This window comes from Ostrinia furnacalis, unplaced genomic scaffold (assembly GCF_004193835.3).
Source record: "Ostrinia furnacalis isolate ACB-3 unplaced genomic scaffold, ASM419383v2 OfSCF2991, whole genome shotgun sequence".
NCBI lineage: Eukaryota > Metazoa > Arthropoda > Insecta > Lepidoptera > Crambidae > Ostrinia > Ostrinia furnacalis.
The window spans coordinates 1-144179 of NW_021133230.1; the positions used below are offsets into that span (position 1 = coordinate 1).

At 37.0% G+C, this 144179-nt stretch overlaps 10 protein-coding genes, 1 long non-coding RNA gene and 1 other non-coding gene across 18 annotated transcripts; 6 read left to right on the forward strand and 6 right to left on the reverse strand.

The window, feature by feature from the left end:
* Positions 1-7: 7 nt before the first annotated feature.
* On the reverse strand, positions 8-20487 carry su(f) (cleavage stimulation factor subunit su(f); the record flags this gene model as incomplete). Its single annotated transcript, XM_028310222.1, has 17 exons — positions 20279-20487; positions 20014-20205; positions 19036-19068; positions 14847-14944; positions 14425-14578; positions 13771-13864; positions 12562-12701; positions 11731-11922; positions 10860-10997; positions 7689-7831; positions 6292-6449; positions 4953-5119; positions 3066-3173; positions 2188-2276; positions 1327-1427; positions 421-555; positions 8-352 (listed from the first exon to the last, which is right to left on the reverse strand). Coding segments are annotated over exons 1-17 (2320 nt in total), but the record flags the coding sequence as incomplete, so codon positions are not given.
* A 346-nt stretch (positions 20488-20833) lies between these two features.
* On the forward strand, positions 20834-21232 carry LOC114356857 (U6 snRNA-associated Sm-like protein LSm2). Its single transcript, XM_028310221.1, has one exon. The coding sequence runs from the start codon at positions 20930-20932 to the stop codon at positions 21215-21217; it is 288 nt and encodes a 95-aa protein (XP_028166022.1). The 5' UTR covers positions 20834-20929; the 3' UTR covers positions 21218-21232.
* Positions 21233-30512: 9280 nt separating this feature from the next.
* Positions 30513-30592, reverse strand: TRNAL-UAG (transfer RNA leucine (anticodon UAG)). Its single transcript has one exon. It is a non-coding gene; the product is annotated as a tRNA-Leu (tRNA).
* A 3384-nt stretch (positions 30593-33976) lies between these two features.
* On the forward strand, positions 33977-38525 carry LOC114356859 (uncharacterized). The gene is made up of 3 exons (XM_028310224.1): positions 33977-34443; positions 34734-35697; positions 37521-38525. The coding sequence occupies exons 1-2, from the start codon at positions 34116-34118 to the stop codon at positions 35669-35671; spliced, it is 1266 nt and encodes a 421-aa protein (XP_028166025.1). The 5' UTR covers positions 33977-34115; the 3' UTR covers positions 35672-35697; positions 37521-38525.
* A 2842-nt stretch (positions 38526-41367) lies between these two features.
* Positions 41368-44745, reverse strand: LOC114356844 (uncharacterized). Its single transcript, XM_028310206.1, has 4 exons — positions 44697-44745; positions 43432-43630; positions 42269-42411; positions 41368-41613 (listed from the first exon to the last, which is right to left on the reverse strand). Exons 1-4 carry the CDS (start codon positions 44743-44745, stop codon positions 41432-41434), a joined length of 573 nt encoding a protein of 190 aa, XP_028166007.1. The 3' UTR covers positions 41368-41431.
* A 2175-nt stretch (positions 44746-46920) lies between these two features.
* LOC114356856 (uncharacterized) lies at positions 46921-48604 on the forward strand. 3 transcript variants are annotated; one of them, XR_003656255.1, is made up of 3 exons: positions 46921-47815; positions 48014-48215; positions 48335-48604. It is a non-coding gene; the product is annotated as an uncharacterized LOC114356856 (long non-coding RNA). The 3 variants fall into 3 exon arrangements; XR_003656254.1 differs by having other exon boundaries at positions 46921-47765; XR_003656253.1 differs by having other exon boundaries at positions 46921-48215.
* A 9970-nt stretch (positions 48605-58574) lies between these two features.
* Positions 58575-66755, forward strand: serpin-29 (serine protease inhibitor 29). Of its 4 annotated transcripts, none has more exons than XM_028310215.1 (7): positions 58575-59142; positions 60249-60514; positions 61075-61287; positions 61961-62200; positions 64241-64444; positions 64685-64808; positions 65368-65648. In XM_028310215.1, exons 2-7 carry the CDS (start codon positions 60437-60439, stop codon positions 65475-65477), a joined length of 969 nt encoding a protein of 322 aa, XP_028166016.1. In that variant the 5' UTR covers positions 58575-59142; positions 60249-60436; the 3' UTR covers positions 65478-65648. The 4 variants fall into 4 exon arrangements, 3 of the variants coding, with proteins under 3 accessions (XP_028166016.1, XP_028166018.1, XP_028166015.1); XR_003656252.1 differs by lacking the exon at positions 58575-59142 and adding an exon at positions 66683-66755 and having other exon boundaries at positions 60185-60514; positions 65368-65576; XM_028310214.1 differs by lacking the exon at positions 58575-59142 and having other exon boundaries at positions 60185-60514.
* Positions 62223-64242, reverse strand: nAChRa9 (nicotinic acetylcholine receptor subunit alpha 9). The gene has a single exon (XM_028310213.1). The coding sequence runs from the start codon at positions 63681-63683 to the stop codon at positions 62433-62435; it is 1251 nt and encodes a 416-aa protein (XP_028166014.1). The 5' UTR covers positions 63684-64242; the 3' UTR covers positions 62223-62432.
* On the reverse strand, positions 66594-69485 carry LOC114356845 (uncharacterized). Its single transcript, XM_028310207.1, has 3 exons — positions 69264-69485; positions 68926-69088; positions 66594-68230 (listed from the first exon to the last, which is right to left on the reverse strand). The coding sequence occupies exons 1-3, from the start codon at positions 69483-69485 to the stop codon at positions 67962-67964; spliced, it is 654 nt and encodes a 217-aa protein (XP_028166008.1). The 3' UTR covers positions 66594-67961.
* A 1223-nt stretch (positions 69486-70708) lies between these two features.
* Csp (Cysteine string protein) lies at positions 70709-78232 on the reverse strand. 2 transcript variants are annotated; one of them, XM_028310218.1, is made up of 2 exons: positions 77317-78232; positions 70709-72776 (listed from the first exon to the last, which is right to left on the reverse strand). In XM_028310218.1, exons 1-2 carry the CDS (start codon positions 77906-77908, stop codon positions 72751-72753), a joined length of 618 nt encoding a protein of 205 aa, XP_028166019.1. In that variant the 5' UTR covers positions 77909-78232; the 3' UTR covers positions 70709-72750. The 2 variants fall into 2 exon arrangements, with proteins under 2 accessions (XP_028166019.1, XP_028166020.1); XM_028310219.1 differs by lacking the exon at positions 70709-72776 and adding an exon at positions 74295-74721 and having other exon boundaries at positions 77317-78031.
* On the forward strand, positions 78227-79302 carry LOC114356855 (Mitochondrial inner membrane protein MPV17). The gene is made up of 2 exons (XM_028310220.1): positions 78227-78729; positions 78822-79302. The coding sequence occupies exons 1-2, from the start codon at positions 78520-78522 to the stop codon at positions 79176-79178; spliced, it is 567 nt and encodes a 188-aa protein (XP_028166021.1). The 5' UTR covers positions 78227-78519; the 3' UTR covers positions 79179-79302.
* A 58393-nt stretch (positions 79303-137695) lies between these two features.
* Nurf-38 (Inorganic pyrophosphatase Nurf-38) lies at positions 137696-143205 on the forward strand. The gene is made up of 7 exons (XM_028310208.1): positions 137696-138158; positions 138449-138526; positions 138851-139020; positions 139363-139815; positions 141748-141809; positions 142162-142271; positions 143079-143205. The coding sequence occupies exons 1-7, from the start codon at positions 137930-137932 to the stop codon at positions 143108-143110; spliced, it is 1134 nt and encodes a 377-aa protein (XP_028166009.1). The 5' UTR covers positions 137696-137929; the 3' UTR covers positions 143111-143205.
* The last annotated feature ends 974 nt before the right edge of the window (positions 143206-144179 follow it).

Below are 144179 nucleotides of genomic sequence, written 5' to 3' on the forward strand. Positions count from 1 at the left end.
TTCTTACTGGGGTCAAATTGCCTCTTACTGGGGTCAGATTGCTTCTTACTGGGGTCAGATTGCCTCTTACTGGGGTCAGATTGCCTCTTCCTGGGGTCAGATTGCCTCTTCCTGGGGTCAGATTGCCTCTTCCTGGGGTCAGATTGCCTCTTCCTGGGGTCAGATTGCCTCTTCCTGGGGTCAGATTGCCTCTTCCTGGGGTCAGATTGCCTCTTCCTGGGGTCAGATTGCCTCTTGCTGGGGTCAGATTGCCTCTTCCTGGTGTCAGCTTGCCTCTTCGTGGGGTCAGATTGCCTGTTCCTGGAGTCAGATTGCCTCTTACTGGGGTCAGATTCCCCCCCCCCCTGGTTACCTGGTGGTGCCATCATCTCCTTGTATGAAGCAGCCCCTATATGTACTTAGCTACTAAAGTATACTCACGCTTGTCTGGCAGCGAGATGCGTCCAAACAGATGTAGTAGACGGTCGACGGCAACAAATGGCCCGCGGAAGCAAGCAGGCGGTGGCATTAATGTGCACACGTGAGCAGCCGCCGCTGGCATCGGGAAAGTACCGCCTGGAAGGAAATAAACGTGTTAAGGTCTACGCTAAAATTTGAGCACTTCAGCTTGAAAACATAGCGTGGGACGTCCACCCACAAGGTGGACCGACGACATCGTAAAGGTAGCAGGGAAGCGCTGGACGCAGGCCGCTACCAATCGATCAACATGGAAAACATTGGGGGAGGCCTATGTTCAGCAGTGGACGTCCTGTGGCTGAAATGATGGTAAAACTTGAGTGGGTTACACGAAGCGTCGCGTGTGCCTGCCTATTAGGGCTTGTTCCCACGAAGACATCCCTTTTCAGGAACAGTTTTTTGCAGGATCCCATTTAGAAGTATAGATTTTTTAATATTAACGTTTACACGAGAACTCCTCCTATGTTCTTCTGATTAATTTCGTTGCGGGTCCAATGACAGTTTAACTTTCCCCCGGGACAAACTTGACCTTCACTGGTTGGGTTATTGGCGGTCAAGCTGTAGATCCTGGCTACACAGGAGTTGCAGCGGTGGGAACGAGAGGTGGGAATAGTCCCGTTAACGTTTACAAGAACATCACGTTTTCAATGTCCCGCAAAAACCGATTCGATCTTTGTAATTCGGATTTCTAACACATATTATAAGTGATACTGTCCATTTTTGTATCTCTGCATTACGAGATCAAAAAAAGAATACATATCGGGATTGATAACCTCATCTTTATTGTAGTTAAAAAAAGAAAGATTTTCGTAAAACATAGCTAGAATGTAGAAATAAAAATGCTCCATTTTTAGAAAATAAATAGCAAACCTGGTATAGGATGTTCTCCGGGCAAGGGGTTCACTTTAGGCTTGTACGGGATCATTTGGCTCGTGTCTGGACGCGCTATGTCTTTGTTCGGGTCGTTGTCTCTGAAACGCGGAGAATATTATTAAAATTGCTGCGAAAAAATATTAAGAGGCCTTTGTCCAGCTCTGGACGTCTTTTGATTGACCAAGTACTATCAAATTCACTTTAAATTTTTGTCATTTGCACGAAATGACCATACCCACAATTTTGTCTCTTTGATCAAGAATAATTTATTTGCATTGTTTATGGTACATTCTGAATCTTAAGTCTTGTCCATTATTTGAAACGACACAAATGACTCAGGGGTTGTGTTTGGTCGCTGCGAAGAAATATAAGCTTTAAGGACGGAGCACACTTATCAACCCGGAAACGGATAGTGACAGTATCAACTCGAGGCTGTCAGTATTCTTTGTATGAAACTCCATACTGCAACGCACACTTATCCGCACCGTAACGTAAACGCCTCACCTCATTTGACAGCGCGGCGAAAGGCAACGGTGTTGATCCCTTTCCAGGTTGATAAAGGTCATACCTTTAAATATTGCCCATTTAGGCTGAGTTGCACCACCTAATTTGGACCGTAAATTTGACGATAACCGGTGTTTTTTGTATGGAGTTTGACAGATTTTTGACGTTTGTCAAAGTTAAAGTAAGATGGTGCAACACAGCATTATTGTCCTGAAGCTGTGGTAGGGTTAATACTGGGACGTGTAAAAGTGTTTTTTAAAGCCTATTTGCAGAAATAAATGAGTTTTATGAGTATTTTTAAAGTCAGCGTCAACTTTGTTGATGGGATGTCATTCGAAGGGCTAAATCACTTACTTCTGTCCTAAGATAACGGCTGCCAGTTCAGGCGATATGCCCGCCAGAGGCCCTCCAAGGGCCCACGACTTATTTGACATCGATGCCACCTAAAATAACGTAAAATGGACTTTAAACACAAATCAAACTCATTTTTAAGCGATTTCAAAAACATTATAACAGAATAGGTTTCAAAGACATCACAGAGATACGTTGGAAAACCTAAAACAGTGGATTTAGAAATTTGATATAATAAATTAGGTCAAAAATCGATCGAGAATATTTGTCACTTTGTAAACAGGCATGCCAATATCGTGTAGTTGTTGCGATTCACGAAGGCGAGTGAGCTTTACACGTGTGGTGGCTCGCTACTGTTCGTTGTTCAAAAGTTTTGACAGACATTACACTAGCATTATGTGCATGTACACGTACACACACAAGTAAAGCTCACTCGCCTTCGTGAGCAAAAACTATAATATAGATGACCCACGCTGAACTGTCCCACCAAACTCAATGACAGGGGGGCGCTACCATCGTTCAACTATATGGTTTCCAACATGGCAAAAATCGGAACCAGCGATTCGGTATTGACGGTGGCGCCCCACTGTCAATGTCATGCATAGGACAGTTCAGTATTTTGGAACTATATAATATACTTGATGTCATAACGTAAGGTTAATAATTTTGTCGTTTTAGGCTGGTTTTAGAACCGCGCTGACCGCTCGCTGATCGCTCGGCGCCGACGCTTCATACATTTCGGCTGTCAGCGCTGACGGTCAGCGTGCGTCAGCGTGATTCTAAAACCAGCACGAGTATCGTTTAATTTTATACTTTATGTCATCTAGAATAAGGTAGAATACGAATGGTATTTGTCTTTATACGCTTACGTGGTACCGTACCTCAGTGTACCCGATGGACTTCAGCTCGGCGATGCTGCAAGGGTACAGGTCCAGAAACTTGTACCTGTCCACCAGTTGCGCTGTCTCCTTGCCTTCGAACTCTTTGATCTGGGGTGAAAAGGTACAAATAAATAGATAACAACTGTCTACAGCATTTTTGCGCACGGGATATGCATAGCTTATTTTTATTGCTTTAATACCTAGAAATAAGAATAACAACAAAAAATTGTTGTGAATTTGCTTTTATGTGTAAAAAATTGAAAAATTCATATTAATGAATGTATGAAACATGAACATAGAGATGATTTAATTTGTTGCCAAATAATTTTTTTTCTTTCTTTCTTCCATTCTTTCTAATTATTAAAACATACCAAACATCCATTTAAGATTCATTCTCACAAGAGAAAATTTAAAATAGAGTCCAAATATTTATTAAAAATGAAAAGTTCTAATCTCGTCTCATGTTCGATAGAAGATTTTTCTCATAAAAATCTAACCCTATGACGCTTTCAGTATACTGGCCTTGGTAACGTCGTCTTTCAAATCCCACTATATTTTGATGAAAGCGTGCCCCTTGTTCTTGCGAATAAGCCCCCATAATTATCTTTAAATATATCCCAATGAGAATGTGACGTGCATCTTTAGAGACATTTTACTATGAAGATGGAAAATTCAAATCGCTATAACTTCTTAAAAAGCAAATATTTTCGATTTGTAATCGCACTTTTTTATATAAATTTGCTTACATAATCAGAATATAATAAGTAAAATCCATGCGCAAAAAAAAATTTTTTTTTTTGACCGGTGTAATCAACAGCCCTTTACAGTCCACTGCTGGACTACGAGCCTCCTCCACTATAGTGGAGGGTTTTGCCATAATCCCCACGCTTGGCAGGCGGGTTGGAGATCGCAGTTTAAAAGATTGATGTTTTTCAGAGAGCGCTGCTGCCCGTTCTCTGTTTGATGTGTAGTCCCTAAGTCGCCTCTTACGACACCCGCGGGAAGAGTAGGGGTTGGTGAGGAATGTATTCTACTCTGCCGTCACCACACGGCTGTACAAATAAATAGGTACGACTTTACTATCCCACTATTGGGCTAAGCTCTCTTTAGGACAGCGTTTCTTAATCTTCTTTCTTGAAGGCGGAGTAATGGTCTTACTCCATAAGTAACGGATATTTCCTCGGAAGGGACGGGCTCCGTTCACAAAGTGCACGGCGACGGCGTCCCGTTCCGTCCGTAATTCTTGCCACGTATGTTTTCATCATCATTTCAGCCTTAGGACGTCCACTGCTGAACATAGGCCTACCCCAATGCTTTCCACGTTGATCGATTGGTAGTACCGGAAAACGCAGCGTGGGACGTCCACCCACAAGGTGGACCGACGACATCATAAAGATAGCAGGGAAGCGATGGACGCAGCCCGCTACCAATCAATCAACGTATATTTTATTGCTATACAACGTATATTAACCGCCTCTGTGGTCTAGTGGTAAGACCACCTGCTTCAGACGCAGAGATTCCGGGTTCGATTCCCAGTGGGGGCAGATTTTTCCGTTCGGTTTGGTTGGTAGGGTTTGTTCTAAGTCCGCCTGGCTAGCTACCAGCATCTTACCTAAGTCTGTCGCCATAACAACAATGTTAACAGCATTGTTGTGTTCCGGCAGTTAGAGGTAAGATAGCCAGTTCCTCCGTGTTTGAGGATTCCGGGTGAAGCTCGCTTCCACCTTCGGCCTGATCGTCACTTACCATCAGGTGAGATACAGGCCAAGAGCTTCGTCGTTGTGGATAAAAAAAATCATTGGGGGCGGCCAATGTTCAGCAGTGGACGTCCTATGGCTGAAATGATGATGAAGAAAAAATTCATTGTTCCGTGGATGTTTCACATACCTTCTCCAGTACAGCCTGGCGCCGTTTCTCGACCTTGACTATGGAGACCAGGTCGCCGATGTTGGACTCGAACTCCAGGAAGCGGTTCCAGATGTCCACAGAACTCTCTGGCTTCAGGCTGCCCGATGATAGCACTCGCTCGAATAGCACACGTGTGTTGTTGTCCTCTGGAAGACAGAAGGGAGATTGTGATGTAATCTAAATAGGGTATTTGACACCAACAACCAATGAGGGCTATCGTTTTTATACTTAACAGTTGGCACCCCTGGCGATTGACAGGACCTTACTCTACAGTGGCGCCATCTTGATGAGTGCAAATGCGATAGTCCTCCTACCACTTTCGCGCTCACCAGTTGGTGCCACTGTCTTCGCTACTAGCAAGTGACAGGACCTTACTCTACAGTGGAGCTAACTGGTGAGCGCTAAAACGATAGCCCTCATTGAAGTGTAGTGGAACGACTTTGAAACGTCAAATTGCAAAGATCGGAAGCGCCCTTCTGCATATTAGTGCAAATGATTATCACTGTTTTCTACCGTGACAAAAATCGGAACCAGCGATCCGGTATTGACGGTGGCGCCCCCCTGTTAATGTCACAGATGGGATGGTTCAGTGTAGGACATCTATACTTTTGTTAATTGTCAAAATAAGACTACCATAGATTTTGTAGGGTAATACAAGCCGATGACGTCATTATTTTGCCAACTAAATTGACTAACTTTTAATCAATTACAATGCAACCCAGACCAGAATGAAATGTGTTTTTAAAAATGTTGTGTTTTAGAATTATCCCAACTAATATTATAAATGCGAAAGTAACTCTGTCTGTCTGTCTGTCTGTTACGCTTTCCCGCTTAAACCTCGCAACCGATTTTGATGAAATTTGGCATAGAGATAGTTTGAGTCCCGGGAAAGAACATAGGATAGTTTTTATCCCGGTTTTTGAAACAGGGACGCGCGCGATAAAGTTTTTCTGTGACAGACAAAATTCCACGCGGGCGAAGCCGCGGGCGGAAAGCTAGTCTAAATATAATAACTCAAAAGTGACTGACTGACTTACTGATATAGTGATCTATCAACGCACAGCCCAAACCACTGGACGGATCGGGCTGAAATTTGGCATGCAGGTAGATGTTATGACGTAGGCATCCGCTAAGAAAGGATTTTACGAAACTCCACCCCTAAGGGGGTGAAACGGGTGCCACGCGTACGAAGTCGCGGGCGGCCGCTAGTTACTAATATTCTTAAAAAAAAAAAAAACAGCTGCAACTCCCCTCCAAGTTACTTGTGCCGTAAACTCATCATTCAAGAGTGTATTTATGTGTGTGTGTGTAAACTCACCGTTTAAATGCGACAGGTAGTCAATATAACACAGCACATACTCCGGTATATGCGAGAACTTCTTGAGGCCAAGCTCGAAGATGCGGAAGGCTATGTTCTTGTCTTTGGAGCAGTAGTACTCCATTAGCGCTGCAGCCACGAACACGTGGTAGCGAGACCTAGAAGCATCATCAATCAATCAATAAATCATCATCATCAGGTCATTTAGTCTCCACTGCAGGAGTACGACCCTCTCTAATTTACCAGAGGCAAATGGAGGATTTGTCCTACACTCCCCACGCTGGCCAGACGGGTTGGGGAGGCCTGATGTTCGCATATTTGTCCCTTAGTTAGTCGTCTCTTACGACATGCATGGGAAGAGTGGGATCACTTTACCATCAGGTGAGATAGAGGGACAGAAGTTCTTAAAAAGTTCAAGTCAAAGTAAAAAGGATTTATTTGTACTTGTCCATAGAGGTAGGTAGTCTATTAAATAGTATTTTCAAATCGTAGTTTTAAGTAGACATTGCGTCATTTCTCAAAATCTTTTTACAGCTGAGAAAGAAAGAACGAAACGATTTTGATTGGCACTAAATACGCAAAACGAAATCGACTTAAAATAGAAAATGTGCCAAAAGGGACACCTAGTAGCCCTATTTACGTAACAAAACTTCAACGACAACAAATCGCTGAATGCGATCTTATCGAGTAATCGTTCTATCGAAATGACCCTTGTGAATACGGATTTAGAAACTGTTTTTCAATGGGACGACTTCGGAACGTCAGCGAGATCTTGACTGTCAAAATACGTGAATTAGGCCACTGCTCAGAATATGATGAGAGTAGGGATGATTATTGGAAAAACATCGATGTTAACATCGAATCAAAACTATCGATGTACGATAAATTATATCGACTGAAAAACATCGATATTTCTAAAACATCGATGTTTTTGGAAACAAATAAAACTGTCTATTATTTTTATTAGTTTTTTTTTAATCTCTTGAGAAATGAAAACAAACTTATTCGTACGGCTATGGGCTTACTCCGATTATTTTGATCAGTGTCATCTACAGGGTGTTAGGTAAATGGGTATATGAGCCGACACTAGCCCATGTTAACATGGTCATATAAATGGTATGGTGAAGTTAGAAATTTGATTTCATCATTTTTTATTTTTTATTTTCATACAATTTTTTTTATCTACATTTAGTTGAAGCTAGTACACCTACTGCACGCTAGACTGCGCCCAAAAGAATAATTGACGTTTCGATATTTTATTCAGGTAACACCTTTGTTTCGATAATATCGAAGTCAACCCACCGATGTTAAAACATCGATGTTTATTCAACATCAATAAATATCTATCATCCCTAGCCAGAACACTGATAGAGGAAGAAATAATATTCAAAACTTACCTAGCGTCCTCCCTCGCGCGCTTAAACACAGTCCTGGCCGACTTGATGCCCTCAGCACGACGCGCGAACTTCATGTACTGGACGTATGCTAGGGTCGGGTCTATATCTTCCATGTCCAGGTAGCGTGTGTATACTTGGTGGACCTGCGTTGAATGGATGACAATAAGCGAAGGGATAGTTAATATGTACAGTGGTGAAAAACCAGGGTTCGAAAATATCCGATATTTATTATAAATATCAAAATATCGGATATTTATGATATATGTATATCAATTTTGTATGAAAGCCATACTATTATTTTATTGTATTATTCATGAATACTATTGCATATGTGTTACATACACATGTTTTTAATGTTTTTAAAACTTAAAATCAGACAAATAAAACAAAAACATAAAATGTCTTTTAAATACGGCAAAATCAACTAAAAAAATAAAATCTTATGTCAAAAAGTACAAATACAGTAACAAATTTTAATAGTTGATATACAACGTGTCCCAAAATTCAAGGATAAGCCGGCGCCGCAGGGTGGACATAGTCATGACTGCTTTAGGAAAAATAAGAAAAAAAATCTATCTCAATTATTTTTTAAGTTACACAATAAATTATAAAATTCGTCGAAAATTGACACCCCTTATGATATTTTACATTACCACGACTACAATTTTTCAAATACTTCAGTTTTTTTGTTTGTATCGGTAACTTAAGTAGTGCTGCTGTCCACCCCAATTCTTAAAACCCTCAGAATCCTTGCAGTTTTAACACAAAAGTTAATCAAAATATGATATTTCCTTAAAATTTTGAACGATTTTTACTTACACTCCACTTTGACTCGTCGTTTTGTAAAAAAACAGTATGAACACTATTGCGGCAAGTTTTTTATAAAGTTGACGCAAATATCCAAGATTCCGAAATGGTATAATACTCTAAGAAAACTAGTCGCAAAAAAGATATGCGTACCATTTTTACAAGCACTTCGCTTGTTAGTTAGTATGGGATAAATCTTGCAACTGAATTTAAAACCAGTTCTCCTTAACCAATTGAGCTGAAATTTGGTATACTTGTGTAAGTACGATGACAATGCAATATTATGGTACCATTGAGCTGGATGGAGTATGGAGGTGGCCATAGGAACTCTTAACGAAACGGCGGAATTACATCTAGTTTGGGTTCGTTGGACTTGTCTTTTCGAGCACTTTAGTGCTAGAAAAGACAAGTCCAACGAACCCAAACTAGATGTAATTCCGCCGTTTCGTTAAGAGTTCCTATGGCCACCTCCATACTCCATCCAGCTCAATGGTACCATAATATTGCATTGTCATCGTACTTACACAAGTATACCAAATTTCAGCTCAATTGGTTAAGGAGAACTGGTTTTAAATTCAGTTGCAAGATTTATCCCATACTAACTAACAAGCGAAGTGCTTGTAAAAATGGTACGCATATCTTTTTTGCGACTAGTTTTCTTAGAGTATTATACCATTTCGGAATCTTGGATATTTGCGTCAACTTTATAAAAAACTTGCCGCAATAGTGTTCATACTGTTTTTTTACAAAACGACGAGTCAAAGTGGAGTGTAAGTAAAAATCGTTCAAAATTTTAAGGAAATATCATATTTTGATTAACTTTTGTGTTAAAACTGCAAGGATTCTGAGGGTTTTAAGAATTGGGGTGGACAGCAGCACTACTTAAGTTACCGATACAAACAAAAAAACTGAAGTATTTGAAAAATTGTAGTCGTGGTAATGTAAAATATCATAAGGGGTGTCAATTTTCGACGAATTTCATAATTTATTGTGTAACTTAAAAAATAATTGAGATAGATTTTTTTTCTTATTTTTCCTAAAGCAGTCATGACTATGTCCACCCTGCGGCGCCGGTTTATTCTTGAATTTTGGGACACGTTGTATATCATTAAAACCGGCTTGATATATATCGGACTAGCTGACCCGGCGAACTTTGTTCCGCCTTAATGGCAATAAATAAGCAGACTTTTTTTTTGTTTCGAACGGGATAAAAAGTATCCTATGTCCTTCTCCTGGCTCTAAACTACCTCCCTGACAATTTTCAGCTAAATCAGTTCAGCCGTTCTTGAGTTATAAGCGAAGTAACTAACACGACTTTCTTTTATATATATAGATATATATCCCTTGATATATATAGAAAGAAAGAAAGATACATTTATTACAGTGGAATTCACACAAATACAGGCAATTACATAGACATGACAGTGGCACATAATAATAAATATATCCTCGAACCCTGTGAAAAACTGAAGTCTATCGCCGTTAACAAAAGAAAATAATTAATGGTAATGATTCCAAGACGCAACTTATTGTAAACTTGATTCTAGGCTTTATTAATCTAAGATTCTAGCCTTCAAAACCGTGCTATAGTTATCCAACACTGAACTGTCCCAGCTATGACATTTTCAAGAGGGCGCTATAGTTCCAAAATACTGAACTGTCCTGTCCATGACATTGACAGTGGGGCGCCACCGTCAATACCGGATCGCTGGTTCCGATTTTTGCCATGTTGGAAACCATATAGTTGAACGATGGTAGCGCCCCCCTGTCATTGAGTTTGGTGGGACAGTTCAGCGTGGGTCATCTATATTATCAATACTAAATTATTAGTTCCGATTTTTGCTACGTTAGATAAACATTTAATTATGACATTTAGAGAATGGCGCTACTGTCAATACTTAGTTATCAGAGGGCTTAGTGTGAGTTTACATCAAACGTGTGTGCGTTAAAAAAATATATAAAGATTTTAAAGCGTGGTCCGTGAGCACGTAGAATTTTGTCCAATGACCCCAAGCTACCCATCCTTATCGCTCGCGCGTAATTATGTCGCTGTCGCGCTCGCACATCCACTGCGGGCGCCCGTCGCACAGTCGCGACAGCAATATAATTACGCGCGAGCGATAAGGATGGGTAGCTTGGGGTCATTGGACAAAATTTTACGTGCTCACGGACCGGGCTTTAGTTCTTGAAAGTTTCCGCTAGGGGCGCTGTACAATCCGTCATACATTTAATGACACTTTTTTACGCAGTCGACATCGAATGCGTTTGACGTAAATTCACACTACGCCGCCTGAATGTTGCTATCCCTCTCACACTCAGCGCGATGCCAACAGGAGCGACTGTGACAGATGACCATAAGATTACCTTGTTATAGTGCAGTCTGCTCTCTTCATAGTCCGCGTGTGCAAAATGCAGCAAAGTAGAATGTTTCAGAGGCCCGCCCGTCGCTCGCTCGTACACCGCCGCCGCTTCGTCTGAGAACAGACGCGCCGCGTTCGAGTCCTGGCGAGGACAGCGGTGTTAAATGTCATTAGGGATAGGCGCAGACCACTGACTTTTAGTTGATAGTTCGATCCGATTTTAATTTGTATGACGAATCGGCCGATACCAAATCGATGTAATGTGCGCACTTCCATATATGTCCATACTGATTAACATCCCGACCCAAATATCAGCCAACTAAAAGTCGGTGGTTTGCGCCTAGGCGAGGAGCAACTTTCAAAATGTGTTTATTCCACATTTATTTTTTTTGCTAAATTGAGGATTTGCGTTTGACACTCTGTATTTTGGTACAGGCTGGAATTTTCTTAATACTGTAGATAGAAAATTTTACTCAAAGAAAACATTCCATTATTTTTGAAAAGTAAGATAGCTGCATTCAAAGATTTCCGAAAATTCGCTTGCCACATCCGGGAATCGAACCAACTAAAATCTGTTAAAATTACACCCTGTACTTTTATTACACCGATTGTTAGGGTTATGGATGAAATCTCTCTAACAAACTTGTTAAATCAAATGAAAGGAAAACCATAATATTTTTTCTGTGATTTGAAATAATGTATGACACAACTCAAATACAACTAATTTTCCTTCTTCGGAGAATAGTAGTTCGAGTATTGTGCCTATGTGTCGGGTGAATGCACATGTATTCGTCCGCCAGCTTCTGTCGGGTGAATGCACAAGTATACGTCCACCTATGTCTGTCGGGTAAATGTACATGTTTGCGTTCTCTCACCCCTTTCTCCGTGAGCAGTTTAGCAGAATGGTCCAGGAACTGCGCAGCCTGGTGCCACACATCCGGATGGTGTGCCAGGCACAAAAGACACTGCTCTATGGCGAACATGACGCGGCGGGCCACGAGAGCCGTGTCTTCGGATCGGAGAGGGTTCGATCGCTCCCAGGTGATGTATTTCTTCCATAGCTCCACCTGGTGGGAAATTACAGAGTTAGTACGGACAAGTAATCCAAATAGAGGTAGTATTTTGGAGTAGGTTCTTTAGGAGTTGCCACTGAGTGATAAAGGTTTTTTTTCTCTTGTCATTAACTCCATCTGCGAAAAGCTCTAATCAAAATCAAAAATATTTTATTCAATTTTGACTACTGGTGGCAATTATGAATGTCAAATACAGTAAAAAAAGGTAGCCCTTATGGGGCACTTTACATGTCTCCTATAGAAGGTATACCTGCATTACCTGCAAGGCAATAAAAAAGAGTTGGGAGGTGGGAAGACTTTTAGGGTTGACTTTTGGGGAAATCTTCATCATCTTTCAAAACCTGCCGCAGAATCTTCTTCCTGCTTCTAAAACTAGACACGTCCAAACCAGTAGCGCCATCTGTAAGCTTCCTATTACTTGTTTCACTTCCTCCCGGTCCTAAACAGTTCTTCTTTTTACACCTAGGACAACGGGTCACTGGCACCGTCTGTGCGCTCGCACACTCACTGCGGGCGCCCGTCGCACAGTCGCGACAGCATTATAATTACGCGCGAGCTATAAGGATGGGTAGCTTGGGGTCATTGGACGAAATTCTATCTGCTCGGCGACCGGACTTTAGTTAATGTTTTTACCTGTTTCATCTCCTCTCGGTCCACGGTAGGTGGTGTTGCGGGCATATTCCTGTTGAGGCCTCGGGTGACCGTCTCCAATTCTTTGGCCACGCGACGAGCGTTCATATAGTCTCTGGAGCGCTCCATCGCCATTCTTTCCGCTGGTAATACACATAATTAATGTTGTAAATCTAATATAGTAGTAAAAAAAATGTTTTTTAATGTAGTATGGGCTTGCTCCACTCAAAATCAAAATAAAAAATATTTATTAAGTTTAGACCACAAGTGCCACTTGTGGTCTAAACACTCATTTAGGATGTCCAAACCCAAAGGTGTACCGACAATAAAGGTAGCAGGAAGGCGCTGGATGTAGGCCGCTACCAGCCAGTCAATATGGAAATCATTAGGGGTTCAGCAGTGGATGTTCTGTGGCTGAAATTATAATGATGATGGGCTTGCTCTTGATGACTATCTCACCCAGGGGGTGCAGAAGTGAGCTTGCCAGAAGATGTTTATTCACTCGTGCCTGGAAGGCCTTAGGGTTCTATAACTTCGGGAGCAAAGGTGGGCAGGAAACTTGCAGAAATAAAAACTCAAGACGCCATTGAAAGGTTGTGTATAATGTCAAAACCGGTCAAGGTGGACCGACGACATCATAAAGGTAGCAGGAAGGCGCTGGACGCAGGCCGCTACCAACCGGGTAACATGGAAAGCATTGGGGGAGGCCTATGTTCAGCAGTGGACGTACGTCCTATGGCTGAGATGATGATGATGATGATGAATGTCGAAACAGTAGCAGAAAGATACTAAATACAGAACTTGGATTATAGATGGCGCTTTACAAATACGGACTAAGACAAATCAAGTGAAAAAACTCCTGATAAGTGTTCGATCAGCGAGACAGCGTCTAATGCGAAGGCGTTATACAAATTTTTAGCATTAAATAATTTTACCTCTATAAACTTGAAACTAACAGAGCGACATCGTCGTCGTCGGTCCATCGAGTAGGTGCCCGTCTTACTCTACGTAATTTTTTTTTTTTTTTTTTTTATGCTAGCCAAGGCAGGTATTTGACCGCAATCGCACCTGGTGTTAAGTGAGATGCAGTCTAGGATGGTACATACCTGCCCTGTAAGTGCCTATTCACTCTCGCCTTGAAAACGCCCGGATTATAGTGTTCAGGAAATACGTGAAGTTAAGGGATCAAATAAATAGTAACATCAAACATACCGATTATAGTGTTGATGCTTTGCTCAAATGCGATGTAGTCCTTCCATAGCGTCTCTATGCCTATGATTGGAGTTATCACTGCTCTTTGATACACCTGAAACAATATTACTAGAGTTAATCCACAATTTAGTACCGTAAAAGAATGTTTTTTAATCAGACTTCACATATTTACTGTAAAACAGCACCTAGTATAGATCGTTTCATCCACTCGGACGCGTCCCACCATTCTTCCGCTAATGTTTGAGTGTTATCGGTACACGCTGAATGCTCCATGAGTGCACACGCACACTACAGTAATGCCTCACGGCTTGCTCGGACCACACTCCCCGCGCCCGCGCGACCGGGACCACACATTGCTGGGGCGCGCCCGAGTGGATGAAACGATCTGAAGCCCGGTCTCTTAGCACGTAGAATTTTGTCCAATGACCCAAGCTACCCATCCTTATCGCTCGCGCGTATTTATGTTGCTGTCGCGCTCGCACACTCACTGCGGGCACCCGTCGCACAGTCGTGATAGCAATATAATTACGCGCGAGCGATAAAGATGGGTAGCTTGGGGTCATTGGACAAAATTCTACGTGCCCAGAGACCAGACTATAGGTATACGCAAAATTGATTTTTTTTGTTCATTTTTCTTAACAATCAGCCACTCACCTTCCTAACAGCGGATATCTTTTGGTTCTCAGCGTAGGATCCCACCGCGTCCACACTCTTCAGAAAGGTCACGTAGTCGTTCCATATCGGGTAGGCGTGGATGTCCAGACCGATCTTGTCTAGAGCGAAGTCGTAGGCTTGGGCCATCTTCTCTCTGGAAATTTGATTAAAAAGTCATTTTATCATCATCATGTTCGGATGATGTTACAAGATTACCTAATTATGTAGGTAAGACAAACTGTCTAAAGTCCGGTCGCCGAGCAGGTAGAATTTCATTCAATGACTCGCACACTCACTGCGGCCGCCCGTCGCACAGTCGCGACAGCAATATAACTACGCGCGAGCGATAAGGATGGGTAGCTTGGGGTCATTGGACGAAATTCTACGTGCTCACAGACTGGGCTTTAAGAATTTACACTTACTTGTAGGTAGGCAGCATACACTTGGTTTCCTTCACGTAGTTGAGATAAAGCCTCCATAACTCGATGTTGAGGATCTTCATCAAGCAGCGTTGGAACAGCTATAGTGGGGAAGCGGAAATATGCGTTATTTTACTAAATACCATAGGTAAACGTTTAACTCAGTCGGTGCCTGGTATAGGAGCGGTATGGGAGGGGTGACCTTGTCATGATGACCTCACAGAGCATAATCTAGCTAAAGCCTGGTCCGTGAGCACGTAGAATTTTGTCCAATGACCCCAAGCTACCCATCCTTATCGCTCGCGCGTAATTATATTGCTGTCGCGACTGTGTGACGGGCGCCCGCAGTGAGTGTGCGAGCTACGTGCTCACAGACCAGACTATAGACAAAATGCACTTTTTGATCGAATCGAAAATCGAATCCGTCAAAACTCCATACAAAAAAAAGGCTTTTCGACCACTTTTCGACTGGTTTGCGATTTTAATGTGCATTTTGTCTAGTCTCGAAGTCTCGCTGACGTTTGACGTTACAAAAACACCCTCCCGTGCCGCTCCATTGACTAAACTAAGCGATGTTCAAATAAACAATTTTATCTTTGTTTCTTTCTATAAAATTACGGCTTTAACTACAGTGTGAGTCACGATAATTAAAAATTTAAAAAAAATCTCTAACATATTTTGACCTCTTTTTTCTCGATAAAAATAGGTCCAGTTTTACCTAATTTCATATGTGCACTTTATCGTGACTCACACTGTATAACGGGTGTTATACATTTCATCCACTCGGACGCGCCCCAATGTTTGGTCTCGGTCGCGCGGGGTGCGGGGAGTTTGATCAGAGCAATTAGTAAGGCATTATTGTAGTGTGCGTGTGCACTCATGGATAATTTAGCGTGTACCGATAACACTCAAACATTAGCGGAAGAATGGTGGGGCGCGTCTTCGTGGATGACACGATCTATAGGGCTGTTTACTTCAGCGAGCGCTGAGGCGATCAACACAAGCAAAGATTTGTATCTGTATACGCTGTCTGACGTCTTGCGTAGTTTGATAGACAAGTGGTTTCTGTCTCGCTTGCAGACATATTGCAAGAGCGAGGTAGCTAGTGTATTCGATATTGGAACTTGGATGTGTTGTGTGTTCTGTATTCAAATATTACATCAGTGTGAGGTGTGAGTGCGTGTTCGCCTCAACTTTCGCTGCGCGACCTATAAAAAAGCTTCAGCCAAAACAACGCGTGCAGAACGCGTCGGCGATGGCGATCACTGCGCGTGCATAGGCCAGGACGCGCGACCAATGACAGAACGCGTTGGTTTGGCTGCACATATCGTCTACAAATATTCATATTCTTACCTGGGAAACTTTTTGTTTTGGAGATAGGTATTGACGATTTCAAGATCAGATTATACTAAAATCTAATAAAGTATTGAATTGAAACCAAATACTTTTAAGCATTTTTATTTATTATACATTTAACTGAGTGCCTGAGGTATGGGAGCGGCACAGGAGGGAGGGATGACATATGACGTCACAGAGCATCAAGTCTGAAGTAAATCTCACGTCTCGCTGACGTATGACGTCACAAATCACTGACTCTGTTAACCGCTAGACCTATAGCACAATATGCACTTAGAAGTACTTGATTGAAACATTAAAATCGATTGACCATACTTTCCATTGATTTATCCACACCATTTTTTCTGTTGGTTGTATTTTCATCATAATTAAGTTTCCTGGTTCTATTAAAAACAAGATAACAGATGTCGATTTTGAGCAAATTTAATTAAAGAAGAAACATAATATACCAACCTGTTCCTTACACCAGGGCTTCCGAAATCATATTTTTTACTGTGACGCCTTTGGGAATTTGCTATTTGTATGTGTCTGTGAGTGTGTGACTGAGATAGTAAGGGGAAATGAGGTTGTAACGGGGAACTGAGGTTGTAACGGGGAACTGAGGTTGTAACGGGGAACTGAGGTTGTAACGGGGCATTGGTAGGAACGGGGCATTGGTAGGAACGGGGGCATTGATAGGAACGGGGACTGTCGTAAGGGAACTGTCTTAGTAGCGGGGATCAGTAAAAAGCGACGTCTAACATAAAGAGGCGACGTACTGTCATAGAAGGCGGTGGTGTACTATCATGATGCGGGGTACTATGATAGAGAGGCAGGGTACTATGGTACTATCATGGAGAGGCAGGGTACTATCATAAAGAGGGAAGGTACTATCATGGAGGCAGGGTACTATCGTAGAGAGGCAGGGTACTATCAAGAGGCAGGGTACTATCAAGAGGTAGGGTACTATCATAGAGGCAGGGTACTATCAAGAGGCAGGATACTATCAAGAGGCAGGATACTATCATAGAGGCAGGATAGTATCATAGAGAGTTTAGAGAGGCAGGGCACTATCATAGAGAGGCAGGGTACTATCGTAGAGAGGCAGGGTACAATCATAGAGAGGCAGGGTACTATCATAGAGAGGCAGGGTACTATCGTAGAGAGGCAGGGTACTATCGTAGAGGCAGGGTACTATCATAGAGAGGCAGGGTACTATCGTAGAGAGGCAGGGTACTATCGTAGAGAGCCAGGGTAGTATCATTGAGAGGCAGGGTCCTATCGTACAAAGGCAGGGTACTATCGTAGAGAGGCAGAGTACTATCATAGAGAGGCAGGGTAGTATCATAGAGAGGCAGGGTAGTATCATAGAGAGGCAGGGTACTATCATAGAGAGGCAATGTACTATCATAGAGGCGGGGTACTATCATAGATAGGCAGGGTGCTATCATAGAGAGGCAGGGTAGTATCATAGAGAGGCAGGGTACTATCATAGAGGCAGGGTACTATCATGGAAAAGCAGGGTACTATCATAGAGAGGCAGTGCACTATCAGAGGCAGGGTACTATCGTACAGAGCCAGAGTACTATCGTAGAGGCAGGGTAGCAGTCTCATAGATAAGCAGGGTACTATCATAGAGGGGTAGGGTACTATCATAGAGGGGTAGGGTACTATCATTGAGGGGTAGGGTACTATCATTGAGGGGTAGGGTACTATCATTGAGGGGTAGGGTACTATCATAGAGGGGTAGGGTACTTTCATAGAGGCAGGGTAGTATCATAGATAAGCAGGGTACTATCATAGATAGGCAGGGTACTATCATAGAGAGTCAGGGTACTATCATAGAGAGGCAGGGTACTATCATAGAGAGTCAGGGTACTATCATAGAGAGGCAGGGTACTATCATAGATAGGCAGGGTACTATAGTAGATAGGCAGGGTACTATCGTAGAGAGGCAGGGTACTATCATAGAGAGGCAGGGTAGCATCATAGAAGGGCAGGGTACTATCACAAAGGATTGGGGTACAGACAAAGAGAAATGTGGTACTATCCTAACAGGTACATAGACAGAATCTGTACATGCTTACATATTCTGCATAGCTTTTTTATCTTATGCATGCATAATAGCTTTTTGTATATTTTTATATCAAGGAGTATTTCTAAAAGGGATAATACATGTCGAAAGTGACCTTACCAAATAGATTTTTAGGTACAATGAGTTTGTAAATTGTATTTTGTTGAAAATTAACGTAATATTTAACTTCAATATCATATTCTTGATTAATTTACAGTATTATTGTTATTAATATCCAAATTATCTGATAAAGTCACCTCCAACATGTCTGAACACAGAGACCCTATCCGAAAAAAAAGATTCATTCATTTCGTGTCTTTTATTGAAACTTACAACTACAACTTAAGCTATCAGTCTTATGGCTGTTCGGAAGACATTTACTCGTATAATAGCGTTGAGCTTCATCACATCCTTATAATCACAGTGTTTCTACGCAAAAACCTTTAATAGTCGTAGCATTGTTTGCAAATTATAACCTGTTCCAATCCATTTTAAATCTTTAAAATCAACAAACTTCTTTAGATTGAATGTTACGATGATATTTATATAATTTTTAAACACTATTATATCCGTTTCGAAGATTTTATTTAACCAGTTGATATAAATGTGTTTTGTGACAAATTGGAACAGGCTGTTTTTACGTGAGAATACTGGCTACCACATTTATCGTGTAGAAAATCTTCTGTAAGAAGATTCGTCATTAATCAATACGGAATCGTTCTGTATACTTAAACCTTAAGTCACAACATCAAGACAATTAACCTGCCGTTTACGAATACTGACCTTTTCGACCTTTTCAAAGTTCCTCGCTTTCATCTGTAAGAGAAGAAACAATATTACTTTCATGAAATGGCTTCCTTTGTTTGTTGTCTGTTTACTAAAGCCTGGTCCGTGAGCACGTAGAATTTTGTCCAATGACCCTAAGCTACCCATCCTTATCGCTCGCGCGTAATTATGTTGCTGTCGCGCTCGCACACTCACTGCGGGCGCCCGTCGAACAGTCGTGACAGCAATATAATTACGCGCGAGCGATAAGGATGGGTAGCTTGAGGTCATTGGACAAAATTCTACGTGCTCACGAACCAGGCTTTAGACAACAAAAATTGTTATCAATAAGGATTTAAATTTTAATAAAAACAATGATGGTACTATTTTTATGATAAAGAAATTGGCATAACATTTTTAATAGACAAAAATTGAACCAATTCATAATAGAACATTAGCGGCCGACCGCAACTTCGTAGGCGTGGATTCCATTTAAGGGGCTTAGGGGTGGAGTTTCGTTAAATCCGTTCTTAGTGAGCATCTACGTTATAAAAGTAACCCTAATGCAAAATTTGAGACTCCTAGCACTTGTAGTTGCTGAGATTTTGTGATGAGTGAGTGAGTCAACCTTTATCTTATACTAGCTTTCCGCCCGCGGCCTCGCGCGCGTGGACCCCGGAACCCTATGTTTTTCCAAAATAAAATTTAGCCTATGTTACTCGTGGATAATGTAGCTTTCGAATGGTGAAAGAATTTTTAAAAACTGTCCAGTAGTTTTTGAGCCTATTCATTACAACCAAACAAACAAACAAAGTTTTCCTCTTTATAATATTAGTGTAGACAAATAAATAAAGATGTTGAATGAAGGCTTAAGGGTATTAATTAGATATTTTAGCATAAGTACTCATTAGGAGTTTGATTTACTTACATTCACAATACTTAAAGACCTAGCTTAGGTTGTAAGACAATCTAACAATGGTATTAAAAAACAATTACCTCCTGCTCTATGTAAATCTTCCAGAATCGGCCGGTGGTGGGAAAAGCGGCAATGAGCTTCTCGTACATCGACCGCACATCGTTGATAGGCCTTGTTTGGGCCTCCCTGATGAGTAAAGACCACGAATCCACATCGTAGGTGTTGGCTTCGACAGCCCTTTGAGCTCTGCTCAACCTCTCGTTTCCCCAGTCCTAAATTGGACAAATAAGTTGTTAAATTATAACGCAAAGGTAATATAAAGCATTTCGTTACAGTAAAACTTACAATTTCAGCATTTTCCTCGGTTGTCGTGGTCATTTTCGCAAGCTGAGTCGGCGTATTTAGGTTAGGTTTTTAATTGAACCTAAGATGGTTTATAGAGGCTAATCAAAACATACAAGATAGATTATCTATCACAATATCAATGCTAATCACAAATCACACGAATAATTAGGAAATAAAATAAAACAATCAACTGGTTTAGCGTCACTATCAAAAATCCATATCTGTGTGAGAAAGTGTGAGAAAGAACGAATTGAATGAACGACGACCGATGATGAATGGACGAAAGAAAATTACCACGGAAATAGGACAAGGCATTTTCGCCAGCAAATAAGTGAGCTCACTTAATTTGACTAATAAATGCTTTATTTTTGGATTAGGATTGATCATGGCAGAAATAAAACTCAATGGTCAATTCTCTAATGCATCCATATCCATAATATTACATACAGAGGAGGTAATGCAAGCTAATGGAATAAATCTGTGAAGTGAGCTCAATTCTATTGTGCTGTTTGAATTTTCTGAACATGAACGCAGCGGTATTATGTCAAGGTAACGTATTTGACGTATTCTCATTGTTTATTTTTGACAATCAAGCCAACCAAAGCGGCGTCAAATAATTTACACGCAAAATTCCCATTTTAACACTCAAAAATGCTGTTTTACTCGTTCTTCAAGTCCCTGGTGGGCAAAGACGTCGTCGTGGAACTCAAAAACGACCTCAGCATCTGCGGTACTCTGCATTCTGTGGATCAGTACTTGAATATAAAGTTGTCGGACATCAACGTAATAGATCCTGATAAATATCCTCATATGTTGTCCGTGAAGAACTGCTTTATACGTGGATCGGTGGTGCGATACGTGCAGCTGCCTGCTGATGAAGTAGATACTCAGCTACTCCAAGATGCAGCCAGGAAAGAGGCTACAGTATCTACTAGATAATCCTAACCTCAAATTTTGTGTTATGGTAGAAACAGCAGTGTTTCGTGAACTGGAAGTGTGTGTAAATATTAATTTAAATTTAAGCGAAGGTTTCTCAATAAACTTCTAAGATTAAAAGGTTTTTAATTTTTATCTTCTTTACCATTGAAATGTAATTTTGAGAATGTATTTTTATGCTATTGCTTTTCTTTACGACAAGATTTGTCCTATTAAAAAGGACATGGATGTGTCCATAACCTGACTTATACATTACAAAACAACTCGCAATTTTAATGATCAATACCGATCTGTTAATTTACTAACAGCCTTACTTATAAACGTTTATTAAAATTAAGACACAGTTTAACGGTCTATTAAATAATATCTTAACTTAAAAACGATAATTAGTGTTAACCAACGTCTTAGTGACTGCTTAAATAACTGTCAAGTTAAACAGCGTCGGACCCTTGTTTAAAGCCCTAATTACCAAAATGGCGGATCAAAAAGTTAACAGCTGATGTGTGACGTGCCATGCAACGCGCTGTGTTGCTGCGCTGCGCGAAGATACACACAAAACAAAGCATGAAACACATGGCAAAGGTTGGCGCAAACATAATACAAAGTGAAAGTATAACAATAGATAGACATTACAACGGTTGGTGTTTCTTAATACCTACACAGTTAAAAAATAATTCAATGGACTAATAATACACCACATGTTACGTCGGCGAAACACTAAAAAGACTTGAGTTAAACATTCCGACAATAAAATCCTAAAGGCTTCCTAAGGGTGCATGTGCGTGAGAAACTAAAATTACCATGCCTTAAAATTGCGCTAAAACTAACAAAGCATTTACATCTTAAGTTTGTACAAGAAGTATTACAATTATCTAGTGTATAATTATTACAATTGGTAGGTACATAATTTTAATATGGCGTATGTGGGACATAGTCGCCACAGTACTTTTGTTTGTTTGTTGTTGTAGACTTGACAGTTGACTGACAGACAGCGTTTCATTTGACATAACTTTGACGTTTATTATTCTTAATTTTAGCATTGGCTTTCGGCATTTTGGCATTAGAACTGGTCTGAAGTTCGGTTCAGGTGGAGTTAAAAAAGAAAAATTCTAATTAACAGTTGATTAGTTAAGTGACGCTTAAGCAGTGTTTATAAGTGAGAAATATTTAATTACTGATTAAGAAGTTAACGAGTCATTAGTTAATTAGTTGCTTAGACGTTGATTAGTTGATTTTTATAAGTAAGGCTGTAAATTGTCTATTACCATTAAAACTGATTCTCAAAACATTTTTATCTTGTTGTTAGACAATTTAAAGATTATTATTCAAAAGTTCTATAAGCTTTGAAGATGTTATCTAAGGTAGATTTTTTGTAAAAGAAATAAAAAAAATTCAAGATACACCGCATGGTATTTTTAGTGAGCAACTGAGAAGTTTTACCAAGATACTGCTACAAAAAAAAATTACAAGGACTCCAGTAATCTTAACTCTAACTTATCCATGCTATCATTAATAGCTAATCAAAAGTTCTAAAGCATAAGCAAGGATTTTTGAAACAATTTTTGGTGCAATCAGTTTTGTTTAAAACATGAAAGTGCAACATAAAAACATTTTATAGTTATCCCAAAATCGGATTATTTCATCAAACTGTACAATATCAGTACATAATTTCAATATTAATATCCATATTATAATGATCTCTATTATTTTATGACTCACATGGGAATCGAAGTCGGAACAAAAAAAAAACCTATGATTCGATTTTACGATTCGTATTTTATTTTGCAAAGGTGAATCGAAGTCTGCATGTAACGGAACTTCATTTAGTAAGTGTTGCTATTTTATAACATATTTACTACTTTTAGTAGAATCTATTGTACATAATAGGGTTTTACCCGACTGCACTAGAAGGAGTTATGTTTTTTGTGTGATTGAATGAAGAGTGGTTGGGAACTGAGAATAGTTTGGTAACCGTTCTAGAAACTGAAAAAAAGTGTGATTAATGTTTCATAAGTTTTCTATGTTCATACATACGTAGACGGAAGAGCATACATTTATGTATTACCTTAATAATAATGTGCTACACAAATAGAAGTTGATTTAAATCTTATAACAAGGCTCACTCAGCCTTTTCTCTTAAACTTTTTTATAGGTACTCAGAAATTATAGTGACTAGTAGGTGTTTTCGACGTAAGCTGGCAACATCGATTTTAACTTCAGCAACTTTTGTTCACCCCAGTCGGACGGCTGAGCTTTTTTCTTCGTTCGTTCATCGCTGTTTGTTGTATGGTTGTATGTGTACAATTACTGAATATAACTATGCTAAACTTATCTCTTCAATTCATTGTATCTTCTCCATAAACTTGCCGCGGGTGATGCTTCGCCTCTTACTCGGACAAAAGCTGCGCGTCTCACAGAAAACGCCAGTGTTAGTGTTAACATGTGATTAGAATGTAAATAATTAATTGAAATTATCGCACAAAATGGACGTGAAAGGTTGTAATCGTGGGTGTAAAGTGAAGTGACTTCTTTTTTTGGTGTTGTTCCCGAATACAGTGCTAAGCCGTCGAGGTATTCGTTGCAGAGATACCATTTCGAAGTCGTCAAGTAAGTAGTTTGTTGTTTATTTTATTTCACTGTCGCGGTAGTTCAATTTGAGATGTTGTTTATCACTTTGCGCGATACGGATGGCACATCTGCCGCCAACATGTTTTGAACTATGAGTCATACGAACTTTTGTACATTTTTTGTTTATGTTGGGTGTACGCGAGTGAGTTTTTAACTGTAATTAGCGTCAATTAGAATCATTAAAATATCTCATTGCGTGCGTTTACATTATATTTCGATGATCTCCTTAGTGAATTTACGAAATAAACCCGATTTACAGGTAAATAGCGCAGTTTATGTAAGAGAAAAAATAACATTTTCATCAAATTTTAATTACAGTACATTTTTTACATTCCATCTCATTTGACCTCTCAAAACCCCAAAGTAAGTAGTAATTATAAGTTAATTACCTGTTTCTTTGTCTCATATTTTACAAACGTTATAAAATACCAATACATTATTTTAGTAATTTATTAGGTACTTACATCCCTACCGCTTAATTTGAGTAATTAAGTTCAATTTTATTTATTTTTATCATTGTTAATTTACTGGCAATCTAAACATTTAGCAGTTTATTTAAATATTACTTGTTTTGCAGCTGAACCAATTATATGAACAGTATTATAACTGACTAGCTGTCTCAGCAAACTTCATACCACATATGTTCATTAGAAATAATGCAGAATTCTAATAGTGAAAGAATTTTTCAAATCGGACAGTAGTTTTAAAGCCTATTCAATACAAACACACAACAATACAAATTTTTCCTTTTTATATTACAGTAGAACGCCGATTATCTGAATTAATTGGGACCGGGGCCGATTCGGATAATCGAAAATTCGGATAATCGGACATATACTGGTAATAGAGAAAAACAAACTGTCACACATAAAATAAACTTTAATTAGTTTAACAAACAGATATATTTCTACTTGGCGTTATTGTACAACTGCTACAATAACGCTCAGTTGAAAATATCCGAATTCCAACAAAAATTACTTGGTTTTAATTTTTTTTATTACGCTTATGACCGATTCGGATAATTGGCGATTCGGTTAATCGGCGTTCAGATAATCGGCGTTCTACTGTATTAGATGACAGATTAATCATCATTGTCTTGCTACTGAATCTGTAGTCAAGTAGGTAATTTGATATTATATAACAACTTCCCTGTACCATAAGTAGTGTGACTCACTGATTATTATTTAAATAGGTATTCTATGATGCAAAGTTATGGATAACATCATTGTCAGGCCATAAAAATGTTCAATAATAATAAGGCTAGGGATAAGTAAACCATTTTGATTTATTAAGTAATAGAATTATGTATATCCAAAACAGTGACTTTTTAATTAAGAATATCAATAAGAAATCAGCAGTGTAAATTATTCATAAGGTGATAATGATAAAACTTAGACCGTCTCAAAAAGCCCTAAAATAGGTAATTCTAATTAACTGTATTATTTTTTTATAAAAAAAGAAAAGCATTTGTCTCTTCAGTTTCACCCATAAGTAGTTGAACAGTTTATTTTTAATTTGCTGTGAAAATCAAATTTTAGCAGTTTAAATTCAATAAACATTCAGTTTGCATACCAGTATCATCATAGGTTCAAATTACAAAGTCTATAGAAGAGTCAATACAATAAAAAATATGTCAATTGACCATTCCCACCTCTCATTCCCACTGCTGCAACTCCTGTGTAGCCAGGATCTACAGCTTGACCGCCAATAACCCAACCATGTCAATGAGGGCTATCGTTTTTATACTTAACAGTTGGCACCCCTGGCGATTGACAGGACCTTACTCTACAGTGGCGCCATCTTGATGAGTGCAAATGCGATAGTCCTCCTACCACTTTAGCGCTCACAAGTTGGCGCCACTGTCTTCGCTACTAGCAAGTGACAGGACCTTACTCTACAGTGGCGCTAACTGGTGAGCGCTAAAACGATAGCCCTCATTGAATAGTGATGTCATGTACTCTATTGTTCATACACGCAGTTACATAGCAATATTATCTTTTGAATAAATTATATTATTTAAAACACCTTTACACAATAAACAATTGTTTTAACTATGACATAACACACAAATTAGCGTTAAAACAAACCAAAACTTTCCCCAAAATAAAACAGAAAGTGTGAGAGTAATTACGTAATTACAAAGACTGTATTACGGTAATGATCACATTATTAATTAGCATAACTATCTGTTGTATGTTATGTTTACTATTGTTGTTAATTAACCTTTAACCGACGACGTGATTTTTTTGTCACGTCGTCTGCGACGTGCGGTCTGTGGGACCGCTATACTGTTTACTCAAAAAGTAATATTTTTTTGTATAAAAGTATATTGGTTTTATATTTTTTGAGAACATTATAGTATTACAAATAAACATACGTATAATTTCCGAGGAATCAATGTATATTTTTTATTTAAATATGGGTAAAACTTTTTTGACCCTTAATTTCATTGAAATTACACTAGAGCTCAATAATACCTATATAACTTGTAAATTTTAATCAAAGCAAGAAAAACCATACTCCTTCCTAAATATAGTGAACATAATGAATAAAATAAAAATAAATAATACGTACATCACATGCACAAAAAAAAATTGACGTAGGGTAAACATCAGGCAAAATCAGGACATTTTTTTTACTGCATGCCAAGCATTTTCGAAATGCATAGGTAACACCTGTAAGATAATTTCGTTTTCAATTTAGATGGAATAAAATGTACATCTTTTTTGCAGCTGGTGCAATGACATCAGGCTGATTTGGCATGTCAGAGCTTAGAATACATGTCACTGTTTGCTTTACCACCCGTTTCGCGGCATTTTTTTACAGACTACCATCTTTTACATAATATTATGTTCAAATATCAATATATCATTAGGAAATGTCTTTTCCTAGGTTGTGGTGGCCCAGGATCCATCATTTTTACGAAAAATTTGTCGTCTAAAACAAAAACGCCAGTTTCAGTATGGTACAAAAATGTCACGTAGTCTGCGACGTGCGGTCCCACAGACCGCTGTTGAACTTTAAATCGAATTATCTTATTAAAACTGCCCTCGTCGATGTAACCACTACCTGTAATGGCGTTTGGGCAACTAAACTCGAAGGTACTGAGACGCTCGGGACACGGGAGTAAGTAGAACATTGCAATCCAGAAATTTCAAAAACCGGAGCGGTCTGTGAGACCGCACCTCGTCGGTTAAAGGTTAATTAGATTGTACAATGTTTTAATAAGAATGCCTCATTATTTATGATCAGAATAAGTAATATTCCAGATAGCCAGTTCCTCCGTGGTTGAGGATTCCGGGTGAAGCTCGCTTCCACCTTCGGCCTGATCATCACTTACCATCAGGTGAGATACAGGCCAAGAGCTTCCTCGTTGTGGATAAAAAAAAAAAAAAATTATTTTTTTAGGAAATTGATAAATTTAATTATTTTGAACTTACATGCATGTAACACTGTGTAACGTAAGTCGTAATATATCACCTAATCAAATCAAATCAAAATCAAATCAAATCAAAATTATCTTTATTTGTTTAGACTAATTAAATTAGTTCTTGCAAATCGTCAAATGCTCTTAAGGAGCCTATACATGTCTCATTCTTTTTTTGCCCTACCAGCGCTTCGAGACAAACATTTGGCAAGTGCTGAGAAGAAGCGCCGCAACAAACTCAGTCACCACTGTCTGCCGGTTTAAAAATATAAAAAAGTAGGAAGTTACATACATTCAGAAGCAAGTAAATAAATATGGCGAGGATTTAAATCAACACTCTGTATAAGGCGCACTTAATGCCACTCGGCATTTTCCTACATCTATCAGGGAAGTAAATAATTAATTTACAACAAACAATCTATATTTTGTTCTGAATTCATTATTAATTATTTTAAGTTCTTTGTAGTTAAAGGTCTCACTCCTCCCACTCAATCAACCGACGAAATCCACCAATCACAGAACGCTATTCAACGCTGTGCGTTCGATTTGCTGCGTCACATAAGCAAGCATTGTTTGTGAAATTGTGAAAGTGTGGGCCGTTGGGGCAGAAAAGTTCTCGAGTGGTGACCACGATCCGGAAGACGTAGTGTGGGCGCCACACTAGGTGGACCGACGATCTGGTGAAGGTCACTGTAGGGCCTGTCTTTGTGGAAATCCTTGGGGGAAGCCTTTGTCCAGCAAGGCTTTCTACAAAGACCGGTCCTGTGCTGCCCGCATCCAGGTACCTACTTCCCGCGACCTTCACCAGATCGTCGGTCCACCTAGTGTGGCGCCCACACTACGTCTTCCGGCTCGTGGTCGCCACTCGAGAACTTTTCTGCCCCAACCGACACTTTCGTCCGTATTCACAAACGATGCTTGCTTATGTGACGCAGCATATCGAACGCACAGCGTTGAATAGAGCTCTGTGATTGGTTCTTGTGTCATCCTGTGCGTTCACGCGCACTGTGAGACCTCATAAAGTTATTTATGCGAATACGGCCGTATCTTGTACTAATAGATACGAAATTGGAGCAAAGACATTTACCCACTCTAAAGGTTAACCTAAATGATTTTGTAAATAAACAAGTCTCAGGTCACGTTCATCAATCAAGCTGTCCTGCTCTTCCTTCCAAGATGGCTGATAACAGGTCATTGCCATCGCATTCTTAGGTTGTGATAAGGTATAATACCTGTGTGCCAAATGCAAGGCAATAACTGTCAGAGATGTAATTTTTATGTATGATAGCTTTTGCCCGCGGCTTCACCCGCGTGAAATTTATTTTGTCATAAATCGTAATAAATTATAGCCTACTAGCTTTCCGCCCGCAGCTTCGCCCGCGTGGAATTTTGTCTGTCAAAGAAAAACTTATCGCGCGCGTCCCTGTTTCAAAAACCGGGATAAAAACTATCCTATGTCCTTTCCCGGGACTCGAAACTATCTCTATGCCAAATTTCATCAAAATCGGTTCAGTGGTTTAGGCGTGAAAGCAAGACAGACATCCATACTTTCGCGTTTATAATATTAAGGTTCAGTCAAACCAACGCGATCACACGCGATGGCGATCAATGCATTTAAAAAGTCTGATCGCTATCGCTGCACGCCGGCTGATCGCGTGTGATCGCGCTGTTTTGGCTGTACCCTTAAAAGATATGAGTGACCTTAAGAGATGTTTTCATCTGTTATGTTCATCAAATTGTCGTCTCTTACAAAACAAAGTCGTTATGCTGTGCAATGTACATTGAATAATGATTAATGAACCCCTATTACTAACTGGCTGCACACGACTTGATCCGCCTGGACAACAATCTTTTGTTTCTCTGTACAAGCTTTACACCCGTATTCACAAACATTACTATGAGGTCTCACAGTGCGCGTGGAGGACACACAGGGTGACACACGAACCAATTACAGAGCTCTATTCAACGCTGTGCGTTCGATTTGCTGCTTCACTTAAGCAAGCATCGTTTAATACGGGCGTTAGACCCCCTTTTCATCTCCTTGGGGGGTATATTTTGGAAAATCCTTTCATAGTGGATGCCTATGTCAATCAAATCTGGCGTGCTTTTCAGCGTAATCCGTTCAGTAAAGCTGTGTGTTGATAAAATCAGTCAGTAATGGTTGCCTTTTATAACAGACTAGCGGCCGCCCGCGACTTCGTACACGTGGATCCCGTTTAACCCCCTTAGAGGTTGAATTTTGTAAAATCTCGTCTTAGTGAGCACCTACGTTCTAAAAGGAACCCCCATGTAAAATTTGAGACTCCTAGCACATGTAGTTTCTGAGATTTTGTGATGAGTGAGTCAGTCAATAAGTGACCTTTCGCATTTATAAATATAGATTTCTTAGAGGTGACTTCATAAGCATAAGCCTTCTTAAAACAATCGCACAAACATTTCCTCTCATATTATCAAGTGTGATAACATTGTTTATCAGTGCATCATAGTTCCCAGTACTTGTGTTGAATAATGCATTGATAATAACTTTATTTACCCCCTGGGTTACACATTTACACGAAGATTCGTGTTATATGACGATGATGTGTGTAATGAAGTATTCGCGTAAAAGAAATTTCCTTATTCGTCGGATTCGTCCATACAATCCTACTAATATTATAAATGCGAAAGTTTGTATGGATGTCTGGATGTTTGGTACTCTTTCACGCAAAAACTACTGAACGGATTTTGATGAAACTACAGTATTATTGTTTATAACCCAGAATAACATAAGGCTATAATTTATGACGATCTGTGACAAAGTAAATTTCACGTGGATGGGCAAAAGCTAGTTTTTATATATTTTTTTAGGTATTATTGAACACAGTAAGCTCAACTTATAATACAACAAGGAAATTGTGGGCCATTGCTCCAATAGGCCAGCTTATTATTTATCTTAACATGCTCGTAAGGGCATATCAAGTAGCTGGTCTTCCGCGGAAGCCCTTGTTTTGGCATCGCGCATCCCTTCGGGATTTTATAGTGATTCGTTCGTTTGTTTCAGCCGAAAGACGTCCACTGCTGGACAAAGGCCTCCCCCAAGGATTTCCACTTTTTATAGTGATTATAAAAAATATTGTTTAATTTCCTGTTGAAAAAATTTGTCATTGATACAATATTAGTGAATTAAGTAAATAATCACGATATTTCGTTGAACAATTATTCGTTCCTTGTTGTTATTACAAAAATAACAAAGCAAAATATATTTGACAGCGGTGGGATTCGAACCCACGCCCTTTCGGACTGGTGCCTAAAACCAGCGCCTTAGACCGCTCGGCCACGCTGCCTTGTGGTGGGGATTGCGAAATTACACAGCACTATCCGCGACTTCGCGCTTCAATTGGCATGGATGAGTCAATGGGGCATGCATGATAATGGTGATAAGTTTGTTTGTATGTAATCACGGAGACGATAATTTTGTATGTCTGTTGTGTATGTATCAGACGGATCTGTTACGTAAATATTGGGTTAGATAGAATAATTGGTGAATACGATGAATAGTTGGCTGCATGTTAAACTACTCACTGTAGCACTTATGTATTTGTAGTAGAGGTTATTTTGCAACTAGAATGTATAGGCTAATGTGCTATTAGATCGTTTTAAAAATATTGGTACAGTCCACCACAGTATCAGTTACAGCAAAATCTGACCTAGGTAAATTTTTGTTGCATATTAGCACTAACTGCAACTGCATAAGATTTACAAAACTTAGCTTTATTTGCCGCCGACATGTTTTTTATATCTTTTTAACACGAACTTTGGTTTTGTAGCCCCCAAAAGGATGGACGGATTTCGATTTTTGTTTGGAAGGTGACTGGATGGAGTGCAAAACATCATCAGGTCATTTATTCTGCAAGAGCACGACCCTTTCTAATTTACCAGAGGCAAAATGGAGGAATTAGTTCTTTAGGCGATGCACAATAAAGATGGAACGTTTTTGATTTTACTTATTTTTGTTTAAAAATTATTGTAAAAGGTCCACACAAGTAATAGCTCCCGAAATGATGAGTCGAGTTTTCATTTTTTTTGGAGGTACATATCTTGATCGACCTACTATCTTATTGGAATCCCATGTGTCCGAAACTCAGAATAAAAATATTTTAAAACATCCACCTCAATAATTTCGAGAACATTCTCAAATCTCCCAATTTAAGAGACAGTACATTCCCCGTTCACCTCCAGACTAGTTTAGAGTCTAGACTCAATGTCAGTTCACACCTACGCGCATCGATTGCGACCGACGACCCCTGTGGTTGAAGCCTTAGGGCACTGTCTGCACCCTTAGAGATATAGAGAGATGCCAACTAATGCGCTGAGTTCGAAACTCAGTGTCGCATTAGAAATTCACACACACAAAGAAATCAAAATATGTGCTCATTATCCACTGCGGAATCATTATTCATTACTCAACGTTCGAATAATCTTTAGTACTACGCAAGAAATGTAAACAGTTTACATTATGACGTCGCTGCTGCCATCATTGCTGTCGCGAGCAATGTGTTCTGTTTTTGGGCATATTGCTGCGACACCGGCCCCGCCCCCTTGTCACATCTCCCTTTAGTTTCTGTGATCTGTGGTCTGCACTCTTAGGAGAACTAGACTAAGATGTTGGTTCAATGGAAATGGCTGGAAAAATGTCTAGACTTCAATGTTAGTTCACCTACGCGCATCGATTGCCGACCGACGACCCCGTGTGGTTGAAGCCTTAGGGCACTGTCTGCACCCTTAGGAGAACTGAACAAAGATGTTGCTTCAATGGAAATGGCTTTCACCATTCCGGCACCAGAATAGGACCCCATTCTTCCCGTGGATGTCTTAAGAGGCGACTAAGGTACAAATATGCAAATATGAGGCCACCCCAACCCGTCTGGCCAGCGTGGGGAGTGTAGGCCAAATCCTCCATTTGTCTAGGTTAAATTAGAGAGGGTCGTGCTTCTGCAGTGGAGACTAAATGACCTTATGATGATGATTATACTCGTGCTTNGGAATACGATATTGGCTTCAGTTCCGGAATTGAAATATCGGAAAAAATGTATCCGAAATTCCGGAGTTACGAAATTCCGGAATTCCGGTATTCAAGCCCTAGTGGAGTCCCATTGCGATGGGCATAGGGTTACCATCTGACCGGATAAATCCGGTCTAGACCGGATTTTCAGGCTATAGACCGGATTCGAATACTTTTTAACTGGAGACAAATCTCCAGTTATCATTAAAAAGTTTTTTGAGAGTGATACAAGTGAAATATACTTGTTTTATCTGCATTCATTGATGGCTATATTTCACTCAAGAATCGCATCGAAAAGGAGAAAAACTCAATTGCCGAAGTACTTTGCACATTGAAGGAAACAATAGAGTCACTAAGTCAAAGGATCGAACATAATTTCATTCCTTTAAAAGTACGAGACCTCTTTCATAAAAATAATATTAACGACGACGAACGCAACAGGATAAATACCGAAATGAAAAATTTGTATCAAGAATGTATAAATTACATAAACATATGGATAAAGCCTTTGGACTCATTTAAATGTTTTGAATGGATGACACTACAGCAAAATCAGGAGTTACAATTTGACAATATTACAGAATCCCTTTTATTTTTGAGAAACAAAGGAATCACTATCGATGACGTAAAGTTATTTGAAGAATTTTGTATTTTACAAAATCGATTTTAACCTTTGGTAACCCTAGATGGGCATCGCTGTTGCGACAGGATAGCACTGCTCAGGTCACTTTTTATTTCCTTGTAATATTTGTATGTTATTTCTGTATTTTTTTCTGTATACGTTCTCTGTCCTTAACTAAGTGATGTTCTTCGTAATAAATGTTTATTTCTTTCTTTCTAAAGGTAAACATATATTTACCCTCCCCACGTTTACCTTTTTATAAAAGTGTTTTGTTGCAAAATCCCATAACAGTTATAATTTATAGTGAAAATGGAACATTTAATAGTTTAGAATATTACACTAACAATCCAGTACAGTTACACACAGTTGTTTGATATCAGTTACTTACAATATTCTGTCGTACTCATTTGAATGATTACAGTGAAATATAACAATCTCCGCATTATTATGTTTGCTTAGTTATCGTGACATATGAAAAGGAGACTGCATTTTCCAGGAAATACTTACTAAGAAAATACAAAATGGGAATGTAAGAGCTTCATTAAAACTTTTAAATCAGCTTCCTTGCATTGCATTGCCTTACATATAAAATTGCAAAGCCTGGAACATAGTGTTGCCAACATATCAATCGACAGTTACGTTTTTTTACATATTATTATTTGTAATGAAAATATGATTTTTACTTAAAATAAATAAAGGGACTGACAGCTGAACACTTATTAATCACTTAAAAATCTCAAACCTTTATTATTGGGTTTTTAGGGCTTACCATTCAATATTTCGATGATTAATAAAAAAATGGAAACAAGAACTATAAGTCTACGAGAACTCTTTTTAAATATCTACCACAGGTCGATACCATTAACGTCAAAACCATGGAAGCTTCTTGTATCATAAATAAAAGGAAATTGGGTTTTTTATGAAACCCTACATCCTACATGCGGGAAATAGACTTATATCGTTGCAAAAAATATAAAAAAACATGAACATTGTAAGACATCAAATTATCTTGTTTCCATCCTCAATTTGAGTCTATTAATATATATTATACTCGTGCTTCGTCCTCGAGATTAGTATAACATAGATTATATAACACAATGTAGTTTCGCATAGTCACTCCACTTTTGCACTGTTGTTTAAAGAAAAAAATAAAAAATAAAACATTTTGAGGGTAAGCCTGAAAATGTTTTTCTCTCCTCTACCGCCGATATTTCCTATGGCGGGCTCACTCCACTGGCGTCATTCGCAGTTTAGTGCTCGACCACTTCGCACGAAAACCAAAATGCCGAAACGACGTAGTGAAAGTACCGTCGAATTTTTATCAAAAAAATTGAAGAAATTGGAAAGTGAAATTAAACATTGTCGTCGGCCGCGTCGCCGCCGGCTACCATCCAGTGCATCCTCGTCGACCAGCTCGTCGCGCTCAAGCTCATCGAGTTCATCGCGCTCCCGCAGCGGGCCCCGCGCGCGCTCGACGTCACGGGACTCAAAGCCTTCGGAAAAACATTACGGTTAGTGTTCACTGTTAATTATTACGCGACTTCAGGACGTATGCAATCAGAATAGTCTGCGGGACTACTTCGCTGCATTTTCCCTGTTGTAAAATGTCGCAAAATATATGCAATCAGAATAGTCTGCGGGACTACTTCGCTGCATATTTTCATTGTATGGTTGTGGCTCTGTAAATAAATGCACTCAGAGCAATCTGTGGGATTGTCTCGACGCATAAAAGTTCGTTATTACTCAGAATTGTCTGTGGGACTTTTTCGCCAATAACGAACCGATTTTGGTCGGATTTCAGACCGACATGCAACAGAGCCCACGTCGCCTGCGACGCCACGAGAAACTGCCGCCGCCCAAGAACCGCCCTGCGCCGCCTCGCCGCCCGCCCAAGCTGCTCCTGTTGCACCAGCGACGCCACACATCGCCACTGCCGACGTCGTGCCGCCACCTGTGCTGGCTACGGAGCAAGCAGATCCGCAGTTAGATCCTGAGATTCTGGACATCTTGGGCGATGACCCGACCGCAGTGCAAAAGTTTGGTGCTAACATTAACAAAGACCTGGCCAACCGGTTTAATCATATAACCACTGCGGGTTTGGACAAGGAAGGTCGGAAATTACTGATCGAAAAATATCTTATCCCGGCGAATTGTTCAAAGATAGCCGCTCCTCGGCTCAACCCGGAGATAAAAGCGGCGGTCCCAGACAGCGTTGTGAGACGCGATAAAGCGATTGAAGCTCGACAGACGGAGATCGCTGCCGCTATTTCGTGTCTAAGTCAAGCGATATCGAATCAACTCGCCGAAAAACATACAAATCATGAATTGTTAAAACGACTCATGGATTCGGCGCGCCTCATGTGTGACATCCAGTACAGTGAATCTATATCAAGAAGAAACTTCACTTTGTACTCTCTGAAAAGAGATATTAAGGAACAATTGACGAACGCCAAAATTGATACGTTATTGTTCGGCGAAGATCTACCCGAGACTATAAAAACGGCGAAGGCCGTCACAAAATCCAGCTCCGACCTCAAAATGGACGTTCCTAAGAAAACGAACACTCAAAAATATCCTTCGAAGACTTTAAACTGGAAGACGGGGTCCGGCAACCGCAAGGCGGCGGCGGCGGGCCCCAGTCGCCGCCAGCCGCCGGCAGCAGCGAGCAGCCGGCCGCCCGCCAGCTCGTCGCGCAGCTCGTCGCAGCCGCAGCGGAGCCGGCCGCCGCGCCGCCACTAGCAGCGCCGCACGCCTCACAACAACCGGTACGCCTTGCTGGCAGACTTAGCCTTTTTTACGACCAATGGTCGCTCATCACCCGTGACCAAACGTTATTATCGTGGATAAAGGGTTACGTTATAAAATTTAATAGTCCTGTACACCAGTCTGCTTCTCCTGTCACAAAAATATACACGGAATCTGAAAGAGCCCATTATAATGATGCTATTAGTCAGTTATTGTCTATAGGCGCAATTTCTGAGTGTGAACCTGTCCCTGGACAGTTTGTGTCACGTGTATTTTTGATCCCAAAACCGACTGGCGATATGCGATTTATATTAAATCTAAAAGCCTTAAACAAGTTTATAGACACGCAACACTTTAAATTAGAGGATCTTCGTACTGCTCTTAAGCTTATAAGTAAAGATTGCTTCACTGCCACTATAGATTTGAAAGATGCGTATTTTTTGGTTAACATACACCCGGATTGTAGAAAATACCTGAGGTTTATTTTAATGTATAATGATGACCCAAATACCAGTAAAATGTTTGAATTCAACGTTCTTCCATTTGGACTGTGTACAGCTCCCTTTATTTTCACAAAAATAATGAAACCTGTCATTAAACTGTTACGCTCATGTGGCTTCTTATCATCTATTTATTTAGACGATCTATATTTAGTAGGTACATCCTACTATGAATGTCAAGAAAATATTGAAGTTACTCAGGCATTATTAAGAGCTCTCGGTTTTATTATTAATGAACAAAAAAGTAGCATGATTCCTTCTCAATGTTGCAAGTACCTCGGCTATATGATAGATACCCATGAGTGGCATGTACGGTTACCTTCAGTAAAACGAGACCGAATAAAAAAGGAACTTCAGTCTTTTCAACTTTTGAAACGTTGCACTATTAGGAAATTTGCGCAGCTGGTAGGACTTCTTGTATCGGCCTGTCCCGCTGTAGAGTACGGGTGGTTGTACGTAAAGGAATTAGAGAGGTGCAAGTACCTTAACCTGCTAGGTAACGATGACTATGACCGAATCATGACCATCCCAGATAATCTATTAGGGGACTTAGCTTGGTGGGTTAACGCCATTGATGATTCTGTACACAGAATCAGAAACGATGAATTTGTCCTGGAAATTTTTTCTGACGCTTCAACTACGGGATGGGGGGCTGTGTGTGAAGGGCAGACAGCTAACGGCCAGTGGTCTCCTGCCGAAATGACTTTGCATATAAATCATCTCGAACTCTTAGCAGCTTATTTTGCTATTAAAATTTTTGCAAAAGATTACCGTAACTGCTGTATACTTGTAAGAGTAGATAACACCACCGCAGTAAGCTACATAAACCGCATGGGCGGGGTTCAATTTCCTCACCTTAATAAGGTTACTAAGCAAATTTGGCAGTGGTGTGAGTCTCGTAGAATACTCGTCTCAGCATCTTATATTAAGTCATCTGAAAATATCATCGCGGACAAAGAATCGAGACGTTCTCATCCAGACGTGGAATGGGAATTGTCTGAGACCGGCTTTAGACACGTTACAAAGGTGTTTGGTTACCCACAAATCGACCTTTTTGCTAGCCGTATAAATAACAAATGTGCTAAGTATGCTTCATGGCACCGAGACCCTAACGCATTCGTGATAGATGCGTTTACGATAAACTGGTCGAATTTTTATTTCTACGCCTTTCCCCCTGTAGCAGTCATTTTAAAGGCGCTAAGAAAAATTATTTCAGAACAAGCAGAAGGCATCATGATTGTGCCAGCCTGGCCATCTCAGCCATGGTACCCTCTGTTTAGCCGCCTAGTCTCATCTACTGTGATTACATTCAGCCCAAGTGATGTCATGTTTCCCCATTCCAGCAACCGGAACCTCAACATTACCCTGGTGGGCGCAGTATTGTCCGGACGGCGTTATTGCGAAGAGACACACCCGCATCAGCCATCGACATAACGTTGGCCTCCTTGTCCGACAACACTATGAAACAATACGATGGTTGTTTCAAGAAATGGTTCACATACTGCACCAATAACAAAATTGACATGTTTCAACCGTCTATTCCTGTCATAATAGAGTTCCTTGCCGAGGTGTTTAATAGCGGTAGCCAGTACGGCACAGTAAACTGCTACAGATCCGCTATATCGTTGCTAGTAGGCCCGATAGCTCAGGATGAACGACTCACGCGATTCTTTAAGGGCGTGTTTAGGTTACGACCACCCCTACCTCGCTATAATATAACATGGGACACCAGCTTACTCCTAGACTATTTAGCAACGCTGTATCCCAATGAAACGTTGACTTTTGAGCAACTGTCAAAAAAGTGCAGTACCTTACTCGCTATTGTAACAGCTCATCGGGTACAGACCCTCTCTAAGATCAGTATCCTTAACATAAATGTTTCTGCTGATCAAATCGTAATAAAAATTCCCGAATTAATAAAAACTTCAAAATTAGGCCGTCCCCAACCAGTTTTATACTTACCATATTTCACCGATAGACCAGAAATATGTCCCGCTAACACCTTGAATTCTTATATGGAGAAATCTAAAGAATTTCGCAAGAGTGAGCAACTGTTTATTGGAGTTAGAAAACCCTATAATCGTGTAACATCCCAAACGATAAGTCGATGGATAAAATCAACGCTCAAAGATAGTGGAATTGACGTTTCAGTATTTTCTGCCCATAGCACCCGGCACGCCGCTACATCCAAGGCGTTCAAGCAGGGTGTCAGCTTAGACCTGATATTTAAAACCGCAGGCTGGAGCGGCAATTCCTCTACCTTTGCCCGTTTTTATAATAGACCCATCGCTAATAGCAATGATGACTTGTCTGTCCTAGCTAGAACTATATGTTCATCTGCAAATTAATGTCAAAGCTTGTGTAATTTCACAATTAATTTAGAATTTAATTTTGTTTAAATTATAATAAGAATACAAAAAGTGATTGATTATTTATTTCTTTTGTAATTGATTAATAAAACATTGATACACAATAGTTGAAATTTAATTGTTCAAACAATTGCTCTATGATATTTCCTGATCTCTCAACATCTACATTGTGTTATATAATCTATGTTATACTAATCTCGAGGACGAAGCACGAGTATAATTAATGATTAAACGAACTTACCTGTACGTGAAGTTCAATCATAATTATACGAAGTGCTTCGTCCGAAGAGATTAGTATGTATCACCCTCCCACCCATGATCTATTTCTTTGGTAGAAATAATCCCTAAAGACTACGGAAATATCATACACCTACTCATCTAGCTCTAAACTAAATGACGCCAGTGGAGTGAGCCCGCCATAGGAAATATCGGCGGTAGAGGAGAGAAAAACATTTTCAGGCTTACCCTCAAAATGTTTTATTTTTTATTTTTTTCTTTAAACAACAGTGCAAAAGTGGAGTGACTATGCGAAACTACATTGTGTTATATAATCTATGTTATACTAATCTCTTCGGACGAAGCACTTCGTATAATTATGATTGAACTTCACGTACAGGTAAGTTCGTTTAATCATTAATTTTTATCGATATCACCTGCCTACTGACATCACTATTCAATTCCGCAATGTCTCCAGCGGTAGCATTTTATACCACAGATTAATAAAGTCAGATTTATGTACATTAGTCAGCCGGCTGCTCTTTATTAGTTGGGTTTCTCGAAACTTTTGACGCACAGTTCGGTTTTATGGAAAGTAGAAGAGGAAAGAGGGAGGAAGAATTCCGTTTTAGTTACAAATATAGTAAGTAAAGTTAAAAAAAAAAGTAAATCATAACTTGTTGGTAACAACTGATGCCAAATTTCAGTGTGCTTATTGCACTAAAACTCATCGCTAGCGACAGTTTGTACAGCCTAGCGACAGTTTGTACACTCTAGCGACAGTTTGTACAGCCTAGCGACAGTTTGTACAGCGTCCTTAGAATACTGTCAAGAACTAAAATCTTAATAGATTTATTGACGCAATCGCTTGCGACGACGTTCAATGCAAACTCGCACTAAGCACACAAATAAACTTTACGTAAAGTGCAGGATCGGTCTTTGTGGAAAACCTTGGGGAAGGCCTTTGTCCACTGTAGTGGACGTCTTTCGGCTGAAACAAATGAACGAACGAACGAAAGTGCAATTCATCATAATATGAGACTAGCAATTAATTGAAATACTTTTATGGGCTGTCGTGTGATATTGATATTTCTTCTTCATAGTCTTCTTTCTTTGTGCAATAATTAAGTTTTGGTAGCCAAAAATTCGCCAACTTCCATGTATGTTTAGTACAAGGATCATCAGATTGACCGCTAACAAAGTCTTGATCATGTAAGCCAAGTTTGTCCCAGGGGAAGGCAACATTTTCGTTGGAACACACAACAAAATTAAAATATAACGTAAACTATTTCTATTACGAAATAAATAAAATATAAAGAAGCTTACTGCTGCCGCTGTAAAAGCCTTGTAATATTCCCAGTCAAATAACAAAACTAATTACTCAAAGTGGAAAAATGAACTCAAAACAATTGACAATGCTATGCTTTGTTTTATGCCTGAAATAAAAATGTTATTGCCTCATTTTCTGTGACATACGGGGGCCATATCAAAGCGGTCGTTAAAACCGTGGCTCCTGAACCATGGAATGGAGGCATTTCTTTTATTTCGACGATCTGCGTAAAGGTAAGCATAGACTGGAGCATTGTAAGAGAACAACGAACCGCTCTATGGTATGCTCTAGTGTCTCACCCTTTCACAAAGCAAACGTTCGTGGTCACGTTGAAACGTTGTTCACATCGGTTGTAGAGGCGGATACAACTCTCCGCACGATCTCCTGCCATCTCTCTCTGTTGGCGGACTGTCTGGTGCAGTCACATACGCCGTCTCCCACTGCCGATTTCACTTGGTCGGTCCAACGCATAGGTGACCTGCCACGGGATCGGATTCCTTCGACTTCGCCATTCTGTTACAACCTAATTGTAAAGTAGACCGACTACCTCATAAAGGTAGCAGGAAGGCGCTGGAGGCCGCTACCAACCGGGCGATGTAGAAATCATTGATAGAGACCTATGTTCAGTATTGGACACGGACAATATGTGGCTAAAACGATAATGATGATAAATTGTACAAACCAATGAGCGTACTGTTGTAAAATTTTGTCGAGCCTTTTCACGCCGATGCACATTTCAACAAAGAGTAAACGAAAGGTGTTGTACCTTAAGTATTACATTACATGAAAATGCTTTAGAAACTGACCTTTTACCAGTATTGTACCATTCGTAGAAACGATACATTACATAAAAATGCTTTAGTCTTAAATCACCTTTATTTCGACGATCTGCGTAACAAGCCTCTGGAATGTTCGTTAAATTATTACGAATGGTTAACTCTACGGCCGTTTTGTAGTGCCTTCAATTTGCGTTTGCAAAAAAATGCTTGGTAATGAGGGAAGGAAGGTAATCAAATTATTTGGAGATGAAAAAGGCGTGGAAAGGATTCGGTTTAGACAGCTGGAAATGATTTTATTAAAATTAGGTTGGAAAAAATATGTTAAAAATACAAATTTTAATTTTACTCATGAAATAATAATTTATTTTATTTTGTTACAGGTAAGCACCATTATTATACCAACTTCAGACTTCAGTTCTTCATAATTTAGGTAAGCTCACGGAAATGAAAAACTATTTAAATACAATTATTTTATTTCCCATTTATTAATTGTACTCTTAGAAAAATAATAATTACATACAGAAAATTTACTACATTGAAATTCTGACACCAGCTTCTACCTAACTGACTTCGTACTTATAATCTGGCACTACATGGAATCGAACCTTGTAAGGCTTGCGGTCGAAGCCGAGCTTCTTGAAGATGCTCCTTCTGCCGGCTCCGAAGTAGTTCTCCAACATGTTTCCTCCCATCCTGGCGTAGTGGACGCAATTGCGTCCTTCTCCGTTGTAGTATATGTAATCTGAACAGATTTAAAGTAAGTCACACCCGTATTCACAAATGCTTGCATAAATATAAATATTTTTTTAATTAACCGACTTCAAAAAAAGGAGGAGGTTCTCAATTCATCGAAATATTTTATTTTCTTTGTTTATTTATTTAAGTGAAGCAGCAACCCTAAACGCTGTGCAAAGTCAAACGCATAGTGTTGAATAAAGCTCTGTGATTTGTTTGTGTACGCAACTGCTTGAAGACGAAAGTCTACAACCAATGTGTGTTACCAGTGATGACTTATGGCTGGGAAACGTGGCTTCTCACTATAGGCCTTATACAGAAGCTCAAAGTTGCACAGCGTGCGATGGAGAGGGCTATGCTCGGTGTTTCTTTACGAGATTCAATCAGAAATGAGGAGATCCGTAAATGAACTAAAGTCGCTGACATAGTCCGACGGATTAGCAAGCTGAAGTGGCAATGGGTAGGGCACATAGTACGCAGAACTGACGGCCGATGGGGCAGCAAGGTCCCAAAGGTGGACAAAGGTCCAGTAGCAGTGGAAGTCATTCGGCTGAAACGAACAATAGTTCGTTGGTGAATAATACAGCTCACTTTTTCTTGTGACATCAAACTCTTATTTTCCAAAGACAGAAACCCTCAATTTAAATGGGTTCATTACTTACTGTTTCTCATGTTACTCCCTTTGATAGGAAAATTATTCTTAAGCCGATGAAAGCAGTTACGTAGTTCGATCTCGCACGGACCCGAGTACTCTTCGAAGTAGTATGTGTGGTAGTTCCAACCACACACATGGTTCATGAGGATTCTGAAAAAATAGGGGAAGTTTTCATCATCATCATCAGATCATTAGTATTTTCTGCAGGAGGACTTTCTCTAATTAACTGATGTCTGATGTTCCATTAGGCTGGGGTGCACCATCTTTTTAACTTTGATAAACGTTAAAAGTCTGTCAAGCTCCATACAGAATACACCGGTTATCGTTGTAGTTACTGTCAAATTCAGGCGGTGCAACTCAGCTTTAGTTTAACAAATTTTGATCTCATTGATCATTATTTCAGCCACATTTGTGAACATAGGCATGATTTCCAGATTGATAGGTTGGAAGCGCCTTCTTTCAACCTTAAAGGCCTATTCAGATCTAAGCGGTATTCGCTACCGTCTGCGGCAGAGAAAACCCAGTGGGTATGCGGTAATAATACTGTTCAGACCTAAGCGGTATTCGCTACCGTCTGCTCCAGGGAAAACACTCTAGCCGCGGTACTTGATTATAAATACCTGAGCAAAACCCGCGCGGTATGTACCTCTACCCACAGCGGCAGCGAATATCGGTCAGGTTTGAATAGGCCTTTATTAGTTCTGATTTTTGCTACGTTGGCCAATCATTATAATTATGACATTTACAGGAGGGCGATATTATCAAAACTGGGCTGTTGGTTTTTTATTTTTGCCACTAAGTATACGTTTCAAAATCGTGGGACTATAAAAAGTTCAAAATTGATTATCGGTTAAGCCTGGTTCACACATATCGCGATAACATTCAGCCTTGGTCTACTTAATACCAGAGTAAATACAAATGAGTAGGTCATCTTCATAGAAACGCCCGAGCGCACGCACACACTGACAAAATTTAGCGTTGATTAGCGGTGAGTTGCCCCGAATTTTGTCAGTGTGTGCGTGCGCGCCGCATACGTATTGGCTAGCGCGCTCACATACAAACCGCGCTCGGTGCGTTTCTATGAAGATGACTTACTCATTTGTATTTATTCTGCTAATACTATGCTATGTATGTGGCCTAGGGCAAAATGCCATTTGTGTATTTTCTTACGTGTTCTCAATGCACCGAAAGTGCAACGCGTTGCAGTCGTTGTTCTTCTCCTTGATATACCCCTCGGGAAGCATGTCGTAGTCCACTCCTTCGAAAACGAACATTTCCCTGGTCGTGTAATCCGGCGCGCCGGTGCTGGTCATGTGCTTATGTGCCTTCGGCTTCTTCGGCACTATAAAGTTCTCTGGATTATAGTTGCCTGAAATCAGAAATATTTATTTGCCTTTAATATAAAAATGCAACATATCTAAATCTATTTGGTCGGCCGTTTGGTGTAGTGGTTCGGTAACGGACTACTATGCCGAGAGGTCCCGGGTTCGATTCCCGGCCGGGCAGAAATTGAAATTATGAATTTTAATTTCTGTGACGGGTCTGGGTGTTACTATTTATAATATGTATGTATTTACAAAAAAAAAAGTATTTAAGTATGTTTATATCCGTTGTCTAGTACCCATAGTACAAGCTTTGCTTAGTTTGGGACTAGAAGCGTAGTGTAAAATGTCCAAGTATATTTATATATTTAAAACTAGCTTTCCGCTCGCGGCTTCGCTCGCGTGGAAGTTTGTCTGTCACAGAAAAACAATATCGCGCGCGTATTTGCTCACCGTTTAGACCTACCCTGGACTACGACAAACATTTTAAAACCAAAATCAGCTCAATCGGCCCAGCCGTTCTCGAGTTTTAATCAGACTAACGAACATCAATTTATTTTTATTTATATAGAAGATAGTATGGGAATAACATGGGAAAAAAAAGGTGAAAAAATTAAACATTATCCGATTTCAAAAATTGCATGAGATTTTATAGTTTTATGGGGTTAGAACTGACATGGCTTGCAACAATACTATAATAGAATATTGTTAAAAATAGTTTTTTTTTTTTGGAGCGGAGGCCACGTATGTACCGAAAAGCGCAGCGTAGGACGTCCACCCACAAGGTGGACAGACGACCTCAGAAAGATAGCAAGAAGGCGCTGAATGTGGGCCGCTACCAAGTCATTACGGAAATCATTGGGAGAGGCCTATGTTCAGCAGTGGACGTCCTACGGCTGAATAATTATAATAATAAATACACTTTATTGCACACCAAAGATAAGAACAGAAAGAAAAGGAACACACAAGGTACAACTAGGCGGTCTTATCGCTATGAAGCGATCTCTTCCAGACAACCTATAGTGAGGACAGTTACTTAAAACAAATATGAAGGGGAAGGCGGTGTCGACACTAAAGAAATTAATGATGATGATGAAAAAAAAATAGTCATACCATAACATAATATAGCAACAGGCAAAAAGAGGAAAAACACAATCTTCATCGCGATGCAGTCTTTACGAAAATGGCGAACTCAATATGCAGTCTATTAAGTTGACTACTTACTTTCCGTTTACTGAGAGAGTTAATTAACAGCGTCCAACTTTTAATTACATTCATTAATGTAAGTGCTGACAGGTAAATGGTAATTTTCTTTTTAACCGAATTTTAGGCTGAGTCCACACTACATGGCGATACCTCTTATAAGTGACTAGCTTTCCGCCCGCGGCTTCGCCCGCGTGGAATTTTGTCTGTCACAGAAAAACTTAATCGCGCCCGTCCCTGTTTCAAAAACCGGGACTCAAACTATCTCTATGCCAAATTTCATCAAATCGGTTCAGTGGTTTAGGCGTGAAAGAGAGACAGACAGACAGAGTTACTTTCGCATTTATAATATTGTATAGATATTTTGGTTGAATATACTAACTGTAAAAAAAATTACAAACTTATTCTTAGCTTGTGATAATGTTCCAAATTGGCATAAAGATTCTTCTTCTTCTTCTTCTCCTCTATGGCTATTGTGTTTTTACGTTTGCCAATGTTACGTGAGCATAGTCATTACACGGTATAAGATTCGCTGACCTTAGATTTTAACATTCAGAGATGTCATAATTAATTTCGAACTCCTCCTACGTTCTTCTGATTAATTTTGTTGCGGGTCCAATGACAGTTTAACTTTCCCCCGGGACAAACTTGACCTTCACTGGTTGGGTTTTTGTGGCGGTCAAGCTGTAGATCCTGGCTACACAGGAGTTGCAGTGGTGGGAACAAGGTGGGAATAGTCCCGAGATGTCATAATTTTACATTTAAATGTCTAAAAAAAATTACGTTTGTTCAGGAGCACAAGCTTATTTTGGGCTCCATCGATCCATAATTATTTTGTAAGTACTTGTAGATTTATTTTAACGGTAGACGGTAATGGTACTTTGTTTTGCTATAAATCTTTGTATATTTGTATATGTACCTAGACACTTTTTATTACAAATTTAAATCTATTATTTATAACTAGATACGATTTTATAGAAGGTATTGTCCTCCGTACATGACAATTATGTAAATTTTTCCGCACGTTGCTTTAGTGAGCTTTAGCCCTAATTCAGGGAATATTAATTGGAGTAAACTTGGAAGCTTAATCTGAAGTCTGAATAAATTAATTGTTAGTTGTCTGCGTTTGAAAACTTTTACCAATAAAATCGGTCTTGGTGGAATAAAATTTACGTACAAAAGGAGTATTAATGGGATTTGTACAAAACGAAGAATGAAATTTTATTTAACTTTTACTATTAACACTTTTACTTTGATTTTGATTTTTGCTAGAATATTTTGGTCACGTCCCCGCGATTCCAATGATTGATTTTCAAATTATATTAGCCTTTGATGGGAGTACAAGACTAATTTGAAAATTATAAATAACTTGAAAAATTCCCGCCTTAGGCAGTTCGATTTTTTCAAGTTATTTATAATTTTCAAATTAGTTTGAGATGTGACTCTTAACGCTAAAAAATAAATAACTAAGTACAAGACTAGTATAGAGCAAACCATTACTAACTGTCGGCCGTTTGGTGTAGTGGTTCTAAAACGGACTTCTATGCCGAGAGGTTCCGGGTTCGATTCTGCGTGTTACCTACTATGTATAATATGTATTGTATCTATTTAAAAAGTATAATATTGTGTAGTATATCTGTTTAGCTAGCACCCATAACCCAAGCATAATTAATAAATTGTCCAAATATTGTATTTGTAAAGATATTAATTTTCAATAGAATATCTAATTTTAATGTTTAGCCCTGTCTAAGAAAATATTTTAACAGTCATAAAAAAACGTTTTCAACAGCTACTGATTCTATTCAAATAAACATGTACCTACACTTTCATGTAATTAACAATCTTATTCTCATTTCCATCAACACAACTTACATCTTCAAAGTAAAACTATCTCCGTGTTTTAATTCATTGTAAACTTTTTTAAATATCAACATGCTCATCAGCATCACTAATGACAGGGCAACGAAACAAATGACAGCTGAGTACGAAAAAAATAACACAAAATGGCGCCGAGCCAAAATGGAAGCCAGCGCTTATACAGACTTTGAAATCTTTGGCATCCTTTTAAACTAAGACTGTACTCATGGTACATAGTACATTCCCTGAATATGAGAAAAATACAATGAGATAAAGGACAATGCCCATTACCTGTACCAAATTGCATCACAGGCTAATTATCATCAAAAATAATATTTAAATTATATGTGTACTTCATTAATTTTTAACCGTTTTTCTTATCCGGATTTAGAAAATTAGAATTAATTATACGAAACATGATTAACAATTACTTCCGTACAAAAAATCATTTCCGAAAACTTTTTTGTTCCGATTTCAGCTGTCACCTATTTTCGTGAGTAAGCAATAAGAATAAAAATCTTGTTTGCCAAGTAAGTTTTAGCAAGCAAACATGATTTTATTATCAATATTATTATTAATAATCATGATTTTCATAATAATAAAACTACCTACTTCAAACGATTTAAAAAAAACTGTTTTATTTTATCTCACCATTAATTACATTAGAGCGTTTCGGAACACCGAAATAAAAAACTATCAAGTGTCATTGTCAATTTGAGGTTAGGGCGATTTGTTGAGTTTCGTCCACAGGTTTCGTCTTTCGTTGATGTCTGTATCGATCGATCTATGTTTTAGTGGTAGTATTCAATAAATTCATTCCTCGAACGATATTATTGACTATTGACAGTCTTGAGATAGTGACTCTTGTGTTGTGGTGCATCGGGATAGTGGTTTTACCGTGCGAGATAGTAACTCTGTTGGTAGATGCCGGCCGGCGTTTATGCTACCTGCCTGCCTCAATAAAAATGAATCGAACAGGCAGTTTGAGTCCAGAGAGTAATCACCGACGATGTATCAACTGTCCATTGGCAGTACCAAGGAACACATTGATACACACAGTGGAAAGTGTGCACAACAATATATTAGAAGTTTTGAACTCATGGGTGATACCTACCTACTTTGGTTAGTTTTTTTATTACTCATTCATAAACTTATTCATGATCTTGATGTAGGTATGTATATTTTGTAGTTTTTATTAATGATACCACTTATAGGTATATAAATTCTGTCTTACAATATTTTTGATGGCCTTAATTGTTGCCAATTCCGCCATTCCGCAAAAAATTCCATTGCTGTAGATGATGTCCTGGTTTCAATTTCCATTTTTGTTGTACAATTTAATACAGATTAACAAATATTGCTTGTTTCAGGTAACCGGAACATATAATATGCCACAATTGCTACAAACTTACTGTTGCAAGAAGCAACAATTGGCAGCCCTGAAGTTGGCCATCAGAGCGTTTGTTTTGGCTGTGGTGGTGTGCATTATTATGCACTAAAAGAAAAACATAATTATTAAATAAGACCTGAATCTCCACAGTGAAATGTCTTTGCATAGACAGCGCTCATCTTGTAAGTACAATATTTATGAGAAATTAAAATAACATGTATTGGAGACTTAATCCATAATTATTTTTTCTATTGAGTAAGTTAAGTATCTAGAAATTCATGCAATTTAAAAATTATTTTAGGTATCCAGACTTGAGAGGTGTGCTGGAGAACAGCTACTAGAACAGTCGACAGACAGCAGCAGCATGATCCTCAAAGGCCAATAAGAGAAGAAGAACTTCAAAGAACAGACAAGTCACCGTCAAGAATTACCTCTTCTATATCCGAGTAGCGAGCACAGCCAATCACTATTTGCACATAAACTGTACTGGCTCTCTATATACAAGTTAAAAAGATTACAATCATCACATAACATACTTTAAAAAATAAATGTTATCTGATCAATGATTATACATAGTTATTTTATTTGTGTTACCTTGATAAATGTTTAAATGATCTACTAATAGTAATTGAACTACACTGCCCATAACTGGCTTCTTAAAACTTAATATTTTTGTGATAATGAGGCAATGCATTAGATAATTATACTACGTTTAAAATGTTGCAAAAATGGGAAATGTTATCTGAACTGTTTTCACGCGTACGAAATCCGCGGGCACAATTAGTTTAATATAAAGTAACACGCAGTAAGTTTAGGTATTCATAATTTAATATTTATTTATCATTGTCTTTTAACAGTTAAGTTCGTGTTCTGGATAGGCATGGATAAAGCGTTAAATAACATTAGTACAAAGAGGGCGTAATATCAATAGATATAGGTCGAAAACGGCACGTGCGGGGGAGCAGACGAAGGAGGACGGATCTCATCTTATTGCGCAAGTGTACTAAGTATATCTATAACATGCAAAGCATTTTACTTACAGCAATGCGACCCAAAACGCATAAATATCTGTAATAAATAGATTAATAGCAATGACACGACGATTAAACATTGCTAAAAAAAAATATTCAGGCGTTTTTTAACTTTTTCAAATATTTTGAAAATCCGGCTAAACATTGAAAAAAACATGTTGGTAGCGAAAAGGTAAATAAAAACTAGACTTTTGAGAGTAAATTCAGGTTGATGCAACATGGTACAGACTCCCATAGTAAAATGGGCATTGTCCTTTCAAAAATTAAAATTTGGTACAGACAACCGCATTTCAAACTTAACACTGTAGCATTTTATTTCCATGTAGTAGATGTTATTCTGCAACAAAAATGTATAATCTGAAGTGCTGTTAACTGTACAATCGTTCTAAACTCTTTATAAGAGCACACTAATACAAATAAATAGTAAAATTAAGACAAAAAATTCATTGGATTTGTCTCATATTCATGGAATGTACTATCATGAGTGGAGTGTTAGTTTTTAAAAGGATGCCAACAATTTCAAGTCACCCTGTATATGCCGGCAATCAAACTGTCTGTTTTTTGTACAGTGTAGGAATGTGTGGATATTAACGAATTTATTGTTTTAATCAGGAATTCCCTAAGTGGGCTCAAGGTTACTGATAGAACAATGAAGCGTACTACGCTCGTAGTCTGATGAATGATGAAATGAGAAGATCTGTAGGAGAATTAGAGCTAAATTGCCAAACTTAGGGTATTGTGGACGGAGCACAAAGCTCGTAGACCTTTCTAAGACAGTTCTAGCTGTCTTAACGGCCATCAGGTCTACGAGTGGCGACCTTGAAACGGAAGATGTGATCACTCATTTGGTCGACCAACAATCTAGTGAAGGTTGCGGGAAGGAACTGGTGCGGATAGTGTAGGACCGATAGTTGTGGAATCCTTGGGAGCAGGCCTTTGTCCAGCAGTGTCCTTCCATCATGGTCATCATTTCAGCCATAGGACGTCCACTGCTGAACATAGGCCTCCCCCAATGGCCGGTTGGTGGCGGCCTGTATTCAGCGCCTTCCTGCTACCTTTACGAGGTCGTCGGTCCAACTTGTAGGTGGGTGGCAGTGTCTTTTGGTTGAAACAAAAGACAGGAATTAAGTTTCAAATACTTACGTCAAGCCTGTCTCAGCAAAATTAAGAACAACACAAAAAGTGGTTTTGAGCTGTGGAAATTGCACACATAATCTTCTGAAACAGTCCAACCCTAATCATTGGACCATAAGCAACTAGACTGACGTTGACTCAGCTTAGTGTAACTAACGCACACTTAACGCTCGGAGTAATACTAATCTCCACTTGACGCATTTCGCTGCAGTGAATCCGTTAATCTGTTCTAGTGATGTAACGGATGTATCCGTTATAATGTTCGTTCGAAATTCGTATTCATCATCATCATCATTCCAGCCATAGGACGTCCACTGCTGAACATAGGCCTCCCCCAATGCTCTCCATGTTGATCGATTGGAAGCGGCCTGCGTTCAGCGCTTCCCGGCTACCTTTATAATGTCGTCGGTCCACCACGTCGGTGGACGTCACACGCTGTGTTTTCCATTCCAGAACCTTGCGGCAAAGCAAAATTCGTATTCGATATTAAATAAAAATATTTAATTTTTTGTCAATATTGTCCCAATAATAATTATTTATGTTTATTTTCTTCCTGGATGTAAAAAAAATTAGTAAGGACGAAAATATCAGGTCATTGATTACTCGAACTCGCAATATCTGTTTTGCAAACCTTATTTCGATGGATTTTGTTTTTTGAAGCATGAAACAATTCCGATTATTACGATTTTTGATTCAGAACTAAGTTGATAAATATATGTAGGTTGTAACATTAAGGTCATTAGCCTGTATGGAGTCACTAAACACGGACAGTGACAAATAAACAGTGACACTGAAAATCGTGTACGAATAACTACAATTTAAAAGATTGACATTTTACTCACTAAGAAAACCGTTCCATACTTTTGATTTCTCATCTAAATTTTGTTTATCGAATGTGTTTTTCGAATATAGAGGTATTAAATCTTGTTTACCGAATCCTTTTTTCGGATATAGAGGTAGGTAGGTAATAACATGCTATTACGAATAATATCCGTTACATCACTATGCGTGTCGTGGCGTTAGTAATACATAGCTAATGCTAATTCGCAAATTAATGGCGACGTAATTAGTGACAGGATTCTGGGGACAAACCAAAGTTCCTAGTCAAATTGTTATACAGGTTATAAGATAGAGAGAGAGAGAGAGAGAGAGAGAGAGAGAGAGAGAGAGAGAAAGAGAGACCCTTTTTTCAAAACACTCAAACATATCGTTTGCAGTGTCACACAAGAAACCGATCCGTTCGAATTTTGAATTCGAATTTCAAACACACTTGACATTGTGTGTCCACATAATTACAGTCCAGTTTTGCGGGATTGCTTTATAAAAGGGTCGTAAGATGGATTTGTTCATCATTTGATCCATTTGAGCCTCACTGCCTTATTCCGAAACTTTGGAAACAATCATGTCTTTTTCGAAAATGCAAAATATCAATTACACCCCAAAGAAATCATCATTAACACAATAAAATACAATCCTAATCTTCCAGTTTACTACCAATTGAATTTAATCCCAAGAATATTGTCTGGGGAGCCGCAGTGAATTTGATTAAGTTCAACAAGCTCAAGCCTCAAGCCTTGTGTCCTCTTCAATTCAAAGTGACAGATGTCAAGATGAACTGACAAGAGAGATCATTACTTGTTCCGGAGGGTGTATCTCTATGTTATAAGACATTTTAGTCAATTTTCTTAATTAATTTCAACCCATACTGCATTTCACTTAACATTAGGTGTGATTTTAAACATATTATGCTTTGTGCTGAATAAAAAAAGTTTAGGTAGTAAATACAATTCAAAATTGATATTGTCACGTAGCAAAAATAAATAAAGATTTAAAAAATAGTCATCATTTTTAGTAATATTTTAACTTTTTGTATCTGGCATTGTTATCAACGTCAGTATTTGCCATTAAAAATAAAATATCGATTGTGTTTTGTTTGATATTCAATTTAACAAAACTTTTTTCGTATTATCAGACTATTGAGTGAGTAACGTTTTTATTTTGTTTAAATTGTAATTAAATAAAATTACATTGTGCTCTATTTATTTTTCATTAAGTACACTTAATGGGGAGGGTAATTTATTATTTGTGATCTCTGAATGCATTATGGTTCAATTAATGTACAACATTAATTTGTTCTACACAAAGTACACAGCGCTTCGCTTCTGACTACCTAAATATATTTTTGCTTTAAAATAGTTTCTATTTCAACTCTACAAAGTGTCACAGCCTTTGACCTTATTAATTTTAAGCTGCACAGCCTTTGATTGGACTTATTGACACACCAAAACGACGAAAAGGTTATTAATCAGTCACACGGTACAAATTAAAGGGCCCGCAATTAGCGGTCCTGCCGACGGAACCCATTGACGGAATGCAATGAAAAGATTGCTCGACGGACGGATGAATCGGTAATTGGCAATCTGCGTGGCTACTGATGTACAATGAAGCACGAACGGCTTAGTAATTGATAAGACTTTTTGCTGAGAAATACGGGTAACTTGGCCATTTTTTACTGTGCGCCATCTGGTCTCAAAGTACACAAAATATGCAAATTTATAGCTACGCAATTTCATTTACTGGGATGAAATACTTTTTTCAGTAATTTCGATTTAAAATACTGTAAATAATAGTCTAAGGGCTGATTTTTAAATAAATTATCAGATATCTTTTAACTGAAGAATAAGATTGTCATTTTGACATATTTCGCATACTGAAACTGTCAATGTGCCAAAGTTATTCTTCAGTTAAAAGTTATCCGACGATTGAAAAATCAGCCCTTATTCTACAAATATTACAAGTAGGTACCTATAAATTAAAGCATGTGTGTATGGATGGATGGACTTTTAATCTTGTGACTCTCTCGATTAAATCACCAGGTAAAAACATAGCATACCTACTAAGTTTTTACATAATATTTTTTTTATGGAAAAATCGGCCCTTTAGAAAAAAAAAGTGGTACTTACTTTTGTTTCAATAAATCAGCAGATCCACTATCTTCCTACATCAACGGCATCATTGTGTTGGCGTGGCCCATTTACGATGATTGTGCCCGATGCAACGATTTAATGATGATAATGCTAATGAATGTACTTTTGTTCCTTTATTTCATTCAGGGACACTTGAGCTAGACTGGTGGAATCAAAGAGTATAACAAGATCAATAGCTTACCTATCAAATATTGCGTTTGAATGACTGATTTTTGTACCTTTGAGGCAGGCATTGATTTAAGATTTTTAAAGCACTCTTTTTACCCAGTTTTTAGGTTCCAATTGAAATTAACTTTTCAGCCAAACAGCCGGCTGATGTATTTTATTGGTAAGGGATAGTGGACTATTACCACCTCTCGTTCCCGCCGCTGCGACTCCTGTGTAGTCAGGATCTACAGCTTGACCATCAATAAAAACCCAACTAGTGAACCTCAGGCCTTTGTCCCGGGGGAAAGTTAAACTGTCATTGAACTCACAACTAAATTAATCAAAAGAAAATAGAAGGAGTAAAGGAGGTTGGTAAGGGATACAAAATTCCTGTTGTAAATTATTTGGAACTGACTTGAACGTTTGACTGACGTCGTCGTAGTCGTCGTCGATTCAGCCGAAAGACGTCCACTGCTGGACAAAGGCCTCCCCCAAAGATTTCCACGAAGACCGATCCTGCGCCGCTCGCATCCAGGCACCTCCCGCGACCTTCACCAGATCGTCGGTCCACCTAGTGGGAGGCCTGCCCACGCTACGTCTTCCGGCTTGTGGTCGCCACTCAGGAACTTTTCTGCCCCAGCGGCCATCAGCACTACGATTGATTGTAACCTCGCCTAATGATGAGTTTATATACCTACTCCATACTGTGATTGAAGCTACTAAAGTGCTGGATTTGTAAGCTCATTTACAAAATTAGAGTAATAAATAAATAAATAGAAGCTTTTCAAAGTCAGATTTTTTGATTAAAATAATAAAGGCTGATCTAACCGCCCATTGTCCCGCCAAAAATCAACGTTCCCGCTAAAGTTAGCCTAAACCAAATCCCGTAAGCCGGGTCAAGATCCAAGTTTAATTAATTTTGAGCCCCTTCCTCGAATATAACTTAAGCTAATCCACGGGTTTAATTAATAGATATTAGGGGTTTCCAACCGCAAGGCACCTGGGCGTGTATTGATGATGGCCATCTGATCATCTGATTAGGTAGTCATAGTAAAACTGGAGACACACTTCAATTAAAATAGTAAGTCACGGGTCTTAACGCGATGTTTATTAATGAGTTACATTATGTACTTGTGCTTGTGACCACGGCTGCAGCATCGCAGCCGAAACGTCAAGCCGTAAGTACATAATGTAACTTATTAATAAAAGTCGCGTTAAGACCCGTGTCTTACTATTTTAATGGAGACACACTGTCAGTTAAATTGACCGTTTTGTGCGAAATCTTCAGTTGAATTTCATTGTACACTGTTATTTTTAACCCCCGATGAAAAAACAACAAACGCGAAAAATTATAAGTTTTGGGTGTGCCTAGACACTAGCTCCTGACACTGAATTCAGATTTAATCATAAACGGAGTATCGAATTGAGAGTTAATAAGAATCTTATCCGTTCAGTGTTTCGAGTCTCAATCACCCTTTCGTCAAATTCCCAATGGGAATTTCAGCATCATAATCTCAGTTACAGAACGTCCACTGTTGAACAGAGGTATTTCCCAATGATTTTCTGATTAGAAAATTGGTAGTGGCTTGCATCCAGCGCCTTTCTGCACCTTTATGAGGTCGTCTGTCCACCCTGTGGGTGTACGTCTCACGCTGCACTTGCTTGCCTGTGGCCTCCAATCCAGAACCTTGCTGCCCGATCGGCCGTCAGTTCTGCGTAGGTACTACTAAATTTACAAAATCAGTAATATTCATTCTGCAGTTTGGTCCTTTTGAATTCATTATTTCCTTGGGCCTATCCCTTCAATATTTGTTTTAAGTAAGTAACTGTCCTCACTCATAGGCTGTCTGGAAGAGATCGCTTCATAGCGATAAGACCGCCTAGTTGTACCTTGTGTGTTCCTTTTCTTTCTGTTATGTTATTTGTTTGGTGTGCAATAAAGTGTATTTATTAATATATTATTATTATGAAACCTTACTGAGATTAAAGTGTTAAGAATATTGTTCATAATGGACCTACTTTAGATTGTTGCACAACTCTGGCAACACTCTATCAAACTATTTATGAAAATTCTAGAGCAAACTTAGCCGAAACTTAATGAGTTTAGAGATGCGGGGTCTGAAGAATTTGTATTAAAGTTAGTGACTATGGAAGATAATAATATGATTTTAGATAACGAGAAATAGCCACGGTAACCGAACGATGAAGGGGTCGGACTGGCCGACTCGTGATCCGGGGAACGCGTTCGAACGCGGGTTCGATCCCCGCCGCCGCTCGACTATTGTGGTGAGCTCACTCGTGACACAAGCATAAGGTAAACGGCTACTAGTTCGTGATAGTACGTAAGTTCGTAAGTTTTTTTTCTAGCTTAAATAATAAGCAAATGGTATATTATTTATAAAAATTCTTCATCACTACAAAAACTCTATACTTTAAGCTATCTAAAAAACCTAGTACCAACATTGTGGCGCCAAAAATGAGAGCAATACGAAGCTTCAAACTCTCAGAGAGCCAAAATCAGCCGTGCGGCGTGAAAAGGTTGCTCTCACCGTAAGGTTAGCACTCCAACTTCTTAAGCTTATAGAAAGGCGAAGGAACGTCCATTTGAATAAAACTTATAATAGTGGTTTCATCTGTTCCTTGACAATTGATTTGACTTAGAAAAAAGTTATAAGAAAACGTAGAATTCCTTTAAAATTGCGATTATTTGACTCACGAAATAGCGTACATATTTTTTCTCGGATGTCCCCTATTTCGTGACACTACCGAATCAAGGATATTATGGATAACATTTTGATGCTTGGTTTTTAAATAATTATTTGTGATAATTTAAATGTAAGTTATGAAACAAATAATACAATTATTTAAGTTTCTCATGACCTAAATTCGGTATATGTTTCGTTCAGTAGAATCTACATGACACGAGTTTGAAGTTCACATAAATGACCAATTTTAAGAGAAATTTACATAAGTACTACCAACGTAATTTTGGTTTTATCTCGATATGTTTTATTTATATTTGTTTATTTGTATTGTATATGAGATAGATAATAGTTAATTGACACAATTTGACAATAATCCATGAATTTTACTTTGGGAATTTGGAATAATCAGTATCACGAAACAAGAAACCGTATTATTGTTACTTTTTTCCAAGTTCGTGATATATAAATGTATAGTGTTAGATAATTTTATGANGGACAAAACTCCATGTAATACACAATGTCCGTAGCCCACTGCACTCCAGCACTACTTTAAACTAACAAATAAGTCACTTTATACTAGAAAAATAAATAAAATTTACTCCATCCCATGTTTGTTTACGCGCAGCAGCGCCCCCCTTTAAAATAAAAATATGATTTATTTTTAATACTTACCTAAATAAAACCTTTGTCTTAGTGATATTATTTTTTACACTGTATTAAATAAAAGCCTAACGTACTTACAGGAGTACAAACTATTTTCAATATTTTTCTTTTACAATAAAAAATACAAAACACAAGGTCTAAAAAACTATGTAAAACCGTCAATATTTTATCTCGGTCTGAAGCACATTTCTTAGTTTGTACTTGGTATAGTACATCCGGCAGATATGAATGCTGCTGTTGAAAAAACACAGGACTTACGAGGTTAATGCGGTTCACAGAATACATCTACTTACCAAGTCTCAACAGTATAGCTCTTATAGTTTCGGAAAAAAATGGCTGTGACATACGGACAGACAGACAGACATGACGAATCTATAAGGGTTCCGTTTTTTGCCATTCGTCTACGGAACCCTAAAAATCACAAAATTAACGATAACTTCTAAACTACGAAAAATCGTAGAACATACATAGGGGTGAAATCGATAGGTCTAGTCCTCACCTATGACCTGCCTTCGGCTTGACACCTTACAAGAAACAATTTATTTTCATTTCGCAACGCAAGTAAGCTATAAATAGGTAGGCCTACAAAATGTATGTCAACATTTTATATAAAATTTTATGCTTTTAAAANTCCATGCTACCACTTGAAGCCGATGTACGAATTGGTGTGTTTATATTACCCGTCTTAGGCTTTTTGCTCATGCATTCCGGGCAACTCCACTGGTCTTTTTTTTTCATTATATTAAACAGCTTGTATGAGACATTTGCACATTCTAAGTCATATGTTGATTTACAAGTCATGCATCGCAAGAATTCCCTTTTGTGCAGCTGTCTTTGGCAGCCCGAGCATTTATTCGGTACACTCATTTTCAATGTTTACCAAAACAGTTCCTTAGTTAGCATGCAGGAGTTAGTTAATGAAGTGACATATAACGCATTCTGTTGACGACTCAAGGTACTAAAATGGCCCTTGTTTTTCCTGACAATCCTCCGTGTAAAGCAGCCTTCTCGTCTTGCAAGAAGCTTCCAATTGTAAACAATAGATGGCGTTGAATGTTCACAGAATTATTTAATTACGGGCACTGAGTCAGTATTGAGGTTATAAATATATTCACTTCCAAAAATAATAAACAGTTCAAGCACTAAATAGATTTCGAATCATCAGTCTGTAGTATATCGTCGGTTTATATGATTATTTCGCATGTCCAGTAAATAACTTGTCGTAATATTTGCACAGATAATCCGGCACAATCAGTCACTAATTTCACTGTTTATACGGCAAAGTCAGACAAAACTCCATGTAATACACAATGTCCGTAGCCCACTGCACTCCAGCACTACTTTAAACTAACGAATAAGTCACTTTATACTAGAAAAATAAATAAATTTTACTCCATCCCATGTTTGTTTACGCGCAGCAGCGCCCCCTCCGTCCTCCGAGGACCGCTGGGAAGGGGTATCTTTGTTCAACAATTACGTCGAAACTAATAGACATAGACTAATAAATTTACATTCGTTTTGTAGAATAGCTCAAATACTAAAAATACAATGCAAATAAAACATACCTTAACGACCTGGTTTTCCTTGTGTTGGAAAATAACTGAAAAAGAACTGAAAAAAGTAATGTATTTTTCTAATTAAATCCATTCTTACTCCCATAAAATGTATGAAATTTGTGTCTGTTTTCTTATTCTACTAATAGATAATTTTATTGGCTATCGCATGATATAAAATATTTGCATATTAATGTTAAGCTACCCACGCTTTCACTTGTTTTTTAAAGAAGAGGTGTAAACTAAAAATTAAAAACTTAAATCGGTGTAATTTTTCGAGAAATGGGTCAGGCCCCAAATTTGAAGTATTTTTATCGATAAAATTGTCCCTAGATTTTGCCCTTAAAGTTTGATCACTACAAGCCCGGACACACTGTATAGGATTCAGAATAGATTGACGAAAATATAGTAAGCATGTTCTGACAATCTGATATTTACCTCAGAAGAAATTGCATTCAAGGTTAAACGAATAAATTAAGTAATGCATTTATCGCTTTCTCAAAGCAATAAAAACGCTAAATATAATGAAAATTAAATACTATATTATGAAAGCAATTGGACGTGGTTCAATACAGTAAACATAAAAGTTCTATACAGTACTGTATACAGTATACAGTAATAATAAATTATTTGCTATCTTCCAAGAAAACTGAACTGAATTCCTTAGGTTCTTTGTTGTCGATTACTTAGGTTTATTTGGATGAAAAGATACAGTCTCTTTATTGATAGATTAATATTTATTTTAGATGTTTCAATTTTTAACTAACTCTACATTTTGTCTTTTGATTCGGGCAGAATTAAGTCTATCAAGTAACAACCTGTGTAGTGTGTATGGATAAGCGTTATTTTGATCTTCATAGAACTCGTAGGGTGTGGCAGATTTTTTATACAGTGTGAGTCACGTTAAAGTGTACATATGAAAATAGATAAAACTAGACCTATTTTTATCGACAAAAAAGTGGTCAAAATTTTTTTGAGATTTTTTTTTAATTTTTTGTAGAATTTTTTTTCTTCCAATTACTTATTGTAAAGAAAACGTAATAACTTTTAAACTAAGCGGTATATCCTGATAAAATAAAAACAGTAATAATGCTAAATAACAGGCGATACTGAAAAAATACATAAAATATGCAAAAAATGCTAACAAATAATAAAAAATAAGACTTTTTGAAAAAAATCTGCTTAAAAATTCGTATTTTTTTGGTTATTTGATAAATTTCTCAAAAAAATGCCCCTATAACAGGTGGTTTTTATTACTTTGTATTATTCTCTATCGTATTTTCTTTGTAAAACCAAAAATTGCATGTCTCTATCCCTATCACAACATTTGCTATGATCGTTTGAACAAAGGCCTGCCACAACATTATTCTCCGCTACAGGTAGAGACAATTTTAATTTTAACTAAAATGCTTATTTTACTTCGAAATCTTTTGTTTTTATTTGAAATCTAACTTGTCTTTATCAAAATTACAAATCTAGAGCCATTTTCATTTTCGTTGTTAACGAAGCGTTGAATGGCGCGCCCGGAGAGGCTTAGTTCAAACAATCATTGCAAACGTTGTGATAGGGATAGGGACATGCGATTTTTGGTTTTACGAAGGTAATACGATAGATAATAATACAAAGTAATAAAAACCACCGGTTATAGGGGCATTTTTTGGAAAAATTTATCAAATAACCAAAAAAACACGAATTTTTAAGCAGATTTTTTTCAAAAAGTATCATTTTTTATTATTTGTTGGCCTTTTTTGTGTATTTTATGTATTTTTTTAGTATCGCCTGTTATTTAGCATTATTACTGTTTTTATTTTATCAGGATATACCGCTTAGTTTAAAAGTTATTACGTATTCTTTACAATAGGTAACTGGAAGAAAAAAAATTCGATAAAAAATTAAAAAAAAATCTAAAAAAAATTTTGACCTATTTTTTGGCGATAAAAATAGGTCTAGTTTCATCTATTTTCATATGTACACTTTAACGTGACTCACACTGTATAGTAGGTATACCGGCCGATTTTGACAGTTGAGAGGTCGTAAAAAATGGATCAAAGGAGGTCTAGAATGTATCTTGAATTTTCAACTTACAGATAACGTTTAATAAATTGAAATCAATCAGTCCAGAGGGCCGTCGGGAGAACGGCATTAGTTTTGTTCAGTCGGGGTTGTTCCTGAGTCTGCAACTCATGGCTTTCTCCACGGAGACCGATGAGAATACCACTGCTGAGATCGACCAGTGCCTTGGACTTAATATCACTAAATCGGTATGAAAAATTGTAACTAAAATGTAGGCTCTACCGGCTAAGCCTGGCAAGCGAAGGGTCGTGGGTTCGATTCCCACATTAAAAGCAATGCGATTTTTTCAAGTTATTTTATTAGACTAATAGTAGAATCTAAATCTGTCACTTGCTCTACATTGTATCCCTTATGGGACATCGCAGGAAACATGTAAGTACTTGCCTGTGGTATAGGTAGTGCAGTGCCTAAACTATTTTGTTTTAATGTAGATAAGTGTCAGACTTAGGTTCGACTCAAGTTTCTCTCTCATCCTAGAGAGTAGGTACCTAGCTACCTAAGTACTAGTTTGTAGAAATGAGTGAAATTTACACACACACGTGTTCTTACATAAGTAATCGTGTTGTGTGTCGTCTCGTTACGTCATATCTTGTAAAAAGCGCCCAAATCAGATGTTGACCAGCAGACGATTACGTATGAAAATACGTAGAGTTGATTACACTGTAACAAGTTATTTGTTTTCAATTTGAAGCGGCGGTAAATAGTTGCAATTTTGATTTGAAAATAATTTTGTTATTATCGTTTCCAGGACAAAATAAACATCATTAAAGACGTATTGTCTGATATGCCCAAGTCTAATTTCGACCTGAAGTGGCGGTGGTCGTCCCGGCTGGTCCTAGGTGCTGAACAGAACGTCAGCGAGGATTTTAGAAGCGGGGCAGCTTCAGCTTTACAGTTATTCTTAGGGAAATTCCATGGGAACGAAACGGACAAGATACTTGCCCAAACTCTTAACCATATGGTAAGTTTAATTTTCTGCTTGTTTCATTATACTAGAATAGGCAATACGTTAAACGCTTATAAGTTATAAGTAGTTACAAACGTAATAGCGTCGTGTATTAAAGGTCACATAATTTAATCACACCATGTTTATTTATATTTGATTCGAAATCAAAAATGTTATAAAAGTGCGCTGTATACGTTTTCTTATCGCACGACGACAGGTACAAACGTAATGTTATTAAGTATGCGCAGATGGATTAAACCCCATGGCTGTTATTCAATTTAAAAGAAAGTCAATTTCAAATTAGGTTAGGTACCAATAAATATTAATCATAAATAGGTAGTACTAGTAAGTACCTACCTGCATACTTACGTCATAATTTATGTTTGTATAACTTATGTTACGTCACAATATACATTTATTGTACAGTCGAGTTCATAAATATATTGGAAATGAATGAATATTTTGAAACATTGGGCACTGCCAATATATTTATGAACTCGACTGTACCTCCTAACTACAAATCCTACATTGTGGATATTCATGTCACATAAGTGCGACCAAAGCGGTTTAACTTATCACGACTTTTGTGTGTGAGACCTAAAATTGTAGTTTGTTAGTTTTTATGGTTTGTCCTATAATAATCACCAATATGTATGTAGTACTAGTAGTAGAGAGTATCATCTTGTAGGTGGAAGAAGATTCAGGCGGTGCGATTCGGGACACGTTCGACCCCGAGGAGTTATCGGACGGAGTCCGCGCCGTGGCCTTGACGACTTTATACATGCGCGGGCGCTGGCGGTCTGCCCCCACTGTGCTCAACGGGTCTCGGCCGTTCCGAGACGCCGACGGATCGCCACCGCGCACCGTGCGAATGATCCGGCTTAACGACTACGTGCGGTATGCCAACTTTGAGGACTGGAAGTTTCAGGTAGGTCCGAAGAAAATACTGATGAATTTAAATAAAACATTTAATATAAGTACCTTTTAAACACACAAAAACTAGTATCTTACCTTACCTATATAATGAAATAATAAATTATAATAAATGAAACGTATTACAGCAGCTGAAAATAAGTTAACAGCCGTCTACACAGCTAAATTAATAACTATTTTACATTATTTTGTAGCAGTAGGAATATAAACAGAGAGCAACACAACATTTATTTTGTATCGGTAGGAATATAAACAGAGAGCAACACAACATAAACTATGACAAAAATAATAAAAACAATGTTGTTAAGTATTTCAGCCAGGGTTATCCAATCAGAACGTGATTGGCTTTCGTTTGGTTCATTTTCTGAGAGATTTTTCTGATCTTCAGCGTTGCTGGGATCAAATTCAGTAAAAATCACGTATCTCCCCGGTCCACTGATGACAAGGTTACTCAATGACTTTAACCACACCGGGACCTGTTCCACGCGTTTTCTTAAAGACATCATAAGTAGTGTCAGCAAAATACAAATCAGTGTCACGACCATCGAATCGCGAATGAACAATATCAAAATCGGAGTATCCGCACCGTGCTTAGGAATGGAATAACCTATTTCTGTTAGAAATATGAAATGTCCAAAAAGAGAAAAACATTGCAATCCCAACCTGTTATTGTCCTTCACATCTAATAATAACGAAACCATTGTCATCATTATAATGACTACCGACGGGACGACAATGATCGCAGCAAGCCCCGCAGACTCCCTTTTCATCATAAATGTATATTTCAGCATCGGATATGTAACGGTAGGACAGCATGCAAAGTTACCAGGTAATCTCTCGTGGATAACGCGTAGCAACGACCACCCAGGACCTGGTTGGTAATCGTCCAAGATAACAGCACTCTTGTTGAAAAATGTAAAGTTGATCTGTTCTCCAGTATGCATCCACGATCCAAAATACATTGTGCAATTCTGTTTATCGTACGGCCAATATTTTAGGGTAGAGCGACAAATTCCAGAGTGCGGAACATGCGGTATGCACGTAACGTTCCCCGTGTTGTGCAATAGACATGTTGTGAAAATCTGATCCGATTGGTAGAGCGCCGCGTCAGCATTGTACAATGACATACGTGGTGTCCAGATTTCGTGACTCTCCACCTGAATTTCTGTTATGTTGCCGTATTCACTAGGATCCCACGTCAAAAATTCATCCTTCCATTTCAACGCCACCCAGCTATGCACATTGAATGTTTCTTCGGATGCATCGAAACTTATATATTTTACGGCGAAACGTACACTAACATTGACAGTACTTCTGTGGTCTTTTACTGGTCGGTAGCTGTAGTCATAAGCACAAAAAAGGTCCTTGTGAAGTTTAGCTTCAAAATGATCCACTGCTACTCGTTCTGGAGGACACTCTCCATAGATGAATTTCAAATAATTTAGTACAATGAATACGAGAAGCGTGGCGTGAGCCATGGTGGCCGCGATCACACAGACTGATAGTCACAAATCTAGCACAGTCACGGGACAAACATATGTTGCACCGCCCCCTATGTAATAGGATACTGTATTGTCACCATTCACCACATTGCCATGCTTGATAATAAACATTTTGTAGCATTACAATAGACATGTGCTAATGGGCAGTTGAGATTATTATATTTAATTATACGACACTGATGGCACGTGATTTAAACACCATGAGGCTCACAAATCTACCATCAAATACCTACAAAGCACCTTTGCTTTTTTTTAAATTCTGAAGCTTAGATTTTAAGGGCTTTTGCTATCGGCCCTCCAGAGATCAGATATAGTGGCGATTGGACGACCGACACAACTAGCCTAGTGCTCGCTTTTGTTAGAAGGCACGTACACTTAGGTACTAAGTAAGTGGGCGTAGATTGGTAGGTATTCCAATAGCGTAGTAGATAGTTCTCCAGAACATACACCTCCGTCTTCACAAATCCCATTCGAGTATTTCCAGCATTTGGTCTTCATCTGTTTTATTTTTAAATTCAATTTCTGTTGAATAGGCCATAGAAATCTTCTACGCGACTCGGGGGCTGTCGCTTTTGATGTTGGTTCCAGACGGGCGCTCTCTGCGGGGGTTGGCCGACCGCCTTGAGACCCTCAGCATAGCAGATATCTCCAAGAGGATGATCTCCATGCGTATAGCTGTAACTATGCCGCTGTATACGCTGCGCATGACGCTCCTGCTGCCATCCAAATTTAAGGCTGTACGTAGGTATTTCTTAATATTATTGTTTAGTTTAATAACTGATTTAGAAAATACACAAAAATAAGTATGTTCATCTTCGTGGTCTTAAATTCACTCTTTTTCAAAATAAGCACTCGCTTTATACTTATTCTAATAAAAACCTTTGAATATATTGATCATCTATTTTTTATTCTGTAACACCTGACAAATCAAACTGGTCTCTACATTGTCTTAATTTTTCTATGTTACATTTTTCCAGCTCGGAGTTGATCAGCTGGTTAGCGATAAGGATACCACAGATAGTGGTAGTTTGAAGCTTTCTCATGGCGTCCAGCGACTGATGTTCTGGGCCGAAGCAGGACGGAACGCTTTCAAAGATGACGGTATGTTAAAACTAATTAATACGTTTCGAATTAAGGCCACATATCGGGCCAGACTCTTTTTTTTTCCATAAATCTGCATCACTACATAGTATAAAACAATGTCTCTTTCCGCTGTCTGTCCTTAAGTTATGTATGCTTAGATCTTTAAAACTACGCAATGGATTTTGATACGGTTTTTTAATAGATTGATGATAGGAAGGTTTATGTGTATACTTAGCACTCGTGCGAAGCCGGGCGGGTCGCTAGTTTTTTTATAAAATTATCTCATCAATATCCCGGCAACCAGTCCCGCAAATTCTTGTCTATAGACCCGGTTTAGTTCTCATGTCTTCTATAGCCTATAGTCCTTGCAATACTGTCTTTGGCTGTATCCCCTCAATAGCGCATACATCTATTATCCGCAAGATGTAGGTACTCTCACTTACACATCCCAACGTATTATTTTATTTTGAAGCGGTCTCTTCCTGTTGGGTCATCCCCAAGCATAATAGCTAAATTGTTTTCATTTCCCTCAACTTGAATTTGCAGTGAATAAAGAGAAAAAATCTGTTCTTTTTAGGTATAGAATGGGATGCAGAGCCTGAGATGGAGTTGGTCGTGGACAGACCGTATTTGTTCTTTGTGCGGTGGCACAAAACTACGCTTATGAGCGGTAATTTTGTTCTGTAAAAGTGAATCTTATCTTTTTGTAATAAGGCACAACTAGCCAATATTGTACCTACTGGTATGCATGAACAGTTGTGATTTTGGTGTGAATATGTAGGTACATACAGTGTGAGTCACGTTAAAGTGTACATATCAAAATAGATGAAACTAGACCTATTTTTATCGACAAAAAAGAGGTCAAAAAATTTTTGAGTTTTTTTTTTAATTTTTTATAGAATTTTTTTTCTTTCAATTACTTATTGTAAAGAAAACATAATAACTTTTAAACTAAGCGGTATATCTTGATACAATAAAAACAGTAACAATGCTAAATAACAGGCAATACTAAAAAAATACATAAAATACACAAAAAAGGCCAACAAATAATAAAAAATTATACTTTTTGAAAAAAATCCGCTTAAAAAATCGTGTTTTTTTGGTTATTTGATAAATTTCTCCAAAAAATGCCCCTATAACAGGTAGTTTTTATTACTTTGTATTATTCTCTATCATATTACCTTCGTAAAACGAAAAATTGCATGTCTCTATCCCTATCACAACGTTTGCAATGATCGTTTGAACTAAGCCTCTCCGGGCGCGCCATTCAACGCTTCGTTAACAACAAAACTGAAAATGGCTCTAGATTTGTAATTTTGATAAAGACAAGTTAGATTTCAAATAAAAACAAAAGATTTCGAAGTAAAATAAGCATTTTAGTTAAAATTAAAATTGTCTCTACCTGTAGCGGAGAATAATGTTGTGGCAGGCCTTTGTTCAAACGATCATAGCAAATGTTGTGATAGGGATAGAGACATGCGATTTTTGGTTTTACGAAGATAATACGATAGAAAATAATACAAAGTAATAAAAACCACCGGTTATAGGGGCATTTTTTGGAAAAAATTATAAAATAACCAAAAAAACACGAATTTTTAAGCAGATTTTTTTCAAAAAGTATCATTTTTTATTATTTGTTGGCATTTTTTGTGTATTCTATGTATTTTTTTAGTATCGCCTGTTATTTAGCATTATTACTGTTTTTATTTTATCAGGATATACCGCTTAGTTTAAAAGTTATTACGTTTTATTTACAATAAGTAATTTGAAGAAAAAAAATTCTATAAAAAATTAAAAAAAAATCTCAAAAATTTTTTGACCTCTTTTTTGTCGATAAAAATAGGTCTAGTTTCATCTATTTTCATATGTACACTTTAACGTGACTCACACTGTATACCTATAGCAAATGTGTATGGAAAGATAAGAAAGAATAGTGAAAAACTTTTATTATAAATACGAGTACAGCCGTTGTATTAGAAAAGTGAAAAACAAAATATTTTCAAAGGCAAAGTATTGACTATTATTTTGTCGTTTTATATTTCTTATGAAATCGTTTGACTTAACCTATTTTTACTAAATTTATATGTTGTTTTAAATTATTTATTACTGAATATGGATTAGTAAAATAATAATTTTATAGGTATTAATTTACCTACGTACGATAATGTTAGTTAATGTTAAACATATTATTGAAATTAAAAATAATTAATTATTTACGGAATAGTTTCTCGGATCTCCTAGTTAAAATATGATTAATAAAATACTTAGTTGTTATTTAATCTAGTTGACTTCTCGTTTCCTTGTTTCAAAGGATCTCTAAATAATTTATCGATAGATTTGTATGGTTGTTTGTATTATTCATGTTTTAATTTAGATTTTTTAATTTATAAAATAAAATATAATTTATATCAATTAACTGGATTTTGTTATTTATTTTTTTAGCATTAAGAGATCTCAAACTACTTTGAAAATTATAAATAACTTGAAAAAATCGAACTGCCTAAGGATTTTTTTTCAGGTCATATAAATATTTTGAATGTAAATGAAATTGCACGGTATCGAAACCTGATTATGCCACCTCTAAGGTTTTTATTACACGGAACAATTAATTAGTTGGATTGATTGTACCATGAGTCAGCCAATCACAATTTTCATAGTCTATGGTAGGTAATTGAATTTTAAAATTAATTTCGGTTCTTGGATATTCCTGAAAATTACGTAGTAACTAGCATAGTACCTACTGCTAAGTCTAAGTAGGTACACGTGTCATACAAATCACAATGAAATAAGCTAATTTCTCAGCAGTTTGCCCATTCTATATTTTAATTTACTAAATAATCTCATATCCCTTAATTATAGGCTAAATGTAAATAAAAGAATGACAATTAATATTTACAACTTATTTTCTATGCACCCAAGATACTGGCGGCTCTGTGGTGGTAAAAAATCACAATGCAATTTTCAATAATTTCTATAAAAGCGATTAAAGTACTGAAATTTAACAATACGTCTTAGGCTAAGATGCACCACCTTAACTTTGACTCTAACTATAAAAAACCGGTGTTTTTGTATGGAGTTTGACAGACTTTTGTTTAATGTTAGATGAGGGTTAGTTAAGCACTAGCTCTACCTACTCACTTAGCTCATTGCTGGTGGACTGCCTAAAGCTCCCTAATAAATACGATTCGAAAAGTATCGACTAATCGACAGTTGGTTAGGCGGCAAGTCTCTCGGCTCGCAGAGCACTCTGCCCTGCGCAAGCGGCGCGATCCCGCTGCGATGCAAGATGGCGTATAACTCTTCTGCACTAGGCCAGTAGGGGGCGCGGGCGAACGCGGCCGCAGCTTCGCCCATACAATCCCGCATTACTAGCACTTCGCTGCCACGTCGACCGTACACTGTCCATTGATCCGCACTCTGCTCTTGTACGATGTAGTTCCCTGCGTGATAAAACATTTGTATGGTACTGTATTAGGGCCTTTGCGCATTGAAAGAAAAACTATACAGCAACAAGAAGTTTCTTTCTACAAATTTTTTTAACTTAAGTACCTACTGCAAGATTGCGAATTTGCGACTCATATGATAAGTAGAGTCTCTATTATTCACTGTAGACATGAAACAGGGACGCGCGCGATAAAGTCTCTCTGTCACAGACAAAAGTCGAAAGCTAGTTAGGTACTACACAACACAATAATTTACATTTCATTTTAAGGTTTTCCTATACATATTATTTATTTGAGACATACTTAGTTAATTTAGGTAGAGTCGTATTTTTACAATTTAACAAAACTACTCACGCACGTTGCTATAGTGTTATGAAATAATTGTTAAGGGAATACATTTCCTCTGCGTGCTACAGTGGAAGTAGGTAAAGAGGTCAATCAATCGTTCAATTTACACGCGCAGGTTAAAGGCCTACTCAAAGGTGGTCGATCGTAGTAATAGTATGAGTACCTACTTAAGCACAAAGGGTGGATGAATTAGTCGGTAAATACTGAAATTTCATAGTACCTAAGTAAAGGTAACTTAGGTTATGACCTTACTAAATTACCCATGTGGTCTACCACACGGTTCATGTTGTAGGTAGGAGGGAACTTATGGTATGAAACTCCGTTATTATTAAATTGCGACTTACCCTCATCACCACGTGTCACTATAATGTTCTCGAGCAGGCCCGCCTCAGTGCCGTTGCCTTGCAGGAAATGCTTCCCAAGGGGCGACTCTACTTCCAGTAAACAATTCTCCCAGTTCACCCGTTCGCTAAAGTTCCCATACTTTATCACGTACTGTTCTCTTTCCTATTAATATAATAAAATAATACTATCTAAATAATAGTCATTAAAAAGATATAAGTGTAGGTACAAATTGGGTAAATCCCCCAAGTAGGTAATGCGCTAGTCACACTTATTAATTTATTGGTAATGGCATGTGGGAATCTGGTAAAACATACACGCTAACAATCTGGGTACTTACCAACTCAGTGGTAGCGCGAATATGCAAAGTAAAACAATCTATTGCCTTAGGTTGTGTGTAAACGGTAAGCCAACTTCCAACAAGATCCTGTACGTTTAATCTAGGAGAATTTCTGAAGTAAGGGCAAGGAATAGTCGAAACATTTCCATTAATAACTCCGCTCACAAATAACTTAGAAAAATATAACAGTTCTAGCGCGAAGACGATGTGTACGGCTGCCATTTTAAAATCAACTGTCTCTATTCCCAACAGTACTGAATAACGCGGTGCAGAGGCGTTCAAGAAATGTTTTAAGATCGCACTGAAAACAGTGATCACTTGTATAAAAACAGCCGAATCTTATGCTCTTAAACATATAACATCGCAAGACAAGTTGGTAGGTATTTAGAGAAAAGAAAAATAATAACTTTCTCAGTGAATCTATTTGTCTATAAATTTTAAAATAGGTAGGTAATACCGTTAAGTTCCTTAAAAAAAGACGTGTTTTTGAAAACAAGCTTTTATTATTATATTTTATTATAAGGTGGATACATATTTTAACTAAAGGAATTACATAGAGGCGAAATATTCCTACATGTAGTTACCTACCTACCTACATTATTATGCCACATGTACAAAAACGTAGGGTGCTTTCGGACGGACAAACCAAGGAGCGAGCACAAAGTAAAAGCTTGTAAGTTACTACTAATAAATAATAATACAACTTAAAACACCTATGTATAAACGTATTTAATAATAATAATAAAATAATACCTACTTTTAACAATAACATATTTTATCAAATACATATTGACAGGTAAGTAGGTAGGTACCCATTGTGTATTCGTGTTTTACATTATCAACTTAAGTAGGTAATTGGTGGTCTAAAGATGCGATTACTTAGGTACATGACGGATGAGAGATTTTAATAACTCGTCTGCATAAAAAGTTGTGTAAAGTAAGTAGGTATTCTACGAGTATATCTACCAGTTTTCTCGGAAAACTATCCCTATTACAATGTTAATATATTTTTTAAAATGGATAAACATCTTTATATCGATTCTCGGTCACTGAAAACCGGTTGCAGCAGCGAATACGGCGTAGAGTGAGAAGGTAGAGCAAAAGGAAGACGGTGTAAGAGCCCTATAGCGATTCATAGAACATACCAAATTGATAAACCAATAAGTTTATGCAAGTTTTCGCGTTTTGCACTTTTATAATCTTCCACAAGCCTAAGGGTAAAAAACCGCAACTAGACTCGAAAAACTAACGATTATGCTCCAGATTTCGCCCGACCTCGAAAACTTTGGCTATTATTAAAATGTATATCGGATTGTTATGTAAATGTACTAATAGATTTTAGAAAACTAGTAATTCGGAGCGATTGGGATATTGCCAAAAGTGTCAAAGCATGCACTCGGTGAAATACACTCGTCGACTTACGTAAAACTAATTTCTATTTGAGCGATAAACTCATTTATGCATAATTTACATTAAGGAATATCTAGTATCATATAATACTAGTTCTAATTTCATAAAATACACTCATGAGCTTTGTAAAACTCTAGATTTTTTTAAAGAACAAATGCTACAAATTCACCACCGATCTACCGATACCAAATTGCGGACTGTCTAAGGACTTAAAATATGTACCTACATAGTATGCCCGAGTTACTAGGCTGATTTGATGGTTCAATGGAAAGGAGGTTAAAATCCAACAGTGGCTTCTCTCCTAAATTAAGTGTTTACTTAACTTAAGTAAGTTGATCGTCTACTTCTGTAAGGAAGGAAACTCCGATTACATATTTACCACACACCCAAAAGAATAAATAAATAACATTAACCACGAGTAATTTAATGATTTATTATGAAAAAGACGATACGAGAGCTGCTAATATTTTCTATCTACATATGTACAGCCGCCAGAATTTTTTTCAGTAAATAGTACTCGTAGATCAAAGCCGGGTCGGGTAAAAACAAAGAAAATTAGATATTTCATGTGTTATGGTAGCGTATTACATTTTATTCTAAAGCACTATAATTTATTTTGTGACTATCAATTAGCATATTTATGGTGTTCACTCCATGTACCGATTAGATTGCTGGGCCGGGCACATTCTGATAACACGTATTTTGATAATTATGATAACGTGTCGGTACTCATCCGTTCGAAGCGGATTTAGTTAGTCATGTATGCGTGGATTATAAAAAAATAGTTTCATACAAAAGTTATACTGAGTAGTAAATAACAATTTAAGTAAGTAGATAGACTGGCGCCACCTAGAACACCCAGACGTGATTAAAATGAACCGGGAATCGAAACCGGGATCTTGCAGAATCTGAGTAACAATTTACATTAATACCTACCTAACTACTGCGGTATTTAGTAGTAGTTAGTATTTACTGTGTTGGGACTCGGGTTCGCATAGTTTTGTATTAGGTACTTGAGGATCGAATACTCGGTGAAAATGAAGGATGGTATCAGTGATTGAAAATTGATGATAGATAGGTACTAAAGTAATTTATGTATAAGTTTAAATGAAACCTAGATTTTTCATTAAAATGAGCGGGAGCTGCCCAAAATTCATTCATCAAATTCCTTATCGCTTCGCTAAGTTTTTTCGAGTTCGCTATAAAAGCGAAAACGAAATTGAACCTTTTAATAATATTACTTTGACAGTTGGTTTTGAATTCCATTTTCTAGGGTCGAACTAAATTAACCTGTCACCTCTTAATGTTAGTGAAATAACGGAATGCTAGTAAAAACTAGTGTTATAAAATTTTCCAACTTAAAATGTAACATGCTTTCATGTAATCAATCATACTTGCTTTCCTCTCATAAATAATACTAATAATTAAAGGCTATATATATTTAATACATACTAATTTCGCTCGAGAACGGAATCAAGGTAAAAAATGGCTTCTTATGTGAAGCTGAATTTTAAGCAAAAGAAATCGGAATAGAATCGAAATGACTCGCAACACTGATACACTAAAATCTACGAGTAAAATCTTATGTTTTAAAAATGTTGACATACTTAATTTATTCAAAAGTGCTAATTTTGTAAAGCAGTTGGACCTTTGAATTGATTTAATTGATCCTAAAATGAACCGTGACCTTTTATGGTATAACAAATAATGGAAATAAAATATATTAACATAGTAAGTTTGGCTAAGTTTTTAAAAGTCTAGTGGGTTGTAAGTTATCTCTTTGTAACATTATCAATCACATATTCAAAAGAAGAAACTATAATAATTCATAAAGAAAAGTAATTGACAATATAAATAAAAGAATCAATTAAAAGTTATGTATATTTTGTTGTGACAAACACATACGGCCACAGTAATTACTAAACATAAACAATATAAAAAAATACTTTCAAGTTGAGAATAATAGTATAAAAAACTTAATTTAGGCTTACACTGCATATCAATGTGCATGGTGAAGGCAATACGAAGTCTGATCCTCATTTCTCTTACAAATAACGTTAGACTAGCTGTGAAAACTTCATGTGTATTTTGGTATACTGCTTCCTGAAAATAAAGAAAGAACAGAACTTATAACCTGCCCTCAACTCATTTCAACTAAAGGTAGGTAAGACTAAAACAAACAAAATGAAACTATATGAGGCGACGGTTGATTTCAATAATAGAATAAGTAGTTATGCAGATATTTATTTGATTGAAGTTAATCAAGTGTAATTACATTTTTAACATTTTAAACCTTACTTGACATTGTCGTTATAAATACTCGTTGACTAGTACCATAACATTATAATACACGAACGGTGTTCTTCAACATTCTAATAGTCTTAATACAAAATTGCAATCAACGTTACAATTACAATCGATGCTATAAGGTTGCGCTAGTCAGTCATTATTCCATACAAAATTTGAAAGGGTTTCGATGCTATATCGATATTTTGCGACCTAATCTAGGCTTGTATGGAAATTATAACATATACTTTGGGCGTAAATATAGGATTATCATAAGATAAATAACACGAAATCACGAAAAACATTTAAAGAAGCTGAAATTCAAATTACTTTAATAATATAAATACGTTAAAGTCCATTTCATACGACCCAAAGCGGTATTAATGTTACGTGTTAACTACTTTTTGCGTGCGTAAGTCGAGAGAGACACGCACTTTAGACACGCCCACATAAGTTGGACTATTTGACTACCGCAATCTTAAATGTTGAAACACGAATTTTACAGCATACTTGTTAATATTACTCGTAGTATAAATAGGAATATAACTAACCCAGTGATCATTACGAAAATGAAAGCTGTATCGTCTCTTAAAATATAATACCTAAATCATTTCTAAAGTAATGGTCACACAAAACTAGGTCGTTTAAGTAAACATTGTAATAAATCAATTACACTCTGTTCTGCAGTTTAAAATTGCGTTTATACTGTTGATACTGACAATACTGTGGATTTTACATCACATATGAATCGTTTATAAACTTTCGGGTTTACTCTATTTTTGATTGAACCCACAGCAGTGTATTCTCGGTACATCACACACATTAGAATCAAAACTAACATTAAATATGAATATACGTGTTTAGGTATAAACTATGCTGGAATTGTGTAGCTTAAATTTACTTCACAATACGAAAACATTTGTGGATTTTATAAAATTAGGCTTCTCTAAGCCAAATAACTCATTATCATTATTAAGGACATACAATTTATTTCAATACCTAAATTAAACCTACTGCAATATACTTATCAAGCTAAATAAAATTAAATGTTAATGCAATAAAATAAGAAGAAGTGTAATAACACCAAGAATTTTAAAAGGACACATCAATTGGAACCAATATTTTAAAATCAACAAACTATTGTACACAAATGGGACTGCCATTTCTGCTAATCTAAGCTAGCAAAATAGAATAATGAAAAAATTTGAAGAATAAAATCTTATGGAAAATTAAATTTAATATAATAAACAACCAGAAAAAATTACAACAAACAAATAATAACCAATTACTTACTACGAAAAAAGTATTTAAAAAAATTGCGCTTTCAATATTTTCTCTCCCTAAAATGCCAAAAAAAGTTATAAATTATAAGTTTCAGAAATAGTGAACATCAAAATAAAAGTTTAGGAACTTGAGTTGAGGTAAAAGTTACCTGTTTCAAAGACTACATGCAGATATTATTTTTATCAACTTTAATCCATATCAAGTCAGAAGCTAACTAACAGATATGGCAGCCCCCAAGAATGAAAAAATAATATTACATATATTTTTTATAAAATTAACACATAAACTAGGCCTTCAGTTTCAAAGCATGGTGTAAAGCTAATATGAACAGTGTCTTTAAATTTAAAAGTGCCAAATATTAATAATTTATTTACATGTAATAGAGACAGGTCAACAACTCTTTCACGTTCAGTTTTGTTCCGAAGTAAGGTGCCTGAGAGGTAACCAACTAAATTCTAATAGCGGGTGACTGGCGCATCTAAAAAGAAATAAAAATATATATTAAACATAATTTAAGCACTCTAAAATTTGACAACTTGATCTAGCTTTCTATAACTATCATGATAACTCTTCATAACAATGTTTATTAATTATTACATGACAATACAGTACCCTTGCAAGCCTTGAGAGTTGTTTAATGTAAACATCTAAATCACCATTTATGTAACTGATGACCCAGTTATAGTCAAATCAATAAAATAGACACAGACTTTATACACTTCTGTTCTGCACAACTGGTTCCAAAAGAAAAGCTAGCATACTAGTCATTATTCAACTGTCAAATCACATGTCGTACACGCTTACTACCTTACATTATCTCATAAGTATAATTTTGGTCAATAATTCTAATGTTTTGTTTTGCTAATCAAAACGAATCAATTGTAGAGAAGACTAAGTAGCTAGGCAGGGATATTGTTAAGATTCATATTCATTAGGAGATCAAACTCCAGGGATACTTCACGCTGAAGTCCGGTCGCCGAGCAGATAGAATTTCGTGCAATGACCCCAAGCTACCCATCCTTATCACTCGCACGTAATTAAGTTGCTGTTGCAACTGTGCGCCTCATAAGAAGGCTCAAGGTCACCCAAAGGGCGATGGAGCGGGCCATGCTTGGAGTTTCCCTGCGTGATCGAATCAGAAATGAGGAGATCCGCAGGAGAACCAAAGTGACCGACATAGCTCGCAGAATTGCTAAAACCAAGTGGCAGTGGGCGGGGCACATAGCTCGTAGAGACGATGGCCGTTGGGGCAGAAAAGTTCTCGAGTGGCGACCACGGGCTGGAAGACGTAGCGTGGGCAGGCCTCCTACTAGGTGGACCGACGATCTCGTAAAGGTCGCGGGAAGAGCCTGGATGCGGGCAGCGCAGGACCGTGCATTGTGGAAAACCTTGGAGGAGGCCTTTGTCCAGCAGTGGACGTCATTTGGCTGAAACGAACGAACGAACGCAACTGTGCGACGGGCGGCCGCAGTGAGTGTGCGGGTGCGACAGCTAAATTATGTGCGAGCAATAAGGATGGGTAGCTTGGGGTCATTGAACGAAATTCTATCTGCTCGGCAACCGGATTTTTAGACAAATCGGGCGAAGTCGACTGATAACGTGCCGCGGGATTTTTGTACCCTAGTGAATACGAGGCTTTACCTGAACAATGGTAACATGCAGACTGTCCTACAAGTTTTGTAAATTTAAAAGTCCAGATGTAGAAAACACAGAGGAAAGTTAATGGTTCAGGAAGAAATTAATATTTCTTAGAACCTAAAGAATATGTCTATGTCAATTGACAATTATTATTAATGTATCTGATTTTAATCAATGCAAAGTATATTAATAAATATTTAATATCTAAAAAACTATCACAAATGCTCTACATCTGGATATAATTTTTAAGAACAGTCTGCCTCTGCATAACACAACCTTTTTTAACTAGATTCAGAAATAATTATTTGCATTGCAAAAAATCTACATATTAAAACATGAGGTCAATTGACAAGATTGTCTCATTAGTCATAAATGGCTCGGTACAAGAAAAATTAAGTGATTGTTATTTTGTTAAAGGATCTCAAAATTATTGTCGTCTATGAGATCATCATGAGTAACAGTAATGTATTCTGGAAGTCATTACTGGAATGTCTGCTTGCTCTAATTTAGAATATCAACTTCTCAAATTAGGTAATGATGACACTAGGAATAAAAATCCTACTCAGTTAATAATTGCCAGTTAAGCAAGCTATTTTTTCAATGAATGTAATTACTCATTTTTAAATATTCAAGTAAGATAAGATAACTTGATAAGAAACAACAATTATTATACCTATAAAATGTTTTCTCATGACCTATTTTAATAAAGGTGGGCAGGATATTGTAGGTGGGTAATTTATTGTGTTCTATCAAATTTGGTGCTCATAAAACTACATATAAATGGATTTAATTTGTTGTTCTATAAAATTATTATGTTATACATTCAACAAGGGGATATAATGAAAATAGAGCCACAAGAAAACATTAGAATAGTCATTAGCATACCAACATTTTAACATAACATGCTTAACATCTTGGAAAATATCTGAGAAACCAAATAGGTAATTGAAGTATCTCTAATTTTAAGGAAACTGCAAATATTCTACTAAATTTAATTAAAGTAATAAGGTCATCATTTTAAAAATTGCAATAAATAATAGAGGTTTTAGTAGATAATATTACCAATTTATGTTTAAAGTTGGTATCCGAAGCAGCATTTTCATAACATGGAAAAGATTACTACCAATGGCAAGAAATAATAAGGTTACCATAACCATAAAAACAGATACAACAGTGTAATATGTGATGTCTTGAGTATTCTATGAAATGAACCTAAATATTTTATGGATCAACAATTATACATAGTATAAGTATAATTTATACTTAGATAATAAAACAATTATTTTAGTAAATACATTTTGCTACATCAATATCAGCTCTATGAATAATAACATTTGGACAAAGTCAAATTTTAGCTTGGGAACTTAGTGGGTTGATGGAATATCAAATGAGATGTTAAGTGAATGTTAATGTGAAATTCCATAGTTAACCCCACCTGTGTTGAGGCCTGTGTTCTCGGAGGCGCTGGGCGCGTACGCCGGCGGCGGCATCGGCATGGCGATCGGCGGCGCCTGCTCCCCCTTGGGCCGGCCCTCGCCGCCCGGCTGCACTGTCACGGCCTGCACGCCGTCCGAGTCATCCCGCTCCAAAGTGTGGTAGTCCCCGGACTCCTCAGGCGGACGGGGCTTGCACTTGCCGCAGCAGCAGTTGCAACAGCAGCACAGGCAGCAACAGAAGTAGCACCCGGTCAGAATGCCACATACGACGAAAAGCGCTTTACACCAAGTACTTGTCACGACGAAATAGGCGTTGACGTTTTCTTCTCCGAATTGTTCAGCGATGTATAATCCGAGTGACCCGTAATTGTCGTAGATATTCCTCTTTGTGGCATCGCTTAGTATAGTGTGGGCACGATTTACTTCTTTGAATTTGTCCGCAGCTTCCGGGTTGTTGGGATTTTTATCAGGATGATACTTTAGCGCTAATTTCCTATAGCTTTTTTTAACGTCGTCTTGTGTCGCTGTTTTGGGAACCTGGAGTATCTGGTACAAGCTGTCTCCGGCCGTAGACAGTTTCCTTTTATCCATCTTTTTAATTTGAGGAAGAAAGTTAAAACAATCACGATTATCAAATAAAATGCAGCAAAAACTGCGCCAGATTGAGGAATTATTATTTCTGACAGGACGACATTTGCAATATTACATGCGTTCCATTTCATGCAATCGGGGAAGGTGAATTGTTTTTAAACATGTCTAATTAGTCATAACGTATTATATGAGATTTTTAGATTGCGAATTTAGTTAAATTTTAGAAATTTAAAATTATTGCTGAAGTGTAATAAAATCCAGTGTAAAATTATAGAGGTAGAAAATAAATTCCTTCCGCGCAGTTAGTTTTTTGACAAATGTCATCAGTGTCATAATGACATTGATTGATTGTGGCACCCGCACTGCCTGTTTGCTTTGTTTTCTATTTTCGTCGCCACAATTATTAACTAATTCTTAAAATTTCTACAGAAAAGACGATTACTCTCGAATCTTAACATAATACTGTTTACTGTATTCGACTTGTGACTCATAGGCAGATTCGCATTGTACTAATAACCTCAATTTTATTTAGTAGTCAAACTGTATCTCGTACACTAGTAACTTTGAATTAACTAAGTTTCAGTTTAAGACGGTTTCTATGACTTGAAAGCATGCAAGTTACAATAATGAAGGCTCGTAATATTTTCAAGTTGTACCAGCAAGCGCTGACGCGCCGTCCATACTTGGTACAAGCAATACAAACAGGCACATTAATGGCCACTGGAGATATCATATCCCAAACCTTTATTGAGAACAAATCATATAAACACCTGGATTTTAAGAGAACTATTGGATTCTCCTCAATTGGCTTTTTTGTGGGTGTAAGTAATTCAACTTGGTACCTACATTCCTTTTATCATAGGTATTGTGTAGGTATTTGTTTTTTATTTACATTATATTGTACATATTCCAGGGACCTGCTCTTCGGGTTTGGTATGGGCTGCTGAATAATCACATAGGAGCAAATGGCAAGACAGTTGCATTTAAAAAAGTGTTTGTTGACCAAGTGGTGTTTGCTCCAGCTTTCCTCCTACTGATACTCACTGCAGTGGGCACATTACAGGGTAAAAGTTGGGAAAACATAGAGTTAGACGTAAAAGCTAATTACCTTGATGTATTGAAGACTAATTATTACATCTGGCCTTGGGTGCAGCTGGCTAACTTCTATTACATACCACTTCAGTATCAAGTGCTTGTGGTGCAATCTGTAGCTTTGTTTTGGAACACCTATTTGTCTTGGAAGACAAATAGAAAGAGGCTAATCGAATAAATTCAATAATAAATCTCATTATATCTTAGTTTGAACTATGTAGTGTTTATTTAGCACAATAATGTACAACTTTGTGATGTTATGTTTTTAATTAATGTTCAATAAATGACTATTTTTATTTCCATTCATATTGTTTGGTATTGTAGTTAGTTAATGTAAATAAAACATAATGTGAAAATATTTTCTATGCTATATTCCATGGACCTCTATCAATTCCTATAAAAAATACCTTTTCTATTTAGGACAAGGTAAACATATTCAACCTAAGTGCAATACTTCGAAGTTTAGTATCTTTCTGTGTCGTAGTCGTATTTTCCATAATTTGTTTTCCATCGGATTTTTCCTTTCCTTTTCTACGCCATCATGAGATAGGTAACTGTCCACCAAATCTTTCAAATTATTAGTCGTGCTCGTGGTGTGCCACGGGCTTAAAGCGACGGGCACGGAAAAGGGAAGATCAAGACCACCACAAAGCGTAGTAGATCTTGGTTTCTTGTGTATTACCGACCGAGTTAAAACATTGTTTTTAATTTAACGTAGCTAATTAATAAAAACAAATAGAAATACTGTGCTATAACGTTTGCTATAGCTAGATTTTTTATGATATGGAAAATAGAAATTACGATACCTACGATGCATTACGATTATTTGATAACTTTGACATCATCTGTGCTAGTCCAAGCAAATCTGTGAGTCCCAAAGCCGTAAAACATCATTTTAAAAAAAGCAGCTGTCAAATTCAATACTTGTCGGTCNTGGCGTATCTGGGGTTATTTTCAGGGGGGGGCTACCCTCACTTGAAGCAGCTCCAGGGGTGGGATTAGGGGGAAGGGGGGGTTAGCCCCCCCCCCCACATTTCTAATGACTTGTATAACTATTTTTATACACTTATCGTCAGAAATAACAAATCAAAATTTTATGGGGTGGGGGGGGGGAAGGTTGTAAGACACCCCACATTTCTAATATTTTCACATATTGTTAGAATTAAAAAATTCAAATTTTATACGTAGGTACGTACCTAGCTAGACTCACATTATTTCTCATAAATATTTCAGTACGTAATATCGTCAATTTCACACAATTCATTTATTCTAAATATACATTATTGTTTTTAAATTTATTAAACCCTTAATCATTATTAAAATATCCTAACTCGATGCATAAAACCGTATCCCGAAATAGGGGACATGAGTTCACGAACTTAGAAACCGAGCAACATTTTATCACGAAACAGGATCCAAACAAGAGGTCCGCAGAATAATTAATATTAAAAAAAGTTCAAACTATTTAACTATAATTTATGTATTAAGTTACTGTCAAAAGACCAAAGTTTAGCATACAAAAGCTTTCATACTGATATCATGCTTGGTTATTTTTAAATAAAATGTTAAAGTCATAAGAGCCTTAATATACCGAAGTAGGGGGCACTTACCTTAATATTTAGCTTAGTAGGTACGAGGGGCTAACGAGACTTGAAAAGAAAACTTCGCCGTGGTCGACTGACAAGAGAAATGGACTTTCTTATGTTCCTAAAGTCTGACTTAGGGATTGTAACATCGTTGTTACAGTTATTTTTTTGTAATTATTTGTTTTGCACAAAATAACTAAAAGTCCCGTTAGTCCTCGTGTCAAGCTAAAGACCCATGCTTGTGTTACGAGTGGGTTCATCACAATAGTCCAGTGGTTGGGTTCTAACCAGCGTTCTTCGGATCTCGAGTCGGCCAGTTCACTGTTTGGCTTCAAACTTTCCCCCGAGATAAACTTGACATTAACTAGTTGGGTTTTTATTGACGATCAAGTAGATCCTGGCTACGCAGGAGTTGCAGTAGTGGGAGCGAGAGGTGGGAATAGTCCCGTTACTGTCGCTTCGAAATCGATGAAAGAACGATTTCTTTCGATTCTATCGTAAGTCGATGACTTACGATAGAAGTAACAGACTTTGATAAATAGATAAATCTTCAAGCGCGAGTATAATCCGTACACCAAGCATAGTCAAAAACAACTTATCACAGCACAAATCCGAGTCTTTTGTTATCACAGTAATTAATTCCCCTTTATCTTTAGGTACTCTACTAAAACCAGCAGCGTAGAGCTTCAATCAGTTTAGGTTGATTTCTGCGATCCATTTTGATTGCAAATTATAGTAGTGATTGTTATTTAGTATTACAGACATACAGAATCTAATAATCTAGATATAATATTAACTTGATTAGTCCTCAGTATATACTAACTAGACAATATTATGTATTAATTGAAACATATTTTGGCATTTTGGCGTGAAATAAAAATGCTTTTTATGTTTCACTGATGAGCTTTTTACGTAAAAAAAATAGCGTAGCGGAAGAACAAAAAATAATAACATATCTAGAGACAGATAGAAAACAATGCATTGGCTATGATTTTTCTTTTCTGAAATAATGATTTTCATTATCTAATTGTTTTTTTCTCCGAACTAGAAGTCTCAAAATTCTCGGGTTTTTTAAAGAATATTCTTCTGAAAGATCTCGATCTCGGAGTCGTAGGTTCGATTCCCGTCTAAGGCAGTTCGGTTTTTTTCAAGTTATTTATAATTTTCAAATATTTTTCTGTTCCGCTTTTCATCTTTTACCAAATTCCTAGCTGTAAACTTAATCCTTGCACTAATATCTAGATGAAAGATAACTCAAAGACTCCTATAAAGCTCGTGCTTATCACGCCTGACGCTTGTCCCTTACGAGGTTTGAACCTGCTATCTTAAAGATTTCAGACTATTACTCAAGTAACTAACCTAATTTAACAAATACACACGATACATCACACTTTACATTTTCGTTTCAAAATCAACCCTATTTCAACTACATAGATGCCACATAGGAAGCTTGACGTGCCATCAAGCGTGTTCGCTTCGAAACCAAACCACAATTGTACGGTGTAGATCCTTTGTCTCAGGCTACGGGGGAATCAAAGGGACTAGCAAATACAAGGTATTGATTATAAGGTATTGTTTGTGATATATCGACGAAGTTAATCATTAATAACTGGCTTACATAATGGCAAACAAATAATCTGAATTTGCCTGTGTTGATTTTAGCTTGTTACAGTGCAAGCTGAACGCGTTGGTTTGGCTGAACCTTAAGCTAATAATATGTTAGCGTCTAGTTTAATAAGCCTAATCATCAGCATCATCAACAGCCCTTTACAGTCCACTGCTGGACTATGAGCCTCCTCCACTATAGAGGAGGGTTTTGCCATAGTCCCCACGCTTGGCAGGCGGGTTGGAGATCGCAGTTTAAAAGATTGATGTTTTTCAGAGAGCGCTGCTGCGTTTAGTTTGTAGTCCCTAAATCGTCTAATAAGCCTAATATTTGTTAATAAATGCTCATGACATTAGAATCTTTCATTATAAGCTTCAACATAATAGTCCAACGGTTGATAGGGATCGAGCTAACGTTCCTCGAACCTGGATTTGGCAGTCCGTTGCAGCCATCCTAGGGCTACTGTCGAAATTATAATGAAGCGATTTCGAAAATCAGACTTAATTGGAAATTTAATACAATAAAATTGTATAATTATTATTATTCAAGGATTCCCACTAACTATCGAATAGGCTTATTGTGTGTTCATGAATCCAAAACACACGTTGTAAAGTGTGCAATGAAAAAGTGACTCTATCTGTACAGAAAGATAAAAAAGCACATATAGTATGCTTTAGTTCAAAAGAAAAATACTTATGGGTAGAATGTTGAACTGTAGTTCACATATACGAGTACACACACAAGGAGTAGTAGAGTAGTAGGGTTAAAATTATCGTTCGTTCGTTCGTTCGTTTCAGCCGAAAGACGTCCACTGCTGGACAAAGGCCTCCCCCAAAGACCGGTCCTGCGCCGCTCGCATCCAGGCACCTCCCACGACTTTCACCGGATCGTCCGTCGTCGATCGGTTAAAAATTATACTTGAACTATATTTATAAAACGGTTTTAATAACAATAAGTTCACGTTACAGAGTTTACATAACTAGTTTACATTTTAATATCACGAATGTACTACAGATAACAAGGTACAAGTATTCTCAACCCGTAAACGGCGAACTGAATTTCTAAATCCAATTCCATTTCCGTGAAATTGCATAGAAATCGGACCAATATTTTGATAAAAATTCCAATTGGAGTTATCCAGTGTTGAATATTTCATGTAATCACTCCACCGTGAATGATTAATTTAGAAATGACCCGGTATGGATTGGGTCAGATGTGGCCGGTATATTAATGAAGATAGGTACGTGACGGTGGCGATTTTTGGATTTTTTGGGACACATCTGACCCCTCGGTGGTTTGGGATCAACAGTCTAGGTAATTCAATTGGGGACATCTGTGCTAAACCTGGCACGAATTAGATTTAGGGGTTGAGGGCTTTCGTAAACGTGCTGAAGTGTAATTTTAAAATGTAATTAAGACCATGGCTGCTTAGTCAGATTTTTCGTGTAACGAACTACTTATGCTTGAGGTCGCTGGTTTGAATATCGTTTAGGAATTATTATTATATCTCTATTCATGCTTAATCCCATTTACAGAATCTATTTTACCATTGAGGGATTTAGAGGTAGTTGTAACAACTTTGTTGTAATCTAAATAAATCAAATTCATATCTATGCTATGCAATTTATAATGAGGCCGCGACGTCATCCTAGACTGCCTGCTGAATTCAAGAAATACCTGTTTTGTGCTGCAAAAAAACTACCAATATCACCAACCAAACTATCAAAAATCAATTTCACATTACATCAATAAACAAAGATTCAGACACAGATCACAGAAACTTTAATAAAGGGAGATGTGACAAGGGGGCGGGGCCGGTGTCGCAGCAATATGCCCAAAAACGGAACACATTGCTCGTGAAATCAATGGTGACAGCAGCGACGTCATAATGTAAACAGTTTACATTGCTTGCGTAGTACTAAAGATTATTCAAACGTTGAGTACTGATACCGCAGTGGATATTGAGCACATAATTTTGATTACTTTGTGTGTGTGAATTTCTAATGCGATTATGCGACACTGAGTTTCGAACTCAGCGCATCAGTTGGCATCTCTCTCTATCTCTATGGATACAGATGTACAAATATTAAACATAGAGCACGTCGAATGCATTTACTGATTGCCAGTTGCACCCTTTGACGAGCACCGAGTCAAGTTAAATAAATAGCAAGCGCCAAGTAAATAGAGCAAGTTCGCTAGTTTATTTTTTTGCTAGGTAATTTGATTGGAAGTGATCTAAAAGGCTTGGTTAGGTAGAGTAGGTATCGTCACAAAAACATAACCCTCCTTCTTGCAAGTCGGGTAAAAATGAAAGCAAAACAGCTATGAATGAATAAGTAGATAATTATGTTTCAAGAGTACATTTTGACGTAAGACGTATACCAAAATTCCAAGATAATTTACATCAAGTTTTGATTTTCGAGTTATTTACCTTCAATGTTATATAAAAAAAACTTGAAATTCTATAGAAACGTACATAATTGTTATTTTAACCCTGATTTTACTCTATGAGAAATTGAATGCTTCAGGATAATTAATAAAGGCATTGAAATGCAAAACTTCCAATGATTTCATAACTTGCTTTTAAACCACAAGCACCACCAATAATAATTTCAAAGAGCAAACCTTTCAGAAACCCACATTAAAATGTATTGATGGCCATTGAATAAACTAGCGTAAAATTGCATAGCGATTCCATTCGTGGGAATTCTATGCATTTTCTTTGCGAATATCATTCTATTTTCCGTAATTGACTGTGCTTTTGGTGCGCTTGCCTCTCGGGTCCTTTCGAGTACCTATTCACTTCGAAGTGTGCTTCAGAAATTTTATCTAGGAAATGCATTCAATAATTGCTAGTTTTTATAAGGTTTGTTTGTTAGTTACTCGTAGATCGATTCACGTAAAGATTATTGTGTTTGTGTACTATGGTTGTTTTAAATTGAAAAACAGTAGGTACCTATTTAATGTAGTAGGTACCTATTCGTAATATTGTTTTGGCTGGAATTGAAAACTTCTTTAAACATACTTACTCGCTTAACAAAGCTTGATTTAAAATAAAACAAAAAAAACATTTTGTGGCGCCAAGTCAAGTTAAAATTATGACACTAGCAGGTAATACAAGCCTTGCTGCTAGTAACTTTTAAATTAAATAAACATGAAAAAGAATTTCAATATTTGAAAATAAAAAACAAACAATTCGAAATCTATGCTATAGGCGATTATCACACTGCGCCGCGCTCCGCCGCGGTACGCGGGACGACAGATTTAATCATTGTATGCAAGTACCTCAGTTTGTATAGAAAACATGCGCGGCACAACACACTGACAACGCGTCTGCGCGCGGGATTTTTTATATGAAATCACGCGGACCGCGGCGGAGCGCGGCGCAGTGTGATAATCGCCTAACACTGTCAGTTGTCAACTTTTTTCTATTAATTCTTTATTTTTTTTATTGCGAACGTATTTTTTTTTTAATTTTTAGTTTGGGTTACACCATCTTACTTTAACATTAACAAACGTCAAAACTCTGTAATTTTTATATCCGTACCGCGCGGGAATAACTTGACATGTCATTTTTGCGTACTTTTCAGGGGAGCGATTTTAAAGTTTAGAGTTCCCTGGTAAATCGGAATTAATGATAATTGATATTTTTATGATTGAAATAAGCTAATTTGATGCATATCTTTCGATTGGCGTAAGAATTTGATTAAATTATCTTCTTAATCTATTAAAAAAAAGACTTGTCAAGTTGTGTACCGATGACTTGTCAAGTTATTCACCAAAGAAAAACAAATATTTAAGGTGTAAAAATTGGATTTAAGTTAATTATTTTGAATGAAGTTTAAGTAAAAAAACAAAACATAAAAATAGAACATATTTTTATCACTTTTGCAATGAAATAGTAGCAAATTTATTAGAAAAATCAAATATAATCGCAGATTATGATCGCTTTTGATCAGGTAATTGTATGTTTACTTAAAATTTAAAAAAAGACAAATAAAAGAACAAAAGCCATGCTTCATAACAAGCACAATTAATTTTAATTAGTTTAAGCTTGCCATTAAGCTTAAAATAATTAAAATTAGCTGGATACATTTTTGCGTAAGGTCGACACGCCCTTACGCGTCCACCGTCCAGTTCACGTCCAAATGACGGATCACTCTAGAACGAAAGCTATTGCTATGATTCCCTGAATGTATGACACGTAAACCCACATTAAAAAAAATCTTATAGCATGCTACCGTTTTTGCCAAAAATAAATCCCACATGAGCAGGTGCGCGTTTCAAGGTAAGTTTTTAATATATTTAGGTCTAGTTTGGGATTTACCGCAGTCTATAGGCCTTAACCATGAACCATACAATACGGATAATGATATCGGTGATTGTACTTTATTAAATGACACTTAAAATAAGGTGGATGCGAATTTACTACAATGCAATTTCCACTTTGCGTCAGAAGTGATCGCGGTCTGGTCTAACTGGGTCTAAGATATTAAAATATACAAAACAATGCATGTTTTATATCATGTAAGACGTTATTTACATGACGTATCGAACACAAAGATTTTTTTCAGTACTTAGGCCTTTTCCTGGACGCTAATACACGCTCTTAATGTAGCTTACCCTTGTGATAGCCAATTTGCGTCCACATTATCACGACTATTTTCTAAATACAAACGTTGTAAATAATATTAAAAAGCAAACTGTGCCTAGAGAGGATACCATTATTGCAAATTGAGCCATACTATTGAAATTTCAAAAAATGAAATAAACTAAAATATATGTCTGTTTATAATTATTAAGTGTGTTACCTCAATATTTTGAATACCAATTAGTAAGATTTTATTTATATTTTTTTATTTCCATGCTGTTATTAATTATTAGTGACTTTGAATGCATTTTTTCTATATTTTATTAATATTACAAAGATAATATTAAAACTTCTAATGGTTTAGAGCAAGTTTATTAACTATACTTATAAAGACTAAAGGGAGCATAATGACAACAATTTTTCGAACAAAATGTTATTATTATTATATAAATATTATTTTTATTCCTCAAATCTACCAACTCACTAAATGGACGAGATCTGGCGTATCGACCCTACTTACTTTTACCTCATCATTATTCCTAAATAATGTCAATGAAGTCAAATAGACTATAAAAATAAAATTATCCGGAACTGAAAATTGACCTAAAAGTTTATTATTAGATTTTTTACTTAAATTCTGTTGTCAAACGAAATATTAGTCTGTTATGAAAAAACATTAGTAGGTACCTACCTATTGACTAAACTTATCCTTCTTCTTTCAACTTGCTATTTAAACGTTAATTTAGTTTTAAACTACTGAAAATAGTAATAAAAGTAATAATTAACGCTTAAATATTTTAAACAAATATTTTCAGGGGTTGGTAAGTAAAAAATATTTAAAGACACTCGAAATCCTGACACTGTTATATTTTATCAACTGCTAATGACACATATAAAAATATGATTATACGAAGGTAATAGCTGGATAACTCCAAATATCCAAACTCTTGACTGCGTGCATAACAAGACAACTGCACATAATATCATGGATGTGTTTAGTACTCAGAGGGCATCATAACTTGATAACTGTTTTTGTCAAATTAAAAACGAAAATCCATAAATGTATAAGTCGAGATATTAATAAATACATGTTCTGACATACATTGATAAATCGAAATATAAATGTTTGTAAGAATAATATTAATTGGATATATCGTTATGTCAAATATTTATTGCCTAAATTAGAGATATTTACTTATGTACAAGAGCTGTATTTCAAGTATTTTTGGGTATTTCGAGTTGAGTTTTTTATACCAGTAGGGTATAAGGTAGAGGAAGCGCTTAAGCTAATAAAAAAAAAAGTGCAGGTCGAGATGTCAATTATTCCCGCGCGGTACGGATATAGTCATGCATAAAAAACACCGGTCATCGTTAAAGTTACGGTTATAGTTAGGTAGTGCAATTCAGACTCATATTTTTAAGTCAACAACACTGTTTATGGACATAAATTGCATTGTCGTTTGTCGTCAATTGATGTCATGTCATGCTTGCATGTCCGACGACTTCCCACTCCTCGTTATGTGCAATCATCGACCGAGTGGAGAGGTAGTGATGTTACAGGACAATAAAATATCGACTTAACATAGTGTAGGCATCTATCTTACTTCGTATATAGCATAGGTTTGTACTAATTACGCTCATAATTATTTTGTTTTTTATTTTCTTTTGTAGGAAAGAAAAGAAAACATACTTAAATAAAAATAATAACCTTTATTTATAATGTTGTAACGCCTTTCGAAAAAAAAAGACAAAATAAATTGTGATTGATAAATCAGTTACGATCAAATTCAATAACATGCAATATTACACTTTATTGCCACAAGAATATAATGCAAAGCAAAATAATGTTCACCTAATTACGAATGGAATATTTCAAAGAAAATTTCGCACAACAAGAAAATTAAAACATAATTTTCGACAACAATTTTCTCAAGAGCAAAAACTTGTGAACCGAGGAACTTTCAGAATTGAGGAGTTTAAAATTTATGCCAATTTGTACCCTTAAAAGTAATTATGTAAATAAATACGAATTCAGTTGTGAAACCCTTTTTGCTGTGTCGGATAAATCTCCCAGAACACTGTCTTACCCTTCTCAAGAATTTAAATCAAAATTTCGAGCAACGGTGTTACAGTTCTTTACGGTTGGGCACGAGCGTTTGCAAAACAGCGTTCACAGTAAAATGTAATGCAGTAGCTAATTTTGATGTACACCTAAATATTTCTATCTAAAGCCCGGTCTGTGAGCACGTAAAATTTTGTCCAATAACCCCAAGCTACCCATCCTTATCAGTAATTATATTGCTGTCGTGACTGTGCGACGGGCGGCAGCAGTGAGTGTGCAAGCGTGACAGCAACATAATTACGCGCAAGCGACAAGGATGGGTAGCTTGGGGTCATTGGACAAAATTATACGTGCTCGCAGACCAGGCTATACTCGTATAACAGTCTATGGGGTTCGTCTTCGAACATGGGTCTCCTCTTTAACCTTCCACCGACTTCTGCCCCAAGTGCATCTAGTTTATTCCATCTTATTGCTGGATGTCATCTGTCCATCTTTTTGGCAGTTTTCCACTGCCGAGGGTGTTATGTCAAGGTCTCCACACTAAGGTATTTGTGACTTAGCGATCCTAGTTCATCCGTGAAATGTGTCCTACCCATCTCATTCTATGGCTCTCAAATAAATTAGTGGGTTTCTTCAGCTCAGCTTGAAAATTAGGACACAAGTGTATGTTTTACATGAAGATGCATCATACTTTAAAGTATGCATAATTTAAATGATGGACAACCAAAATATCATTTTCTTTAGTTGTCGCAGTTCAGAGTAAACTTTTTTTCAAATAAGCTACTTCATCATTTTTGATTGTGGTAAAACTTTTTCGGCAGTCCAGTGAAGGGTTCACAAGCGTTTTTGGACACGAAATGGGTTCCGTAGAAATAGATAACATAGCCGATCTCCTTCGTTAAATATTTTGACATTTACTTCGAGTTTCGATAAGCAAGACTCGTATAGACCGTTGGTTATAGTTATTTTTCAATGTAGATATCGAGAAGAATCTTTTAAAATAGTGGTAATAGTCTGAGATGTACGTACGTACCGGAAACCGCAGCGTAGGACGTCAACCCACAAGGTGGACTAACGACCTAATAAAGGTAGCAGGAAGGCGCTGGATGCAGGCCGCTACCAACCGGCCATTGTGGAAATCATTGCGGGAGGCCTATGTTCAGCAGTGGACGACTGGACGTCCTATGACTAAAATGATGATGATTATGAGTCTGAGATAGTGATTATTACGAACAATTTTTGTAAGTTTTTGAAATCAATTGCATGATAGATATTTAAGTGACAAAGCTAATATTAATATTTCTCATTGTTTTTGTTACAGGTACGAGTATTACTATTTGAAAAAAACTTTTTATGTAAGTAGAGGTGTTAGCAAAAGTTTATTTCACGTCTGACCTGCTCCTGTCAGCACCATTACCATCACCCGCGTTACAAGGGATGTCATATAGTGATACATAATCATATTTTCTTAGTACGTTTCGTTTTCGACTTCACAATATTATGATGAAGGATAATGAAGTTACAACATATTTTGTTATTATAATGTTTGTTCACAAAGAATGATATCTCTATCCTTTAACAATGTCAGCAAGATGACTTGAAATTCCCATAAAAAGACCCGTGAAACGAGAAAGCTATAATTTTTATTTCGAAAAGCGACGTATTTAGGCGTCTTGGGGCTAAGTGAGTCAGCTTGCAGCGACTGATTATTTCGTCTACGTGATTTTCTAGGGCAAACTCGGATTTTGATACTAAAGAACATTTTTGGTACGTGTTTCTTGAAAAGAATGAGAAATCTACGTGATCTTCTTGAAACAAGCGCTGTAGGATTTCAAGGAACCTTTTTGGCACGTGTTTGAAGAAAGCTATTATAGTAGCCAGCCTCCCAACCCGTCTGGTTAGCATTGAAGTGGAGGCCAAATCCTCCATTTGCTTTTTGTAAATTAGAGAGTCGTGCTCCTGCAATGGAGACCAAATGACTTGATGATGTGAAAAAGCAGAGGGGCCTTTAATACGAACGATATTATTATTTTTGTTCACACATATTATTATAATTTTGACCTAATTAACCACTTGAATAACGCAATATTTTACGTAACGTTTTAGAAATCCTTGGGGATCTTTTGTCCAGCAGTGGACGTCATTTGGCTGAAACGAACCAACTACCCACTTGCAATCTCTTGGAACGTCGTTCCGTAATTTCACCTTAACCCATTAACGCCCGCCGTACAATAAATAGTACACAACTTTAAGTTACGATAAATCTGGTTTAATGAGTATTTTTACCCTGGAAATAATTACAATCGGTAAACAAAGGTCTATGCATTATATCCTGAGATGAAACAGACCATAATTATACAATCTTAAGGGGGTATTTTGCGATTCCGTTTCAGTGATTTTTTCATGTCTTCTAGTGGGTACTTGATAATTTTTTATGCTAGGTTTAAGTTACACAAAATACCAAATAAGTTGTTTGTGTATTAGCTAACAACATATCCTAATAAAAAATACATAGAAAAGTTCATTTCATGGAAAGTTTTTCATGCTATAACTCCCAAAGTGATGCTGTACAAACTTTAGTACAATGGGCGCTTGACACGTTACGTAAAATAGTACAGTAACGACATTATTATTAGAGTGTTTACTTATTTCTGCCTAGTTTTTATATATAATCTTTGTTTTCTTTTTCCAATAACATGGCTCTTTATTTATGGAGTTACAGACAACAAAAAGAATCATTTTGTTTTCCCAATTACGACCTATTTGTCGACCTAAAGAGACTTAGTTACATAGTTTTTGGAACCACACGTGAAAACAGAACCAAAAGGTATCTTTTGATTACTTATAAAGATTTTCACAAAAAGCCTAGAGACAGATTCGACAAGGCAAACGTCATTTTATTAGCATTGATTGAAAGATAATAATGTGGGTACCATTAAAACAAATGTTGACGCTTTAGAACCATTGGGAAAGGTCATTATATGGGGTCTCTTGATAAAAAAAAGTAGAGTTAGGCACCACAGGGTGTCCAGCTCTAGTATAATAAGAAAATCAGTGGGTTAGATTAGATGACTAGTCTATAGAACTTTACCAAATTGAGGAAAAAGGAAAAAAAGCGGTGGATGGGTCTTGTTAGCTTATATGGTGGACATGACAATTTCAAATGCATGCAGACTGCACTGCATAGTAAACCCATATAGTCGCTTAGATCAGCTAGCATTCCGCAAATATATAATACGCACATATTTGACCTATAAAAGATAAATAAAAGTAGGTATTCTTGCTCTAGTTGATGGAGAAGAAATATGAAATAATGGTTATAATCAAAATAAACCAGCAAACAAGCTGATTTGATAGCTTAAAATTACTGTGTGTTTCAATAGAGTCAAATCAGCTTATGGCAAGTGCCTGAAAACACTGTGCCAGGATGAAGAAGGCTTTGCTCAATATGACTCATAAGCGCCCATTGTACTAAACTTAGTACACCCCTGAAAACCTAACTTCTGATTTTGATTTTGGTTTTCTTTGTGTTTAGTATTATTTCTGAAGTATTTTTATAAAGAAAATAAACATTGGCTATGGGAAATTGACCGTAGTTTTCATTTGGGCGTTAATGGGTTAATAAAACTAGTGGAGAGCTAGTGACATAAAACTTAAGTCCAATTAATTACTCCTCTACAACAGGTGTTAGTTCCCAAGGCGAAGAGTTACGATCTATCTTGGACTCACGGGAACTGTTTAAGAAGTTTTCTGGGACAAGTTTCGTGGAACTATGAATGAAGGTTTCGTCAAATAGTTTAAAGTTTAAATAATCTTATTAATCCTTGATCATCGTAAACGCCGGCCATAACAGCGTATTATTTCCATTTGAAAATTTTCACAAGTTTCCACCTCAGGCAATTCTTTTTTTTTAAGTCTTTTAAATGTTATGTCACCTTTTCAAATTCTAGATCTATTTATAAGGGGTGATCTTTCATAACTGAAGTATAAGTTTGGCTCATTGACAGTTTCAGTTGGAAAAAATGTCAATATGACAAGTTTATTCTACAGTTAAAGATTAACGCCGGGTTGCACCATCTTACTTTAATATTAAAAACGTCAAAAATCTGTTTAACTCCATACAAAAAGCACCGGTTATCGTCATAGTTACCGTTAAAGTTAGGTGATGCAACTAAGCCTAATAATCTCAGGATTAACAATCAGTCCAGTCAGTGTCATGAAGACGCGCCCCACCATTCTTCCGCTAATGTTTGAGTGTTATCAGTGCACGCTAAATCATCCATGCGTGCAACACGCACACTACAATAATGACGCTCGGATTGCTCGGATCAAATTCCCCGCACCCCGCGATTCTCTCGACCAAAATTTATGGGGCGCGTCTTCGTGGATGAAACGATCTATAATCTGGTATTTTACAACTACTTGGAACCAAAACTAATTATCAAAGCTTTTAAGCTATGATTAATTGAATTCTGAGATTTAACCCATTAGCTGCTAACAAGATTTTCCTGGAATTCTGTCGAGGCTTAAAACTTGCTGACGGATTTAACAAAACTAATATTAAGTTCAGGAATTCTACGTCTTCTATTAAGTTGTCTACCAATAAATATTGGACCACAGAGATGTAGAGAGATGCCAACTAATGCGTTGAGTTCGACACTCAGTGTCGCATTAGAAATTCACACACACAAAGTAATCAAAATAATTATGTGCTCATTATTCACTGCGATATCAGTACTCAACGTTCGAATAATCTTTAGTTTAGTAAACTGTTTACATTAGGTATGACGTCGCTGCTGTCATCATTTCTTACATTAGCAATGTGTTCTGTTTTTGGGCATATTGCTGCGACACCGGCCCCGCCCCCTTGTCACATCTCCCTTTAGTTTCTGTGATCTGTGTTTTGAACGGTTCGTAAGCACTATCTAAATAGTCTATAGAAATACTAAGTAGTAAGTACCTATATTTTTGACTTTTTTTAATGACTATAATGATATTTTATTCATATTTTGTTAATAATGGGCTTTATCTATGATTCATCTGGCGTTACATACGTGAAAATGTAGCCGTGAAAATATCAGTGAGTTAAAGTCACCACTAGGTAACCTGCGTTTATCTCTCTGACAATGTAGGTAGATCGAGCTCGGTTACAGCCCAAACCCACCCCATATTCGAAACTTACAAAGGTCTCCCCTAAATGAGGGTAGTTATATTCAACGCTCATCCCCGAAATGAGGGTATTCTGTTATTCTAGCCAGCCGTGACCCGCCGCGCGAGTTATTTACCCCGTTGTAGTCCTGAAAAATTACCGGGATTCGCGCAAATATGTTACTGTAGTAAATTAAGGTGGGTATTTATTTAATGTGTTTAGGAGACACGATTTTCGGATTGTTTTTAAGTACTTTTAGGTAAAAAAGGCTGACTACTAATTACAATGGCAAATTGAAGTAGTACAATCAACCTTTTTAACTCATGGCGAACAAAATCATAAGATCAATACGGAACAAAAAAGAGGTTAAAAATGCTTTCCTTATAAATATAAATTCCACGAAAATCGTCCGATTACCTACTTGACTACCCCGTGACCATTTTCTCGACCAACACCTTAAGAGAAATGGTGGTGGCTGAAAACCAGCGCTGTCTAGGGCAGGTAGTCCTTGGCGGCACATGCTGAGCCACCTCCATTTGCTTTTTCTTTTAGCATAAGTTATTTTATAATTTAGCTTATAATGTAATTTTGTTTCTTGTAATTCCTTTTATGTTTAAAAAGCAATAAACGTTTTTATTATTATTATTATTTATATTTTGTGCTTTTTCCACCTCAGCTTAAAAGCTGGAAAATTAAAGATCAGCTACGGGCATTGCCAAGTACCTGATCTATAATAAGATTAATTAAGTGTTTATATTACGATGGGCCAGCAGAAGTGGCAGGCTCATCCTGAAGGAAACGACGAACTATTCGGCAAGTGTTTAATATCGCTGCTTTCTGCATTGTGATGTAACTATTTTCAGGGAGATCGATGAGTTTTAGGCTATTATTATTATTATTATTATTATTATTACTTTTCTTTTGAAAACTATATCAAATGAGTTATTAACAAAAATCGCAAGAAAATTAAGAAAGGATCAATTTCCGGTCTTAAATTCTCGTTCTTTGTTTTAATGAAAATATCGACAACAATTTAATATCACGGTTCGTTATATTTTTAGATGGATAGGTAACTTTATTTTTCGTGGAAAAGTGATAATCACCTCTTAAGCTGTCCGTATAAATAAAAATCAGTTTCACTTATTTCACTTATAAATTACTCCTCATGATATCTTAAAAGCTTTCGTAAATCTCCACTTATCTTCCCGAAATATCCTTCTAAAGTCCTTCTGTCGTTGTTTAGTTAAACCAACGTCAATTTAACTCCAAGATAGCGTAGTTACAGCAAATAGGTTTACCGGTTTACCGGTTTATCCTAACATCTCGGACGGGGATTCCCCAAAGTCCAGACGAACGCCAACTGAGTTCCGTGAGCGTAATGGTGATTGTCAATTACGGTAGTGATGGGACGTATAGCAAGAATATCGATAAATTGAATTGAGTTGTCGGGTAAATGGAAATATATTGTTTTAAACTTTCATGGTCACTGACATAACAATTATTTTTGGCGGGATTGCTACCATGTACCTTAGTTTTGAGTTTCCGATATTTCGGCAGTGTTGTAAGCAAGGAGTAACTGAGGAAACTCGAAATTAAGGTACATGGTAGCAATCCCGTCAATAATAATTTATTAAACATGGAATTTTCTTCTTTTAAACGTACGAAATAGGTTGATAAAACGTATAAACTGCGTGTTGAATCGTGTAGGTTATAACATATGATACCACAACCATGATTTTATAGTTTGAGGAGATTCCACTACATAATAGCTCGCGTGGAGTCCAACGTGTTAATGATACTGACATGAGACCGACGGGTTAATATGCCACGTATTTATTTCTCACAAATGTGGCTTTTAATATATAATTATTGGCATTATCGAATAAGAAAACCAATGTCTGAAAACATCCTTTCCTGTAAATATAACCTAACTTTCTTTTTACAAAATCCTCTAAAGTAAAGGAAAGTTACCTTTCTAAATTAAGAGCTCTTTAATTTGCTTCAAAAGGTTTTCAGTCAAATGTTCTCTGCTGGAAAACTTAATTTTGTTGCAAGACAATTATCGTATTTCAATTCTATACAAGACAGTAAATCTTAGAATCGCAAATCGAGTACAAAGCTAAAATAATCGTTCATGTTGTCAGAGGACTTGATTCCGAACAAAATGGGCAGTTATGTCGTCAGTGTATTGTAGTTTTCAACCGACTTCAAAAAAAGGAGGAGGTTCTCAATTCGACCCGTATGTTTTTTTTTTTTTAAAAAAGGAGGAGGTTCTCAATTCGATCCGTATGTTTTTTTTTTCTATGTTTGTTACGCGATAACTCCGCCAATTATGAACCGATTTGAACAAATCTTTTTTCGGCGTATAGGTAATACCTCAAGGGTGGTCCCATTTAAATTTAATAATAGAAAAAACAACCCCCAAGGGTGGAAAATTGGGGATGAACTTTTTTATACGCAATATCTCCGCCGATTATAAATCAATTTGAACGATTATTTTTTTGTTGAATAGGTATTATCAAAAGGGTGGTTTCATGCGAATTTGAAGAAAATATTTCACCCCCAAGGGTGGAAAATTGGGGATAAACTTTTTTATACGCAATATTTTCAATTTTTAGTTTTTTTTTGTGTTCACGCATTTGAAGTCGGTTTTATTTTTTTAAAAAGTTAATTATGTAGTATTTATTCTGTGGTATTGTTTAGAAATAATGATGCGATAAGGCCTGCTGTAAACTAGAACATCAGATAGAGACTTTAGGATGCATGAACGCTTTAGTGAAGCAATGAAAAATAGAGCAGAGTACGTTATATAGAGTTTAGAAGTAATGAAACATACAAATGTGTGTTACCAGTGATGACATAAATGGTTCGGAAACGTGGCCTCTCACTAAAGACGCCCAGTACATAAGCTCAAAGTTGCATAGCGTGCCATGGAAAGAGCTATGCTCGGTGTTTTTTTACGAGATCGAATCAGAAATGAGGAGATCCGTAAGCGAACTAAAGTCGCTGACATAGCTCGACGGATTAGCAAGCTGAAGTGGCAGTGGGCAGGGCACATAGTACGCAGAACTGGCGGCCGATGGCGCGTGAAGGTTTTGGAATGGAGGCTACGTAGGGCAAGCGCAGTTTGGGACTTCAGATGATATCATAAAGGTTACAAGATGCATGCCGCTGTCAATCGGCCAATCTAGAAATCAGTATGAGACCTTTGTTGGGAAGTGGACGTCCTGTGGCTAAAATGATGATGGTGTTATTGAATGACATAACAATCTGAGACGTGGTCGCTTACTATAGGCTTCATAAGAAGGCTCAAGGTCACCCAAAGGGCGAAGCGTGCTATGCTCGGAGTTTCCCTGCGTGATCGAATCAGAAATGAGGAGATCCGCAGGAGAACCAGAGTGACTGACATAGCCCGCAGAATCGCTAAAATCAAGTGGCAGTGGACGGGGCACATAGCTCGTAGAGCTGATGGCCGCTGGGGCAGGAAAGTTCTTGAGTGGCCACCACGAGCCGGAAGACGTAGCGTGGGCAGGCCTACGATCTGGTGAAGGTCGCGAGAGGTGCCTGGATGCGAGCGGCGCAGGACCGGTCTTAGTGGAAATCCTTGGGGAAGGCCTTTGTCCAGCAGTGGACGTCTTTCGGCTGAAACGAACGAACGAGCGAACATATGAAACAATAGGTTTAATCTTTGGATACACTTTACAACATGACTGTACTTAAATTTTTATTGCAAAACTGCACCAATCAGGTAAGTATTTATATTCCACAGTGATTAGCTAGATGTGTTGTGGCCTGTAAGCTATATAATTACGAGTACATTTCCACCCTGTTTACCAAGCTTTATTGTTCTGCTATGCACATTGTTTAGCTGAAATCCAAAGGTTGTGCCCGGATTAATAAAGCCTTTCGAGAGGCTTCTAAACTCCATTCAATTATGAACCCGATCACTACACCTTGTTAATTATGCATAGAGTTGTTATTTCTCGCCGAGGTTTATTAGGGAGATGTTATTAGTGTCTTAGCTGGCTGTATGATATGCAGATAAGCCTACAAACTATTTTCAACTTTGTATCTTTTCAAAAAGGTTCAAAGTAAAAAAGATCGGTTGACAGCTCATTGTTATTTTTTGTTGCAAATTCGCACCTATCTCTTAGGCTGGATTGCACCATCTTACTTTAACTTTGACTAACGTTAAAAATCTGTCAAATTCCATACAAAAACACTGGTTTTCGTTAAAGTTACGGTCAAAGTTAGGTGGTGCAACTCAGCCTACGAAGCCAGTGTTGACTTACCTATCCTAATGTGATGTTATTATAGTAGACAGCGATTTAAATCATGTATTATACTAGCGGCCGCCCGCGACTTCGTACGCGTGGATCCTGTTTTACCCCCTTAGGGGTGGAGTTTCGTAAAATCCTTTCTTAGCGGATGCCTACGTCATAACATCTACCTGCAAGCCAAACAGCCCGATACGTCCATTGGTTTGAGCTGTGCGTTGATAGATCACTATGTCAGTCAGTCAGTCACCTTTGAGTTATATAAATTTAGATTTGTAGAAAAATAGCCTCTATTACAACTCAATTAGAGACCTATTTCATCTAATTAACTTGATTTAACACGAGGTAGTTTGATTAAAATAATAGAGAAATTGAAATGAATCAAAGAACCATCACCGATATCTAGGTCAATGAACGAATTGAAGTGATGGTAGCGATAAGCGATTGTTCCAGAAAAACAATCGAGTGATTCAACAATCGAACGCTCAGGCTATCGATTGTTAATCATTAAACGAATGAAATTTGATATTAAACTTAACGCAATGAAATGCGAATATCCACTCATATGAACAAACAAATTAAATAAATCCAGTCTACTTTTTTAATCCCATCAAAATCATCATTTAACTGAATCATCAGTTGACTTTTAGCTGAAGAATAAACTTGTCATTTTGACATATTTTTACTCCCATCAAAGCATCATCAGGTAATTGTTGAGGCGTTCAGCCTCCTTGCTCCAATCTGTGCGCGGCGCGGCGTTTTATTTTTAATTAGTTTAGAAATAGGTCCATGGTTTAGAACTTCTTTTGTTCTCTCTTGCTTTTGTCGTCGTACTGAACTGTCATGGTTTCAATATTGTTAAGNGAAGATAGATGTAAACGTTCCTATTCGGCCGTTTGGTGTAGTGATTTGGAACGGACTACTATTATGCCGAGAGGTCCCGGGTTCGATTCCCGGTCAGGCAGAAATTGAAATGATGAATTTTAATTTCTGTGATGGGTCTGGGTGTTACTATGTATAATATGTATGTATGTATTTCCAAAAAAAAGTATTTAAGTATGTTTATATCCGTTGTCTAGTACCCATTGTACGTACAAGCTTTGCTTCGTTTGGGACTAGAAAAGACAGTGTAAAATGTTGGATATTTATTTATTTCATTATGTATTAGGTTTGTTATTACTCAGTAACATTTATTATGGATAACACGCAATCAGGGTTAGTCCCAACGGCCCCGGTGGATCTGCCCCGTCAACGGGGTGGATGGGAAAAGGTGTTTCAACGACCCCGGTAGTCATAGTCTTAGCTATACTCTATAGCTATGACTACCGGGGTCGTTGAAANGACCCCGGTAGTCATAGTCTTAGCTATACTCTATAGCTATGACTACCGGGGTCGTTGAAACACCTTTTCCCATCCACCCCGTTGACGGGGCAGATCCACCGGGGTCGTTGGGACTAACCCCGCAATCAGGGGTACCTATCTCTGATTGGATACTAAGAAATGCAGTAAGGTATTTTTATTCCTTCCCTTCGATATTCCCTGCAGACAATACATTATACGATACGATAGTAGGGCCCAATTTTAATTTGTATGAAGAATCGGCTGACACCAAATCGGTGTAATGTGCGCACTTTCATACATCTCCATACTGATCAAAAGCCCGATCGTAGGAGAACCAGAGTGACTGACATTAGCCCGCAGAATCGCTAAAATAAAGTGGCAGTGGGCGGGGCACATAGCTTGTAGAGCTGATGGCCGCTGGGGCAGGAAAGTTCTTGAGTGGCGACCACGAGCCGGAAGACGTAGCGTGGGCAGGCCTTCCACTAGGTGGACCGACGATCTGGTGAAGGTCGCGGGAGGTGCCTGGATGCGAGCGGCGCAGGATCGGTCTTCGTGGAAATCCTTGGGGGAGGCCTTTGTCCAGCAGTGGACGTCTTTCGGCTGAAACGAACGAACCGCCCGACCCAACTATCGGCCAACTAAAAGTCGGTGGTCTGCTCTTAGGCTAAAACGAGATAAGACAAAAGGATGTCGACAGCCCCAAACTTGCTTTATCAAGCCAAGACGTTGAAATGGGTTTAGTTTACGCAGAGTAAATACAAATGAGTAGGTCATCTTCATAGAAACACACCGAGCGCGGTTTGTATGTGAGAATAAGAAAAACTTTATTTGACACAAAAAGAAAACAAAAAACAGAACAAAGGGACTTGAAACTATACACGCACCTCACCGCTAATCCACGCTAAATTTTGTCAGTGTGTGCGTGCGCGCCGCATACGTATTGGCGCGCTCCCATACAAACCGCGCTCGGGCGTTTCTATGAAGATGACCTACTCATTTGTATTCACTCTGGTTTAGGTATTTAGTAGGTATTTACACAGCCTGGCAAATGATAAGGCACAGTCATAGGCGGTTAGATATTAGATATTAATATTCAGTTTCAGAATTTCTAGGTAGCAGATATTAATCATGCTTGGGTAGTGAAATCCAGTCTAGACTATTTAAAGTAGGTAATTAGTAAGTTGTGCTTCGTAATGGTAAAACTTGCCTTAATCAGGGGTTATTAGAACTGACATATTGTTTGAAGTACCATGTTGGACCTAATACATAATGTCTTGAAAAAGCATTTATAACGATGATGGTTAGTGTTTATTTACTTGATAGATAGTTACATTCGCAAAAGCTACAGAGAAAAAAAATATGGAACGTGAAAACTTAGTTCTGTATGTTTCGTGCCTTTTCCGTTTGGCCATCAAATATACAAGGTGAACCGACGATACAAAAGTAGCAGGAAGGCGCTGGATGCAGGCCGCTACTAACCGGTCATTATGGAAATCATTGTTAGTTTCTATCGCCCGTATTCACAAACGATGCTTGCTTAAGTGAAGCAGCATAACGAACGCACAGCGTTGAATAGAGCTCTGTGATTTCGTGTGTCACCCTGTGCATCCACGCGCACTGTGAGACTTCATAATACGTTTGTGAATACGGTCGTAATATAATTAAATCACGCCGAAGTCCTACACTAAATACCAGCTGTTATAATAATAAGTATTATGTGACAAATACAGTAAATAAATCTTTTACGATATTTCACACCGTCTCCAACCAAAACCCAGTTTCTCGTCCGATGTAAAAAATATACTCTTCTTTCCGTAGCCACGAACTGAAAACGGGGTCACTCCGTATTCCACCCGTTCGTATAAAAATAGTGTTGGGATATCGAGTATTGTCACGATACATCGGTGACGCAATATTTGATGCGATCGGCAGGAGCTGTGACACACATACGAGTAAAAATATCTTTTGATGTAGCAGAATAAGTTTGATAATATGCCACTATTAATTACACAGCGTGTCAACTGTCGCAAAATTTTTGAAATGAATTTAGTTAGATACGTTTTTTTTGTTGTTTATGTATCCAAAAAAGGAGCAGCCATAGCGGTGAAAAAAGTACTTAATTAAAATCGAATTACAACATTGTTTTAATGAAACAATTAATTACGAAACACAATAAAATAACAGACAATATTAACGACTATGCTATGATCAAATTACTTTTGAATTTCGAATTTAACACCTATTTTAATTTAAAGTGGATTCCGGTTAAACCAAAACCAAATCATTAAGCGTTAAATCACTTTTAGTTTTAATTATGAATCAAATGTGATTCACTAATGAGATACAATCAAAGACGAGAACCGCGTGCAAATTGGATGAAATATCGATAAACCGCAAACTCATTCATCACTGTTCATTGAGTGACGTCAGATGGCTATGATGGCTGACAATATGACGTTAATATTAAGTTATATCAAATTAAATTTACTAATACAAAAAATAATAATGAAACTCAAGGATCAATACAGTGCAACATGGAAAAAATCCAACTATACGAATTAAAATTACAAGTGTAATAAAAATACCAATAAATAATAGCAAAACTCAGTCATCAAAATTATAAATACTCCCAAAATTGATCCATCATCATCATTATCTCAGCCATAGGATGTCCACTGCTGAACATAGGCCTCTCCCAATGCTTTCCATGTTGCCCGGTTGGTAGCGGCCTGCGTCCAGCGCCTTCCAGCTACCTTTATGATATCGTTGGCGGATGTCTCACGTTGCGTTTTCTTGTACGCGGCCTCCACTTCCGAACCTTGCTGCCCCATCGGCCGTCAGTTCTGCGTACTATGTGCCCCGCTCATTGCCACTTCGGCTTGCTAATCCGTTGGGCTAATATGTATGGTAGATCACCGAGGAAAATAGGTGTTGATTTTATTTAAATCAATGCATTTGTTTGAATTTGATTTTAGGTATACCTACCCTTTTCCGCAACGGTTAGTTGCGAATACATAATACGGATAGATTGGTATACATAGATATACTCGGGTTTAGTTGAAAATATCACGTTACTTCTCGCTTCTCGGAACCGTATTCTGTTGAATAAGTTTATTGAAAACGGTGTATGAACAAGGATATCAATTTCGTATGAAGTAACCGTTATTATAACAAGGGCTTATACTGTGGTTTACCGAATCCTGTTCAGGATAATATGGTTTCTAAAGACGTATGTAAATGGAGTGATTGTATTCATATAAGCTAAAGTATGAATAGGTTTATTAATAAAAATGTAGCTGAATAATTACTGCATTATTCATTTATGTCATTTTTGACTAAAGTTGTTCATCTTAATTATTATTAGTGAGTCATTTTTCACGAAAATTGTTGATCTAAACTATCGAATGATTTTAATGTCTATTTGGTTGAACTTTAATAACAATTGGTACGATTGTACTTAGAAATTTTATATAAATATCATACAAGTAGGTGCCACAAGGATTGACATTCAAATTCATTAACTAGAAAATTAAGCGATTTTTTTTTCTTTATTTATTTTATTTTGTCTTGTATTGTTATAATTGCCCTCCTTTTATTTTATTGAGAAGTTCCATACAGAATATTATTATGTAGTAAGATTGCATATAAAATGACCATTGATTTGATCCTTAAACACTCAGATACACTTGTATTAAATAAATAAATAATAAATTTATTATTCACTAAAATACAATTTCAAAAATATCAAGTGACAACCGTCACGTCTCTATCATTAAGGGCGAGTACCACGACCTAGAAAAGCATTTACTTTGTGGTGCTATGCATTCGTCAAGTGGGTTTTAAAGTGAATCCGTGAAAACGACTTTTTTGACGGAGTAAAAAGATACTTGCCGGTGAATGGACGGGACTTTAGAACGCATTTAAAGTAGTTGAAGAAAGGAAAGGGTCTTTTGTTTTACCGCTGAGTGGCTGAAGAAGCTTTATTCTTTGGAAAATCGAATGTAACGAAGAATATCTGTTGAAACAGTTTTTATAAAATCATCCGATTTCATCAAATATTTATTAGTTAGACTTATGACTTAGGACTAATGGGTGCTTCTGAAAAGAACTTATTTAGATAATAATAGTTTTATTTTTTCATTGTCTAGTTAAGTTTGCGTTTATTATAAAGATAGTAGTATTAGAATTTAACAAGAAAAAAAAATACTATGTATAAATCTCCTAGAGGTGGCCTATGTTCAGATTGTTCAGCAGTGGGCATCCTATGGCTGAAGATGATGATGAAAAAAATCCCAATATTTGGCTTGTTTTTGTTGTGTTTTCATCGTAGTTCCTGTAATATTATAATCATTTTTTAAGCAAATAGTTCGTACTTATACAAAGATGAATAGTTTGAAAATTCGTCATCTAGAAGTACTATGTGCTGTATCGTTAATAAATGTATTATTAGTCACTTAACAACTAAATTATAAGTTTATTTTTTATCTTAATCCATCTCAATTTTTCATCAACAAAGTTTGATGTGTACAAATCGCCGTGATATCAAATTTTATTGTCATCAATCTACGTATACTTCAATCCAAATCCCAAATCTGCCGATAAAAAGGCAAATAAAGAAGTTACGGTATTACTTATCATATTTTTTTCGGGCAAGCGTATTATTACAACCCTTCGAATCCCAAAATAATAAATTACCGTACAAAAGCAAGGATTTGCCTAAACAAAATCCCGATTCAGCTGGTCTACTTTGAAAACGATGTCGAATATTGCTGTCTCTCTCACTTATGTCAACAATTCAGAGGGAGTGAGTGAGATAAATATATCAAAATAAGATTGCAGGGTAGGCCACAGATTTTATCTTGTTTAAACACAAAAACTCATTCGCTTGTGCCTGTCGAAGCTTGAATTTGAGATATCTTTTCCTATCTTTTTAGGTAGGGTTGACAAATCCCAACTAATATTATAAATGCGAAAGTAACTCAGTCTGTCTGTCTGTCTGTTACGCTTTCCCGCTTAAACCTCGCAACCGATTTTGATGAAATTTGGCATAGAGATAGTTTGAGTCCCGGGAAAGAACATAGGATAGTTTTTATCCCGGTTTTTGAAACAGAGACGCGCGCGATAAAGTTTTTCTGTGACAGACAAAATTCCACGCGGGCGAAGCCGCGGGCGGAAAGCTAGTGGTTGATATTGGAAGAAATATAAAGAAACAACCATACTTTAAACTCTGATCAATCAATCTATTAACTCCCACTGTAAAGCCAACCATGATATCATTATCTGAGACCATATAATTGGACGGGAGGCGCTGTGTGGAATAGTGGAAAAGTAGGAATAGGGTTTTTTGTTAGAGGTTTTAGGGCCCCTAAGTAGTCTGACTAAGCTAAATGTTTTTCTATTTACATGGCCTCTTTATCTACCAAAGAATATAAATTCATTATTCTAAGCATTTATTGTGTCAAGTCTATCCCTTTAGGTAGAGTTTTCTTTCAGCATCCAAAAGTTATCAACCCTACCAAAATGCTGGTTGAAAAATACAAAAGAAGGGCGTAGGTATTGTCAGCATAAAATAAGGAGAAACTCCTTCCCCAATAATTTGAATACAACTGATAGATTGAAATAGAAATATTCGACGGAAAATCTTCTTAATAGAATAGATTTAAGCGTTTGTTTGATAAGTAAATAAATCTATGTAGAGTCTATGTAGAACTAACATGTATAAACTGAACAAAATAAACATCGTCAAACCAAATTGTGTGACTTTATGAATAGACCATGAACTTGAATGAAATGAAAACGAAAAAAGAACACAGGTACAATGTATACACTTAAAATGTATATACTTAAAATCCTTAGTCTATCACTCTAGCTATTAAAAAAACGCATCAAAATCCGTTGCGTAGTTTTAGGCTGAGTTGCACCACCTAACTTTAACGGTAACTATTACGATAACAGGTGTTTTTTGTATGGAGTATGACAGATTTTTGACATTTGTCACAGTTAAAGTAAGATGGTGCAATCCACCCTTAAAGATCTAAGCATACATAGGGACAGTAGTTCCTTTGATATTATGACAACAATATTCTATAACTTGTTGAAATTATTAAAAGGTCTTGATTCCGGTAAAAGGGGGAAAATTAAGATCACAACATTTCAATTTAATAAGGAAGGATTCAAAGGATTAAAAGTTAACGATTCACGGAAATCGTTTATAGAAAATAACGAGAAACGGTAAATTAACATGAAATGTTACGCTTACAAATACGGTTTGTTAAGGAAATAATTTACCATAAGCTTAGCAGATTATTTTGACATAAACGCAATAATCGTTTCATCTTGTTGCGGCTTACCAATTACAAAAATCATTTTTATGTTTTCGTCAATTTTCCAATGTTTTCATTATATATTCATCCACTGCTAGAAAAATGCTTTCCACTTGGATTATTATCTATTCTGCTATTCGGGACAGAGACAAATACATATAAGAACTAAAAACCACGAAAATCGGTCCAGCCGCTCTCGAGTTTTATTCGAACCAACCCGACTTTGTTTTATATTATACTAGCGGCCGCCCGCGACTTCCTACGCTTGGATCCCGTTTTACCCCCATAGGGGTTGAATTTTCCAAAATCCCGACTTAGTGAGGAGCACCTACGTTCTAAAAGGAACCCCCATGTTACGACTCCTAGCACTTTTAGTTTCTGAGATTTTGTCATGAGATGAGTGAGTGAGTCAGTCAGTCAGTGACCTTATACTTTTATAGATATTATGTATAATAGAAGAGATAATAACATGGCAATATCTATAACAATTCATAAACACACGAGATTCACGCATTATACACAATGTGTTATTTAATTCGCAAACACAAACACAGACATCAGTTAACCCATAACGTACAACAAAACCCGATTAACCATTTTACTGCCGCGCCAAGTTGGAACTGCTTCTAATTCCGTAAATAAATCCCGGAGTTACAACTTACCTCGTATATACGGTTTATGTTGAACTACATAATAAAGCTCTCTACTGTTCTGTGCAAGTTATGAGAATAGCGGGAAGAATGGGTTAATATTGACAAACTTCAATGGAAGGTCTTAAATTTATAATTTCGATAAAAACCTGTACTAAGCAAAGTAATTGTAACTCAACTTTAAGGCGATTATCACACTGCACCGCGCTCCGCCGCGGTCCGCGTGGCTACATATAAAAAATCCCGCGCGCAGACGCGTTGTCAGCGTGTTTTCTATACAAACTGAGGTACTTGCATACAATGATTAAATCTGTCGTCCCGCGTACCGCGGCGGAGCGCGGTGCAGTGTGATAATCGTCTAAATTGACTCAACGATAACTTATGTACTGTACCTAACGAGTAGAAAAATACGAGTTTTGTGCAATTTTTTCTAATCATTACCAGTGAAATATTGCTGTTAACGCATCTACTTTGCCGCTTTTTTCAGGAACCTACTACATTTTCTAACATAAATTTAAAAATTACATTTCAGTATAATGTTCACTAAAATTAACAACATGTAAGAAGGAAGACTACAAAGAATGCTTTGTTAAAATGTGTAACTTTCTTTTTTCATTTTTTTTTTTGCGAAGCAATTTTAAATTTCAGTCCAATATTTAATACATGGCACGCAACCCGCAACATGCTTTGTTAAAATTAAGTTTTGCTTTTACGTTTTAATTTTTACATAATCATGTTTTCTAAAATTGCTGTAAGTTACTGTCTTATTACGTCCAAAGTTGAGTTTAACGCACGGAGATTTGTCTGGTCGTTCCGCGGTCTCCAGGGAAGCTGCCATTATTGCTCTTTGAACGGAAAATTTGTTGAATTAGGTGCATTTAATAGGCAGTAAAAGGGTTAATTTGCGTAATGAAGATAAAGTTATTCTGCTGAAGACGCTAACAGTAAAACAAAATCTTGTACCTACGTAACTAATATTTTAACCAAAAATTCTGTAAATATTAGTTGGCACTAGGTATTACAGGTATCACAATAGGAAAAGGAGTACAGAATAAATATTGGGAAAATACTTGATCGCATCTATTTAATGCGTTCTTTTCATCATCATCATCATCATCATCAATCAGGTCTTTTCGTGTTCACTGCAGGAGTAAATCTTTTTCTTATTTGTTAGAGGCAACTGGCGGTCTGTGTCTACTACTACTAGTCCTCACGCTGTTCAAATGGGTTGATTTTTAATTACAACAAGAATATCGGCCGTTTGGTGTAGTGGTTCAGAACGGACTACTACGCCGAGAGGTCCCGGATTCGATTCCCGGCCGGGCAGAAATTGAAATGATGAATTTTAATTTCTGTGACGGGTCTCGGTGTTTACATTACAGCAGACGTCATTTGGCTGAAACAGGCGCCCAGCCCTCAAAAAAGGTTGTGGGCACAGCCACCAAAAATTAGCAACGTTGAGAGTTGGATTGGAGTACGAACTCACTCACGCTCAATCACGCTCGATTTTTTAAAGGCTCGTCTGTCAGCCGTTTTTATCATCAGCCTATCGATCTTATCAATAGATCATAATAAAATTAAAACAAGCAAATTAGGGTTGTGGGCATGCCCACAGTGTCCACAACGGTGGATCCGCGCTTGGGCTGAAACTAAGGAACTAAGGCTGGGTTGCACCATCTAGTTACATACTGCATACTGATGTAGGTAGTATGGTTATCATAATATATTAATCGTCGTAATATTAATCAGCCATACCTATCTGTTTGAGATAAGAACTGTTCATTAGTCAATTTGATATTCACTTTGAGATAATTTTGGCACGTGTATGTAGCTAGCGTTTACCATGGCTTTATGTAGAAACGAGTTCAAAGCTGGATCTAATGTCAAATGATGTATTTTCAGCACAGAGCTTACGAAATATAAGATTTTAGAAGAAGTTATTTAGAATTAACTAGCTTTTTATTTTTACTAGCTAGGGAATAATTATCCTACTAATATTATAAATGCGAAAGTTTGGATGTCTGGATGTTTGTTACTCTTTCACGTAAAAACTACTGAACGGATTTTGATGAAACTTTACAGTATTATTGTTTATAACCCAGATTAACATATAGGCTATAACTAAAGTGAAGCCGCGGGCAAACACTAGTTATGTAAGTAATATCCTTAAGAGTGTTTATTAAAATTACTTAATAAAATATGGTGCTATTTAACGATTTCATAGAGATAAATGAATATTTGCTATGTATCGCTGTTGGTTTCTATAAATAAATAAATAAATTAACAAACAGGCAGACAGACAGTTTTTTTTAATTGATCCAAGTCAAGTCAAACAAGTCGCTCTAGGTTAGATATACTGTCCGTTTGAATTTAAGAAAATTTATGAACATTTTTCATTTTAACAGGGCAGGGTGCTCAGAGGTTTAACATAAATAACTACATTTTGCTTACAAATAAAACAACATCTTCATTTCTACCTGTAATATTCCCGTTACACCAAAACATATTACACATCAACCAGTGAGCAGCTCCCTTAAAACAAACATATCCATACATGTCAAACTCGGTGACAGTCGATATCTCGCCAAAACTTGTCGGTGTCCCGGTTAGCTGTCATCGATTGAATTCAATTGGGACACCTCCCCGGTTCTGCCAAGATGGTTCGGGAAGTTTGTTCAAGTACAGTTAGGCAGACTTATTATTAACAAGCTATGGACAAACATAAATATTTATGCAATAGGTTTTGAGTTCGTTTCAAAGTCTACTGCTGGACAAAAGCCTTCCCCAAGGATTTCTTCTCTGCCGGTATCCAGGTGCTTCGCGCGACCTTCACTAGATCGTCAGTCCAAGTTGGAGGCCAGCATAAATTATTACCATCACCCACACGGTAGACCGACGACTTAATAAAGGTAGCAGGAATTCGCTGGATACAGACCGCTACCAACCGGGCGATGTGGAAGTCATTAAGTGAGGCCTATGTTCAGCAGTGAACGTCCTGTGGCTGAAATGATGATGATGATACATTATTATTTGTAATAGCTGACCCGACGAACTCTGTTCCGCCATAAAGACAATAAATAAGCCATCGCAATTTTTCCTTATTTGCTCACCGTTTAGACCTACCCTGGACTACGACAAACATTTTAAAACCAAAATCAGCTCAATCGGCCCAGCCGTTCTCGAGTTTTAATCGCAATTCATTTTTATTTATATGGATAGAATAGATAGATTATCGGGAAAACTATCTAACTATCAAACTGAGCATTTATCGGATTTTTACTAACACCAGTGAACTAGTTATAAACCATAATTGGTTAGTGACCTAGCACATTATTGCTGCACAGGATAGAGTAATTAAATACATAATTAAAAGGTGTCATTCTCATCCACGAACACTGGATACTATGTTAGCTCATACAAATTAAGGGTCAAGTCCCAACTATAACTCCCCAAATTCATTTTTTTAATGCAACAAAATCTTATTTAAATTTTTGATGTGAAATTAATGATAATGTAATCAAAATCGCGTTAAATATTTTCAATAACAAAATTTATTGTATATTTCAGGTATTACCAGAGCCGGCCATCCGTGTAGGTAAGTCTTATTAATATGTAAATCAATGCATGTGCTCATAATTATATTAATTAAATTATTGTTCATAATTAAAATAACGGTATAAACTGTCTGATATTTCGAAATGTTTTGTTCGCGATTTCAAGCATTTTAATAGTAAAATTTTATTTATCAACCAACTTAATTATTACAATGTTTCAATAAATTATTATTTCACAAAAACTGTTAAAATATTCTAGCCTGGGTCTGTTTAGGTATAACGTGTTTATAACGTCATTGTGAAATTAGTAGGTAATAATTAAAACAAATTTTATCGAACCTAATCTAAACCTAGGACCGTGCATTGTGGAAAACCTTGGAGGAGGCCTTTGTCCAGCAGTGGACGTCATTTGGCTGAAACGAACGAACGAACGATTATCGAACCTAGATTACCATGAAAACAATAATAGGTGTGTACAGCACAAGTCAAATCTTAAACAGCTTTGCAATAATTAAGACAAAATATAAACTCATCGAATACATTGAACTTACTCGTATATGAAAACAAAAAAGCTTTCTATAGGTACAGCACAAGCCAGATCTTCAACAGCTGACTGATGTACAATATTATAGGCAAATACTCAATTTATCAGTACTTATAACATTTTTATCAATACTTAAACTCACTGAATACACAAACTCATTTCCTGTATAAATTCTCCCCTGAATATTGAGAGCGCGTGTACCCTTCATTGATCTTTTGTGATAGGTACGAACGTTCGACGTTCGATACATTGTGCACAAAATGTACTAACAGCATCCGGTAACGTACCTCTGAATTACCGGGAAGTTTGTTTATTTTGTTGTGAAATAAAAATCAATAAGATTAAGTAAAGGACGAAGCACACTTCTCAACCTGGAAGCGGACCGCAACCGTATCATCTCGAGGCGATATGAAACTTCGTACTGTAACGCACACTTAGTTAGTTAGTTAGTTTTGCAGGGCAATCGAATACCGCACTTAGCCTCATGATAGGGCCATTGTGCGCGATTTGTGGTTTATCTTCCTACTCCAACCACCCCAGATCCCCCCAGAAGGCGAGCAGTAACGCACACTTATCCGCACCGTCGTAAACGGCAAAAGGCGATACAGTGTTGATCACCCTTTCTGCGTTGATAAGTGTCATACTATGATAACCTTTAGATGACACTTGCATCGCGCATTCTCTCAATTAGAATATCGCACTTAGCGTAGGCGCAGTCCACCGATTTTATTCGGCCGATAGTTGGGCCCGATTCTCGAAAGTGCGCACTCCATACTGGTTAACTGTCTGACTAAACTATCGAAAAAAATTTGCAGTCTGCAAACGACAAAAAAAGTTTTTTTTTTACCTAAACAAAAAATCCATAAATAAATAAACATTGTATAGTTATACTAGTGACCCGCCCCGGCTTTACACGGGTGCTATGTAGATATTAAGACTATTAAGTAACATAAATCTTCCTCTTGAATCATCACTCTATTATTGAAAACTGCATTAAAATAAGTTGCGTAGTTTCATTTGATCAACGTCCTGCTGATCAAGACAGCGAAAGCGACTTTGTTTTACAAAGTGCATTGACATGTTTTATTTATACATAATATAAAGTACTAGCTTTCCGCCCGCGGCTTCGCCCGCGTGGAATTTTGTCTGTCACAGAAAAACTTTATCGCGCGTGTCCCTGTTTCAAAAACCGGGATAAAAACTATCCTATGTCCTTTCCCGGGACTCAAACTATCTCTATGCCAAATTTCATTAAAATCGGTTCAGTGGTTTAGGCGTGAAAGCAAGACAGACAGACAGACAGACACAGTTACTTTCGCATTTATAATATTAAGTATAGAGTATAGATTTTTCCAAGATATATTTGTACAAAGGATTTAGTTAGTTTTGTAGGTAAGAAAGAAAAATACGAAAGAAGCTAAGAATCGAAATAATTAATAACGCAAACAAATATTTAAGAAATGAAACACAATTTTGATGAAAAGCCATCTTAATTATCTGTATTCAAAATTAAATTCCATTCAGTATATTTTCGACCCTGTCTTAATCAGTAACACAAATTAATTTGTAACATTAATAACTCATAATTTGTAACACAAATACTTACATGTTGATATTTTTAGGTATACGAAACGTTTTAATTAATTCCATTAAACGAAGTTAAGTCGAAGAATTGATGTAAACTTAATTTGTAATTGTATTTTTTCTCGTAAAGATGTTTAATTCATTGAGTAACGTATTCATTAAGAAAATTATTTTTAAAACTAGCTGTGCCCGCGACTTCGTGCGCGTGAAAAAAGTTTGAATATTTTTTCCAGTTTCCCAACATGTTGGTTGTAACGTGATGAAATACAGCCTTTCTCGATAAATGAACTATCCACTACAAAAATATTTTTCAATTCGATCCGGTACCTAGTTCCTGAGATTAGCACGCACGTGCAAACAAACAATCAGCTTATTGTATTAGTATAGAAAGTGGTGATGCTCATAGGTGACTGACGCCCGTATTCACAAACTATGAGGTCTCACAGTGCGCGTGGACGCACAGGGTTACACACGAACCAATCACAGAGCTCTTTTCAACGCTGTGCGTACGATTTGCTACTTCACTTAAGCAAGCAACGTTTGTGAATACGGGTGTGAGTTACTTCCGCCATTTCTTCTCAACAGCAGCCCGATATTTTTACCCCGAAGTGGTGACAGGGCAAGCAAGCTATATTTGGGACGCTTTTCGGAGTATTAAAAAGAGTATTACGAGTATTATGCTCCAAAAAGGGACTGCTTATAAAGAATTTTAATTTGAATAGTACTCATTCAGTAAAGATGCAGAAGTTGCACCTCTTTGCATTATAAAACACGCCAGACCATTAAAAAGACAAGAATACCATTAAAACACAAGAAATGTTCCTATTTTGGTAAAGACAGTGCACTAATTGGCCGGACCTTGGCCGCGACAGAAATAGTGGAGAGGTGGCTGCGAGCCAATTATCAGGGTACTCTGATTCCGCTTTTACTGTCACATCTTGTTTATTAAACAGTCATGCCGAGTTATTTTTTAACCCATTAGCTCTCCCATAAGCTTATGGCGTATTTGTCAACCAATTGCCATGACGATAGCCGAGCGATGAAGGGGTCGGACTGGCTGACTCGACATCCGAGGAACGCGAGTTCGAACCCCGCCGCCGTTCTACTATTGTGATGAGCCCACTGGTAACACAAGCATATTTAGCTTAGTACAGGGGTTAGCGGGACTTATATTATTTAAAAATGGCTCTGAGAATTTCAGAAACTCGTTCCGTAAGCTTATGGAGCACTTAGAACTTAAAAGTAGTTCGATATGAAAGGATTTTGGGACGAATTGCAGCTTCGTTTCAACCAAATGACGTCCACTGCTGCACACACACACACACACACACACACCTTAGATTCTAACAAAAAAGGGTAGATACGGCATCCTACGTCTTGTGTGTTTCTTACGTTGCTATGGAAAAAACAAAGCCCTAAAAACTTGGCGAATGTCAATGAATAAATTTATTTTATAAATGAAAGGTGATGGTGGACTTAGTTTTTAGTTCTTAAATTGTTTTTTGTTGTAAAAAATACAATAACTCTGCTGTTTACCACTGTACTACAGATATAAATATTCCTAGTATAATAATACCCAGTAAATGCCACTGCTTAGTGCACTAACTGCATCTCATGACGGAAATACAGTAGTGTCATTTCAAAGATGGCCGCGCGCCAGGTTGTCATCAATGCGGTGCCGAGCTCATTCATTGTTATGACCGTTTAAAATAAGCGTTTAGAAGTCCTATTCATTACCAACAATCTTAGATAGATAGTACTAATTATTTTGTATTATTTTTTTAATCCACTACGAGGAAGCTCTTGGCCTGTATCTCACTTGATGGAAAGTAATGAATCCTCAACCATAGAGGAACTGTCTATTCTTATCTCCAACTGCCGGAACACAACATTGCTGTTAACATTGTTGTTATGGCGACAGACTTAGGTAAGATGGTGTTAGCTAGCCAGGCGGACTAAGAACATAATAATTGGTTAGTAAGAAATTAACTTCGTCAATCAAGTAACCATTTGTGATTGTTCGATTAACTTATTAGGAAAACAGGCAGGTTAATTCGAACTAGCTAAACAAAATTGAGAGATTTTCGGGGAATTTTACAGAATCCTCAGGGGACTCATTCTCGTAGCACTAGACCCGAAAAGCGTCTCAGTTTTATACGAAATAATAAAGATCAAGGTAAAATTTTTGGTAATCTTGAGACTGAAATAAAAACAGGAAAAATCACGTCATGTCATTTTAAATAACATTCCATTAGTTGTCACTTTGTTACAATAGTCTCAACATACTTTCAATCATTGCTATTCGAATATTCCGAATACAAGAATTTTACTCTAAAAATCAGCATAGTTCAACAATATTCGTCCTCTAATGTCATGTAAGAAAAATGTCAGGTGTCATAGTGACACGTGTAATGTCAGAATATTTTTTTGTTAAATGGAACAACGATGTTTTTTGTTCAAACATTTTTAAAACAAAGAGACATATTTTAACCAGATATTTCTACACTGTACCTAAAGCACGTAATTAAGGTTGAGTCACACCAACTTAATTTAACCGTAACTATAACAATAACCGGTGTTTTTGTATTGAGTTACACAGATTTGACGTTTGTTAAAGTTAAAGTAAAGTGCAACTCAGCCTAAATGTCTCTTATGTCCGTATTCACAAACATTACTAATGAGGTGTCACAGTGCGCGTGGACGCACAGAGTGACACACGAACCAATCACAGAGCTCTATTCAATGCTGCTGTGCGTTCGATTTGCTGTTTTACTTAAGCAAGCATCGTTTGCGAATACGGGCGTTATTAAATAAAAGAGACAGAAATAACATTGCACCACATAGAAACCGAACTCAGAGCCTCTTAATTGACTCAGTTTAAGTTGTAGTTTACAGAGGCAGATCAAACAGGCAATTAGTTAATCAGTTGCCAAAACATGTAGCTTTGGTACTGGTTTATGTGATTAAATAGATAACAAACAAACGCAGGCGCGCTAACACTAAACATTGATTGATTAGTTTAGTAGACTGTGGAGGGTTACACTTTAAACACGGTAAATTCATGTATAGGTAGGTAATCTTCTATACTAATAATTATAAATGCGAAAGTAACTCTGTCTGTCTGTCTGTCTGTCACGCTTTCACGTCTAAACCACTAAAGCAATTTTGATAAAATTTGGCAAATAGATAGTTTGAGTCCCGGGAAAGGAAATAGGATAGTTTTTATCCCGGTTTTTGAAACAGGGACGCGCGCGATTAGGTTTTTCTGTGACGGACAAAATTTCACGCAGGCGAAGCCGCGGGCGGAAAGCTAGTACTTTAATACAGAGGCTTAAAGTAACTAAAATGTCAACGGGCGATGACAAGTAAAGTTAAAGAAAATTAAAGAAAAATATGGCATCAAATGATTTTGCTACAAAAAATAAACATCTATTTAAACACAAATAAAACTATTTAGCAAAAATAAAAAAATGCCAAAACTTTTGACAGATTTTTGTGTTTTGGCTAAAAATATACTTTTGTTTACCTCGCATCTCTTTTAATTTATGGTACGGTAAAAAAAACTTTGTTAATAATATGCCTTCATTATCTAAATATCATATTGTAAATTCTAAACAATAGGGTTACGTAAGAAAATCTAAACCAAGGGCCACTGCAATGAGTGACTGCATCCTTTTTAATTCAGATATAAATCTAAATGACTTGTTTTTGACTCGTTCAAGTATATTGTAAATGAGTGTTTATTTATACGATCCTGCTCAGATGTTGCGGATAACGTTGGAGACGTGTGAAAGAGTATATTTAGGGATCAGTAGGAATAAAAAAAAACCAAAAACACATTTATTTAAGTAGGTGAGCTTAAAAGCACTTTTACACGTCCTAGTATTAAACCCTACTGCTTCGGGACAATAGTTGGGCCAGTGCTGAGAAGAAGCCGCAAGAAACTCAGTCACTATTTTCAACGTCCTAATAAAATTAAGGACTGTCATAAGACTGTAAGGTAGAGTTATATTTTATTTCGTTATCCCTTAGTTACGTCCGTGAAATACGTAAAAATAAACACAACAGACATTATCACTAAAAATTTAAACTGTAGTTACAAATATTACTTTTTTATTGGCCTGCTGCTTAATGCGGTACGAATCTTATAAGCAGTAGAAAAAGTACCAAAAAGATGGTAAATTATTAGCAACAGTCTTATCATGCAAGACTACCTTTAAGTGCCAAACTTTAAGTATACAGGCTGTTTGTTTTTGTTGCATAACATTATTTGAAGTCCGTGAAAAATTGTAACGGAGCTAGGGATCATTTTTAAAATTCTCCAGAAATATTTCAAATTACGAAAAAATTATCAATGGAATTCTTTATTTTTCATAAATCAGAAACAATCAGAGCTCTGTTTCCATAAACAAACAAGTATTCAAAGTTATGTTAAAGTATTCCGGGCCTACCTGCGCTCAAAAGGCTGAAAGTATGCAAAATCATGCGAATCAGTTCAGCAGCTGATCCGTGAAGGAACGACAAACAAACTCCGAATTCAAAATAGTTTCAATTTTGTCGACGAAAATGTCGATACATTTTGATTAAGTTTTTAAAAATCCGCAGCTTTGGAAGTTAACTTATTTTTAAATAAGAAATGATTGATCTAAGTCTGGGTTGCACCATATTACTTTAACTTTGACAAACGTCAAAAATCTGTCAAACTCCATACAAAACACACCGGTTATCGTCATAGTTACTGTTAAGTGGTGCAACTCAGCCTAAGAGTTACCTAGATACCAGTGGTATTTCTGATAATGAAATTAAAATAGTTACACGTTTTTGCGGTATTCCAATTAAACTTTGTACGGAACCAGAGTCATATAACCCAAACACGCTTACCACCTTATTAAATATCAAACAATAACACAACAGATCACAGCTTGAATAGTTTTTTTTCGACAGTCTATTTTAGTGATGTGCGTTGGCCGCCGGCCAGATATTCAGTGTCGCATCACTAATATAAATATAATGACTGAGACCCTAACCTTCGTTTGGAATCCAGGAATAAGTCTTGATAATTAGTCTGGATTTTGTAATGTTGATATAATAATATTTCCTGGTCTGGAAAGCGATTAAGGATCTAAAGGTAATCAAGTTTTGTGATTCGATATAAAATGATTCATCTCGATTGATGAGCATTTTAATTAATATGAATCGAATCTGGTATTTTACTACGAAATAATATTTATTTAGACTACGCTTTGATTAGATACATTTTTTAAACTATCACACCAATTTATTGAGCCCCAAACTAAGCAGATATCTTTTAATATGAGCCAAGAAATACTACAGTGCTATATTGTAATGGACAATTTGATACTATTCTCCAATAATTCGAAATCACAACTTTTCTAAAAAGACACTTCATTCTGGTCTTAAAAACTTCATTAATTTTAAATTACCTGTAAATTATGATTTTTGGTCGCATTGTAATTGAAAAAAGTACCTAGTTTAATTGAGTTGAGAAAATAGTGACGTCACTTGCTTGTAGTGCCATACAAAATCTATGGGAGAGTTTCGTTTTGACAGTTTTAAAAAGTACGTCCATTGATTGGTGGTGTCAACACGTCTATTGTAATTAGTCAACAGAACATCATACTAGTTATACATTTTAGATGCAAAATAATACATCGCACCTTTAAAGTTAAACCGTTACTAAACGAAATTTTCGCAAAAATGAGTTATCAACGCCATCTTACTAAAGGACACGTAAACTACAAGATAAAATAGACCACTTCTTCAAAATTGCCTTCTAACGCCATCTAGCGTTAAAGCATAACGTTACTAAGCCAAACTTTGAACGGCTGGCTAAATACAATAATGGGTCTATGCAAGTAAGAACGTGTTTGTTGCGGAGTGATGACGAAAGTTTAAATTCATAGTGTGATTATTTGGATAGTAACGGCCGTTCGTCACAAAAAAGGTAAGTTGTTTAGTTTTTTTAATGAGTAAAGTGTGACTATAAGTTTAAACACAGTTTTCGTTTAAAAAAAATACACAATTCATTATAAAATTTCTTTGGTAAACGGTAACAGTTGGTATAGTCACAGTTTGCCTTTATTTTTTTAGGTACTTATCTAATAATATTTATCACTAAAGGGTGCCTATTTCGTTAATTACAGTTTTTCAATAAGCAATGAGTAAATTTTATGATAGGTATGCCTAGTTACAATAGTGAAACATTTTTTTTAGTCTATAATAAAATATAGATTAAAAGCATTTATTTGCTCCAGGTGATGTCGTATTTACGGAACCCGCGTTTGGCNGACATGTATAATGTAGCATGCTATTTTTATGCTGTATAGCACATTACCACCTTTTTTATTTACTTAAAAAAAGTTAACCACATACAATTTAATGTTTTCACGGCAATATGACCATTGACCATGACCTCAACATAGTTCTCATCAAAAATAAAACAATGAACACAACATAATTATTTAAATTATCGTCTTCCGACGGATATCTAAATATAAAAGGATTTGACACACAAAATTAAACAGCTTGTTTGTATCATTATAATAATTATCATTAATTAAGCATTAAAACTGGTAATATGTCGAGATTATATTCTATATCTAATTTACTAATTACCTACATCGTAATAATTAAAGGAGCAGAGACACGCTACTTAGGCGGAGTTGCACCACCTTTTTAACGGTAACAATAACTTTAACCGTGTTGTATGGAGTTTGACAGATTTTTGACGTTTCTCAATGTTTAAGTAAGATGGTGCAACTCAGCTTTACAGTGACACATCATTCAAGCGAGTTAATTTACTTATTATACTAATTAGGAAATAATCTTTTGAAACAAAACCTTCCACGTGCGAGTAAAGGTTCGGCCAAACCAACGCGATCAGCCGGCGTGCAGCGATGGCGATCAATGCATTTAAGGTTCGGTCAAACCAACGCGATCACACGCGATCAGCCGGCGTGCAGCGATGGCGATCAATGCATTTAAGTCTGGTCGCCATCGCTGCACGCCGGCTGATCGCGTGTGATCGCATTGGTTTGGCCGAACCTTTAGGTCTGGTCGCCATCGCTGCACGCCGTCTGATCGCGTTGTGATCGCGTTAGTTTGGCCGAACCCTAACGAGTAACGTTTCACCTTATCTTTTCTCTCACTCTCCCTGTCATACATTGCTTATTAATTTTGTCTTAATTTTCTAATTACATCGCTGCTCCATCGAAATATCAATGATTCAAATTGTATTCAGCTTCAACACGTTTCTTAAACATTGCAAATTTGCAATGGCAAAGAGGGTCTTAATTACAAAAGAACAGTTATTCAATTATGTTTGTTTTAGTGTGCTCTATTATGGGCTAGTGGGCTTTGATTTATATTGATAAGGAATAAATGGTCAATTTTTTATTGAAAGAGTACATTCTGTGAATTACAACTTTAAATACAGTGTAGATTCATACCTACTTGAATGTTCTTTCACAACAGGCTAAGCTATCATTCTCTAAACCTAAAAAAAAGACAAAACCCCTTACAAATAATAAATCATACTAGTACTTGCACCCATTCATCTATTCCACACACAAATTGCATACGTTTGCATACGAGGCAATTGCTGCAAAACTACGGTTTGCAATACAATGAGAACAATATACAATTAGTTATGCGTTGGTTCCTGCTTCCACATATTAGCGTAACCATACCGAGGTACAGAGGGATATGGAGCTTAATCCATTGTGATAAAGACTAAACACAGGTGCGGGAGACTGTATACATAGATGTTAGTAATGAACGCGGAGTGTAGTATGCGAGCCGCGTAGGAGGTTCGTGACACACGGCCGGGAAGTTCGGAAAGCTTTTGGATTTGAATAAGTGTGAATGGATTAAAATATCAAAATATAAGATTCTTTGTTGGTAGTGAATCACATAACTTTTGTGACAGAAAGTTCTGAAGTGCTGGCTGAAAATCTGAGGAAACAAAAGCTGGGGACCTGGTAGGCTGATAACCTTAATATTCCACATCCCTAAGTTGCAAGAAAAAGCCATTTATTTACAAACGTGTAAATAAATGGCTCAAAGCCGCATGCTGCGGACTTCTATGAGTTCTACTAGCATATTCAAAAGTGAACTTTCTGAGGCTAATGATAATGATGAGACTGACTCACTCACCACTACACATTTGTGAGTCACAGATCACGTAACTATAGTAGACTTATCTTCATTAACAATCACAATTTAACAATGAATGTGATAAAACACATCACTTCATTACTTCAGAAGCGTCAGTCTACGCGTACAAATATTTGATTCGAGTTTACACCTCGCTCTAGCGGCGAACCAAACGCAATGGAAAGGTATGAAGAAGGCTCTATTTGACAAAAAGTTAAAATTTAATCAGTTTAATCAATCAGGGGTAGAGCAGGACCGGTTATTGTGGACATCCTTGGGGGAGGCCTTTGTCTAGCAGTAGACATCTTTTGGTTGAAACAAACGAAAACATTTTGGTATTTTGCCCCAATAAAGTGAATAAGTACACCTCTCAGGTCTCTGTAAGTTTTCAAGTAGAGGTGAGCTTGACGAAGGTATTCTATAAAATTGAGAGATCTGTCTTTAACACACACGGATTAATAAACGATTTTCATTATGTATGTAAAGGACGCTCCGCGCTTGACTCGTAGCTATGTTGTATGCCTTTACACCGTCCTTTTGACTAAAGACTTTTTATTATACTACAAGTTGTATTGAACAAAAATTGTGTCATAGCGCCAGCGAGTGGTGCTTAAAATAACATCATTTCACGTAAACAACATGCGTACTTTAATATGACAAATTGGTATCCGGTTTACTATACACATGTCCCTCCCACTCGCTTGCAATCGACTAAATGAGATGTTGATACTAATTAACTACTAGCTTATAGCTACTTGCGGCCTTACCCGCGTGAATATTAATCTGATAGACATACAGTAACACTTGTTTTAGACCCGGTTTCCATCAAGTACGGAGCGGAGCGTAGAAGTGTTTTGAATAACCAATCTGAGGTAGAATTGTGTAAAGCAATCGTTATCATTTGACAGTTCATAAACGTACGATTATTCTGTCAAACGCTTTGTTTAACTGACTTTATCGTACGTTATGAACTGTCAAGCAGCAATCGTAATGATTGCTATATACAATTCCACCTCTGATTGTTTTAAACACTTCTTCGTTCCACCTTGGCGAAAATCGGGGCTTATGGTAAGTACGTCGTAGGTACGAACAGTGACGGGATAAGGACGTTACTGTACCGATTTCCATTGTGAACCAATTCCACGTTGATTTTATTATGCAAACGCGACAACGTTACGTACATTGTCGCAATCATAAACATCGAATACATTTATTGGTTTAAATTAACCTGCAGTGTTCGTTGTCTCTGAGGGGCTTTTGTCCTTTTATAAAATGTTCATGAACTAACTTTAATAATATTTTACTCGATTGCAGAACCTAATTGTGTACAGAAAAGATATAAAAGTAATCCGCCCGAGTTTCATTAATCAAATACATACAAATTGTTGCCATTTAAACCAAATAAAAACAGTTTGGCATACGATTTTTTTTGTGTAAAACTTTTTTTTATCTATTATTCTCTAAACTAAACAATACCTTTTTCATTTACTTCAAATTGTCCAAGCGAGCTTACAGAGGTAGAATGATCCAAAGTAGGTACTCATATTACTAAATAAAAGTCGTTTTTTCCCTGTATGTTCTTGTAGTCAGCAGTGTTGATCTCCCAAATCCTACTAATTAAAATTCCTTAAAATTACTTAATATAATGGTCGACAAGTCCAAACTAACACTGTCGCAGGTTAACAAAAATTTATACAAATACCCTCAGGCGTTTCAGCTTCATAAATTGACCTCGTTAAGCGTGTAAATTGTGAGAAAATTAGTTGTCGCACACTCAGAACATCCATTAGCCTTGGTCTTAACTTAGTCTTAAGAGCGTTTACGCGCAGCGCGGCGTTTCAAGGGGCATCATTGGAAATGATTCGCGCGCGGCGTTTTTTAATAGTTTTCAAATGTTTATAGCAAAACAATAACAATGAATTAAATATCGTTTCAAAGTAAATATTTTAAAGAAGATGTTGTTTTATTATATTAAGCTATTTTTATGTTGAATAAAGGAAGAATATTGGTGAAAAAATCACTTTGATTTTTGGGTATTTCACGTTCTTTTAATTTGTGATTTCTTATTGTAAAATGCTTAAATCTAAAAATTTTCTCAGATAACTATTTACCCAAGGATCTATGCTATAGGATATAAATGTTTGTTAAATCGTTTTCACAGTATTTTTATAAAAATTTCAGCTTGTAAACTGACGCTAAAGTGGAAATTTACAAAACCTGTGTGGACTTATCTTGATAGAATTCTTAAATACTAAACTAATCGCAATATTTTCTCAATTAACTATTTAGACGACGAAATTGCCTAACTATTTATGCCTATAACATATTTGTAGTATTACTGGTTAATGATTGTAACGAGTTGAAAAAGTTTTTGCGCCAAACGGCGTAAACGCTCTTAAGACGTCCTCTCAGATCTCAATGAAATCACACAATAAATTGGAACAGAAGGAGCAGTTAAAGTCAGGTGTTCAATGCTATCGAATCATTTGCAACTAATTGAAGCAGATAATTTTGCATTGCCAACAGCACAGAGTACATTAATCTCACCTTAAATCTTGGAATAAAGTGTCTCAATATGTCAAACATATTATATTCAAGCTGGTCCTCACAGGAGAATAAACACTTTCTTCACCTTCTAAAGAAAAGTTTTGTCAGGTTTACCAATAATATCTCAGTAGCTCGGTGTTCAAGCAGTCACTATTCACTAAGCAAGTAAAAAAATAACAGCTTTTTAATTCACTATATTCATTTAAACAAGCCTTTTTATGTTACAATTTCCCTCAAATTTAGTTTAAGTCACGTATTTTGTTTCCTTAATTCTGTTGAAATCATTAATTCTATGTTTAATTAATTATTTTTTTGGAAAAGTATGTCAAAGTATGTTAAATGTATAGTCAGTGTGTAATTTTATCCTAAAATTGTATGAATAACCTTGTTATTCATACAATTTTAGGATAAACACAAAATTTTAAGGATTCCGTGCCTTGTATGTACACAAGATTGAACACCCTTAAGCCTATGCGCAGAAAACGATTTTTAGTTGGCCGATAGTTGGGTCGGACTGTTGATCACTATGGAGATGTATGAAAGTGCGCACATTTAGGTATAACTACGCCGATTTGGTATCGGCTGATTATGCATACAAATTAAAATCGGGCCCAACTATCGGCCAACTAAAAGTCGGTGGTCTGCGCCTGGGCTAAATACTATCGTTAATCTAACAAAAACAAAAAAATTGATAGATTATACCTACTATTTTTTTTATCACAGCACAAAACCGACAAATATAAGAACGAAATATTTATTCTTAGAGCGGCTATGTTGTGTATAAATTATATTATTCCATTATCATCCTATCATCATTATCATCCTATCATCATTAGCATCAAATTCTTAGGTCTTCATTGCTAGGAGCATGATTCTCTAATTTACCAAAGGCGAATGGAGGATTTGAAGGACACCCCATAGAAAGAAAGAAAGAAAGAAAGATACATTTATTACAATGGACATACAGGCAATTACATAGACATGACAGTGGCACATAATAAGAAAAAATAAAAACAAGAGTAAACTGAGCAGTGCCACCCATTCACCAACAAGATGCCCACTGCAACGGGACCCCACTCAGCATATGCCGTGGCCCACGGTGACGAAGGCCACGACGATGGTTTTCAGTGTGCCCCATGCCGAGTGAGGGTCACGGACCATTGGTAAAATAAATAAAATAGTAAGCTGCATAAAATTGTCTAGATAAAGTTAAATAGTAATATTAGTGCACACATAAATAAATAGGTAGCCAGACGGGTTGGGTTGATGTTGTACTGTACTGGAGTCGCCTCTTACGACATCCACGGGACGAAGAGTAACTGGTTTTTCTATTCTATTCAGCCAGAACCACTTCTAACAAAACAATTTTGTTAACTGACAGCTGAAAATAGTTCTCCTCCATTAAAATTAAAGTCTTACTTTGTAGCCCTATCAATAACAATATTCCGTTTCAATTGGCATTCCTTTCGCGTTTACTCATATAATTAACTCAACCGTTACTTATAACAATATTATTTTAACAATACGTGATACAATTCGAATACAAAGCGAACAATTCCCGCGCTTTTAATTATTATGGCGGGAACAATGTCGCCGCCGCCATTTTGTGGGCCCTTTGTTTTTCACGCAAAGGAATAGCGAATTATTCGGTCTGTGTAGTTGGAATTTCTTTTCTTTTATTGTGAAAAAAATTATATTGTGCGTAACTCCAATTAATACTTGGGTGAAAAGAGTTTTTGTTTTATTGTTTTTGGGGAAAGCTTTGATTTAGTTTCGGATGTTTAATCTTAAAAGTAAAGAGTTACATTCGTTATTTTTATGCGATCTTTTTAAGTCATTAATAGGAACGCCCTTGGTCACAAACCCTCAGTTTTTACAAAGCTTAAGTAGAAGAGAAATCTAACGATTAGAGAGTTAAAACTCACTAACAACTCTGAGGTAGCAACAGCTTCAAAAATATTAGAAAGAACCCTTTCTTTCTAATATTTTAAAGCTGTTTGTGCTCTAGAACAAACTCTTTTTAAAATTCTTCATTTCTAATCAGGAAAAACTGTGATCAAGTTCAAGTAAGAGACTTTACCTATTAGTAAAATAACCTACATTAATTATTACAGTTTCAGTCACAGGACTTCCACTGCAGAATATAGGCCTCTCTAACAAAAACTGTAGGTACAGTTGCAATTTTACCATACTCACAAACGAAGCAAATCGAACGTACACCGTAGAATTGTTTCAGCCAAATGTCATCCACTGCTGGACAAAAGCCTCCCCCAAGGTTATCCATAATGAACGGTCCTGCGCTTCCTGCATCCAGGTTCTACCCGCGACCTTTACCAGATCGTTGGTCCACCTAGTAGGGCTTGCCCAGGCTACGTCTTCCAGCCCATGGTCGCCACTCGAGAACTTTTCTGCTCCAACTGAATAGAGCTCTGTGATTGGTTCGTGTGTGATCCTGTGCGTCCACGTACACTGTGAGGCCTAATAGTAATGTTTGTGAATACAGTAATTTTCTTGTAAGTAGTCTGTTACAAGAAGTAGGTATTACCAACTATCTATCAATGAAGTTAGTATTTCTGCTTGCACTTTGATTACGTTGAAACGAAGACTCAAAGCAATCGAAACTTTAATTTACAGTTACTTTTCTTGGCTTCGACGGAAAATTGAAGTTGTTGATTTAAATTGTGTTTCAGTAGTCGCTAGTTATCGACGCGAATATAACCTTTGTAGAAAGATAACTAAGTTAAAATAGGAGGAAAGTTGTTTTAACTTGTCCAGTGCTTCGGTAGTTATAAATGAAGTTAAAGTAACGGTTGGTAGTAGTTGGTAGTGGAATAGTTATCATATCTATACTATCTATACTAATATTATAAATGTGAAAGTAACTCTGTCTGTCTGTCTTGTTTTCACGCCTAAACCACTGAACCGATTTTGATGAAATTTGACATAGAGATAGTTTGAGTCCCGGAAAAGGACATATGATAGTTTTTATATCCCGGTTATTGAAACAGGGACGCGCGCGATAAAGTTTTTCTTTGACAGACAAAATTCCACGCGAGCAAAGCCGCGGGCGGAAAACTAGTTGGCTATATTTAGTGATATTAAATAAGTATCATGTTGTGCAAGTGTTTGGTAAAAATATAAACTAGTGGTTTTTAGGTATTTATGCAGACAAAGGTGAGCAAGTTTTTACTATAAAAACTTCAATAAAAAACTGTTTTGTTAGTGAATTTATCAGAACTGTTAATAAGAGAAAAACATTATTAATAAAGGTATATTCCTTAGCACGTCGACTGCAGATTAATGTCAAAATTAAAAATCAATATTGAGTCTTTTACCAAAAAGTGTAGTGTGTCTAATGACGTCATTAGTGCTCAACGTCTTCATACCTCATTTTTAGGGTTCCGTAGCCAAATGGCAAAAAACGGAACCTTTATAGATTCGTCATGTCTGTCTGTCCGTCCGTCCGTCGGGTCTGTCCGTCCGTATGTCACAGCCATTTTTTTCCAAAACTATAAGAGCTATACTGTTGAAACTTGGTAAGTAGTTGTATTCTGTGAACCGCATTAAGATTTTGATGCAAAAACAAAAAAATAATAACAAATATTGGAGCCTCCTCATACATATATTTTTTTCATCAAACACATACGTGTGGGGTGTCCATGGATAGGTCTTTAAAAATGATATCGAGGTTTCTAAAATACTTTTTTTCAAAACCGAATAGTTTGCGTGACAGACGCTTCCAAAGTGGAAAAAAGTTGGTCCCCCCCCCCCTCTAACTTCTAAAATAAGAAAATGAAAAATCTAAAAAAACATGATGTACATTACTATAAAAACTACCAACGAAAATTGTTTTGAACGAGATCTAGTAAGTAGTTTTTTTTTATACCTCGTAAATCGTAAACCGCTTATTATCGCGTAATCTTTCATAAATGTCTTTCACACATTAATTTCATAAATCAATGGTACGGAACCCTCAGTGCGCGAGTCCGACTCGCACTTGGTCGGTTTTTTTACTGTAACCAAAGTCATCAATAACGCTGTTAATCTCCAAACAATTGCTTACACTAATAACACAGGAGAATAAATAAAAACACAGGTTAATCCCAAACGCTCGCACCCGGTCTGGGAGTAGCAATCGCTTATTGTTTGTTACGTCCCGTGGGAACAACAATGTAAGGTACGAGAGACTGCGTGATTAGAAATTAGATTAAATACAAATTTATTTGGCATTCAAGTTTTAAATAAATAAATAAATCATTATTGACACTCTTATACAATAAATAATAAATAAATATCCTTGGACATTTACACTGCGCTTCTAGTCCCAAACTAAGCAAAGCTTGTACTATGGGTACTAGACAACGGATATAAACATACTTAAATACTTTTTTTTTTTAAATACATACTTATTATATATAGAAAATACCCAGTCCAATACAAACAAATATTATTATGTTCATGCACACAAATGTTTGTACTGTGCGGGAATCGAACTCATAAGAGTTACATCCGAGTTAGAGCCAAAGCACACGATGCGTCGCCACGCGGCGGTGTGACGCCGGAGCGGTGTCGCTGCGTCTTCTTGTCTTAGATAGAAATATTTGTGCGGCACCACGCGATACGGCGAAAACTGCGGTGCGGCGCCGCAAAGCAGTGTGCTTTGGTTCTTAGGCTCTTATAGACTTATCACGCTAACATCTTGAGTATTTTGAACAAAAGTTAGCACGTTAGGGTGGGTTGCATGCACCATCTTACTTTAACTTTGACAAACGTAAAAAATCTGTCAAACTCCATACAAAATATACCGGTTATCGTTATAGTTACGGTCGAAGTTAGGTAGTGCAATTTAGCCTTAAAGATTAATATTTCGTAAACGGATCCTTAAATTGAAGAATAGTGTTATGCCCATTTTCACCAACAATACCTAATTTTTAAGTGACCCCTATGAAAACAAAATTCCTGTGTTGTGTTACCATAGCTCTTACCTACTGGATTGATGGTGAAAACGGACATTAGAAACCCCCAAGTCATAGGGCCTTACCGTTATGAGTCACATCAAAAATTATACGTTATTTTTGAGAAATGGTGCCCCGAAGATTGGATAACATTGTTTACTATCTAATTACTACAATAAACCGCGGTTGCTTTCAAATTGTACCACCGAAAGCTGTGTTAAATTGTGTCACAGGTGGCGATGTCCCGGCATATACGGTTGTTTACACAGTTTTACTATACAACTAGCTGCTTTATGACAAAGTTTCGACTTATAGCGTTAGACGGACTTAAGTCACGAAATCGTCAGAATAGAAAACGATTTTTCGAAACATTAATATCTTGTCTCAAGCCATTGCATTGTAGCAACTTAAATGGTTGCAAATATTTAACAAGATCTTACGAAATGATAGTATGAAATCACTTTTGTTTTGAGCTTACGATCATAGATGCAGCAGTGCAAAAAATTGTATTAAATAGTTTCTCAGGTATGGTTTTATTAAAACTACTTAGGTAGGTATATTTTATGTTGTTTTGCACAAACATTTTAAGCTTATAATATTAAAAATTGATTTTAAAGCTTCAAAATAAACTAATTAAAGGTCTTTTGTAGCAATAATAACAATATTATTGTTGTAATATACTATAATGTATACTTTAACATTAGCTTTAAGTATCTACGAGTAAGTAGGTAATGTATTGTTTCTGTGCCCAAACAATCAGCTGGCTTGTGAAACTACTGATCGGTCCACTTGTGAGATTCCCTTTGAACTTGATGCTGAAGAGTTTATTGATGCAGAATCTGGGTATTTGTAAGATTCCCTTTGTAGTGTGGATCTTGCTTGATGTGATTGGTAAGGAGATGGCGCAGATCTATCATACAATACTTATGATGAAAGCAATAAAATTCTGATTACATCTGCGCCATCTCCTTACCAATCACATCAAGATCCACACTACAAAGGGAATCTCACAAATACCCCGATTCTGCATCAATAAACTCTTCAGCATCAAGTTCAAAGGGAATCTCACAAGTAGACCGATCAGTTGTTTCACAAGCCAGCTGATATCATAGAGGAAGATGAGGCAACCGCCATTACCTCGCGCTGACCATCCGGTCGATAGGGTTGCCACTGCGGAAATAACGGGTCATCAAGATTTACTTTTTCCCAAAACTAAAAAAAAAAAATTTTTTCTGGTAATTTTTATTACTAAAAAAAACTATTATTTACATTTCTAATTTTAAGAATATTTCTTTCAAATGTTGGATGTAACTCCAGTTCACAAAGTCCATTCTGCGGTCTAATTTTCGATATGAGAATCATGCCCTTCCAGATGATGATGATGGCAGAAATGTCATAAAACAGCTAATATTTTGGACTTTGCATAACAATTTTAATTTTTTATTTTAACATCATAATATTTTGTAGTAGATTTTAAACCTAGCTTTTCTACAAACATTAGCTTTTCTGTATTTAAAGTGACTCTCTCCGAGGACGTGATTATGATTTTAAATAAAATAGCAGCTATTTTAAGTAAATTCGAATAATAAAATATTATCATACTTTGTAAGTTAACATCGTACGTGCATATTTTATTTAAGAAGCTTTGCAAAATTACCGCTGAGCTTGCTAATGGATCTCTAAGGACTTTCACTACTGAAAAGCTTTGAAAAATTTACATATTACATATTTTAGAATATCATAGGGTAATATAATAAGTATGTCAAAGAAGATAGTTGAATGATTAATCTTGCCATTTGAATAATAAATCATATGTCAAGGCACTTAGAGTCGGTATGTAATTACAGTTTTTGATATTTATCATATTATTATATTCTTTCAAAGATATGAAGTATATAGGTGAATTATTTAACTACCTACTAACTGCTAAGTTATCTTTATAATTATAGTTTTAAAAGGCGAAAAGTGAAAGATGGAAGTTCTTAAAAAACCTGTAACAACTACTAATGTAAATCCATGTTCGGAAATAAAAACGATTTGATTAAAAAGTGTAATATTTTAAAAATTGAATGTGATAATGTCATTTTTGACAGCCCTGCATGTCCAATAATCTGACCTTGTTTAAGGTACATTGACCGGTTATATTTACCGATTAGTTACAACATAATATGTGTATCACTGTGACACAATCAGGACATGTTATCAATGTCATTACTACTATGATGCTACTATACAGTGTGAGTCACGTTAAAGTGTACATATGAAAATAGATAAAATTAGACCTATTTTTGTCGACAAAAAAGAGGTCAAAATTTTTTTGAGATTTTTTTAAATTTTTTTATAGAACTTTTTTTCTTCCAATTACTTATTGTAAAGAAAACGTAATAACTTTTAAACTATGCGGTATATCCTGATAAAATAAAAACATTAATAATGCTAAATAACAGGCGATACTGAAAAAATACATAAAATACCCAGAAAATGCCAACAAATAATAAAAAATGAGACTTTGAAAAAAATCTGCTTAAAAATTCGTATTTTTTTGGTTATTTGATAAATTTCTCAAAAAAATGCCCCTATAACAGGTGGTTTTTATTACTTTCTATTATTCTCTATCGTATTATCTTTGTAAAACCAAAAATCGCATGTCTCTATCCCTATCACAACATTTGCTATGATCGTTTGAACAAAGGCCTGCCACAACATTATTCTCCACTACAGGTAGAGACAATTTTAATTTTACCTAAAATGCTTATTTTACTTCGAAATCTTTTGTTTTTATTTGCAATCTAACTTGTTTTTATCAAAATTACAAATCTAGAGCCATTTTCATTTTCGTTGTTAACGAAGCGTTGAATGGCGCGCCCGGAGAGGCTTAGTTCAAACAATCATTGCAAACGTTGTGATAGGGATAAAGACATGCGATTTTTGGTTTAACGAAGGTAATACGATAGAGAATAATACAAAGTAATAAAAACCACCAGTTATAGGGGAATTTTTTGGAGAAATTTATCAAATAACCAAAAAAACACGAATTTTTAAGCAGATTTTTTTCAAAAAGTATCATTTTTTATTATTTTTTGGCCTTTTTTGTGTATTTTATGTATTTTTTTAGTATCGCCTGTTATTTAGCATTATTACTGTTTTTATTTTATCAGGATATACCGCTGAGTTTAAAAGTTATTACGTTTTCTTAACAATAAGTAATTTGAAGAAAAAAAATTCTAAAAAAATTTAAAAAAAATCTCAAAAATTTTTTGACCTCTTTTTTGTCGATAAAAATAGGTCTAGTTTCATCTATTTTCATATGTACACTTTAACGTGACTCACACTGTATAACTTCAAAGTCATAATGTACCTCCGAGTGTAACAACCATCTAAATAAACAAGAATCAGAATGAGAATTTTTGTTTGCGTAAAAACAAGTCATCTTTATTTTATTTTATTTTTAGTAATCTTGTTTCCCTAAAAATAGCACTTCATTTTAATATTTATTTTTCCTGCTCGGTTTGGTTTGTACGGCTTGTTCTTAGTCAGCCTGGCTACGGGACTATTCCCACCTCTCGTTCCTACCACTGCAACTCCTGTGTAGCCAAGATCTACAGCTTGACCGCCTTAAAAAACCCAAACAGTGAAGGTCAAGTTTGTCACCTGGCTACCACCTTCTTACATAATTCTATCGCATTGTTGTGTTCTGGCAGTTGAGGTAGATAGTCGCCAGTTCTTCAGTGGTTGAGGATTCTGGGTAGATCTCGCTTCCACTGGCTTAATCATTACTTATCATCACGTGACATGCAGGCCAATTAAATAGCTTCCTCAATGTAGATTAAAAAATTTTTTTCGTTCAGCTGTCAGCCTTCTTCCTACTCAAATACCTATTAAGCCTGGGCTGCACCATCTTACTTTTATTTAACTTCACAAACGCCAAAAGTCTGAAACTCCACATAAAAAACACCGGTTATGGTTATAGATACGGTTAAAGTAAGGTCAGTCTTAGAATTGCACAGCCCTGCCACCCACACTAGATCATTATTTACATGTGTGCGTTAATATTACCATTATTTATTCAAGTGCGTCTCGTTTCTTGTTCGCAGTTTTTGTTTTAGAGTGATATTCAAATCGAATGCAAAAACAAGAATAATATGCTAATATTAGATAGGTAACATTACCGTGAAGAGAAGGTTGCTATTATTATATTATTTTGGGCATTAGCTTAGGAATCGATTAAGGTTCGGCCTGCGTGCGCGATGGCGACGGCGATGGCGATCAGATGTCGTGTATGTGTCGCAGGCAAATTGTATGATTCCGCATTTTACAAACGGCGTCGTCAATTCACAAACGCTCGCTGTTCTATGAAATGCCGAAGGCAAAATGTAAATTGCCTTGGCACTTTATAATATGCCAAAACATTTGATAGCCAATTCAATCGCTGTTTACAAAATGCCGCGGCAAATTGAAGTATTTAGTTCTTTTTCTCACCACGCGAGGCGCTGCTAATCAAAACAAGAAAAATGGCGTCGGATAGTGGTGTTGTGATACAGAAAACAGTCCAAATTCTACGTATTCAAAGGACTTTTCACAAAAAAAGACCTTTACTATACTTACTGAATTAAGAAAATTATACGATTCACAAATAGGAGCAGTGAAAAAGCTATGGAAAAATAAAATAGTTTTTGAGGTTATCCGGCACGTAAAACACGCTAAGGTGACAATGGAATCTGGTGCTCGGAGGACTGCTGCGGAATATATTGGTATAAAAAATATTGTGTTATGTCTTCTAGACTTCTTCTTGGTATAATAAAAATGTAAGACTTATCTAAAGGACTGACTATCGAAACTTATTTAATGTCATATTTTTATGTACCTACCTATAGGTACGTCAATAGTTTAAATTAGTCTAGTGTTGTTTTTGTTACGAAAATATTTTAATTACTTTAGGGGTAGCAAGTATTTTAGGTTTTTCTTACTTGAATAGATACCTACCTGATTTCTGAAATTATGTCTGATTTGTCCAACATGTGTTTTATGATGGTCACCCTATTGCAACAATCATAGTCGAAATTTTATCAATTGAACGAGTTGCCAATTTGCCTTCGGCATTTCATAGAACAGCGAGCGTTTGTAAATTGACAACGCCGTTTGTAAAATGCGGAATCATACAATTTGCCTGCGACATATGAATTTGTAGCGATGAGTTCACATCAACGCGTCCTGTCATTGGTCGCGGCGATCTATGCACGCGCAGTGATCGCCATCGCAATCGCTGACTTGATCTGCACACGTTTATTTGGATATTTTTCTTTGTATGACGTATTTAAAAATGTAACAATGAATGCAATTATTATGGCCGCTACCGACCGTGCGATGTGGAAGTTATTGGGGGAGGCCTATGTTCAGCAGTGGACGTCCTATGGCTGAAATGATGATGATGATGATTATTATTATTAATGTTCATCAGTAACCATTAAAATAAGTCTCCAATTTGATTAGGACATTGAAGACTTATTTTAACCTGCTTGTACGAGAAATTATTACTTTTGAGCATCTATCTGATGGTCTGATTCAACCATTTCAGATTACAAAGACGGACAAATACAACCTTTGAAATAAACCTGGATCGAGCCTCTGCTTCCATATTTTTTCTAACATCGTATTTGTGTTTCGAAATAGCTAAAATGAAAGCTATAATAGTGTTTGTCACATGCAGAATACTCGTATTGGATTTTAATATCAATAAACGATTTAGCTGCGTGAAGTTCTATGGTGGCACCAGAGGTACGTTTTGAAAATACTTACTGGTTTCTCGCGATTCAGGTGCATACCTAGTGCGAGAACCGCTACCAACATTTCTGTTACAATCCACTATAGCATGTATAATTATAATTATTTTATTATTAATGTAATTAATAAGCTAATTAGTTTAATACAGGACTGTCTTTCGGCTTTTGTAAATCTTTCTTGCATAAATAAAGATTTTATTATTATTCTGAAAAAATATCATTCGTTTTCACGCCTTAAGCCGTTGAATTAATTTTTAGGCATGGGAACAACCCTAAGAAAGCTTACTTGAATGTGTAGAATAGGGAAAGGAGGTTTTCAGATAAGATGATAGCAAATCAATCATTCCACTTATGAAATATTTTCAAATACAAAGATCATCATCATCATCATCATCAGATTGACCGGTTGGTAGCGGCCTGCATCCAGCGCCTCCTAGCTACCTTTAGGAGGTCGTCTGTCCTACATACAAAAATAGTAGAAAAGAATATTACTACTGTTCAGTTACTACTCCCCCTTTTATTATGCGCGTAAAGAAAACATTTTCCCACGTGATAATATAAGGGTACGAATGACACCATAATGAAGCCATACGGCATTTCCCACGACAGTAGGTTGAGGGCCGACTTCGAAATATAAGGAAATGAATAAGTAGTATAATAATATGATTAAATGCCACTTGGTAAAACTTTTTTAAATCAAATAGGGTGTGGATACTTAGAATCAATTTATTTTTCAATAGCGAATTAACGAATTTTATTATAATTTTGTACAGAACAATAGGTAGTGTGTAATGTCTGGAAAAACTTCAAGAGGATTTAAGACACTTTTACGCCCGTATTCACAAACGATACTTGCTTAAGTAAAGAAAATCGAACGCACAGCGTCGTATAGAGCTCTGTGATTGGTTCGTGTGTCACCCTGTGCGTCCACGCGCACTGTGAGACCTCATAGTAATGTTTGTGAATACGGGCGTTAGATTCGAGTAGATACGGTTACGATCCCTTTCCGGTATGATAAGTGTGCCACGTCCTTAAATCTGTTACGATTGTCAGTTTGAATAGAATTTAGCGTACATTCCATTTTTAATCAGGAAATAAATAAAATAAATGTTACTATTCGTATAGAATTGAGCAAATTTCGATATTCAGTCGGAAAATAGATGAAAGAAAAACCCTATCGGAAATATAACATTTAAATCCGATTTTAATTGAACAATCTATATCATAAAACCAAACCTTTCAAACTTGATGGCGTATAATCCAACCTGTCCGCGCTTTTGTCCACATAAAACGTTTTACGAAAATTCACAACGTTTCAACAGCCATTTTCCAAAAGTATTACTTAACGAAAACATTTTATAGAAAAGTGTTGAAAATAAAATATCAGTTTTACCAAAATATCACAAATTGGTTTTAAAATGAGCGGTTTGGTAGAATGAATTTTGCTATTCAATTTTTAAGCTGAATTCGATTCGCAGTTTTTTCAATATAAAGTCAATATTGACAGAATTTTTACTATTCTGAGAATGAAATGAACCGTCAAGCTTTTATTCAAAAACCATAAACAAACTGTGTATTAAAATTAGTGTTTAATACGATTAATACATCAGTGATTTTGTAAAACACCATTACTTTTTGTTGTACGAGTGTTTTTATACAATTTTAGTTAAGCATTTTTGATAACAATAAAAATTCAAATAATTGTAAATTAACCATCATTTGTTTCAGATCCAAATGCGGTGGTAGCAGTGGAGGTGAGTTAATGCACAGTTTAATAATATAAATCTTTATTTATAAGTACGTCATATTCAGCACATTTATTAAGAATTCACTACCGCGATTCACTTTGCACACAGCGCCATCTTTCGGCGCTAGGAAAATAAACAGTAAAATGCTCTTTCTTTGAGCTAAAGTCATGACAGTTTCTTAAATAACTTTCCTGAAAACCCCGCTTTTAATACGTTGAATCGTTCTTAACGTTCGCTATAACTCGTCATGTCTGAATTAAGTTTTCAGCCAAATAAGAAATCCACCCTGTATCTCCATGTTTCCGCACAGCAATATAACTTTTATGACGAGCGATAAAGAGTCCAGAATGGGGTGGTCAGCATGCAACATTTATGAATGCACCACACCACACGTTGGCTCACCTGCCTGCAATGCAGTACCTGCCTGTTTATGAATATTTATTTGTTCTGTAAATACGTTTCGGGGTTGTTCTCTATTGACGCCCCAGGTTTGTGAATATAAACAGGTTAATTAGGTACAAAAATGTACTGGGTTTCAGCTCTGGGGTTAATTAACACGTTTATTTCTAGGAATGGGAATATAAAATAAAAGAAGAAATAAAACTGAAGCCTAAATGCATGTGGTTTTCAAATGAGTTGATTATTTATGGCGGATTTACACTATGCGGAAATTAGCCGAGTCAAGTCAAAAAAACAGAGGAGTGGGGATGAAATTCATTCATTTTTCATACCCACCCCACTGTTTTTTTGACTTGACTTGGCTAATTTCCGCGCAGTGTAAAAGCAGCATTAGATTAATCTCATAGTTTGGGTGAGGTTTAAGTACATTTCTTTTGCTTTTGCATAGGATTGGGTTAGCTGCAACATACAGACTGATTTTTTTTGCGGGTCCAATGACAGTTTATCTTTCCCCCGGGACAAAGTTCTATTCACTCGGAACAAGATAAGTAACAAATGATTTATTCAGCATTTTGCGTGATAGATTGGCTTCACGAGTTTCTTCATCGTCATCAGCAGATCATTTAGTCTACACTGCAGGAACAAGTCCCTCTCCAATTTACCAGAGGCCAATTGAGAATTTGGTTTCGCTCTTTGTCCCTTAGTCTTACAACAGCTACAGGAAGAGTTGGGTTAGTCCTACTATACCAAAACATGGGCACAAAACATCTTTTTCTGAAATATCTTACTACATCAGTGCGTTCCATTATTAGTAAGTTATTACTTACTTCTAACCTTTTTCGGATATTTCTGCTGCAACCTCTAGCCTCCCAAACGCCTTATCGATGTGTACACAGCTTAATCCGACCAATTTTAACGGCTTGTTTACTGCTGTGTTTAGTTTATGACGCCTATTGCCCTTTATAGCTGTGTGAACAACGCCTTATGAGCGATTATCACACCGAAGTAGGTTATATTATTTATATTAATTTTTATTTTCTTTGGAAACTCGAGATAAGTTTTACTAGTACTTGGTAAGTTTGTGCCCGTTTTCACCATCAATCCCTAATTTTTAAGTGACCCCAATGTAAACAAAATTCCTGTTATGAGTTACCATAGGGGTTACTTAAACATTAGGGATTGATGGTGAAAACGGGCATTAGAAACCCCTAAGCCATTTTAAAAGACCAACGATACCCCACACGATGGGGTAGAAGATGAAAAAAAAAATCATCACCACTATAAAATAATGTAGGAGAGCTAACGTAAAAAAAATTTTTTTTTTCATAATTTTATTGTACCGTTTTGTCGGTGTGATTAATATAGTACATACCTCCACAAAATTACCGCTCTCTAGTGCCAATAGTTTCCAAGCAAAACCTCGGACAAACAGACATATCGAAACTATAAGGGTTCCTTGTCAGGACTACGGAACCCTAAAAACAATTCTATGAGAAGCTAAAATTTATCATCAAATTAGACATCGTTTTAATGACACCTCCCCTCATTAATTCCATAAAAACTCCCGCAGTAATTTAACTACACAAATTAATATATTACGACACGGTGTAAAAGCAGCCAATCCACAAGAATGCGTTTATGGACAGATGAAAAATTATTACCCCACTAGTTGGCTCCAACATCGAAATTTACGTTCATGAGAACAATTTTACCGATCTTTATTAATAGTATTTTCTAATTATGACACAGTTACATAGATTTGTGAGTCATTGATCCACTTTTTTATTGAAACCAGTTAAAACTCTGTAGCTAAAACTTTCATTATACTCGTGCTTCGTCCTCGAGATTAGTATAACATAGATTATATAACACAATGTAGTTTCGCATAGTCACTCCACTTTTGCACTGTTGTTTAAAGAAAAAAATAAAAAATAAAACATTTTGAGGGTAAGCCTGAAAATGTTTTTCTCTCCTCTACCGCCGATATTTCCTATGGCGGGCTCACTCCACTGGCGTCATTCGCAGTTTAGTGCTCGACCACTTCGCACGTAAACCAAAATGCCGAAACGACGTAGTGAAAGTACCGTCGAATTTTTATCAAAAAAATTGAAGAAATTGGAAAGTGAAATTAAACATTGTCGTCGGCCGCGTCGCCGCCGGCTACCATCCAGTGCATCCTCGTCGACCAGCTCGTCGCGCTCAAGCTCATCGAGTTCATCGCGCTCCCGCAGCGGGCCCCGCGCGCGCTCGACGTCACGGGACTCAAAGCCTTCGGAAAAACATTACGGTTAGTGTTCACTGTTAATTATTACGCGACTTCAGGACGTATGCAATCAGAATAGTCTGCGGGACTACTTCGCTGCATTTTCCCTGTTGTAAAATGTCGCAAAATATATGCAATCAGAATAGTCTGCGGGACTACTTCGCTGCATATTTTCATTGTATGGTTGTGGCTCTGTAAATAAATGCACTCAGAGCAATCTGTGGGATTGTCTCGACGCATAAAAGTTCGTTATTACTCAGAATTGTCTGTGGGACTTTTTCGCCAATAACGAACCGATTTTGGTCGGATTTCAGACCGACATGCAACAGAGCCCACGTCGCCTGCGACGCCACGAGAAACTGCCGCCGCCCAAGAACCGCCCTGCGCCNAGAGTAGAATACATTTGTCACCAACCCCTACTCTTCCCGCGGGTGTCGTAAGAGGCGACTTAGGGACTACACATCAAACAGAGAATGGGCAGCAGCGCTCTCTGAAAAAACATCAATCTTTAAAACTGCGATCTCCAACCCGCCTGCCAAGCGTGGAGATTATGGCAAAACCCTCCACTATAGTGGAGGAGGCTCATAGTCCAGCAGTGGACTGTAAAGGGCTGTTGATGATGATGATGATGATTATTCTGGGTAGTTTCTTCAGTGTTAAAATCCATATTTCTTGTAAAATTTTATTTTTTTTAAATTAAAACAAAACATTAAATTTTTACGTTTGCTTAACAGAGGATGAGAGTGGGCCAATCTCGCCACTGCACGACATTCCACTCTGGGCGGACCGCGCGCAGAAGATCGTCAACATGGTTGTAGAAGTGCCTCGCTGGAGCAACGCGAAGATGGAAATCAGTCTCGGGGAGCCTTTGAACCCCATTAAACAGGTATTAGGCAGGTCTACTGAGAGAATAGTAAACACGACGCGACTTTACCTTCATGGCTACCGTTCCTAGGTTGAAAGGGTAGGGATATTATGAATAAAAAAAAGGGAGGGTTCTCACACCGTGTTCTCTGTTTAATGATGACAAGGATGTCCAGTAAACAAAATAGAAAACTCGACAGACATCCGGTTCGATTCCGACGCAACGTAACCTTTGCATCGATTGAAAAGCGTCATTTAATTTTTTACCCAAATTCAAAAATATTTTGTTATGACCACTGGTGGCACTCATGAACGGAGGCACGGCACGAGTTTGGAGCGGTCGCTGACGGTGTGTCTCGCGCAGGACGTGAAGAAGGGCGCGCTGCGCTTCGTGAGCAACGTGTTCCCGCACCGCGGCTACATCTGGAACTACGGCGCGCTGCCGCAGACGTGGGAGAACCCGCAGCACGTGGACCCGGGCACGCAGGCGCGCGGCGACAACGACCCCATCGACGTCATCGAGATCGGCGAGCGCGTGGCGGCGCGCGGCGACGTGCTGCCCGTCAAGCTGCTGGGCACGCTGGCGCTCATCGACGAGGGCGAGACGGACTGGAAGCTCATCGCCGTGGACGCGCGCGACCCGGCCGCCGCGCGCCTGAACGACGTGGCCGACGTGGAGGCGCTGTTCCCCGGCCTGCTGCGCGCCAGCGTGGAGTGGTTCCGCCTCTACAAGGTGCCCGACGGCAAGCCCGTCAACCGCTTCGCCTTCGACGGCGAGGCCAAGGGCAGGGACTTCGCCTACAAAGTCGTCGATGAGGTGAGCATACGATTTTTTCATTCGAACTTACTGCTCATTTTGTATTTTACAGGAATTGAAGTTAAATTAATGGAATCTGTTCTAATAAGACCTTTTGCTTTTTCGGAAGTTTTTTTTTATACCGATGTTATCATACTTATTTGCGTCGTGTCTCTCCTTGATAAACCGAAATTAAATGTAATTTACATACTTACATAAAATTAATGGTCTACATTCTCTTGATTACGAACGAAGCGCGGCGTAGGTATTCATTCACGACTACGCGACTGTCTGATAAAAAGTGTTACGGCTCCTCGCGGTTTGCCGGCAACCGGTTTTGCTTAGGGTTCGCGCCGCGATTCGTAGTTTCATACGGTGAGAGTCTAACACTCAGGACCGGTTCTAACACTTCTCGGTTAATCACCATCGTGGCTCGCTTGCAGGAGGACAATGGGCCATTAACATTTTAACTGTATAGCCTGACCAGGAACATAAAAACCCTCGCCATGTTGCGGAAAACTAATGGTACTAATTTCTTTTAATGGCAACAGTAACTGAAAACTTCATTGACATGTCACCTTGCATGTCAGTCTATTGCTGTCAAAGTGTAAACAAAGTTTATTTTAAATGTGCGCAATTGGTTTTATGAATTAAATTGCTAAAATATTTTTATAGTCGTGAAAGAAAAGTGGTTCACAATGTGTTAAAGTATTTGTCGAAGAGAAATACTAAGGGTTTGGACAATATTTTCATTGAATAATGTTTCCGACAAAGGTTGTCAAATTGACTGACATGTTTATCGTATAGTACAGTCCACAGTGAAAATTAGCTGTGGTTTGTTTCAACTACCTATTTTAAAATTTTTTGTCACTTTCTAAGTGTTGAATTTTATTGGATTGGGAAAGAAGTACCGAGTTTGAAGCGTTCATGAGCAGACATTGCAGTTGAATATTCAAGTTCTGAATTTGATTATTGATGAATAATAAAATAAATTCTACTAGCTCGATTGATGGTTTCATTTAATTTATTTAAATCAGGTTACCTATAATAATATTTTTTCGTTAATTTATGAAAATATCAAATTAGCCCGTAATCCTGAATCCTGATACATAATTAATTTAACACAGGTACGACTGTACTCAGTGTTGCACTATCAAATGCAATTGACGCGCCACTATGCCAGGGTTTTTATGTTCCTGGTCAGGCTATACTAGAGTTTTATTGAGGTGGACTTGAACTTTGCCAGTCCTAAACAAAATACTCAAATCAAACTATTCAATAGGTAGAAACTCATCAAGTAAGCTCTCTAAATTAAAATTAAGTTTTCGGATAGATATTTTAACAATACATTTTAAGCATCGAAAAAATTCATTTGTTTATTAAGTAAGATGAGAATTTTAAGATGAACTTTTCTCAATTTTCAACCGACTTCAAAAAAGGAGGAGGTTCTCAATTCGACCCGTATGTTTTTTTTTTCTATGTTTGTTACGCGATAACTCCGCCAATTATGAACCGATTTGAACAAATCTTTTTTCTGCGTATAGGTAATACCTCAAGGGTGGTCCCATTTAAATTTAATAATAGAAAAAACAACCCCCAAGGGTGGAAAATTGGGGATGAACTTTTTTATACGCAATATCTCCGCCAATTATAAATAAATTTGAACGATTATTTTTTGTTGAATAGGTATTATCAAAAGGGTGGTTTCATGCGAATTTGAAGAAAATATTTCACCCCCAAGGGTGGAAAATTGGGGATGAACTTTTTTATACCCAATATTTTCAATTTTTAGTTTTGTTTTGTGTTCACGCATTTGAAGTCGGTTTTATTTTTTTTAAAAGTTAATTATTCGTATAAGTATTTATTTAATTTAACGTTATGCATAATATATTGACATCCTATTGCTTAATTCGATATGGTATTGTTCACTAACGCGCGTGGAATGTCACTCAGGTGCATGAGTTCTGGCGAGGCCTGGTCTCCGGCAAGGTCGCCGACGCTACCGACATCAACAAGTGAGTGTAACTGTGTTATATGTAGGTACATGATTTGTCTCGAATTCGATTTCTGCTCTGCCCTAGATGGGGAGAGGCCCCCAACCAAAGCTATAAGATACTTCGCTATCAGTCTTGAACATTTCTGTCTAATCTTTTTGTGAAATCCCATTTTAGTAATTTAAGAGTCTTTAACATTATTTTCCATCGGCCAAACGACTAGCTCCGTGCGATGATGGGTGTATCAGGCGCTCACTAAACATAAGGTGCCGGGGTGTGTGTTTTGACCTCCAAGAAGAACATTCGGCGGTCAAGTCGGCCACTCGGTCGAGCACGCTCGAGACACTGGGACCTGACCGGTTGTTGTGCGCAGGACCAACGTGACGGTGGAGGGCAGCCCGGGGCGCGTGGAGCGCGCGGAGGCGGCCGCCATCCTGGGCAAGGCGCCGCCGCGGGGCCTGCCGCAGCCCATCCCGCAGTCAGGTCAGTGCCCAACGCCTCAAGTCTACACAGTGTATCAATAAACTGGGCCTAAGTGTAGTACTACAGTTGGACCCAGTTTTTTGATTCATAGTTAAAATAACTAATTTTTAAATTTTACTACTAATGGTTAAATATTAACAAAATGTTAACTAGTTAATAGTTAAAAAATGTACTAAAAGTCAAGCTAACCATTGTTCGAAAAACATTTTTTCTGATATTTAACCACTTGTCATTTGACATCTGTCAAATTTGACTATTGGTTATTTTAACCACGAATCAAAAACTAGGAGCCTTCCTCGTCGATCATCAGTCGAATAGTACAACACCTCTTGCGACTTCGAAGATGTAAATAATGGAATCTATTTTAATTTTTAATCAAATCTGAGTGAATTAAATCCCGATGACCTTCGGAGTGACCGATCTTTGTCATTTTTACACCGTTGATACCGTAGTGATACCGAAGAAATGCACATTAGCGTAGATTTACAGTAGGGGTCAAATAAATCGAACGCAATAATGGGTATCGAGCGATACCGGTCAATAATAACGATTGTGCTGTGAATGGATAGAGTGGGAATTTATAAAAAAGTTTTTGATGCCAGTCTACTACACCCTGTTTCTGATAAGAAAATAATTCATATAACAACTGATGGTAAAGTACCTACTTGAAATGTCAGGTATCGCAAGAATTATTATCATTTTTAGACAACGTAATGTAGAAATTGGCAAAGAATTAACTAGCATAAAGGACTGCATGCAGGAAGTTACTTTGAAGGTTTGCTTTAACGGAGCGTTTCTTGTTTTCAGTGGACAAATGGCACTACTTATCAAACTTGTAAGGGACCGTGAGGAGCCTCGCGGCGCTGGCGCCCGGCTCGCGTTCGCCTCGACTAGTTCATAATGTATTTATATCTGATTAAAGTTATCGTTGTTACTCACATCTTTTATTTATCAATATCCAGCTTATCTATTAGATACCTAAAGATAGAAATAACGGTTTCATGACCATGGTCAGATCTTATCAGTCTTTCAGATCCTTTTGTGGGTACGAGTAGCATAAACAAGGATTTTGTAGAAAGTATTTCAAGCTTCAAAAATGTCAATAGAGCTGTTTTGAAAGTTCACTTCTCAAGGCGAATTTCGCAGCCTCCGATAGTCATTCGATAGCACTAAACTATTAATATTGTTGCTTACGGCGCGTGTAACGTTTGAAATTTGAAGAATAGGTACATTTCTACTATCTTAGATTTCAGATCCGGCTTTGAGGTATAGGTACTTAATCAAACGATCGTAAGCGGAATCCGAACTTGGTTGAAAAGCTAGCTTTTATTGTTCTCGCCAAAGCATTAGCGAAACTGGCGTGGCGAATGCGCCCGGCGCGACGTTACGTAAGCCATGCGGCGTGACGTCAGCGGCGCGCCCGCGGAAATGCCGCAGTTCATAGTGCACTCGATAATGCATTCACTGCTTGACACACCTACTATGGGTTGAGTTGCGATACGTGTGTCCATAACTCCATACTACTACTTGGCCATCGCATGAAAACACGTGTAAATTAAATTATTTAGTGCGATGGCCAAGTCAATATATTTATGTAAAACGTTAAAGATTTCCTGGCCTGGACTTGGTATTACATGGATCTCACAACTTTTTACCGTAGAACAACTGAGTTGCGAGACTTGGTTTTTCAACCGACTTCAAAAAAGGAGGAGGTTATCAATTCGACCCGTATGTTTTTTTTTTCTATGTTTGTTACGCGATAACTCCGCCAATTATGAACCGATTTGAACAAATCTTTTTTCGGCGTATAGGTAATACCTCAAGGGTGGTCCCATTTAAATTTAATAATAGAAAAAACAACCCCCAAGGGTGGAAAATTGGGGATGAACTTTTTTATACGCAATATCT

Bases quoted from the DNA above. Each gene is read 5' to 3' on its own strand.
- LOC114356857 (XM_028310221.1), top strand. From the start codon at position 20,930: ATGCTGTTTTACTCGTTCTTCAAGTCCCTGGTGGGCAAAGACGTCGTC.
- LOC114356859 (XM_028310224.1), top strand. From the start codon at position 34,116: ATGTTTTTCTCTCCTCTACCGCCGATATTTCCTATGGCGGGCTCACTC. The intron at 34,444-34,733 runs GTTAGTGTTCAC...GTCGGATTTCAG, and splicing joins GCCTTCGGAAAAACATTACG to ACCGACATGCAACAGAGCCC.
- LOC114356844 (XM_028310206.1), bottom strand. From the start codon at position 44,745: ATGAAGATTGTGTTTTTCCTCTTTTTGCCTGTTGCTATATTATGTTAT. The intron at 43,631-44,696 runs GTATGACTATTT...TTCTGATTTCAG, and splicing joins TGTTGCTATATTATGTTATG to GCAACTATAATCCAGAGAAC. The intron at 42,412-43,431 runs GTAAGAAAATAC...CTATTTTTTCAG, and splicing joins TTTCGGTGCATTGAGAACAC to AATCCTCATGAACCATGTGT.
- serpin-29 (XM_028310215.1), top strand. From the start codon at position 60,437: ATGGCTTTCTCCACGGAGACCGATGAGAATACCACTGCTGAGATCGAC. The intron at 62,201-64,240 runs GTAGGTCCGAAG...TCTGTTGAATAG, and splicing joins TTGAGGACTGGAAGTTTCAG to GCCATAGAAATCTTCTACGC. The intron at 64,809-65,367 runs GTATGTTAAAAC...TGTTCTTTTTAG, and splicing joins GAACGCTTTCAAAGATGACG to GTATAGAATGGGATGCAGAG.
- nAChRa9 (XM_028310213.1), bottom strand. From the start codon at position 63,683: ATGGCTCACGCCACGCTTCTCGTATTCATTGTACTAAATTATTTGAAA.
- LOC114356845 (XM_028310207.1), bottom strand. From the start codon at position 69,485: ATGGCAGCCGTACACATCGTCTTCGCGCTAGAACTGTTATATTTTTCT. The intron at 69,089-69,263 runs GTAAGTACCCAG...TTATATTAATAG, and splicing joins TTCGCGCTACCACTGAGTTG to GAAAGAGAACAGTACGTGAT. The intron at 68,231-68,925 runs GTAAGTCGCAAT...TTTATCACGCAG, and splicing joins AGTGACACGTGGTGATGAGG to GGAACTACATCGTACAAGAG.
- Csp (XM_028310218.1), bottom strand. From the start codon at position 77,908: ATGGATAAAAGGAAACTGTCTACGGCCGGAGACAGCTTGTACCAGATA. The intron at 72,777-77,316 runs GTGGGGTTAACT...CTTTATTTTCAG, and splicing joins GAACACAGGCCTCAACACAG to GAAGCAGTATACCAAAATAC.
- LOC114356855 (XM_028310220.1), top strand. From the start codon at position 78,520: ATGCAAGTTACAATAATGAAGGCTCGTAATATTTTCAAGTTGTACCAG. The intron at 78,730-78,821 runs GTAAGTAATTCA...TACATATTCCAG, and splicing joins CAATTGGCTTTTTTGTGGGT to GGACCTGCTCTTCGGGTTTG.